Source organism: Panthera leo, chromosome E2, assembly GCF_018350215.1.
Source record: "Panthera leo isolate Ple1 chromosome E2, P.leo_Ple1_pat1.1, whole genome shotgun sequence".
NCBI lineage: Eukaryota > Metazoa > Chordata > Mammalia > Carnivora > Felidae > Panthera > Panthera leo.
This window is the reverse complement of record NC_056693.1, coordinates 6,034,795-6,178,973: the sequence shown is the minus strand read 5'-3', so window position 1 is coordinate 6,178,973 and position 144,179 is coordinate 6,034,795. Positions and strand designations below refer to the sequence as shown.

Genomic DNA, 144,179 nt, shown 5'->3' with positions numbered 1-144,179 from the left:
TCTGACACCGAAGAAAATTTAGATATGACATTGTGCCAACAGCTACAATATGCAGAAGATCAGCTTAAAAATGAATGGGCTGATTCCTGGGCAATGTGGCCTGATTTAAATCCTTTCTCACTTAAGGCTAGCACCCATCTCAAATTCTGGACAACTCCAGAAAGCGGACTGCTTTTACTATGCCTCTTTTTATGTCTTTGCAGAATCACTTTGCAGGCCATCCAAAAGCAAAAGAAGGACCAGGAGTTTGTCATGACGGTCCTCAAACACAAAACTAGAAGAACCAAGAAAAACAAAAAAGGGGAAGCTGTGGGGAATAAGCTTAGCACTTTCCTGGGCTTGTACCAAAGGGTTAACAAGGCAAAAAGAATTACAAAGCCATAGGATGTTCACACCCAAGTTTGGGTAAACAAGATTAGGCAAATAAGGAAAGACTGGGGGTGGAGGGGGCAAAGGCCCCCAATATAAAGGTATATGAGGTAAGCAAGATTAGGTATTCAGGGCAAAAGTGCCCTCCAATCTAGTACTATAGCAGAAAGCTGCTTTCACAGGAAGGAAGGACCAATTTAAGTAAACAGGTAAATAGGGCTGTAGACTAATTAGCAGGGGGTGAAGGTACCCAGAGCAGAGCTGATTAACAAAAGAAAAGGTGCTTTGTTAACCTTGAGGTTACTTGCTCTGTCTTATCCCTTAGGCTAGCTATGATAAACAGAGGTCCTGCCTCATGTTTGCTATAAACGCAACCAGGATTTTGTTTTGTATTAACCCAAACCCCTAGCCCCACATATCTTCAAGACCCCCTTTTCCTCAGGTCCATGAGTTAATGTTCATGTCTTTGCACACATCCATTACCATGTGTGTAAGCCTTTTGATCCTAATAAAAACGGAGCAAGGACCCTTATTCCGGGCTCTTGTCTGTTCCAAGACGTTAGCCACCTCTTGCTTTTAATCCTGCATCCGTTTTTTTAATTTTTTTTTTACATTTATTATTTTGAGAGAGACAGAACACTAGTCAGGGAGGGATAGAGAGAGAGGGAGACACAGAATTGGAAGCAGTCTCCAGGCTCTGAGCTGTCACCACAGCCCAGTGAGGGGATCGAACGCACAAACCGTGAGATCATGACCTGAGCCAAAGTCAGACGTTCAACTGAGCCACCCAGGCTCCCTTGCATCTGCTGTCTTGCTGGTCAAGAGAGAACTTTAGACTTAGAGTCTACAACACAATGTGACTGGCAATCTGACAAAATTTGTGTCATTCCCTTACAATATGTCTCTACACCCCTGGGATTTAGTTAAAAAAAAAAGAAAGAAAGAAAACAAAAACACCTACAAGGAGCTTTTTCCACCAATTTACAATCTGAGATTAATACTCTGTCTTCCCAGCTGCATCAACCACTGTTAGATATCCAAAAGGAAACAGAGATACAAGTTGAACACGAGTTACCTGACAATATGAAATGGTTGAATCCAACCAATTGGTTCCATGGCCTCAATTTACATATTTGGACTATTGGAGCTCTTTGCTGGTCAATCTTTTTTGCATTTCTTGTAGCCCTGTGCATGATCTGCACCAGAGTGGCCTCAAGACATCATGAACGACGACTGACTGCCCTCCTCAACTCCCACGAACAAAAAGATTCTTCACACAAAAGAGGGGATATGTGGGAAATCAAATAGCTATGTCCTGGGTTAGGAGATTACAGGGAATGCATTGCACAGGAGAACACTGCTTTCTGGCCTTGCTGATAACAGCTGGTCAATAGCTAGTTAATGCATATCTAGGGGTTGGGTCCTGCCTGTGCTTTTGAATTCCTTAGAGCATGTTAGCTATGGAATATCTTGTCTTGTTCTCCATCCTGCTTTCTGCATCTGCTCTTTTGTAGTTGTGGGAACACCTTGTTTTTCTGCATGCTTTATATATGTTCTTACAGCCTACCACCATACTGGGTGATGTTTCCCTATAATGTAAGAATATAATATATAATGCCTAATAAATACAGGAGCTTGAGAGTAGCTATGGGAGACTTCCCTTAGCCTCCCTCTACCCTGTTGACTTGCATGGAATCTTGAGTAACCCTTTCTGCCGCCCTTGGCTTTGTTGGACAAAGCCGAAAGCCAAACCTACAGCTCTGCTCTGCTCTTCTCTCTCTCTCTCTCTCTCTCTCTCTCTCTCCCTCTGCCTCAAAACAAATAAACTTTTTAAAAAGTGTTTCTTGATTTGTCTCTTTTTTTCCCCTTTGCTTGTTTGCTTTGTTTCTTAAATTCCACACAGGGTGAAATCATATGGTATTTGTCTTTCTCTGACAGACCTATTTCGCATAGCATTATACTCTCTAGCTCCATCCATGGGGTTGTAAATGGCAAGACTTTTTTTTATGGCTGAATAATATACCATTGTATGTGTGTGTATATATATATACACACATGTACACACACATACAGTATCTTCCTTATGCATTCATCTATCGATGGACACCTGGGCTGCTGCCATAATTTGGCTATTGTAAATAATGCTATCAACATAGGGGGGCATGTATGCTTTTGAATTAGTCTTTTTGTAATGTTTGGGTAAATACCGAGTAGTATGATTACAGGATTGTAGGGTAGCTCTATTTTTAACTTTCTGAGGAATCTTTATACTCTTTTCCACGGTGGCTGTACCAGTTTGCATTCCCACCAACAGTGCAAGAGGGTTCCTTTTTTTCTGCATCCTTGCCCACACTTGTTCTAAGATACAGTATTTTTCCATCATGACCCCAAAGCACATATCAGTTGGCAGTAAATACATGTCTCATAGCTGATGAGAAAAAAATATTATACCTAATTTTCTATGTACTTCTATATAAGTAAGTGCTGGAGGACAGACAGTATATTACAATGGTAAGTAATCCAAAACAAGCTTATCTGATGAATAATCTAAATAAATGAGAGTCCAGAATTGCAAAACAAATATAGCATTGAGAAAATGAAGAATTTAAGAAAACAATGTTTACCAAATGAAATTTTATAAATATCTGTTATAATCTATATCTATGAATTATAGGTATTTTACAATATTAACAAGTGGCACATGCCAGTTATATTGCATAAAACATGATGAAAGACCATCATCTGTAAATCATAATAAAGTATTCTAGGGGTACCTGGATGGCTCAGTCGGTTAAGCATCCAACTTCAGCTCAGGTCATGATTTCACGGTTTGTCAGTTTGAGCCCCAGATGAGGCTCTCTGCTGTCAGCACAGAGCCCACTTCAGATCTCTGTCCCCCTCTCTCTCTGCCCCCACCACCCAGCTCACACAGCACACTCTCTCTCCAAAATAAACATTTAAAAAAATATTCTAGTAACCCTTGATAAAATCAGTAGTAAATAATAAGTAGCCATATTCTACGAAATTACACTCTGTGGAGTTCTAAACATTCCCCCTTAAAAATGAAAGATCTCTATTTTACAAAGACCACCCAATATGAAAACTGGAAAATATGTTGAGGTCACGGACTTCTGAAATAACAGGTCAGGGAAATACATTATAAGGGAACTGGAGAAAGAAGTCCGAAGTCACAATTGTTATTTCATGCCTGCATTTATATAATAACTAATGGATAGAGCAATTCCCTATCTATGCAGTGCCCTTTAGTTTTCCAGTTCATTAGCCCCAAGTATATTTAATTCAGATTTATGCTCTGAAAAGTTATTAACTAAGGTCACAGACGAAAGGTTGAAAATGAATTGCAAAATGAAAATATACAGATATAATGCAAAAGGATATCTCAGGATAAACATGAAAGTTGAAATCTCTTATTAAACAAAAGTAATTTTCAGTCTACTATAGAACATACAAAATTCAGTGCATCAAACAGCACTAATTTGTTTTTAAAAACTTGAGCTAGATTAGCAGCATTTTTCAAATAATGGCAGTAACTCACAAGGTTGATATGTACAAAGATGCCTGCTCTGTCTCTATAAAACCTAGTACTAGAAGTCCTAGCCATAACACATACCACACACACACACCCAAAAAGAAGAGAGATGAAAGGTACTCAAATAGAAAAAGGAGAAGCATAATTATCTCTGTCCACAGCAAGCATGATCTTATATGTAGAAAATCCTGTAGATTACACACACACACAACACACACACCACAAAACTAAAACTTAAAATTGCCAAGAACTGATGAATGAATCCAGAAAAGTTGCGAGATATAAAACCAACATGCAAAAGTCAATTGTGTTGCTGTATGTTATCCATGAGCAATCCAAAAGTCCATTGAGAAAACAATTTCATTTACAATAGCACCAAAAAGGATAAAATAAGCTTAATTTTAGCCTAGGAAGGGTATATTTGTATACTCTTAACTAAAAACACTGCAGAAAAAGTGAGAGAAGACACAAATAAATGCAAAGATACTCCAAGTTCATGCATTGGAAGACTTAATATTGTCAAGATGTCAATACTATCCAAAGCAATCAACAGATTCAGTGCAATCCCTAGTAAAATCTTTTCATGAAATACATAATCCCACCCTAAGATTTGTAGGGCATCTCAGGGAACCCTGCATAGCAAAAACAAACTTAAAAAGAACCATGTTGAAGGTCTCACACTTCCTCATTTCAAAATTAATTAAACCTAATCAAAACAGTGTGGTACTGGCATAAAGACACAGAGACAAGTGAAATAGGATACAGACATCAGAAATACATTTTTGAGGGGCGCCTGGGTGGCTCAGTCGGTTAAGCGTCCGACTTCGGCTCAGGTCACGATCTCGCGGTCTGTCAGTTCGAGCCCCGCGTCGGGCTCTGTGCTGACAGCTCAGAGCCTGGAGCCTGTTTCAGATTCTGTGTCTCCCTCTCTCTCTGCCCCTCCCCCGTTCATGCTCTGTCTCTCTCTGTCCCAAAAATAAATAAACGTTAAAAAAAAATTAAAAAAAAAAAAGAAATACATTTTTCTGTATATAGTAAATGATGTTCCACAAGAGTATCAAGACCACTCAATGGAGGAAAGGCAGTCTGTTCAACAAAAGATGTTGAAGAAAACTGGATCTCCACGTGCAAAAGAAAAAAAAAATGTAGTTGGTCCATTATTTTATACCACATAGAAAAATTAGCTCAAAGTGGATCAGAGACCTAAACTATTCAGACATAAAACTAAAATTTCTGGAGGGACGGGTCTGGGATTTCCCTTGTCCCTCAAACACAGCTGTACTGAGGTCAGAACACTTAGCACACCCAGGAAATCAGTCTGCAGAGTAACAGAAAAATCTCCATAGGTGGGCAGAGACAGCTTGGCAGGGCAGAGGTGTGTGTTTTTGAATTGCGATAGATAAGTAGTGGACAGCATAGGCACAAGAGGGGAAAGGACTCCTTCTGTGGAAAGGCAAAAGGAAGAGAAAGAGATTCTGTGTAAGTGTGGCATTGTACTTGGACAAGAGAAAAACCTTTCCGGAACACAGACAGGAACAAAAAATACGGAGAGAGCCAGTTTCTACTTTGCAAACAGCCTTAGGAGCTAAAGATCGGAGTTTCAGGGGTGCACGACTTTCTCCAGACCAGAGCGGTTGCTGTGTGCATGGGCCTAGTGGGGAGGGGAGCCAGCCCCAGGGAAGGGGTAGTGATCTCAGGCGCGCACTGGGAGACAACAGTCCCTTCCCTCCAGTACTGTAGGAAGAGGATTTATTGTCCCCTTGAATATAATGCGAAATATTGTTCCTTTTCATATTACTGACAAAAGGAATAACAAACATCACAAAGAAAATACTTTGTGGATATCAGGATTACCGTTACACGGTATCTTGTGACAAAAATGCAAAGTCATTCTATGTGCCATTGCTATTATCCCATGATGGTTTCTGTTTGGGGCTCATGATCTGGGCCAGTGGCTCCATGGTTTTCATCCTGCACAGGCACAAGCAGCGGGTCCAATACATTCATAGGAACAATCTCTCCCCCAGGTCCTCCCCTGAGAGCAGAGCCACCCGAAGCATCCTTGTGCTGGCGTGCTTCTTCCTTTCTTTATGGATGCTGTCCTCTATCTTCCACATTTGTTTGTCAGTTTGTTTTTTTTGTGTGTCAGTTTTTAACAACCCCAGTCTGTGGCTGAGGAACACTTCTACACTACTCACTACGTGTTTTCCTACTCTCAGCCCCTACATTTTCATGAGCTATGACCCCAGAGTGTCCACCCTCTACTTTGCCTGGATAAGGAAACAAAACCCCCTAAACTTACCATAAATATGTAAGTTATATGCTTATTCACAGTGGTTATTTATTAACTCCTTTCAATGTACAAGCACATTTATGAAATATTCACATTACGAGAGAGGGGTAAACAAGACAAACTGAGCTTCTCCTAAATAAACAACATCCAGAGCAATTATAAATGAAATGTGGTATAGTTATCAACATACAGTAGCGCGTCCTTATCCAAAGTCTCACTCTGCAGTTTGAGTTCCATGTGGTCAACGGCAGCCCACGAGCAGTCAATCCTCCTTCTGATTTATGGTCAGAAGCCCCATAGCAGCCTAGCGCTAAATCACAAGCCTACCTCATTCCCCTCACTTCATCTCATCATGTAGACATTTTATTGTCTCACATCATCATAAGAAGTGTGAGGACAGCACAGTATTTTGAGAGAGGGGGAGAGAGAGGGAGAGACCATATTGACAGTATTATTACAGTATATTGTTATAATTTTTTATTACTTATTGTTGTTAATCTCTTATCATGCCTAACTCCTAAGTTAAACTATACCATAGATATGTGTAGAAAAAACATCATATGTATAGTTTCAAGCATCCACTGGGTCTGGAACATGTCCCGAGTGGATAAGGGAAGACTGTGATATATTTCTTTGTATATATTGCCAGATAACTATTTTTTCCATCAAATAATATTGGATAATTGCACATTCAGGAACACGGAAATAATTCTTACTCCAATAGCTGCAAACAGCTTTTTCTTTAAATTCTTAAAAAAAAATGTTTTTTTAAACATTTATTCATTTTGGAGAGTGAGAGAGACAGAGTGTGAGCAGGGGAGGGGCAGAGAGGGAGACACAGAATCCGAAGTAGGCTCCAGACTCCGAGCTGTCAGCACAGAGCCCGACACGGGGCTCGAACTCACGGACTGCGAGATCATGACCTGAGCTGAGCTGAAGTTGGATGCTCAACTAACTGAGCCACCCAGGCGCCCCTTTAAATTCTTTTTTATCTGATATTTATTTTACCACGCTGATTGATTAATTGGTTAAAGTTGTATGCAATGTATTTTTCTTTTTTCTGCTATAATCCTTATGTTTTAGTTCTATCTCTTAAAACATGTACAAATGTATATAGAACAACGTTTGATTTTTCCAAGAACAATTCACCTTTTTACATTTGATATAATGATGCATATTTTTAGGATTTGCCTTACATATATGTTGTGGGCTCCCAATGACATGTTTTACTTTCTTATTCTAGCTTCACTTTTCTTGTGTTTTTTTTAATATTTATGAGAGAGAGAGAGAGAGAGAGAGTTGGAGAGTGGCAGAGAGAGAGAGAGAGAGAGAGAGAGAGAGAGAGAGAATCCCAAGCAGGTTCACTGCTGTCAGCACAGAGCCCAATATAGGGCTCAATTTCATGAACCATGAGATCCTGACCCAAGCCAAAATCAAATGCCAGACATTAACTGACTGAGCCACCCAGACACCCCTCTTGTGTTAATTTTTAAGTTATTGTACAACTTACCTTTTTCTTCAGAGCTTATAATATTCCCTATCTCTTTGTCTTTAACCCAGACATTACAACAGACTTTTTGGTTTATTTATTTGAAGTTTATTTATTTATTTTGAGAGAGAGAGATGGGGGAGAGGCAGAAAGAGAGGGAAAAAGAGGGAATCCCAAGCAGGCTCTGCACTGTCAGCACAGAGCCCAACTTGGGGCTCAAACCCATGAACCGGAAGATCATGACCTGAGCCAAAACAAAGAGTCAGACATTTAACCGACTGAGCCACCCAGGCGCCCCCACAGCATTCTTTTAAAAACTAACCACAGTGTAAAGTTATTTAATATCCTTAAACTCTACCTGGAAAATACAAAGACATTTCAAAACTAACATATTTGCATCTTCCCAGCTTTTGAACATTTCTTTGCAATGATAAGCCTTGTATCTCCCACCCAGAGATTCATGCCTTCTGCCAGCATCCATGAAACTGACAGGTAACTTGTTGGTTTGCAAATAGTATAAAATGGAAAACTCTCCATGCTTCTTGACAGTTTTGGTAAGGGGAATGATAGAGGAGGGAGAGAGACTTCTGGAAGAGAAAATGACAAGGCCCTTCGTGGGGCTGGTTAGGGGATGGGAGAAAGTCTCCTGAAACAGGCAGCAAGTGCTCTTCATTGACGTGGGTAAAGTTGCAGAAGAGCCTCCACATCCTCTATGGTGAGGAGGCTGGCGGGTGAGCGGCAGGACTGAACCAAGCAGCCTGTAGGAGCTTTGTTTATTTACCACCTGGCAGGAGGGAAGGCAAAGCCCCCAAACTTGAGGTAAAACTTGGAGTGAATCAAAATACAGTAAAAACTTGGTTTGCGAGCATAATTCGTTCTGGAAACATGCTTATAATCCAAAGCACTCGGATATCAAAGTAAATTTCTCCATAAGAAACAATGGAAATATAGATGATTGGCTCCACAACCCCAAAATATTCATATAAAAATGAATACTGTCATAGAATACAAAATAATAAAGAAAATACAAAATATAAAGAAAAATAAACAAATTAACCTGCCCTTACCTTTGAAAACCTTTGTGACTGGTACAAAGGAGACAAGAAAGAGAAGGGTTACTGTGTAGGATGATTTTCACTATCACTAACGGGATCAATGCTATCTATTGACTCAATGGAATCTTTTTCTGCATGGGGGCCATTGTATACACTTGCACGGATGTTCACTAAGTACAGTATTAATAAACTCTTGTCATATGTGGGGAATACACTTAAGAATTCCCTGAGCTTGCACCAGTGGGTTAACAAGGCTTAGGGAAGAAAGCCGCATCCACAAGATCAAAGTGCCGAAGCACATGTAGAGGCGGAAAGCCACTGCAGCAGGATGAAAACACCCAGGAGTAATCATTAAGTAAAACAAAGCATACAGCAGAAAGCCGCTACAGGGCGAAAACACCCAGAGCTAATTAGCAAGAAAAAAATGCCTTGTTAACCCTGAGGTAGCATGCTCTATTTGTCTCAGCCCCTAAAAAAGTTAAGAGAAACAGACACAGTGCCTGGTGTCTGCAGTAAACGGCTGTCTGCTCAGCGCCGAGATTTTGATTTGTTTTGACCCTAACACCACATACCTTCAAAACCCCTTTTCTCTCACACACACAACTTAATGATCACTATTTTATTGTCTCTTTCTGCACGTCCATCATGTATGTAAACCTTCTGATCCTAATAAATATGGAGCAAAGACACTCAGGGATCCGGTCTCCTCCCAGACATTAGCCTCTCTCATATTCAATTCTGCACCTGCTTTCTGGCTGGACAAGAGGGGACTCCAGACTCAAAGCCTGCAACAGTCATCAGTCGATTGGACATTTGGGCTCTTTCCATAATTTGGCTATTATTGATAGAGCTGCTATAAACATTGGGTTGCACGTGCCCCTTAGAATCTGTAGTTTTAGATCTTTTGGATAAATACCTAGTAGTGCAATTTCTGGACTGATTTCTTTTATAACCCAGAGCCTCTGGCAAAAGGAGGGTTCCTCCACCTGAGGGCCCCCCTCGGGGCTTTGACTTTATGGGTTCCCTCTCAATACTACTAGCTACACTGCCTTCGGAAGTCAATTATTATCTTGCTACTTAGCTTTTACCAAAACTGATGCTGAACTAGAGAGGCTTTTTGTCTCCCCAACCTGAAATTCCCACTTTAAAGTAGGTCAACTTGAACTACATCACTAACAAGTTTGAAGGGTGCCCAAATCCTTGACAAATAGAAGTGTAATATTCAAGAACAAAACCAGACTCCCCCAGGAAGGTCTCAATAATATTGGCAACGACTGAGAGAGAGCTCTCTTTGGTGTAAATGATATGCCCCCTTCAGGCACAGGAAGGAGAGTCTTATGGAAACTTGCCATTACAACAACCTTCCCTCCTGAACACAGTGACTTGCATTTCAGGGGTGAGGGGATCCATTCGTCTTGTTGCTGTTCAAGACAAGTCTGGTATAAAAGCACGCTTTGCTTCTTAAAACTGCCACCTACCGCCCTGAGTGGTCTGCCCCTTTCTTCAACTCTCCCTGCCCTCTGTACAGGGGCTTGTTTCAGATTTCACCAGGGAAGATCCCGAGAAAGTTTCAAACTGAGAGCCATTTACATCCAACCATCATATCTCAAAACAGAAACTCATGGATGGTTCTCCATGAAGCCCACCTCGAAGTCACTTCCTCAAAAGAGCACTTTCTTGGCTGCCCTTTTGGAAGATGAGAAGTTAATGATGTGGGAAACAAAACTTTCCTTACAACTTACAACCTGTGAACAAGTCCTTGAGACAGTCAGAGTGACCTTCCGCTGGGAACTCAACTCCTCCATGAGGACACTTTGCTAAGGGCAAAGGCAATCTTAGCCTGGCCCCCCAGGATCCCAGAGGTCTCCTTTAACGTATCAAAATTCCTTTGGAAACTTCCCTTAGCTCTACCCCTGAAGATATAGGCTGGCAATCATACTCCAAGCTTCTGGCCCTGTGTTACACTTTTGAGGGGTCTCATGACTCAGGTTTTACTACACAGTAATAAATGACCTTTTCCTAACAGTAGCTAGCCCCTCAAGGTCCTGGAAACCTCGTTTCCAAAATTCCTTAGAGACTTACTCTATCCCTCACCCCCTCCCAACCCGAAGGCATATCGCCAGTCACTCTTCACAGCCCCAGTGCAGCAATTCCTGCTGCAGGTCCTGTCCCTGTGCTTTAATAAAACCACCTTTTTGTACCAAAGACGTCTCAAGAATTCTTTCTGGGCTGGTGGCTCCAAACCCCAACACTTCAAACCCCACCAGTGACTTGCAGGAAGCAGCACTCGGAGTCTCACTTTATTGGGGGAACAACATGCATTTATTCACCAGAGTGGTTCTTACTGAGCATCTCCTCTGGGCTCACACGTGTGTTAGTCAAGGGGCACTGTGAACAGGGCTCTGTGACTGGAATCCCACATGTGTGTACAAAACCCAGGACGCACTCACATAAATGATTGGATATTGGCGAATATAGATAAGGAGTCACCTTCCTGAGTGTGGACCATGGTGGGTAAACCTAATGGAAGAGAGGGGAGTAGGAAGGGGATGCAGACCAGTGGTTCTGAAGGATCTTTGATCATCTGTCCACTTGTGCTCCTGTAGTTGGGTGGTTTTTAGCTAATGAATGTGGAGCTCATAAAGGGCCTCCAGGAATGGACAACCAAATACTGAAAGGGATTCGCGTACCACAGATTCTATCCTGAAAGAGAATCCTTTCAGCAAATGTTAAGCCCTTTGCTTCACTTTTTCTGTGTCCAGGTATCAGGATCAGAGAATATTTTTGAAAACTCCCCCCACTCCCAGTTGTTAATTACTGAGAAACAATTACAAGTTTGTAGTTATTTCCAAAGACTGTTGCAGCGTTGAGGAAAAACTCGTCCTTTCTCCCTGGAGGCAGACAGGATGTCCCATGGAGGGAGCAGGAAATACCTGTGGGACTAGGAATGAAACTCTGCTATCTTATCCTATTTTCTGATCCCCAGAGAAATTTTTCTACCCCAAAAAGAAGGGTTCCCCATTTTCAGACACCTGGCCTGCAGCATCATTAAATTATGAGTAGACATATTTAGCCAAAGTTCCTGGGAAGGATTTTCAAAGAGATACAAGTAAAAGGAAGAACACCATGACAATAATTTGCATTAGAAACCACTGGACATTTTTGGTTTTTTTTGTTGTTGTTCACTATTAATTTGAAGTGTAGGGGAGTTGGAAATTCTTTAGCATAGTTTATAACATTGATCTCTCCCCCCAACCTCTAGTAGGGATACAAGGGCCGAACAATATCCATCAGAAAAATATAAAACGATCTCCTACAAATAAAAGCACACGGGTCAGATGAGTCAATGGGCAGATTCTAGAAGTCTGGGATAAGCCCGTGCTGCTTACTCATTTTAATGGCATTGGGTGGTTACATTTTTCTGCACCTATTTTTTGCTGAATGTGCAGTAGTTACCTGTGATCGCTTTTTTAAATTAAGAAACATAAAAGAAGCTCAAATTAATTCTTTGGGTTTTTTTTTCCTAAAAAATAAACATACAATTTGATGTCCACTATCTAGTACTCCCCATATGCAAGTCAGGGATTAGAGGCATAACTGTGGACTACCCTTACCGCACACACACGCCCGAATACAAACACATTTCTACATAAATGACAACACACGTATATACAAAAAACGTATTCGGATACAGGCATATACCCTCACATCTTCCTCTGTAACTCACGCGGACCATACTCACACGTTCCCATTCACATTAATAAAACCACATACATGCCATCAATTGTGTATCTTGATGATATGGTTCTATACGGGAAGGGGAGATATATTGTAAAGCATTGGCCCACGGGATTAATGGAGGCTGAGAAATCCCAAAACCTGGGGGCCTGGGTGGCTCAGTCGGTTGAGCGTCTGACTTCAGGTCAGGTTATAATCCCGCAGTTCGTGAGTTCGAGCCCCACATCTTTCTCGCTGCTGTCAGCACAGAGCTCGCTTCAGATCCTCTGTCCCTCTCTCTCTGCACCTCCCCCACTTGTGCAGTCTCTCAAAAATAAATGAAAACAGTTAAAAAAATTTTTAAAAATTTATTTTTGAGACAGAGAGAGACAAAGCATGAACGGGGGAAGGGCAGAGAGAGAGGGAGACACAGAATCTGAAACAGGCTCCAGGCTCTGAGCTGTCAGCACAGAGCCCGACACGGGGCTCAAACCCACGAACCGTGAGACCATGACCTGAGCTGAAGTCGGACGCTTAACCGACTGAGCCACCCAGGTGCCCCAACATTAAAAAATTTTTTAATAAAGATCCCCAAATTTGTCCTTGGTAATCTGGAGACGCTACCTCTCCAAGTCCAAATGCAAGAGAAAACCTGTGTCCTGGCTCAAAGGCACAGAGAACAGGTTTCCTTTACTCAATATACTTGTTCTGTTGAGGCCCTGGAGGAATTGGAGAGGGGAATCGGCTTTAATCCACGGATTCAAATGTCAATCTCCTCACACACCCTCACAGACACACAGAATGATGTTTAACTCAATATGGGGACACCCCATGGACCGGGCAGGCTGACACATAAAACTGCCCATCACAGCACTGAACGCCACAGCCGTCCTGCCGCTCAGAGAGCTGCGTGGTGATGGGGCAGAGTGTGCAGAGAGGAGGTGGCTGGGTCCCGGGCGACTTCCTAGAACACCTGTCACATCTGAACAGCAGCCCCTGGACATCCTATTACAGGAGATGGTAAACCTCCTACTGATCCGGTCACCATGGTCCAGCTGCTCCTTCCTCCATAATCCTAACTGCCTGTGCTTCTGACCAACGGGTCATGGATCCGAGGTTCCAAACGCCATCCCCCACCCCACCCCCACCCCCCCGCCGGGTTTGATGAACTTGCTAGAGCTGCTGACAGAGCTCAGGAAAATAGCTCACACGCTAGATTAGGTGTTCATTGTTAGAGCAGAGAACTCGGGAATAGTCAGACGGAAGAGATGCACAGGGCCAGGTGGGGGCACCGGGCCAGGCGGGGGCACCGGGCACGGCACTCCCACGCCCTCTCCAGCCGGGGAAGCTGCCCACGTCCCATCAGGATCCCTGTCAAACAAAGGCGAGCCCTTCCCCTGCCCCTTGAGGCACATGGGCCCAAAAGATCACGCACAGTTCCTCGAGAGGACGTTCTAATCACTCGTCCTGGCATCAGCAGTAGGAATAGGGGTGCGGGCTGGCAGCCCTGGGCCACGACGCGAGTGGGCTGTGGGGACAGCAGCAAGCAATTTCATGCCCCGCAGCACTCTCTCTCTCTCTCCATGTCAAAGCGGCGTCTTCTTCCTACAGGAAGTCTTCCCCCGGTTGTAATTTTTTATTTGAGGCAGATTCTGCAAAAGTTGCCTCTGACAATGCTTGCCGGCCCTTCAGCTGCCTTTGTGGACAGATGGGGCCTGGAGTTTCATTCAATCGCTCCACCATCTGTTTTTTGTTTGTGTTTGTTTGCCGCAAAAAGCCTTACTGTTTCCATCTGGTCCGCAGCTTGGGCGAGGGCTCCAGGGGGGTTAAAAAGCTGCCTCGTGGCTGCAGGCGCAGGCTCAGGCACGAGTCCTGGCACCTGGGGGATGCCAGAGGGGCCCCTAAAGGTCTGTGGGCTCCAAGTCGTGCCTGACCATGAGCCTTTCCAAGTGATTCTTGCGCAGCCCAGCCTGGGGGCCAGCGAGCCCACGGAGGTTAGTCAGGTGGTCAAACATCTTGAAGTTTCCCCTCCCGATCTAGGAAATGGATCCTCAGGACATCACAGAGATGGGGGGCCTGTGCGAGGACAACCCAGGTCACGCAGGTTCGAGAGGGCCTGGTTCCGGTTCTTGTCCAGGACCACAACGGCTGGTTTCATGGAAATCAGTGATGCCATTTGATTACACACAACTGATCCAACCGGGTCAGGATGGAGTGGTTGCACAGAGACGGCGCGGCTTACAAAGACTAAAACGGTTACTATCTGGCCATTTAAAGAAGAAAAGTAAACAGCCATTTCTGATGTGGATTCACATTTGTCATGTATGTATAAAACTACAAAACTTCAGAAATAAAAGGACACAGCAAAGTCCATTTTAGAGTCAAGCTTTAAGCAAGGGGGACACAAGATTGGGCTCAGCTGAAAGGAAACCAGCAATCATTCCCAGCCACCAGGTGTTGGATTGAAAACAGGGTGAATAGAGAGATGAGGGCTTGTATGGTAATGCGGTTGAGATTACAATCTCTCTTGTTAAAATATTTTCCTTGATGACTTTAACATTGAAGTTACAGGGTGGGGACACTGCAGGTTACAATTTTTTTTTTTTTTAAGAAACCCACTAATTTCACTTGCTGCGTGCTCATAAGTGAAGGGAGCACCACCCCCTGGGTGGCTGCCGTGTTAGGCTCCAGGAGAAGGCTGTGTCCTAAAAAGTACATGCAGTGCTACGATCACAGACCTCAGGCAGTTCTGGCAAGCGACGTCAACGGTCTTCCCATGACTTCATTATTTCACCCCACCCTAGGAATTACTGATGTTGTCCTAAAGGAAATGGCCCAGGAGTTCCCCAAAAAGGTCATCCAGATTATGGATCCGCTATTCATATATGAAGATCCCTAGGGAATTTTTTCTTTAGGTTGGTCCTAAAAAGAAGTATCAGTCATCAAAAGTATACAAAATAAGTTTACATAGGTCTGGACTTGAATGTTTATTTATTTTTAAGATGGAGGGAGGGAGAGAGAGAGAGCGAGCGATCACGAGCAAGCAGAGGAGAGGCAGAGAGAGAGGGAGACACAGAATCCTAAGCAGCTCCAGGCTCTGAGCTGTCAACACAGAGCCCGACTCGGGGCTCAAATTCACAAACCGGGAGGTCATAACCCGGGCAGAAGTCAGCTGCTTAACCAACTGAGCCATCCAGGCGCCTGCATAGGTCTGGAGTTTTAAGTCTTGGAGATTTGAAAAAACTCTGAAATCCCAAATTGTATATTATTTTTAATTTTTTTAATATTTATTTTTGAGGGAGAGAGACAGTGTGAGCAGGAGAGGGGCAGAGAGAGAAGGAGACAGAATACAGAACAGGCTCCAGGCTCTGAGCTGTCAGCACAGAGCCTAATGTGCAGCTTGAACTCACAAAGTGCGAGATCATGACCCGAGTCAAAGTCGGATACTTGACCTACCGAGCCACCCAGGTGCTCCTGAAATCCCAGATTTTAAATATGTGCAATAGAAACTTACACGCCTCATAAATATATCCTCAGCATTTTACACCATCATGGTAAATATATCCCCACCCCAGAAATTTTCTATTTTCTCTGCCTAAAAGCATTTTTGTCCTCATCTGCAGGAAGCACTACTTCATTCATTTCAGTAAGAATCAGAATACTGGCATCTTGATTGTCCCCAAATGCTAAAATCTAGATCACCAAAAAACAATAGCTTTACTGAGATATTTTCAAAAACCAAGAATTAATAACAGCTCTACAAGGAGTTTTAAAAATATTCAGAATTGGAAATATATATTGAACTTAGGAAATTGAACATTTCCTGTGATGAATGTTTTCCATTCTATCAATTTTTCAATAGTATATGGTTACCAAATTTATACCAAACACTTTAAAACTATTATCTGTTGCTACCTTATCTCATTTTTACTGTTTCTCTCAGTTGTTAAACCTCTCCCAGTAAATTCTAGGCTCAATAAACTAGGTTCAAACTCAGTCCCAAAAGTTCACTAGGTATTTTATACAATATTCTCATCAAATGGGAATTAAGGTGTCTCATGAATGTGTGGTTTTATACATTAGTGTAATGATAACATAATTTATAATATAAAAAATGTTCATAATATAAACAGTTAAATGACATCTAATGTGTAAGTGTTAAATTATTGAGACCTTTTTATTTGTGTATTGGTTTTTTTTGTAGCATGAAACCCAGGAACAAACCATCAATTTCTTGATGTTAAAAGTTATCCAAGGAATATTTTCTTAACATTCTAGCTCCTTGCCATTCAAGGGGTGATCCATACACCCCAAAATTTGACATCACTGGACCTTGTCACTTGTTAAAATGTGGAAATCTCAGGGCCCACCCCAGACTTCCTTGAACAGAGTCAGCATTGTAACAAGATCCCAATACAATCTTGTGAACATCAAAATTTGAAATGTACATTTTCCACTAACCCGACTTCTCCCATATGTGAAAAGTAGGGCATGTTGTCTGTATGATACCAAGAACACTCAGTACAGTAGGTACATATGTGTGTGTTGCCTCTTACACTGGCCACCTACCCATCTAGGGCGACCTGCCTCTTTCTTTGGTCCCTCCTGGCCCTCTGTGCAGGGGGCTGGTTTCAGATCTTAGCTGGGAAGCTCTCAAGTTGGCAAACCAACACTTGGTGTATCCTCTCTCTTTCCATTGGCACCTGTACGTCTACACTAGGAATCAGGGCTGTCAGGAAGACAGAATGACCTAAAGTGGTAAAAAACCACTTAGTTCGGCTCCCGACATGGACCAAATGCTAGCAGCAAGAAGGATGTTGTCATCATATTATAAATAGATTTGCTACTGTCCTTCATACAGTGTTTATGCATACTATGGAAAAGAAATCCAATATCAAATGTATATTTAAATTTTTATTATTTATTTACCTATTTATTTATATATAGAGAAAGAGCACATGTGTGCAAGCAGGGAAGGAACAGAAAGAGATGGAGATATAGAATCTGAAGCAAGATCTGGGTTCTGGGATGTCAACACAAAGCCTGACACGGGGCTTGAACCCACGAACTGCGAGATCATGACCTGAGCTGAGGTTGGACGCTCAACCTACTGAGCCACCCAGATGCCCCACAAATGTATATGTTTTAAATAGTTACATGTATGAAGAACTTACCAAAGTCAACACCCAAAAAACAAATGATCCAGTGAAGAAATGGGCAGAACACGTGAATAGACACTTTTCCAAAAAAGACATCCAGATGGCTAACAGACACATGAAAAGATGCTCACCATCATTATCAGGGAAATACAAATCAAAACCACAATGAAATACCACCTCATCCATGTCACAATGGCTAAAATTAACAACTCAGCAAACAACATGTTAGCAAGGATGTGACAAAAGGGGAACCCTTTGGTACTGTTGGTGGAAATGCAAACTGGTTCAGCCAGTCTGGAAAGCAGTATGGAAGTTCCTCAAAAAATTAAAAAGAGAACTACCCTACAACCCAGAAATTGCACCACAAGGAATTCACCCAAAGGGCTATAAAAATGCTGATTCAAAGGGGCACGTGTACTCCAATGTTTATAGCAGCACTATCAACATTAGCCAAAGTATGGAAAGAGCTCAAACGTCCATCAACTGATGAATGGATAAAGAAGATGTGGTATGTATGTATGTATGTATGTGTACACACACACACACACACTGGAATACTAATTGGTGATGAAAAAGAATGAAAACTTGCCATTTGCAACAACCTGGATGAACTAGAATATATTATGGTAAGCAAAAAAAGTCAGAGAAAGACAAGTATCATGTGATTTCATGCCCTATGTGGAAATTGAGAAACTCAACAGATGAACAAAGGGGACAGGAAGGAAAAATAAGACAAAAACAGAGAGGGAGACAAAACCACAAGAGACTCTTAAATACAGAGGACAAACTCAGGGTTGCTGGATGGGGGATGGGTGGAGGAATGGGTTAAATAGATAACAGGCAATAAGGAAGACACATTTCCTGTTGGTCCATGGGCGTCATATGTTAAAGGTGAATCACTGGGTTCTACTCCTGAAGTTAAGACTACGGTGTATGTTAACTGACTTGAATATAAATAAAGAAAATAAGGAAAATGAAACCACTTATTTTACTAATTTTTTTTTTAAGTTTAAGCATGTGTGGATCTAGGAAGATCCACAAGTTTTTGGCAGAAAAGATAAAGAATAAATTCATAAAACGGAAAAGATAGTTACATGTACAAATAAATTATTTTAAATAAAAAAATGGGGGACAAATATCTCCTTTCAAAGGTAATTCAGTCCCGGGTTGGTCCAATCGACCAGCTGGGTAATAGAGGGAAAGAGTATCTAATGCCGGAGATTACACCATGAACACCAAATGCAAAGCAGGTGAGTCTTTGAGTCGAGATTTCCCTGTGTTTGTTAGTACTTGTCTCTAGATCACCTGCCTCAAACACACCCAGGACACTAACACGAATCACAGGTTCCTGAATCAACATAGTGAGAATTTCTTTTGAGGATCCTGAATTTCCACTTATCAAAGCATCTGGTGATAGTAGGGCTCACGTTTCCAACTGCTCTTAGCTTTCTCCAACTTGCTGAGCAGGCGCGGGGACAAAGGAGCCTGGGGACTCACTGAGACTTGGAAGCTTATGTCTGTATCATGTTGTTATCCTGCAGTCCCTGATGGGAATCCTGGGAGTGTGGTTTCGGTTTCCAAGAAACCCCATTGCAGCAACCTGGGTAGCCCCAAGGTGAAGAACCGGTGCTGATGTTGAGTCTTTTGATCTCCCCCTGTCTTTTCACGGGTTTGGGGCCTTCGACCAGGGGGCTGCCTGGACAGTCCTATCACATTGCCTGTTAGGGACAGAGTCCTAGCAAGACAGAGAAGCTCTCCTGAGACACAATCTCACAGGGAAAAAGGGGACATCGGGTTTGCTCCCCTACTGAAATCCCACTCTGCTGAAAATGTGAAAGTTGAATGGACACGGTGCCCCTTATGTCCAGGGGTTTTCACGTGGAGCTGGGAGGCCATTCAGGAGGCAGGTCTTATGCCTGTCCTCACCAGGTGGAACCAGGAACTTTGAATGAGGCCAACCCGCAAATATCTCCAGGACTGTGGATGAACACGCCTTTGAGTTCCTACAGTAACTGACTTTGGCTCAGCGAGAGCTTTAGCAACCAGTCGTGTTCAACCAGGATTGCATTTTTGCCACCGATACCAATCAAAATTCTTTGTAAACAATGTATTCGTGCATCCCCTTTTGTCTTTAAAAGTCCCTGACTTCTCCCTTGTGAGACACTATGGGGGTTGCCACCCAAGTCTGTATCCCCTGCATTGCAATTCTTTGATCCTAGATTAACGCTTTTGCTTAATTATTGCCTCCTGGCAATTTTAGGTGATGAGAGCCATTTGCTGTTGTTGATTCAAGACAGAGCTTTCCCCAGAATTAAAAGAGAAGAGAGGTTAATGATGTGTTATCTTTGCCCCCTCCCTCCAGCTTCCTGGCCTTGGTTGCATGTTACAAATAACCACAGTGGGTTTAACACCCAAACACCCAACAACCACACAGGTAAGGAAACAGTTTCTATCTCCTCCATCTCCAATAAGGTCAAACAGAGTACTTCACTTGTGACATTTCTGGGCCCCACAGGTGGGCAGTTTTCCGAGACCAACAAGCAAGCCTCCGACACCAGCTGGGTGTCCAACAATTCAGCTCAATTCTGCCACCATCTACCCGAGACAGCAGCAGGTTCCAGGGTGAGGGCTCAGCCCCAAAGGCCACCCACACACACATACACACTTCAAATGCCTGTTATCACCCGGGGTTCAGAGCAATGGGCGACAGACCAGAGGTTCCAAAAACCCCTCCTTGAGTTTGATTAATTTGCTAGAGCAGCTCACAGAACTTAGGGAAACACTTACATTTATCACTCTATTAAAGAGCTGGGATGCGTCGCCCTCCCGGTATGGGTGTGTGTGCCAGCCTGGAAGCTCTCCAAATGCTCCACCTTGAGGATTTTATGGAGGCTTCCTCACGTGAGCAAAATGGATCATTAACTCCATTTCTAGCTCCGCCCTATGGGGAGAAGGGAGGTGGGGGTGGGGCTGAAGGAAGGTGGTGGCTTGCTCTTGCTGGAGACCAGCCCCATCCAGGAGCCCACCCAGGGTCACCTATTAGCGCCTATTAGTGATAATGGTCTTATCACTCACAAGGATATTACAGGGACTTTAGGAACCCTGTGTCAGGAACCTGGGGCAGGTTCCATATCCATATATATATATATATATATATATATATATATATATATATATATGTATGTGTATATAGTCTATATATATACACATATTTTTCAAGTTTATTAATTTACTTGAAAGATCATGCTCACACAAGTGGGGAAGGGGCAGAAAGAGAGAGAGAGAGAGAGAGAGAGAGAGAGAGAATCCCAAACAGGCTCTAGGCTCATTGCACAGGCCAATGCGGGGCTCGAACCCACAACCGTGGGATCATGACCTGAGCTGAAATCAAGAATCAGCCACTTAACCACTGAGCCATCTCTACATATTTTTCTATTATCTCATGCCACATTTCAAATCCAACCCAGCAAATGAATATCCCCAGGAGTGAACCACATTATGGTAGTTAAAACTTACCAGGTGATTCTGATGTGTCAATTAAGAACCATTCCATTTTCACTCTTCAACCTGCATTTGGAATGCCTGGGATTGTTACTGAGAAACCCCAGATCCTGGTTCAGTAGGACTAGCTTGTGCCTGAGAGTTTCTATTTCCTACAAGTTACAGGTCCTTGGATTAGACTGTGCATTCCCTTTTGTCTTTAAAAGTCCCTGACTTCTCTCTTGTGAGACACTATGGGGTTCACACCAAGGTCCTCATTACTCAGGTGAAATTGGATGAAGAAAAAGAAACTGACCTGAGGTGTAAGGAAAAATGACAAAAGTTGTAATACACGTTCCATTTCAGACAATTTTATTCATATTGAAAGAGTCAAAGATAACATTGCAACCATTTTTAATAACAAAATGTGCAAGGTTAAAAGAATATTCCCATTTCCCCAAGGCAAGGAGAATTTCCACTGAAATTCCTCCAAAGTCAAAATCTCGATAACCAGGAGAGGGCACTCTTCCGGAGGGTTCAGGCCTTCTCCACCATCACAGAGAGGCCTTTTCCCCAGTTACCCAAATACTAGTCATTTCTCCACCCACACAGATGAATTAATAGCTTTCCATTCATGTTAGGGTACAACATAGCTTCCCCTTGTTGACTTAGTTTCTTAAATAGCGTCTGATTTACAAAGGACTACCCGTGACAATTTCATACGCTCCATTCCCACCGTGACTTAAATGCACAAAATGTAACGGTGATGTCTGTCTGGTGACCACAGTGTCACCTGGAGCCCCAGCAGGTGCACAGGCACCACCGGCAGAAATGCCGACTCACGGGACACAGCTGTTCCTGCCTCTTTTCCCCCCTTTCAGCCACTTCCAGGGTGGGACATTGGCCACACTCAGTCATTCTCAGCAGGGGAAGAGACCAGGAGGTCCTCTCAGTGGAACACAGGGCACCTGTCTCTCCGAGGCCTCTGAGATGGGAGGGCTCTGACCAGCGGGTGGAGACTTCTCCAGAGGGAGACAGGAACAGTGGAAAACCTGGAGCCCTGCCACGCCCTGTCCCATCTCATGTCCCACCCTCGCCCCTGCTGGCCTGGAACATGCCTGGGTGGTCAGGGTTAGGGGACAGCACAGGTCTGAACGGGGCTCAGACCAGGTGAGTCAGGTGGAGCCTGGCGTTCAAGACTGGGCATTAGGACCGGTATCTTCCCGGTCACTTGAGGTATCTGTTTGGATACTGGGGGGTAGCTGAGACCGGGACAACCCCCAGACCAGGTCACTGAGACCCACCTGGGAGGGGGGTTAGAAGAAGTTGAATCTTGCTTTCTTTGGAGGGTTCTGGGAAGGCTGCATGGGGACCTGGGGAGACCTCTTCCCCTGTGCCTGGATGCTGACTTTGGAGCTCTGGCCCTGTGTTCCCGTGGCAGGCTGTGGGTGGGGCTTTGAGTCCACAGGAGGATGCTCGGCTTGTGCCTGCCGGTGACACACAGGACCCAGCGCCAGTGCCTTCCTGGCCGACGGGGGAACATCACGGGAGGAAACCTCAGGCCAGCCGGCTGTCGACTTGGAAATGACAGCCTGGTCCCAGAGGGAGCTCTTTGGATCTTCGCAGGGCAAGTCCGCCCCGCATCTTCGGGCTGGTTCACAAGCACGCACTTCAGGGGCCTTATAGAGGGGCCGTGTAGGGCAGGACGACCGCATGTCAGCTGTCCTAGCAGGTGGCTGACCCGTGGGGACAGGGCCCAGGACAGATGGCTTCGTATTGGTTTGGACGGGCAACGGCCTGGTGGGGCGCTGTGGGAGAAGGAACCTCATATTAGACACCTCAGGAGTCAGGACAAGTTGGGATTCTCTCTACGTCAGGGAGGAAAAAAGGAGCAACCCAATTTAAACAGACAACTCATGCAATACTAAGTGTCACCGAAAACGACGTGCTCGTAGTCACTGCACATTTGCAGAGATCCGCTCCTCAGAGGTGGTGGGGGGAAACAATTACAAGGCCCATCTGGTTTTTGCTGCTTCTCAGATATGACAATTGAACCTTCCCTTGTCTTTGTTGTTAAGATCCAGGGAACACACAATGTGCAGAGTATAAATGGCAACCATCCTTTTCAAGGGTGATTTGGGTATTTACAAAAGTTTAAAAGAAGCCTCATCTTGGGCGTCTGGGTGGCTCAGCCGGTCAAGCGTCCAACTTCAGCTCAGGTCACGATCTCCCGGTTCATGGGTTCAAGCCCCGCCTTCGGCTCTGCACTTGTGGTGCAGAACCTGCTTGGGATTCTCTGTCTCTCGCTCTCTCTCTCTTTGCCCCTTCCCACTCATGTTTGCTCTCTCTCTTTGCCTCAAAACAAATAAATAAGGAAACAAATAACTTTTTTAAAAGTCTGAATTATGAAAAAGATAAAAATAAATAAAAGAGGCCTCGTCTTGACATAGGATCACAGAAGGCATCCGACAGAACCCTTCACCTGTGCACAGAAATGCCCCCACCAGCGTCGGCTGGCTGACTTGCACAAAATCGGGAAAAAATACATTTTGAAAATAAAGAAGCTGGGATTTGAAAACTCCCAGGACGCCTGTGCGGCTCCTACAGTCCAGCCCGGAAGTGAACATGGCCCGGCAGTCCCCAGCAAGTCACAGATGGAGACGCAGAGCTTCCTAGAAGCAGGAGCGAGCAAGACTCACCCGCAGGTGGGCGCCCGAGTCCGCGGGTTCCCTGCAGGCGCTCTGCGGCTTCCGCTGGGGTCTCCCGGGTAATTTCCGGGGCAGCTCTTTCTCTTTCCGCTCTTCTTGCCTGCGGAACAAATCACGGGAACTGTCGGATGCCCCCGACCCCGGTCGCCACCACTGACTGGGAACCAAGAAGACCCCGGAGCCCAGTCGTCGGCCTGGTTTAGGGGCGACGGAGGCCCCGAAGCCCCTGTGGACTTTGCCAAGGCAGCTCCTTCCGGGACCTCAGCGCAGCCCCCGCTTCCAGGAAGCATCCCCTTCCCCGCCGTGGCTTCAGCATGAAATACTCTCACTTAGACTCCCTGCGCCTCTGCCGCGTGCAACACCCCAAGATAGACATTCCCGGCCCGACTGCTTGGAAATCCCGAGGACTCGAGGGAGCTCTGAGGTCAACCCCGGGCACGGCTTGCCTACTTCTCTCCGGTCCGTGCCTGACACAGCTGCACGGGGACAGCAGCTCCCCGTCCTCGGGGCTCCGTTGCCCCAATCATTCTGACCCTGCGAGTCCTCACCTCTGTCCTGGTTCCTTCCCGCTGCCAGTCGTGTGGAAGGACCCTGGGGTGTGGCAGTCCTGAGGCCTCCTGGGTTCCAGGTTTTCATTCTTCCTGGAGCCCAAGGGCTCGGGGGCAAGGGCCCCACCCCAGCGCTTCATGGGGCACCTTCTGCTGCTGGCCAGGTGCCCAAAGGCTCCGCAGTTCTCGCACTTCACCTGTGGATGGAGGGAGAGGGTCCTCCGTGAGCCCGCGGAAATCAGGGCAGAAATGAAAGGTTAACAAAAGGACAGGTATTTGGAGATCAGTCGAGTGGGGGGACGACATAGACCCAGGGCCCCTGGCCAGGAAATCCGAGAGGCTATGGTCCTGCCCAGGGCCCGTTTCACAGAAAGTGACCTGAGAGGAAGGAACTTCGTGGCTAAAGGTGATGACTATGAACTGGATTTGAGTGTGGCACCAAGCTGAACGTGCCGCTAAATACGGAGTCAGTTTGCTCCTCAGAGGATCCGAATGGGCCCGTCTGCCAGCTGAGGCCCTCACAAACCCGGCCAGCCTTGGATAAGCAAGACTCCCTGAGGACAGAGACACACAGGTTTCTGTTGAAACCCGCTCTTTGGGGTCCATGCCGATCCTCTGGTTCTTGAAACATCCACGCCTCCGCTTACCCTGGTATTCTCCTCTTCTGGTGGGGGATTCCTCTGCCCCACCGGTCCCTTCTGGAGCTTCTTCGGGTTCTGAGTCATGGGGAGTCTTATGGGCCGCTGGTGTATGTAATGACGTGCCATCTGCCCCATGTCCTTGGGCCTCCGGTCATTCTTCCTCAGGACCTGATTGTTGGATTTCCTATTCACAAGCAAAGGACAAAAAAAGAAAAGAAAAAGATGTAGACACGGAGACAGAAGTCCCTCATAGCCTTTTACCTCTCTGCATGGAATGGGTGGGGGACTCGCTGATCACTGAGTGACCCCCCAGTGATGGGGTCTTCTCATGAACTGAGGTCCCATTGTGTGCCATTTTGTGACCTGTTTTCCATCATTGCGTACTCCCAGAATAGGACACTGCCTGAGAAAAGGCCACTTGGAATAAACATGGTGAAATGAGATTGGCAGCCATGAATGTCTGTACAGGTCCTCCCCGAAAACCTCAGTGTCGCTCAGGCCTGTGTGCTGGGTTTTTGTCCAACTGCTTCCTCCAAGCTTAAAGCGTCTACCCATATTTATCAAAACCAATGAGCAGGCCAACACTATTGAGTTTTTCCCCCTACGCATTTCCAGAAAACTCGCAATTTTCATAGAATGTCTTCCTGAGAAAACCTGCCATTTCCTCTGACAAAGTTTTGCAGAGATTTGATGTGACGCTAATGAACACCTGTGAAATGTCATACGTGACCCCCGTAACCACATGCCAGTTCTCAACAGAGGCATGCACAAACTCACGCGGGGACACGCAACCTGTGGACGCCCGTGCCAGCTCACATCCACGTGCAAGCTCACAGAGAAAAGCCTGTGCGACGGTGAGGGACACACAAGTCAGAAGCCCCTTCCTCACCCCCCCTTGGTCTGAGCAGAAGTCTACAGCCCACACCTGCGCCCGGAGGGGATTTTTTTTCCCCCCAGGCTCTACCCACGTCACTCCTGACGTTTGCCCCACCTCTCCTCTTGGTCTTTGTGTCTTTGTGAAGCCATGAGCCGGTCCACTGAAGGCTGACATTTCTTATTGGAGACACAGCGGGCACCTGGATCCTCTCCCGGCATCAGTGGGAACCGTAGCAGAACCTCCACGGCGGCATCAACGACCCATTTCTCTGTCATCGAGTCAATCTGACAGAGAGTAAAGAGAACCAAGATACAATCAGAGTTCTGCACGGACGAGGAAGCCTTGAGATATGAGAAGATAATAAACCAGCTCCCAATTCTGTGAGTTCTTCCACTCAGTGTTAATCAGAGAGTAAAGGCTCTTTCCTCTGGTTCAACAGTGAGTTTGCCCACGACCTCCACGCGGGGGAGCCCTGTGCTCGGGGAATGCTGGCGGTCCCAGGAGGGAACTGAGATTCCTGTACCCTGCCCTCTGATCACTGCACATCCCTGTAATTGGCCAGCCGGCAAATATCCACATCGCTAATCACGGGCTTTCACCCATGGTCACCGTCATGGGAGGGGAAGCTGCCTCAGCACTAGACTGGGAGGCCACCTCCTTCCTCCACATGTCACCTGCCCAACCTCTCCCACACTTACATCTCTCTGCGGAATTCCAAGCTGCTTTAAGAACTCTTTCCCCTGTTCCATGGAAAGCCTGTTGGGGTCCATCGGGGTTGGTCAGTCCCAGGGACTCTGTTGCCCTGTGCGGGATAGAAAATGAAACCACTGAACGCTGCACACCCCTGGACCCCCCCCTGCTCCATGCTCAATGCAGCCAGCTCCTACCTCTCTGCCCACCATCTCCCCTTTCACCTTTTGTTCAAACTACATGTGCATATCCTTCTACTAGTAACATAGTACCAATGAATGAGAAATAAGACGATAGATTTTTTCTAAATTTCTCCACTAGACTTAACATGTTTTATATATACATGAGATGCAGATTCCATATTTAGAGACCTTATGTAATACACCATAAAACCCTTGGAAAAAAGTGATCACATAGTTGGTTTCAAAGAGAAAATTCAAAATGTAAGAAAAGTGGATATTTTACATTCTCTAGTTCCCCTCTGGCATAAATGAACAAAATTAAATATAACTACATTATTTAACTTCTTTATCAGATGAACTATTTTCAAACTATGCAATATATTTCCAGCAATTTCTGAAATCAGATTCCTTAAAATCAAAAATGAAATTCAAATGGAAATTATAAAAAAGAGAAAAAAGATAAAACAGTTTATGCCAAAATTTAGGAGCAGGGCAAAACGTGGTTTAGGGGTAAATTCCTTAGTCTAAACACGCATATTATCTACAAACATAAAATTTATAGGAAGTTTTCATCATAAGAAATTGGAGCAAGGAAAATAAAAGATTACAAAAGGAAGAAAGAAATGAAATTGATGAATCAAAAACTAAATAGGATTAGGAGTGCTTGGCTGGCTCAGATGGTGGAGCATGCAATTCTTGAAATCGAGGTGGTGAATTTAAGTCCCACATTGGGTATAGAGTTTCCCATAAACAAACAAACAAGTAAATAAAAGCTAATGGGAAAATGAAGCATAATAGGAAAATATATTGTATCTTCGAAAACAGCAATAGAATACCTTATCCGAGACTGTCATAATAAAAAGACAATAAAATTTATCGTAATAGATTATATTAGGAGGAAAAAAAAGACGAGGGGCATGTGGGTGGCTCAGTCGATTAAACTTCCGACTCTTGATTTTGACTAAGGTCATGATCTCACGGCTGATGAGTTTGAGCCCCGAAATGGGCTCTGCACTGAGACTGTGGAGCCTGTTGAGATTCTCTTTCTCTCTCTCTCTCAAAATAAATACATAAACTTAAAAAAAAAGACCATTTTCCCATAGAAACAGGAAGGAAAGGGGTCAGGGAATCTGTATCTAATCTCAGGGAAACATATTTGAAAACCTAGAATAAAGTATATGTTCCTTTTCAATTTTTATTTTATTTAAGTAAACTCTGTGTCCAACATGGGGCTGGAACACCTGACCCCCTTTTCACATTTTTAAAAAATGTTTATTTATTTTTGAGAGAAAGAGTACCAGCGAGGGAGGGGCAGAGAGAGGGGGACAGAGGATCTGAAGCAGACTCTGTGTTGACAGCAGCAACCCCGATGCGGGGCACAAACTCATGAACTCTGAGATCCCTGAGATCGTGACCTCAGCCAAAGTCAGACGCTCAGCCAACTGAGCCACCCAGCCACCCCTATCCTTTTCACATTTCAAATGGCCAAAACTGAGTAAGGAGGAAGCCTTTCCCAAGTACAAATGAAGGTAGAGTAATTCTTGCCTCTCCATTCGACTGGGAGCTTCATAGCTCAGGTACTGCTGTTTTATTTACAGGTTCAGGATCAGGGTTCCAAATTCCAACCAGCTTTCAAACAAGTTCTCATGAATACACTGGCATAAAAGATAAATTACTAAATCACCCACAGTTTTAAAAACCCTGGGTCTGGGTGATCATTCTCTGCAATGATCTAAAAGTTAACATTTGCTTGGGGCTCCTGGTTAAGGGTCTGACTCTAGACTTCTGCTCAAGTCACGATCTCACGATTCTTCAGATTAAGCCCCAAGTCAGGCTCCTCACTGGCAGCACGAATCCTGGGATGCTCTCTCTGACCCTCCCCTGCTCATGCTCTCTCTCCCTCTCGCTCCCTCTCTCTCTCTCTCTCTCAAAACTTTAAATAAACTTTAAAAATAAAAAAGGGCCATCTGGGAGGCTCAGTTAGTTGAACAACCAACTATGTTTGTGCTCAGGTCATGATCTCAGGGTTCTGGGATAAAGCCCCATGTCTGGCTCCTTGCTGAACATGAAACCTGCTTAAGATTCTCTCTCTCTCTCTCTCTCTCTCTGCCCCTCCCCCCATCACTCTCTCTCTTTCTCTCTCTCTTAAATAAAATAAAATAATAAAAGTTAACATTTGTCTAAAAATTAACATTTTTGAAATAGTTTTTTAATCAGGCTCTGTGCTAAAAATTCCATTAGTTAAGGGGCGCCTGGGTGGCTCAGTGGGTTGAGCGTCCGACTTCGGTTCAGGTCATGATCTCACAGCTTGTGAGTTCGAGCCCTGTGTCCAGCTCTGTGCTGACAGCTCAGAGCCTGGAGCCTGCTTCAGACTGTGTGTCTCCCTCTCTCTCTGCCCCTCCCCCACTCATGCTCTGTCTCTCTCTGTCTCAAAAATAAATAAACATTACAAAAAGTTTTTAAAAAATAAAAAAATTCAATTAGTTAAGGAATCCTTACTTCAACACGTAAAATGGCCCTCTCCCCTTATTTCCTCCTATTTCTGTGAGGGGTAAAGGGAGGCCCCAAATAGTCATGGAAACTAACCTGGATTTTGTGCCTGTCAGTGGCCACTCAGATAACGTAGACGTTGGTCCAATACTACTGGACCCAGAAGGGTTTCCGGGATGACTGAGAAGGTCAGGTCTTCTGCTGGGCTTTTATACAGCTCAGGAATCCCAGGAAATCCCCTTCCACCGATAATCAGCTTATCTTAATTGAGTGTGAGCTCATCTTTGTGTGTGAGCTGGTTTTAGCCGGCTCACCCAGGATGGGAAAGGACGTTTTATTGGAAGAAATGTTTATTGAGTTATTGAGTGTTTACACCCTCAGCACTTTCATTGTATCTCCTATGTCTGTGTCTGATACAATACACTATAATTTGGTCTTTGCCATTCCCAGGGATTTTTAAAAGATAAACCTATAACTAGGCAATTTTAACACTATACACAATGCTGAAAATGTTTACACACATGTTGCCAATGGGAGGGGTTGTGCCTGCATGGGGGCGGGGCTCTATTGGAGATCTCTGAACCTCTGCTCAGTATCGTTTGAGCCAAAGATTGCCCCAAAGAATAAAATCTCATTTTTAAAAAATAGTTACGCTTATGCCAACGCACTGGCTGATTCCTTCTGCATCTTGCTGCAGATGGGATAAGGTTAGTCTCCCCAAGGCAAGGAGCTCATTGGCATCCAGGGATTCAAAAACCAAGGGGGAAGAATGGCTTTCTTTATGCAGGGAATCAGAGCCCCGCTCAGATGCAGGGAATGCCAGCATTCCCGGACTCCACGGCCAGGGCCAGGTTCCAGGATAGCGCAGGCAGGATGCTGCTCTCCGGTCCCCAGGGGACCTGCAAACCAGCAGGTCTGGCTGAGCTGGGAGGGAGATGCTCTGCCATGGAAAGGGATCTCGGGAAGATTTGTTTATGAGGACAGAGGGGTGCAGAAGGAGATGGGCGGAGCTCAGCAGAATTCACAGGGAGGCATTTCGCTGGGTGGGGTCGGCATTCAGGTGGGTTTCTCCACCCACATGCTTCCTGACTCTCTCCTAGGACTGGGGAAAGGGAAGGCTCTTCTGCATTTCAGAGTCCTTCTGCCAGGGGATGCGGGGGCGATGTGGGGGTGGGTATATTGATGACCCATTTCTCAAAACGCAGGGGTGATGTCCAAGATAATCTCATCTGAAGGCGAAGCTCAGAGAATTAGGAGGAGAAAGAGAAGGGGGAGGAGGAAGGAATGACTGGTTTCAGGTAAATGTCCCATCCTAGATGGATTAATGTGTTCTCCCTGTCTCTACAAACACCATATTCTTAGACCTTGAAAACATTGATTTCTCTACCTCTGATGTTCCAGCCTAGTGAGTTTTTAAAACCACTTTGTTCCCTCGATTCTCATTCAAGTCAAGGTTGGCTCACTCGAAAAATAAAAACAGATTATTTTTGTGGTTTTATGTATTCTAATGTGAAAAGCATTTAGAACGGTTTCCAGTAAATGGAAAATGGTAAAATTCTTTGTTTTTGCTCTTCTCAAAACTACTTTTAACCCTGTTATTTCTCTAAAATTTCTTGATTACAAAGTGCTTCATTACACCTTTCCTCAGTATCTTAATTCCCTGTCACTCAGAGTGTGAACCACAGATTGGCAGTATTCGCATCAGAGATCTTCCACAAATGGGGAAGCTTTGGTCCCACCCAGCATTTTTCTATAAAGTTCTGCTATTTAACATGGTCTCCAGGTAATCATTGAGTACATGAAAATTTGAAAAGTGCATTACTTTTTTTTGTAAGAAATATACCAGTAAGTTTATTTCAAATTAAAAAAAAAATTTTTTTTAACGTTTATTTATTTTTGAGACAGAGAGAGACAGAGCATGAACGGGGGGAGGGTCAGAGAGAGAGGGAGACACAGAATCTGAAGCAGGCTCCAGGCTCTGAGCTGTCAGCACAGAGCCTGACACGGGGCTTGAACTCACGGACTGTGAGATCATGACCTGAGCTCAAGTCGGACGCCCAACCGACGGAGCCACCCAGGTGCCCCAGTAAGTTTATCTCAAAATCTATCTGCATACAAAAGTGTTTATGTTTATAAGGAGTAAAGTGCATTTCTAAGTCACCCTGCACCTCCTGAAAAATACACAACACTATGTATGATTTAAAAAAGAGCTCTTAGGGGCGCCTGGGTGGCTCAGTCAGTTGATTGTCTGACTTGGCTCGGGTCATGATCTCACAAACTGTGAGCCCCATGTCGGGCTCTGTGCTGACAGCTCAGAGCCTGGAGCCTGGTTCGGATTCTGTGTCCCCCTCTCTCTATCTGCCCCTCTCTCACTTGCTCTGTCTCTCCCTCAAAAATAAGTAAAAACATTAAAAAAATTTTTTTAAAGAGCTCTTAGATACGCATATAGGTGCGTATTAGATAGGTGGACAGGTGCTGGATAGACAGACAGACAATCTGTGTTGCTTCCATGCCTGTATGTTTTTTTGTTCCTCAAAAATATTGTACTGATGATAGTTTAACAACTCTCACGTTACCCTCTTTCTTTCCATCAGTATCTAAGACTAAATTAAAGAATATTATTCGCCCAGGGAGCGTGGGTGGCTCAGTCAGTTAAGCATCTGACTCTTGATTTCAGTTCAGATCATGATCTCATGGTTGGTGAGACTGAGCCCCATGATGGGCTCCATGGGATTCTCTCTCTCCTTCCCTCAGTGCCCCTCCCCCACTTCTGTGAGAGCACCGACGTTCTCTCTCTCTTTCTCAAAAAGAATTTAAAATTTTTTAATTAAAATAAGTATTATTTCCCCAAAAAGTTACTTATTGAATCCATCAGATCGCTCATATCAACTGAAACGGTTCTTGCAACCCTTTCCTTTTGTCTTGGGGTAAATTAAGAAGTCTTCTCGCGAGTCTTGCCAAATGTGTTTTCATTTCAGAAAATGTTTCCCTTCAGAATTTTATGTCCATGTAAAATTGACAGTGGGAATGCCTGGACGCTCTTTAACCTTGAACTGAAGTGGAAACACTGCTTGGATTTTGTCCTTGAGCGCTGGGCTATGCAGAGATAGATCGGGAGTTTGGGACAGAAGCCCTATGTATCCCCGTTCTCGTGGAAACTTCAGCCCCGCTCACACTGCTTCTTAGAAGGACGATGTTCTAATCTTTCCTGAGATTCCCTCTCTTCCATTGTCTCCTCACTGCAGTATAATTGATTCTAAGTGGGCAAAGGAAAATGCTGGCCGCTGAGAGGAGAACTGTCTTACTCGATTATTCTGTTTTACACAAATTCTGATTTTTTTTCAAAAAACAATTCTTCTGTAGGCAGCTGGGAAAAAGAAAGAGGCGCTGCACCCCACACGGGATCTGTGAGGCACCGAGCCCAGCTTCACATCACCACAGGCACAAGTGTCCTCAGATGACACTTAGCAGTCTTCTGTCATCAGAAGACATACCTTCAGGTGGACCTGTGGGTGGAGACAGAAGTCCCAGGTCTGCATCACAGAGGAATGGAGCAGTCATGAAGGAGACCCAAGTATGGAAGCTGGAGCCAAAAGAAGGAAGTGGACCCTCCCCTCGCCCACCCTTCTCCAGTCCTGCAGACCCTCCACCTCCCCTCTTGTCATATCGTGCATATATTTTTGTTGACTCTGTTTATTCCTCATGCAACCCCTACATCACAGGGGTCCACCTTCACTCTCTGGAAATCTTGGTTATGATACCATCCTTTCCACAAATTTGAAGGTGAGAAGCTTCCCCAAGAGTTGTTGCCAATTCTCAGGGATCAATACTCTCATGATTTTCTCTGTTCTCCCCTTAACCTTCCCCCATAAAACCCATCTTTGCCTCATATCCACACAGACCTAGAACTCAGCCCCCAACATCGCCAACCTGAAAGAATCCACGTGGAGACAAAATGGGTTAGTTCTCCATGTGGTCTTTATTAAAGACTCTGAAAGCGTGATGGTGGGCGAGGAGCCCTGGCACACCCAGCAGTGTAATGAGTGCAAATCTGCACAGCACATTTCCACTTGACCCAAGAAAATAATTCCACATATTGACATTTCCACTTGAACCAAGAAAATAATTCCACAGCATGGTATATTATTTACCGTATAGACTCTGCCTATGCCAGAAAGGAGGGCATCCAGGACATGTGCAATATCAGACCCCCAACACTCCAGCTTTTCCACTTTGTGCCTTAACCTAGAGTAGCAATACTCACATCATTTTTTATACATTGCACATCATGATATCCTTGTGGGTGGTTGCAAAGAGGGAAGTATGAAAGATGGATTCATAAAGGGGCATGTACTGCTCTCTTCTTGCATACATGGATATGATGGCTAGATACACATACATGCGTGTGAGTGTAATTTTTGAGATATGGTGGGACTGTGGGAGTCCATGTGAGTGTGAGTCGTAGTAGGCATGTATGATTTTGGCTGAGAGTTTGTACATAGGGATGGGCATGAGTTGGTGAGAGAATATATGTGTCTATAAGTATGTGAGTATATGTGACTGTGTATGTGATTTATATGGAGGTGTGTGCATGTGTTTGTATGTGTGTGCATGCGTGTGTGCTCACATGCATGTGCAGTAGAGGCTGCCCACTGTGTGGCTCTCATCCCAGGCTTGGAATTTGACAGGCATTGGATAGTGGGCCTGGATAAGATGTAGATTTGTTTGTAGGAGAAAACTAATGGGTAATCTGAACTCCTATTTTATATTTCTTCATGTGTTACAAAAGCAACAGTTCTCATTACTGAAAATACATCAAAAAACAAGTATGGAAAACTGTGGTAACCATCCAGTGCTCTTGAATTGCATATGTAGCATTTATTTCACAGAAAAGGAACCATCTGAGGCTTAATTTAGACTCCCAAAGTAATTGGCATTGAGTGCCTTTGAGTTTCAACTTTTGAAAACCCTCAGGTATTTTTTCTGGTACCAACTTTTTGCTTCTAATTTAATGGTAGTTCACCTCTGTGGTCTGAAGATTAGGAAGAAATCACTCTTGGGTGGAAGAACTTGTCAGCAAAGCAGATCCAGGGAGAGACACCTACTCGTTCCCAGTCCCTCACCTGTCAGACCTCTGCGTTTTGCTCCCCTCCACGTGAGACCTGTCTGCCTTCAGGAATGGAAAACAGCCTGTACCAGTCATTTCAATGGTCCCTTTGTAGTTATTAACTGGAAATTGGTAATTGGTTGCAGTAATTACCAACTTCAGAAAACAAGTTCTTTATAAATGTTCTCAGATCCCCAGCCGGCGCTGTCATGGCCACTAAAGGTGAAATGATAATTGCAATTCTGAAGGGAGGGGAGGTCACGATCACTGCCCCATAACACAGGGTCTCGTTTCTGCCTCCCTCCCACATGCATGAGCCCTCATGACCTTGCACTGAGTTCACCATCCACACAGAGGGATGTTTCTGGGAAAATATTTTCCATTTCAGTCTGAGAAGCAAGTCTATAATGTATAGACGTCTATGGGGAGTAAATGTGGGTAAGTGATTGTATATGAAACGGGGATTATTCTGGGTTTGAAACGGATCCAGTGTCATAGCCACAGAAACATGAGCTTAGTAAAGAGAGATGGGGTCCTAGACTTTACCCAATGCCTGCTGGCTCCTGGTGTGATTTATTGTAATCCACAATGACAATGATTGTGGGTATTTAGTCCAGTGAAAAGGAATCCTGATTTTTCAGGTAATTTGAGCCAGCGTTATTTTTTTTTAACGTTTATTTATTTTTGAGGGACAGAGAGAGACAGAGGGTGAGCACGGGAGGGGCAGAAACAGAATCGGAAACAGGCTCCAGACCCTGAGCTGTCAGCACAGAGCTCGACGTGGGGCTCGAACCCACAAACTGTGAGATCATGACCTGAGCAGAAGTTGGACGCTTAACCAACTGAGCCACCCAGGTGCCCCATTTTTTTCCCTGGCCTGTACATCTGAAAGCAATTGCTTTCAGCCTACCTTACAGGAATCAAAGACCAACTTGGTAGCATTACTAGAGGTGTGCCTGTAATCCCTACATGTTTATAATAAGGACTAGGATAAATAAATCTGTACGGGGGGCGCCTGGGTGGCTCAGTCGGTTAAGCAGCCGACTTCGGCTCAGGTCATGATCTCGCAGTCTGTGAGTTCAAGCCCCGCATCCGGCTCTGTGCTGACCGCTCAGAGCCTGGAGCCTGTTTCAGATTCTGTGTCTCCCTCTCTCTCTGACCCTCCCCCATTCATGCTCTGTCTCTCTCTGTCTCAAAAATAAATAAACGTTAAAAAATTTTTTTTAAAAAATAAATCTGTACGAATCATGCAATCTTGTGAACAAACAGGATATCCCAATGACAACTGCCAGAATAGAAATGTTTTCTCTAACTCTGAGTATGATGTGCTTAATGGAGACAGTAGTATCTCTGCTGAAAATATCATGGTCTGTGGATTACGGTGAGACTGTTTTCTTCTGGAAGCTATTGAAAATAGCATTTAAGGAAAAGACAGTTCTGTAATAATGTGTTTCAAAGAGTAGCTGTTAGGCTTACGTGTATCCTATGGTGTTTTCTCTGGTATCAGTTGTAAATTCTATAACATCAATTTGTGAAGCACACAACGGTCCTGTATTAGAGTTTACAATTTGCATATGTCATATTTTAATATATTTCAGAGAACTTACCACATGGTTAATAGTTCCTAACCTGGTATTAATAAATAAGCATATGATCTAAATTACTAATACTTCAGTTTTTACCTTACTCTATTTTATCCCATATTAGAATTCAACATCCCATACTTCAGGGCAAGACATGAGATTATGATAGGTTTCCTTATACTTTTGTTCTTGACATAAAGGCAAATGCCCCAAAGGTTTTTTTCTTTCTGTTTCCATCCTACTCTTGAGTCATTCTTGCTTGCATTCATTCAATTCAATTTGTCATGGGACAGATTCCTATAACATGAATCTGCAATCAGTGCATCTACATTTTATTAAATCTCTAAAGCTTTATTCATTTTGATATTGGTCTACAGAACAAATCTTTACACATCGTGAAAGTTATAACAAAAATTATAAAGTAACATACTATCAAGCTAAAATAAAAAGGCAAAGCTAAAACCAAAACTCTATATATAGATTTTTCAAAGAACAGAGCTGTCTAGCTTACTTAGCATAGTATAGCCATTAGATGCACTGTGTCTGCAAACAACTCAGCCAGATTCAAGTCCACACTTTGCCCCAAGTACGGTATGAATTTAGGCAAATCACCTATCCTGTCTGCATTCTCCTTGTCTTTAAAATGAAAGGGATAGTAGTGATGACTCAGAGTTTTGTTTAAAAAGTAAGTTACAACATGTATGAACCTCATAGCAATGGCTCGTACGTTGTTATTTGCTTTAAACGCTTGGGGCGCCTGGGTGCCTGAGTCAGTCGCACATCTGACTTCAGCTCAGGTTGCGATCTCCTGGTTCTTGAATGTAAGCCCTACATCGGGTTTGCTGCTGTCAGCACGGAGCCTGCTTTGGCTATCCCAATGCTCACTCTCTCTCAAAACTGAATAAACAATTTTTTAAAAAAGGTTATATACTCAACTCTTGAAAATCTCTTTAAAAATTAATATTTCTCTTGTTAACCTTTATTGATATACAATTGACGTGCCAAAAATCGCACATATTTAATGTATATATTTTGATGAGTTTGGAAATCTGCTTACCTATGTGATGCCATCACCACAATCAAGGTACTAAAATATCCAGCACTTCCAAAACATTCCTTGTGTTCCTGTGTGTGTGTGTATGTGTGTTTGGTCAGAGCACTTCACTTAAAGTATAGGCTCTTTTCATAATTGGAAGTGCACAATACTGTACTACTAACTATAGTCACCATATTGTACAACAGATCTCTACAACTCACTCATCTCATAAAACTGAAACTTTACACACATTGAACAATTCCCCATTCCCCCTCCCTCCAGCCCCTGGCAACCACTGTTCTATTCTCTGCTTCTATGGGTTTGACTATTTTAGATTCTGCATGTAAGTGAAACCATACCGTATTTTTCTTTCTGTGATTCGCTTATTTCACTTAGCATAACGTCTTTTATGTTCATCCAAGTAGGAGTTCCTTCTTTTTGAAGCTTAGATACTATCTCATTGTATGTATATACTCCACTTTCCTCATCCATTCATAGTCAATGGGCATTTCAATTGCTTCCATAACTTGGCTATTGTGAATGATGCTGTAATGAATGTGGGAATGCAGACACCTCTTTGAGACCTTGGTTTCAATTTTTTTGGATATATACCAAGAAGTGGGATTTCTGGACGATGAGATAGTTCTATCACATTTTTTTTTTTGAGGAACTTCTATACTTTTCCATGGTGGCTGCAATATTCTACATTTCTACCAGTAGTGTATAAGGACTCCAATTTTTCCACATCCTTACCAACATTTGTTATCTCTGGGGCTTGGAAGATACTAGTCATTCTAACAGATGTGAGATAACATCTCATTGTGGATTTGATCTGCATTTCCCTGATGATTAGTAGAGTCGAGCACCTTTTCATATCCTTGATCATTCATATGTTCTTTGGAGAAATGTCTATTCCTAAAGTTGCCCATTTCTTAATTGGGTTATTTGGTGGTTTCTTCTATTGAGTTGTTGGAGATTCTTATGTTTTGTATATTAAACCCTTGTCAGATGAATGCTTTGCAAGTATTTTGTCCCGTTCCATAGATTGCCTTTTCACTTTCGTGATTATTTCCTTTGCTCTGCAGAAGCTTTTTAGTTTTATATAATCCCACTTGTGTTTTTTTGGTTTTGCTGCCTCTGCTGTTGATATCAGATCCAGGAAATCATTGCCAAGACCAATGCCAAGAAGATTTTCCCCTATGTTTTCCTGAAGGGGTTTCCTTAAATCTTATGTTTAAGTCTTTCATCCATTTTGAGTTGATTTGTTGTGTATGGTCAAAGATAGGGGTCCAATTTCACCCTTTTACATATGGATATCTGGTTTTCTCAACACCATTTCGAAGGAGAAACTAATGATAAGTGGAGAATATTGGATTTTAGTTGACAAGACGCATGATGCCCACACCTCATATTCCCATGCAGGATCCTCTGGTTCTGAAGATAAATCTCAGTGACTGGAAACTGGCAGAATGGCCTCCAGGGATTTGGTCATAGGAGTGATCTTCTTAACCCAAACCGTGGTCGGAATCTTGGGGAATTTCTCTCTTCTTTACCATTATCTCTTCCTCTCCTTCACTGGGTGCAGGTTGAGGCCCACAGATTTGATTGTCAAACACCTGGTTGCAGCCAACTCCTTATCCCTCCTCTGTAAAGGAGTCCCCCAGATGATGGCAGCTTTCGGGTGGAACAATTTTCCAGGTGATTTTGGATGCAAACTTCTTTTCTATCTTCACAGAATAGGCAGGGGTGTGTCCATAGGCAGCACCTGCCTCTTGAGTGCCTTCCAGGCCATCACAATCAGCCCCCAGAATGCCAGGGGGACAAAACTTAAAAGGAAAGCTCTCAAGTACATTGACTTCTCTATATTCCTGTGCTGGACCGTCTACATGCTGGCAAATATCATTTGCCCTATCCATGTGACTGGCAAACGGAACAACGTGAGCATCTCAATGAGAAAGGATTTGCAATACTGTTCTGGGACAACTAATAACAAAATCACACAATTGCTACATGCAGCGTTGTTATCATTCCCTGATGTGTTATGTTTGGGGCTCATGGTCTGGGCCAGTGGCCACATGGTCTTCATCCTGCACAGGCACAGGCAGAGGGTCCAGCACATTCACAACACTAATGTCTCCCCCAGATCCTCTCCTGAGTCCAGAGCCACCCAGAGCATCCTCGTCCTGGTGAGCACCTTTGTGTGTTTCTACTCCCTCTCCTCCATCTGCCAAGTCTTTATTGCTGTTTTCGATAATCCCAGCTGGGTGCTGGTGAGCGTCTCCGCCTTCATCAGTGGATGTTTCCCAACTGCCTGCCCCTTTGTTCTCATGAACTGTAACTCCTGTGTGTCCAGGTTCTACCTTCCCTGGCTGAGGAACACAACATCCACGAAAGTGATAACAAACGCGTAAATTGTACGTTTTTGCACAGTGTACAGTTGTTACTTCATTCATTCCCCGAGCTGCCAGCATAATGACGCAACAATCACACCCCAGGAGAGTGGTCAGCAAGCCAGAATGAGCATCTGTCCCAATAAAAAACAATCAGTGGTAATAGTAAATGTGAATGAAATATTAATGCAATTATTATGAAAATACTTATGTAATTGAAATTTTGTTCACATTTCCAGTGAAATAGTTTGGAATCTGTGCAATTAAAACATGTTCCTGAAACAATCTAGAGATTGTGAGGGAGTATTTGAGTGTTGTAATTTTTAATTTGACATACTAAATATATCCAGAAATTAACTACGCTTGGAATTGTTGGAAAAGTTGCAAGAGAAGTTAACATGTGAGACGGCCATTCAAGAAAGTGAAGAAAAGAATGTTCTCAAGTAATAATGAAGTAGGATGGGGTGATGGTGGAGTGCAAATTCAGGTTCAGTTAGGAACATTTGGGACTAAGTTATAAAATTTGTAGTTTAAACCTTAGGGAGACAGTAATCTTTAAAATATGATGACATGGAGGGATATTAGCACATTTAAGGCATTTAACATAGAAATGGACAAAGGGACCTGGGTTGGGACAAAAGAGAGCACAAAAACCTGTTGTCACTGATGAAAAAAGTGAGTGGGTGGCAATTTTAAAAAACACATCAGGCAACCTACTGAATGGGAGAAGATATTTGCAAATGATATATCTAATAAGGGGTAAGGGGTTAATGTTCAAAATATATAAGGAGCTCACACAGCTCAACCAAAAAATAATAATAATCTGATTTTAAAATGAGCAGAGGAGTGCATCTGGGTGGCTCAGTTGGTTAAGTGTCTGACTTTAGCTCAGGTCTTGATCTCAGAGTGTGTGAACTCGAGCCCCACATCAGGCTCTGTGCTGACAGCTCAGAGCCTGGAGCCTACTTCAGATTCTGTGTCTCCCTCTCTCTCCCCCTCCCCTACTCTCACTCTGTCTCTCTCTCTCAAAAATAAATAAACATAAGAAAACTTTTTTAAAAAATGGACATGGGGGGCGCCTGGGTGGCTCAGTCGGTTGAGTGTCCAACTTCGGCTCTGGTCAACAAACTCACAGACTGTGAGTTCAAGCCCCGCGTCGGGCTCTGTGCTGACAGCTCAGAGCCTGGAGCCTGTTTCAGATTCTGTGTCTCCTTCCCCTGTTCATGCTCTGTCTCTCTCTGTCTCAAAAAAATAAAGGTTAAAAAAAAATGTACATAGGACCTGAATCGACATGTTTCCAAAAAAGACACTCACATGGCCAACAGACACATGAAAAGATGTTTCATATCACTAATTGTCAGGGAAATGCAAATCAAAACCACAATGAGATATCATCTCACACCAGTTAGAGTGGCTAGTATCAAAGATATAAGAAATAACAAGTGTTGGCAAGGATACAGAGAAAAGGGAGCCCTTGTGCATTATTGGTAGAAATGTCAGTTAGTGCAGCCACTTTAGTGGCCACTAGTAAACAGTATGGAGATTTCCACAAAGTATTAACATCAGAAATATAATACAACCCAGTAATTCTACTTTTGAGTATATGCCCGAGGAAAATTAAAACACTAATTTGAAAAGATACACACAATGCCGCTGTTTACAGCATTAGTTACAATAGCTAAGGTATGGAAGCATTCTTGGTGTCCATCAATAGATAAAAATGGGATATATATACATGATGGAATATTACTCAACCATAAACAAGAATGAAATCATGTCATTTGTGACAACATGAATAGACCTAGAGTTTATTATGTTCCATGAAATAAGTCAGAGAGAGAAGGACAAATACCATATGATTTCACTTATTTGTGGAATCTAAAAATCAAAAGAAATGAATGAATGAACAACAACAACAAAAGAGACACATACTCACAAACACAGAGAATGAACTGGTGGTTGCCAGTGGGGAGGGTGTAGAGGGATAGATGAAAGAAATGAAGGGGACTAAGAGGCACACACTTTCAGTGATAAAATAAATAATCCATGAGGATGAAGAGTTACAGCATAGGGAATATAGTCAATAATACAGTAACAACTGTGTGAGGCGACAGACGGTGACCATACTTATCATGGTGAGCATATCAGAATGTACATAGTTGTCAAATCACTACGTTGTACACCTGAAACTAATACGATATTATGTGTCAACTCTACTTCAATTAAAAATTTTAAAAAAGGAAAAAAACGCAAATACATGCCATCTGGGATAAACTGGCATGAATTTGTAGAAGGTAGGTTTTTCTTTAAAGTGTGAGGATGCCAGTTGGCCATGTTGGAATGAGGGAGATTTGGGAGGAGCACCCTCAAATATCTAAGGTGAGGAAATAAGGGGAGGCTTCCACTTTACTGAAATTCACTTCAATGGATAAAGAAAATGTGGTGTATCCATATACAATGGAACATTATCCAGCAACACAAAAGAAGGAAATCCTACCATTTGCAACAACACAGATGGCTCTCGAGGGCATTCTGCTAAGCAAGATAAGTCAGATAGACAAAGATGCATATATGACATATATGATATTGTTTGCATGTGGAATATAAATAAAACCAAACTCCTAGACAATAGAATGGTCATTGACAGGGATGGGTGCCAGGGGAGATGGGGAGACGGTAGTCAAAGGGTACAACCTTCCAGTTACAAGATGAATAAGTTTCTGGGGTTCTAATGTACAGCATGGTGACTACAGCTAACAATACTGTGTTATATACTTGGAAGTTGCTAAGAGAATAGATTTTAAACATTCCCAATATACCAAAAAAAGAATTACGTAATGAGATAAAGGTCTTAACTACCCCTGTTGTGGTATTCATTTTGCAATATATATGTGTATCAAATTGTCACGTTGTATATCTTAAACTTGCGCAATGTTACATGTCAATTGTATCTCAATAAAACTGGGAGGGAAAAATGCTCATTGTCTTCATGGTGGTTGCTTAAGATACTAGAATCCCTTCCATATTGTGGGAGGATGCCAATAGTTTTGCTTCTATTTTTCTTTTCTTTTTCGTTTGTTTGTTTGTTTGTTTGTTTGTTTTTTGAGAGAGAGAGAGCACATGCAAATGGGTAGGGGCAGAAGGAGAGATAGGGAGAAGAGGATCTTAAGCAGGCTCCATGCTCAGCATGGAGCTCAGTGTGGGGCTTGATCTCATCACCCCGGGATAATGACCTGAGCTGAAATCAAGAGTCCAAAGCTTACCTGATTGAGCCACCCAGGAGCCCCTCTATTCTTCTTACTTGGACCATTCCTGCTGGGCACTGCAAACCTTGTGCACACTGTGACTGCCAGCATGGCAGTGAAATTGGGGTCCTGGCCAAAGTGCTTGGGTGCAGCATGGGGTGCATCAATAAGTCCACCTCCCATCCTAAGGCTGGTTCATGAGCTAAGAGAGAATTCAGTTCAAGTCTTTTTTTATTTTTTTAAGTTTGAGAGAGACAGAGAGAACACAAGTGGGGGAGGGGTGAAAGAGAGGGAGAATCCCAAGCAGGCTCTGTACTGTCAGCACAGAGCCCAACATGGGGCTTCAACTCAAAAAACGACGAGATCATGACCTGAGCTGAAATCAAGAGTCAGATGCTCAGCCGACTGAGCCACCCAGGTGCCCCTTCAAATCAAGTCTTTAGATGGAAGGCTGGATGGATCCACATGGGCGGATGTCATCTCAGGTTTCCTGACAAGTCAGATCTATTCCTGGATATGTGGGTAGGCGTCAGCCTGGTAGGATGTTGTAGAAAAACACCAGTCAAATAAAATATGTTTTACCCTCAATGAAGAGTAAAAAGACATCTCAAAAAAGGAAAAAGAGACCTAGGACCTATGGAAACATTTCACAGTAAAAGAAATGCAAATGGTCATTTCACATATACAGAGGTATCCAACCTCAAGGGGCGCCTGGGTCGCTCACTTGGTTGAGCATCCGACTCATGATTTAGACTCAGGTCATGATCTCACAGTTGGTGAGTTCCAGCCCCAAATCAGGCTCTGCGCTGGCAGCACAGGTCCTGCTTGGGATTCTGTCTCCCTCTCTCTCTGCCCCTCCCCCACGTAGTCTCTATCTCTCTCTCAAAATAAATAAAAATAAACTACAAAACTAGAAATTTCAGCATACATATTCCTTAAATTTTATAATTTTATTTTTTGTTTTTATATATTTTATATACAATACAAAATTTAAAATATATGTAATATAATAATATATAGAAATTTAAACATTATATATTAAATATGTATCTGTTATATATAACATACAAGTTATATATATCATATATATTTACATATATTATACAATTTAAAATATGTGTGTTATAGGGGGACCTGGCTGCCTTAGTCAGTGGAGCATAAAACTCTTGATCTCAGGGTTATGAGTTTGAGCCCCACATTGGGTGCAGAGATTATGTGAAAGTAAAATCCTTAAAAATATGTTATATATACATATATTTCATATATTTATATAACATAAAATATATATTTATGTATACAATGGGTAAATTTTTATGTATTATTATATTCTATACATATATTATTATTATTTATCATTTTGCGTTCCTGAGTGAGGAACCCTGAAAACTATTGAGCTCTTTCTATATTTCTATTGAATCTCTGTCTGAGCTTGGAGATGGCTGTGCATGCAGAACAAAGAAAAAGACATCGGATTCCAGCATCCTTGGATTCCAGTTCTAAGAATGGCTTCAACCACCCAGATTCCTCACCTTTGCCTTTTTTGCTTCTGTCAGTCTTGCCAAGAGGCCCGGGGTCTGGAATTGCTGAGGCTTCCTTGGTTCCAGGTTCTTCTCCTCCCTGGAGGCCGAGGGCTGGGAGACAAGGGCCCCAGCCCAGCCCTTCAGGGGACATCTCCTGGTCCTCGCCATGTGTCCACAGGCCTGATAACAGGTCTTGCACATTATCTGTGGGTCGAAGAGGACAGTGGTCAGTGAGACAATCACAGGCAGTTTTCAAAGGTTACTATCAGGACAAGTGTTTTGCTTTGGGAATTGTTTTTTCTGGAGGGGACACAGACATGTAACCTGTTAAGTGTCTGGAACTTCATGATGCAATCAATAGTCATAACCGCAACTCATTTTATTTTATTTAAAAAAAATTTTATTTAAGTTTTTATTGAAATTCCAATTCACAACCTATTTTAAATCGGGAACCAAGGACAAAAGATCAAAAGATCTGTGGAGGATGATAATGCCTCAGCTGTCCTTGCAGTTCAAATTTTGGAGGCCGAGCAAACTCCATGGGACATATTGAATATGTCCAGGATAATTGAGAAAGGATGAGGCGGACCAGAAGCCTCCCCCTCCAGCTGGCTTTTTTACTGCCCGAGGAGGCCCCGCTCAAGCTTTGGAGCTCACCGCACCAGCTGGAGACAATCCACTTTGATTAATCACTCTGAAGATATAAAGGGATTATTTCCTGTTTATTTTCCTCTGCATTTTTATTTCATTCTTATTTGTTTTTTATTTTGCCACACATCTGATATCATCAACTATAATTTGATGAGTGTCATTTCCAAGCATTTAAGATATTTTAACATATATGTACCTATTTTTTAAATTATATATTGCTTTCTGCAAGTGCAAGATATGTATACACATCCAAATACTGTTCAATTCTGTATCATGACTTTTCTCTCAATTGTTTCTGAAGATTCTCCCTTTCACACATATACCTGTAGTTCATCCCGTTTCAGCACTGTTTGCCATTTACTTGGACTGGACCTTTGGTTTTAATCTCTGATCCTATTCAAGGGGATTTATGTTGTTCCTAATATTTTCCTTCCACTGGCAATGCTGCCACGAACATACTTGGACCATGTTCTTGTTTGCTATGAATTCCCTGTTGCTATAAACAGAAAGTGAGGAACCAAATTTCCGGATCATGGTTTTCAGGCATCTTTATATTTAGTGCCCATATTGTCCCCTGAAGGGGTTAAACCAATCACAACCCACACTAACCCTGGAGGAGAGTCTTCAATTCCCCACATCCTTGATACACAGGGTAATGTCTGAATTTTTACTAATTATATGCATGTGAATTGGTGATGTTGTTTATTTCCATTTGTTTTATTGTAAGCAATGCTGTACATAACACAACATCATATTCATCACAGTCTTACTAACATGTGAATTGTCCTTTTGAATTTCTTATTCAATTCACTGCGGATTGTTTTTCTTTCCTTTTAATGGGTAGACATTAATTTTTATATATTCTGGATATATTTCTCTCAAAGTGATGGGAATTGCAAGTATGCACTTCCATTTTGTACCTGGCCTTAAATTATATTTTCAGACAGAATGTACCAGATAGTAAGTATTAGTAATGTAGGAACTTTATTTAGATCCTTGTTCAAAACAAAGAAAAACAATTTAAAAATGTGTTTGAGTAATTTGGGAGAATGTGACTATGAACTGGGTATTAGATGATATTAAGAAACTAAACAATAGGGGTGCCTGGCTGGTTCAGTCAGTAAAGCATGTGACTTTTGTATTCAGAGTTGTGAATTTGAGTCCCAGGTTGGGTGTAGAGATTACTTAAAAATAAAATCTTCAAAAAAATAAAGTAAAAAGTAATTTGTGTTGTAATAGACTGGGAGTCTTTTTATTATCTTTTATATCCTTGAGTAGTTATTTATTAGAGATGAATTTTATGGCTCGCCACTGGTTGATTACAGAAATCCTGAATTCCACGATTTGCACTCAAGATTTCAGCCCCATTTCCCACCGAACCCCCATTCCAAAGGAGAAGTTTTCAGTGGATGATACAAGAATGGCAAAACACTAACACATTTTGAGGTGGCCTTAAAAAACAGATTCACTTTATTTTCTTTAATTGTGTGAATGCTTGAAATTTCCATATTAAAACCTTTAATGAGGGCGCTTGAGTGGCTCAGTCAGTGAAGCTCAGGTCTTGATCTCAGGGTTGGTGGGTCGAAGACCCACATGGTGCTGAGCACTGTGAGTGAGGAGCCTGCTTGGGATTCTCTCTGCCCCTCCCCCCACTTGCACGTGCATTCTCTCTCTCAAAATAAATAAACTATTAAAAAGGCTTAAAAACCTTTAATGAAAATCAATATTGGCGAACTATCTTCACCGTGAATTATTTTTAGTTCATTGCTGGTTTCACTTTTATATAAACATGTGGTATTTGTCAGATGTACTCATAGGTAAGATTGACTTGTTGATGTTCCTACAGTGACATCCAGTCGTTAAAGGTCCAGGCAGAGTTCCCGCTGTCTTTGGCCAAGAATGGAAACACAGGAGAGAAACACACCGTTTGCATCAGAAGGGTCTGGTGGACATTTTTATTAAGTCCGATTTTCCTGTGACTTACTCAGAACGAAATTATCAGTGAGAAGAATACTGACAATACATGTTTTCCAACGATATGGAAGAAATCTTTCTGATAAACCTACCTAATTCCTGTACTCTTGGGAAGAAGGAACACAAATCCAGTAAGGTCTTAACTAGTTGTGGGTGGGAGTTGGACCAGAAGTAAGACAGGGAGGGGTCCCCAGCCTTCCAGTCCCTCTGCCCCCTGGCTTTGTTGTCCCGCTTTTTGTCACCACGACAGGCCCCTGCAAAAGGCTCCCCTTGGCTGCGTGGGGCCCCCCACAGGAAGCACGAGCGGCCACGTTCCATCTCTCGCGAGAGCCCAGGTTCCCGAGCGGCAGGAAGGTGGAATTTTTCCAGCCAATAGGAGCGAGCCACGCCCTGCGAGGGCGCCTATAAAAGGCAGGTGCCAGGGGCGAGTCTGCACTTGGGAGACCTGGCGGTGCAGGGAGAAGGCCGTCCCCGGGGGCTTCCAGATGGACTCTGGAACTGAAGGCTCAGAGCCCCGCTGCTCATCCGTGCGACACCCCACTGACCGGCCGCCCTGCCACCAGAACTCGTTCACAGAAAGCGGCCCAGATGTGGAGGAGAAAGCACTGGAAGGGAAAGAGGAGACGTTACTGTCGCCGTTGAGAGAGAGCCGCACCCAAAGGCGAGGTAGGAGTCGGGTGGTTTGTGTGGGGGGGCTGGAAGGAGGGGTAGGGGTCAGGGTTGTATTCGGAAATCGGTGGCAGGGAGCATCACCCAGCTCCAGGGAGGCTTTGAGAAACGGGGCATTGACCCCCGGGCCCAACTTGCTCAGGTTCACCTCGGACCCTGGCTGAACAGGCTGTGTTGAGAGAACCGTCCACAAATCGGGGTCTGGGATGGACTAGAGGGTTCTGCGGGCCTCGAGAGAGGCCACTGGCGCAAACGGCCTCTTTTCCCCCAGGGCCAGAGCCCAAGACCGAGGAGGAGGATCCCAGGGAAAGTGAGCCCAAAAGGGACAGCTGCATTTCCGGATCAGGTGACAGCTGGTTTTGCTGGGGAGGGGGCACAGGACGTGGGGCGGCTCAGTCTCCCCGGTCAGGGAACTGGAGCTCGGTGGCACCCTCGCACATCCTGGGCTCTAGGAAGAGCTGGGAGCCTGGCCTTGGTCGCCAGCCCCGGTCCTCGCGTGTGCAGGACGGATTAGGGCCGCGAGGGGTCGGCCCGAGGCGGCCACAGAACCTCTGGCCTTGTCCGCAGAATCGGAAGGCTGCTCCAGCTGGGAGGGCTCCGGCAAGAGGAAAGTCACTTCCAGCGACAGCACCTGCCCCCCGGCAGCAGGTAGGATCTTGCTTTGGGGCGGAGGTGCGCGGAGAGGAAGGCAGGTCAAGCACGCGGGGCGTGGGCACAGAGGGTTGTTGAGGGGCTGCATCGGGTGAGGAGGCCCTGGAATCCAGGGAGCTCTGGGGGACCCGTGCCGGGCCTGGCCTCGCCTCGTCCCGGAGCCGGGGCAGGAAGGCTTGGGAGACCGGCGGGGTTCACCCGAGGGGGTGGGGTCCCCGGGACTCCAGCTGGCGGGGCGCTCGGCCACGTGCTGCCTCCGCAGGGGCCTCTCCAGCAGGTGAGCGCAGTGTGACTCCGGGAAAGAGGAAACGGACGACGCCGGACTCGGGCCAGGGCAGCGAGAGCGAGGAGACCGCGGGTGCCCGGCGCAGGAGGCGCGGGGCGCGGGGCGCCGGGCGCGGCCGGCGGAGCAGGCGCGGGTCCCCGGGAGACCGGCCGCCCCCACTTCGGAAGAGGCTGGTGACCGCCGTGCGCGCCCTGTCTGAGGCGGTCCGTCAGGACGTGGCCGGGGCGTGGGAGCAGCGGGAGCGTTCCCCGCTGACCTGGGAGCAGCGCTCGGGGCTCGGGCGGCTCTGGGCGCCTCTGGGCGCGGCCTTGCAGACCGTCTACACCATGGCCAACCAGGCGGCCTACGTCTTCCCTGCAGTGAGCTGGCTCGTCCCAGCCCCGCCGCCGGGCCCCCGGGCTCCAGCTGGGGATACAGGAGAAGCCCGGGGCTCCCCCCGCGAGGGACACGGGGCCTCCCCTCCCCGGGTCGGGAGCGAGGCCGCCAGCGCTCCGTCAGGCACCCGCGCTGCCGCAGAGCTGCGCGCGCAGCCCCCGGGGCGAGACCAAGGCCCCGCTACCGCCCACACTGCGGGTACCGCGCGTGTCAGACTTGCGGCGCTCCGAGCAAAGGCACTGCCAAGACCGAGTGCGGAGCTGACGAGCTCGCGTCCGATTTCGTGTTAGGCACTGTGGTGTGTTTTGAGGGTCTTAGGACGGCCGAGCATTATTTCATGATGAGAACAGGTATCGGGGTGTAATTCCTATGTTGTTGCCCACGTCTGGCCAAGTAAACATACTTCTCTCCTCCCCTTTGATCCGAAAAGGCGCTAAGTCTTGGGTCCCCTGCCTCCAGTCTTGGAGGACTGAAGCCGCAGGCCTGGGGGAGCATCTATGTGGCGGGATGGTTGTACTGTTCGGTTTGGTGAAGTCACCATGTCGGTTTGCCCTTCGCTTTTCAGTTACTCTATATGAAACCTGGTTCAAGATACATTAGTGTTATTGACCGTATGTGCTTATTCTCACAGCTGGCTCATATGCCAAATTTTAAATTTTCTTCTATTTTGCAGATTTCAAGTTATCCTATTTATGAGAGGATATTAAATCCAAGATAGATGCTGTCATTTTGTATATATTTTATGTACTTTCCAATTTGTATTTTACACTGGGGTCATGTAGTCTTTCATCTATAAATGTGCAGAATTTTATGTAAGCAAAATAAACCTTTTTCCGTATTGTCTTGTCCTTTGGTTCCTAATTTCTACATAACAGCGATAAAATAAAAATGCTGCTCATGGATTGTAGGTGTTAGATAATTTCATATTTATCTAGATGGAGTTTGTTTTATGGCAAGTGAGGGTTAGGAAGGAGGCTGTTTTCTTTTCACCTCTACTGCATTTCCACCTTGACTTTCCTACACCTAGCAGCTCTTATTGTAGGACAGGGATAGCAGTTAATTATCCCACTGAATGGGGCAATTCAATTATAACATATTATAAATATGTTTGAACCCATGCCCTGACTTCAAATTATACAAAACAAGTGCCTGCATGTGTACAAAAAATTACAATTGGCAAGTTACATTTGGGGATTGGAGGTGCTATTACCAAAGGATGAAAAATAAAATTTTAAAATAATAAAATAATACAACAAAATAAAATAAAAAACAGAACACCTGGGAATAAATCCAATAAAAATGTATCAAGTGTATATGAGAAACTATATAAGATTTCAGAAATATATGAAAGTAGACATAAACAAATATAAAATCACATCATTGTTCTTAGGTAGAAAAACTCCATATTATCAAACATCAATTGTCCCTAAGCTAATTTATAAATTTAATTTGTTTCTGAAACAGATACCACCAGTTCCTTATTGAATCCAAACATGCTATTACAAAAAAAAAAAAAATCCCTACAGCTGAAAATACAAATAAAAATATGCAAGAAAACTCTGAAAAAGAAAAAAAGATGAGGGTAAACTTTTAGTTAAGCAAGAGCTCCAGAGATCTCCTGTACAACATTGCACATATAGTCATCAATGTATTTGTACACTTAAAAATCCATTAAGAGTGGGGCAAGTGGACATGCACCCCAATGTTTAGAGCAGCGCTATGGACAATAGCCAAATTATGGAAAGAGCCCAAATGTCCATTGACTGATGAAGGATAAAGAAGTGGTATATATATATGCAATGGAGTACTACTCAGCAATCAAGAAGAATGAAATCTTGCCGTTTGAAACAATTTGGATGGAACTAGAGTGTATTATGCCAAGCAACATAAATGAGAGAAAAACAAACATGATTTCACTCATGTGGAATTTGAGAAACTCAACAGATGAACATAGGGGAAAGGAAGGGAAATTAAGATAAAAACCAAGAGGGAGGCAAACCATAAGGGACTCTTAAGTACAGAGAACAAACTGAGGGTTGCTGGAGAAGGGGTGTGTGGGGGGAATAGGTTTTGGGTGATGGGCATGAAGGAGGGCACTTTTTGGGATGAGCACTGGGTGCTATGTATAAGAGATGAGTCACTGGGTTCTACTCTTGAAGCCAAGACTACACTTATGTTAACTAAAATTTAAAAAATAAAGAGGGGTGCGTCTGGTGACTTAGTTAAGCGTCTGACTTTGGCTCAGGTCATGATCTCATAGTTCATGAATTTGAGTCTGCATTGGGCTCTTTGTTGTCAGCAAGGAGCCCACTTCAGATCTTCTGTCCCCCTCTCTCTCTGCCCCTCCGCAGCTCATGCTCTGTCCCTCTCTCTCAAAAACAAACATTTTTAAAAATCCATTATAGGGTAGATCTCATTTTTAAGTATTCTGAAAAACAAAGAAAAAAGAAAAAATGGATAGGCAGCTCTATGAAACATGTTTCTTAAATAAGACTGATAGATGAGTAGAGATAAGAATTGAAAAATAGACCAAAGTATATGAGGTTAATAAGCAATGAGAAATTGGGGATGACATCATTAATACTTGGGGTTTGGTAGTTGATATTACTTGATATTACTATCACAAAGGTAAGGAATTGATTTACTCTTCACATCCTATAATAAGGTAAAGGTCCAATGAAAAGTACAACTGCATGTTAAAAAACAAAAAGCTTATTTTCATTGCAGACTCTGCCTATTAAATGGAAATCAAAAATACACTCACTCCTTCCTGTTAGAACAGTTGGCTCAGTGTGAAGGTCATGGCAGTCAGTACATGCAGGAGGGAGGCAGCCAGATCTTAAGGTCTGGGTTTATGATTCCACAACCTCCCCTTCCTGAAGAAATAATCATTTCATCCAGAACTCCAGAGAGAGCACAGGTTTGGGGAACTGAGAATATTGAAAAGCTTTTCTTCCTCCCAGTTGCTACTTGCCAAAAACCAATTATAAGTTCCAAATTAGCATCTCTCAGGTGTTTGGGAGAAGCTCTCTCTTTTCCACAAGCCCTGGAGGTAGACAAGTGTTCAAGAGGAGGGCAGGAAATGCTGAGGTCTGATAGATGAGGGACTGTTGAGGAAACACTTGAATTTCAATGGATTCTCTGCTCTCTTGAGAAATTCTACCCCAAATAGAGTTGTTTCTAATATTCAGACCACTCAGGTGACCTATCATATAAGTTATAAGCATAGAAATGAAATCAAAGTATATGCAAAGGATTTTCAGAGTTACAATCAAAGAACATGCCAACAATGATTTACATCAGGGATCACTGGATTATTTGCACAACTCAGTGCCAATATATTTGGAAGTGTACATGACGTGGAAATTTGTTAGGAAGATATGCTTTACCAATATTGATCTCCCTAATGTTAACAGGAAGTCTAAACAGAACAATATCTACAAAAAGGGAGAAGTTTCTGAGACCCTCACAAATAAAAGCACCAAGATCAGATGATGAAATGGGCAGATTCAATAATTCCTTTAATGCTCAGATAATACTCATTTAAATTAACTTTTAAGATGTTTAAATTTATTTTGAGAGAAAAAGAGAGAGCGATAGAGTATAAGCATGCAAGTGGGGGAGGGGGGCAGAGAGAGAGGGAGAGAGAGAATCCCAAGCAGGTCCGGACTGTCAGTGCAGAGCCTGACACAGTGCTGAGTATCACCAAATGTGAGATCAGGTCCTGAGCCAAAATCCAGAGTCGGAGGTGTAACCAACTGAGCCACCCAGGGGCCCCAATACTCATTTAAATAGCATTTGATGGTTATATCTTTCCACGCCTGTATTTTTGCTGAGTTTTCAGTCATCAGCTCTAATTGCCTTTATTATTAAAAAAAAATTTTTTTTTACATTTATTTATTTTTGAGAGACAGAGCACAAGTTGGGGGAGGTGCAGAGAGAGAAGGAGACACAGAATCCCAAGCAGGCTCCAGGCTCTGAATCGTCAGCACAGAGCCCGATGCGGGGCTTGAACTCACAAACCGTGAGATCAGGACCTGAGCCGAAGTCAGATGCTTAACCGACTGAACCACCCAGGCGCCCCTAATTGACTTTATTATTAAGAAACATGAGTTCAAACTAATCCTTTGTTTTCCCTACCATAAATACACAAATACTCCCCATGTCTAAGTCAGACATTAGAACCATAATGTTGGACAATCCTTAGTTCACAAATACAAATACATACACATTACACATAGATGCAAACACATGTGCATATGCACAACATAATACTCAAATGCACAGCCATATACCCTCACACAATCACACCCTCATACACTCCATAGCAAACTCACACTCATGCACATGCTCATCAAACACAAGCACACACATTTACACACTCGCCTGTACTCCCACATTCCCAGTCCCGTGTGATTATATTCAAAGGGTCTGCATGCACATGTGTATCTCGACAATGTGCTCATATGTTGGAAGAATACAGGCATCTCCTGACCTTGGATGCCAGACAATAGAGGCACTTTCCACCTCTTTTACTTCTTCCATCCCTACAACAACCCCAAAGATGATTATTTACCACGTGAAATGTCTTAAACTGCTGTGAGCATTGCCACTGCAGGTCCAGGAGAACGGGGCCGAGTTGGAAGGTTGCAGGTGTGTTAGAGCAGGGTCCAAATGAGGCCAGAGGGAGGGGGTTATAGGCAGTGTGCAGAGAGCATGGGAGCGCGGAGGGATAGATGGAAAACTCTTCAAAGGCATATGATGCCATAGTACTTGGTAAATACAGATAGGGACAGAAAAGCAAGGGGGAAAGGCTAAAATGCACCCTGAAGTATGGGGTCAAAGTCAGGGACATCAGTATGAGCACAGAGTTGGCTGTAGATACGCAAGTAAAATCACTATGAAAAATAATTCAGTAAGCTAATAGGATATAATATTGATATACAAAAAAAAAAAAAAAAAAAAAAAAGAAAAGAAAAGAAAAAGGGCTCATGAAATAAATAGCTTTAAAAAAATAAAATGAAATAAACTGACCAGGAATGAACCTAACAACAATGTGTAAAGCCAATATGTAGGAAAAAAATAAAACATTCCTGAAATATATGAAAGTAGAAGTAAATGAATGTAAATTTATATAATGTTCTTGGGTAGAAAAACTCATTATAAAAAGGTCAATTCTCCTTAAGCCAATTTATAAATTTAATTGGATCCTGATATAGATACCATCAGTTAGTTTTTCAAACTAGCAGTGTTATTGCAAAAACCTTACAGAATAATGAATAAGAATAGCCACAAAAACTCTAAACAAAACAAGACAAAACAAAAAAAAAAAAAACCAAAATGAGTATGGTTATCCTCCTGAGATGTTTATTTATGAACAGGGTATTGTATCAATGAAGTTAAAAATTCAGAAGTATGTCAAAGTGCACAAGAAAAGTTAATAACCAGTAAAAACTAAAGTGGGGATGACATCATTAATGCTTGGTATTTGGGAAATGGGAATTCCTATCAAAATGTCCATAAATGGTCTTTTCTCTACATCCTACAGAAAAATAAAGGTCAAACAAAGGAGAAGTCTATAGGGTAAAAAATAATTAAAACATTGTTAAATTCCTCATAAGACTTGCTTCTCTCTCTCTCTCAATAAACTGTTTTTAAAAATCTAATTTTCAAGTATAAAGTAGTCTTCCAAAATAACTAAGAACAAAGATTTTTAAAAATTGAAATTGCAATGATATTTGGCAATTAAGGACTTAAGCAAAATGCAGGTACCATCTGGTAGGTCTCAAAGGCGTTTAGATTTATAGTTCATCTCGAGAGGTGTGGATTCGAATATCAAATTTAAAGAGAGAAAAATGGATGAACACTCATAGAGGCAGAAATGTTTGTTCCTTTAAAGCAACGTGCCAGCCCTCCGCCCCCACAGCCCAGGGCCTGGAGAGGAACGCCAGGGAACGCAGTCCAGCAAATGGGGAGCAGAAGTGACAATTCAGTGAATAGCTCTGATGGGGGGTTAGTACCAAATTGCACATTCGCCACAGAAGAGTTTTGCATTTCGCATTCTAGCGTCCATCACCGACACTGACCACCCCGGCTTTTTGCCTCATTAAACAAGGAGCTGTCATGTCCAGGTCTCAGTGGACCCACGAGGACCTCCGGCCCCAGGTCCCCGTGCTGCTACGCCTCCCTCGCTGGCCGCACGTCTCCACCTGTCGCTACAAATGTTTCCCTGGGCACCGTGCTCAACCTGTCAAATACCACTGCTCCCAACAGAAGCGGCCCACCCTTCCCTAACGTTGTACCCAGCCTGGCTCCAAACGACACCAGCGGGATTGGAAGGAATCCAAAAGCAGAGCTCGAAACCGCCGGGGAGAAAGGACAAACAGACTGGCAGACGCAGGGAAAGGGACGGTGCGCAGGCCGGGATCCAGTAACTCAAGCCCCGGCTCCCAACCTTCGCGTCCGCGACCCGCCTCCGCCCCGCCCCACGACACACGCGCACGCGCGCTTTTCTAGAGACCCGGAAGCGGATCGCGCGGAGCAACGGGCACGCTCGGGTGAGTGAGTCTCCGTTTTTCTGGTTCTTACCAGCGGTCGCGCTCATCAAACCCCTCCTCCACACCCAGGTTTCGGGGTCACCTGGTAAGGTAAAATCCTGGAACCCACTCGTCCCTCTCGCCGGAAGTTCGTCCCTTTTGCTTCTCGCGTTGTGTCCATAAGACTTTCCGAGCCCTGTCGCTTGGTTCGGGTACCGAGTGTCTGCGTTCCTTTCCGGTTAAAATCGCTCAGAGGCAAGTACGGGCCCCAGGCCCACTGCCTTTGGCCGTCTATCGTATGTTGGAACTATTCTTTGATGTCTGGTAAATAACTTTATAGTATTTCATTACACAGGCGTTAAGCATGTTGATGATCTTTTAACATTCAAAATCTAGTTTAGTCAGTTAATTTAATACTCAACAGTTCTCTTCTTAAGTTATCTTTTACATTACCGAGTTCTGAGCTGAAGTCTCCAACTAAGTAGATGTTCTCCTCAAGTCCCCTTTGTCTTTTCAGTACAGATGTTGATGGATGGGCTGGATTGATGTGGAACTTTGTTCCAGCAGAGCCCATCCGTTCATGATGCAGAGACTGCTCAGACCTCATCTCCACAGGTGACCCTTTTTCATGTTTTCCAGGACTAGTTACTATTTGTAATTTAATATAGTTGTTCTGAAAAAAGGAATTAAATGCTTGGGTTTGATTACACCCATGAAAGAGAAGCTTCTCTTGTTTCAGGAATATGAAAGGTTATGATCTGGAATTAGGACAAGCCCTTTCCACTTAAACATGTCAAGGCCACCATTTCAGAATTTACTTATACCCAGTTCTGCTCACTCCACTCAGACTTAAGGGTAACTTGGTAAAGTAACTCTTCCTGTGATCCCCAGGGCACCCACCTTTAACATGAGTCGATAGACCAAGAATTCTGAACATGAGCTAATAAGATCCCTGAAATGATCCCTGAAATGATTGGGTGTGTGTTTGTCTTTGGCAGTTTTCTGGGAGAGGGTGTGCAGTTATCATTAGACTTTACAATGTGACCCAGTTCCAAAAATAATGAAAACCACTAGGAAAGAGGCAGGAGCATAGTCTTAGAGACAGAGGCACGCCTCTGTCAGCTTCACCCTCTTTCTGTGTATCCTAGCTAAATCTTAAAAATTTGATCATCTCGTCTTTTGACATTAAACCTTCTTACAGCTTGCCATCACCAGCAGGACAAAGATCTAAACTCTCCGTATGGCTACCAGGGAGCTCTGGACCTGGGGTGGCCTTTAAGAATTGTTCTAAATTGATGGAATGGACAGGATTCTGTGTCCTGCATCAACCATTCATTGCATGTTGGTTGCCTAAGGAGGAGCCAAGAACTTGAATGAGGCACCTCCCTTTGGCTCAGTGTCAGGTAGACAGAGGACAATTCAGTTGCAGTAGAGTATGTAGGTTTCAGCAGGAGGGGAGGGCTTTCTGAAGAAATGGATGAAAATGCACTTGGAGAACTCCATATAGGAGTTTATTATCCCTGTATCCCTCCTGTTGCAGTTGGCAGCAAAGGACGATCTTTCTCCCATAGTGAGGTTCTCCCTATATGTATATTATGGCAGAAGAAGGGGTTATGATGATTCTAAACATTAAGCAACATAACTTTTTGTCATGCAGTATAACCTTACCTGAGAAAGAAGACCAGAAGAGGGAAAAAAGGAGGAATGGCTCTTTTCCAGGTAAAAGTCATATTTTTCATTGATTGTTCTTCCTAAAATGTCACATTTTGGACTTGTTAATCTTCGTCTCCAAGGTATCCTGCCTACAATGTTTACTCCCACCCAGGGCCTTCTCCCACTCTCCTGTCATCTCCATGCAGATTCCATCTCACTGTGACCCAGTGACATAGAACTTAATGAAAAGGCTCATTTTAGGTGGTAATCCTGTGAAAGATTTTCTACATAGGCAAGGACTGGAAAATGGGAGTAGGCTTTGTGGTGTCCTTGGAGTTGGGCAGTAAGGATTCTTCAGAGACCCCTTCTGGATCGTTTTCAGCTCATATAAACCAGGATTAAAGAGATTACATATGTTAGTAATGTATTAATGTGCACAAGTACCTGAGAAACCCTGGAAAGTAAGACTGACAGGGTAGATTTGCTTTGTCTTATTTTACAAATACCTTTTGACGTTAAAGAAGGGAGTCCTTGTGCTTCTGACTCCAAAGTATTAATTCTTTAGAATAGAGTGGGAAGTTCAATGTAGGAATAAGGAATACAGAGAGTGTTTTATTTTATTAACATAATTGATTTTAAAGTGTAGAATCAACCTACTTGTGTAACAGTAAGTGTTCTTTAAATTAGTATTTTTTTATTTTTTATTTTTCTAATGTTTATTTTTGAGGGCGAGAGAGCAGGGGTGAGCAGAGAGAGAGGAGGAGGACGGGGGATCTGAAGTGGGCTCTGTGCTGACAGCAGCAACCCTGATGTTGGGCTTGAACTCATGAACTGTGAGATCATGACCTGAGCCCAAGTCAGCTGCTCAACCAACTGAGCCACCCAAGCGCCACATATTATTTATAGCACATCCATCTCATACAGACCATGGTGTTCATTTAGGAAATGTTACACTGCACATTTTTTAGATAGAAATGTTTAATTTAGCCAGACGTAGCTGCAGAACCTTCTGTCATCAGGGAGGCTGGTGCTAAATTTTCATTTTACTAATTGTTAAATATTATTTTTATTTTTTATTTTTTTGTATTAAATCCTTCTAGTATGTATTTTTGTGGTTCAGTTCCACAGAGTGATGCAGTTTAGAAACTAAGAAGTAAATATACCCTTGCCTGTCATATCTTCCATCATCACTGATTGTCTTCATTGGGAACTGATGTTCTCTTTAGTGCAAATCTTCTAAAAATGCATTTATATGTTGTAATGAGATTTTAGAATATATTCTCCAGCAAATGTTTAATCATCATATTTTATTCTACAAATTGAAATATTTACATACCATATGTCTTGAAGTTGTTTTCATGTTAGGAAACATAGAGATAACTGCTTTTTTTGGATCCTCATTGGAACATTCTCTAAATGAAGATACATGAGTCCTTTACAATTTCTTACTGTTTCAAAGAATGCCATGGTGGCTGCTTCTACCAGGCTAACGTCACTACAGATATCTAAGGATATCTTAAGATTGTACTTCTTCACTGTGATTAACCAGATTAATGATGGTCTTTCTGAGGAAGCACAGACATTCCACTTAGTAAATAAAGATTTTAAACCAACTGTCTTGAACATCCTCAGGTAAAGGAAAACATGGAAGAAGTAGAACAGTGTTTCAACAAATAGAAAATGTCAATAAAGAGATAGAAATTATAGTAAAGGGATGGAATAGAAATTCTGGAGTTAAAAAAGTATAAACACCAAAATTGAGAATCCACTAGAGAGTTCATCAACAGATAGACAATAAGAATAAAGAATCCGTGAACCTAAACATAAGTTAACTGAAATTATCAAGTGTGAACAGAAGAAAGGGGACAAAAACAGAATAAAAGGGAAAAAAAAAAGAAGAAAAATGAACAGAGACTAAAAAACCACTATCAAGAATACTGATATACATGTAATAGGAATCCCAGAAGGAAAGGATAAAGAAGAAAGGACAGAAAGAATATTTGAAGAAATAAGAGCTGAAAACTTGCCAAATTTATCAAAAACAACCTACACATCCAAAAACTCAATGAACTTCAGCTATGACAGATGCATGGAGATCCCTGGCAAGCACATAATCAGTCAACTTTTATAAGACAAAGGAGTGAATGCTGAACGTAGCAAGACAGAAACAACTTCTCATGTACTGGGCTTCTCAAGAAGTTTAACAGCCTATTTCTCTTCAGAAACTGTGGAGGCCAGGAAGCAGTCTCCTGTGGTATTAAAAGTTTGAAAGATTAAAAAAAAAACCTGTCATGAATTCCTTACGAGGCTAACTATACTTCAAAATTGATAGTGATATTAAGAGACTCCTAGAGGAACAAAAGCTGAGGGAGTTCACACTTACAGACTTAGCCTACATGAAATACCAAATGGAGTTCCTCAGGCTGAAATGGATGAAACCTAGTAAAGGTAGCTACATAAGTAAATATAAAAGCCAGTATTATTATATTTTTGTTTTCTAACTCAGTTTTTCCTATGTGTCTTAAAAGACAAATGTGTAAAACAATAATAAAAATCTGTTCTTGAGTGTATAAAACATCTGTTCACATCTCTTACAAATAATTTTTGACAGTAAGAACATGAAGGGTGACTGTATAACAACAGTTGTTTGTATGCTATTAAAGCTAAATTAGTATCAACTGAAATTCAAATATTTTTGGTTTAACATGTAAACTGTAATCCCCAGGATAACCACGCCGAAAATAACTTGAAAATAGAAAAATGAACATAAAGGCAATCAAAATAGTATGCACCTACATAGACACCTACAAGAGGAGGAATTATGAAAGAAAATATTAGATATACAAACAACAGATGTTAGAAGTAATTCTTATCAGTAGTAACTTGAAATGTATACAGATTAAACTCTTCAATAAAAGATAAAGGAATTATTTTTTTTAATGTTTTAAAATGTTTGTTTATTTTTGAGAGACAGACATAGCATGAGTGGGGGAGGGGCAGAGAGAGAGGGAGACACAAAATCCGAAGCACGCTCCAGGTTCTGAGCTGTCAGCACAGAACCTGATGCAGGGCTCAAACTCACAAACTGAGATCATGATCTGAACCGAAGTTAGATGTTTAACCAACTGAGTTACCCAGGCGCCCCAAGGAATTAGTTTTTAAAAATGATTCCACTCTATGTCTATAAAAGGCTCACTCTGTTTTTTAAAACTCTTTATTTAGAGAGCTTGAGTGGGGGAGAGGGAGGGAGACAGAATCTCAAGCAGGCTTCCCACTGTCAGCCAGAGTCTAATGCGGGGCTTGAACTCATGAACTGTGAGATCATGACCTGACCAAAATCCAGATCATGTGTTTAACTGACTGAGCAACCCAGGTGCCCCAAGCCTCAATTGAGATACACAAATAGGTTCAAAGTGAAGGTGGAAAAAGATTTTCCATGCAGATAGTAATGAAACTTAGTTGGGTACCTACACAAATATCAGACGAAATAGCTTTTAAGTTGTAAAACTGTTACCAAAGATATTGAAGAACATTATGTATTGAAAAAAGAGCCAATCCATCAAGAAGATAAAACAACTATAAACAATATGTACATAACAACAAAGCCCCCAGTTTTTTGAAGCAAAATGGAGGAGATAGTTCTAGTATACTAGCTGGAGACCTCAGTGCTCCCTGTTAATAATGGATAGAACAACCAGACATCAATGATAGAGGACTGTGTGTAAACCAGCTAGATTCAGCGGACATATACAGAATACTGCATCCAACAAAAACTCAAAAATTAGAAGTAGAAGGGAACTTCCTCAATCTAAAAAAGGGTATTATTAAAATTCCATAGTTAACATCATACTGGTGAACAACTGAAAACTTCCCCCTAATACCAAGAACAAAACAAGTGTGCCCATTTTGCCACCGCATATCAACACTGTACTGGAACTTCTAATCAGAGAAAATACAGAGGAAAAATAAATCAAATGTGTCAAAATTGGAAAAGAAATCACACTATATTTGTAGAAGACATGATTTCATATTTAGAAATAAAGAAGCCTCAAACTACCGGTGATAATAAATTCATTGAAATACAGAATACAATATCAACACTCAAAATTCAGTTGCATTTCTGTACAGTAGCCATCAACAACTGGAAATTAAGTAAACAATTCCATTTACATGAGCAAGGAAACAAATGGGAATAAATTTAAGAAAGTAAATGGAAGATTTATACACACTGAAAACTACAAAGTTGCTGGGGAATATTAAAGAAAACCTAAATAAATGTCAAGATATCCTGTGTTTGTGGATTGGAAGACTGTAAAATGAGAGTCCTCTCCAGAGTGATACAAAGAGTAATGCAGTCCTCAGCAAAATCCCAACAGCCTTTTTGGCCTAAATGGGATTCCTGATTCTAAAACTAATACTGAATTGGTAAGGATGCCAAATAACCAAAATAAATGTGAGAAAGAAAATATTGGAGGACCTAGAATTCTTGACATTAAACCTTAACTACAAACGTTGAGTAATCAAAAGTGTAATTCCAGCAGAGGCTAGAAATACAGATCACAGTGATAGAACTGAACTTCCACAAAATAAACCCATACATCTGTAACCCATTCCTTTTTTACAGTAGTGCCAAAAACAGTGGACAAGGACAGTCTCTTAAATGGTGCTGGCACAACTAGATATCCGTGTGAGAATGAAATTGAAACTGCCTTATATAAAGAAATCAATTCAGAATTAATCAAAAGACTGTGTGTAAGAGCTACAAGTATAAAAGTCTTAGGTGAAAACATAGGGGTAAATTTTCATGACCTGAGGGTTGGCAGTGGATTTTTATACATGATCCCACATCAAAAGAGAAAAAGACAAAGTAGATAAATTGGTCATCATCAGAATTAATCATGTCTGTGCACTGAAGGACATGATCACATAGGTGAGGAAATGGGAGGAAATAATTTGCTAATCACATATCTACTAAGGGTCTAGAACTTAGAATGTATGAAGAACTTATACAAATCAACAACCAAAACACAAAAACCCAACTTATAAGTGGTCGAAGCATTTTAATAGACATTTCTCCATACAAGATACACAAATGAAACAAGCACATGAAGAGATGTTTGATGAAAGTAGTCATTAATAAAATGCAAAATCAAAACCACAATGAGATACCATTTCACACCCAATAGGATGACTATTGTAAAAGAACAACAACAACAACAAAGTGTTGGTAAAGATGTGGAGAATGTAGACTCATGACACATTACTGTGAAAGGGTGTATGTGTTGTGGAAAAGACTGTGGCAGATTCTTAAAAAATTAACCATGTGACCCAGTAATTCCACTCCTAGGAAATAACCAAAAGAATTGAAAACAGGTATGCAAACACTTACTTGTACTACAAAGTTCATGGCAAGTTACTAATATTAGCCAAAGGTGATAACAACCAAATGCCCATCAGTAGTTGAGTGAATATGGTCTAGTCCTGCAGTGGAATACTCTGTATCCAGAAGAAAGGAAATGTACCGCTGATACACACTATATCATGGATGAACCTCAAACATTATTCTAAGTGAAAGAAGGCAGATGCAAAAGGTCACATTTTTGACGCCATTCCATTTACATGAAAAGATCCAAAATTGGTAAATCCATAGAGACAAACCCATTCATTAGTGGTTGCCATGGACTGGGGAATAGGAAGCACCTGCTTAATGGGTAAAGGATTTCGGGCTGATAAAAATGTTTTGGATCTAGACAGAGGTGATGTTTGTGAGTGCACTAAATGCCCCCGAATGGTACTCTTAAAAATGCTAATTTTATGTTAAGTGAAACTTGCTCAAAATTATATTGCATGGATCAAAGAGCACTCACTCCAGCCAAGTCAGTCTTTACACATCTGTGCTTCTCTTGTTTTGTGTCAAATAAGAACACTTTCCCTGTCCACTTGGTGAAATGTGTTTTCCTTTCAGGGGCGGTTGACATTCAGGGATGTGGCCATAGATTTCTCTCAGGAGGAGTGGGAGTGCCTGGACCCTGCTCAGAGGGCCTTGTACAGGGACGTGATGCTGGAGAACTACAGGAACCTGGTCTCCCTGGGTGAGGATAACTTCTCTCCAGAAGTTGGTAATTAACTTTTTATGTCTTTGCATTTTCTATTGAGAGCCCCTGATGTGATCATAAGAGTTTCAAATCCCTATTCTTAAGAGAATGATTGCAGCTGTTTTGATTGAGAATGGAAAGGCATCATAATGTGGCAAATGGACTCTAACTTCCCTTTTCTTCAGAAATTCTGCATTCCTGCTTGTTTAGGTATTTGCAGAACATTAGTAGTCAGAAAAGCTTAAGGTAGGGAACTGGTGATGAAGAGCACTGGGTGTTATATGTAAGTGACGAATCACTAAATTCTGCTCCTGAAACCAATATTACACTATATATTAACTAAGTAGAATTTAAATAAAAAAATCTGGGAGTTGGGAGAATAGGATTTAAAACCCTTAAATTCTTAGCAAAGTCAAATTTCACTGACATCTTTAAAGATAAGGCTCAGAGACAATAAGGTTATTGAAAGTTGGGGAAAAGAAGGAAACCTTATGGTGAATTTTCATAAATAACTGATTCTGTGCTTTTGCACTTGTGCTTTTGGTTCAGTAGTTCTTGGAAGAGAACCAGTCTTCTGCATACCTAAAATAATCCTTAAGCATTCAGGCAGTCAGTTAACTTGTTTTGACCTTTTCCAAGGTCAGGCATTTAACTTACAGCACAATCATATTCCCTTAGATGTGCAAGCACAAGCAGCATTCCCACATTGCCCGTTACTCCTTGTGTTTCACTCTTGCTTTTCTGAATCCAGGTCCTGGCCTTTCCTCAGATTTTTCATTGAGCTAAACAAACTATACTGGTATCTCCTGGTATATTAATTTTGAGCACCAAAGCACCTCAGTGTCCACATGTCCTGCCCCTCCCCACACTGTAGAAAGACCCCTATTCATACACAGTACAGATTGCTCAGGAGAGCAGCTTGATTTGGTGTTTAATAATAATGTGTGTTTAATAATGTATGAGGATATGATGAAGGAAACAAGGTCTTTTAACAAATCCGTATATTACAATCTAAAAATTGATCTAGCAGGTTAAGTTAATAAGTAACCACATTTACAGAAAATAATATTCTCTGGAATTCTAAACAATTCTTCCTTGAGAACTAAAGACAGAATTTACATTCCATAAGGAACACACAGTAGGAAAAATGAAAGATATGTTGAGAATCACTGAATTATGAAATACCGTGTTCAGGTAAACACATTTTTATAAAGATTAAGAATTAAGGAAGATAGACATCTGTATGATTTCATGCACAGTTATATAATAGCCAGTGTATGGATGAGCTAATTATGAAGTTTCATTTCATATCCAGTTACATGGGCAAAAAATATGTATAGTGTATAATGTGTGTTTGGAAAAATTACCTTAAAATTAGAGAAATTATTGATATGGAAACATTTATAAAAAGAAAACTTACAAACATTGTATATTACAATATTGTTTGGATACCATACTTGAGAAACTTCCTGTGTTCAGTATAAAGTATTATTTTGGTGTGTAATTATGTAATTTAGTATAAAAGATTTATCTTCCATCTCTATTTGATAGGAATCCCTTCTGATGGATTTGCAATCAAGGAATTATCACCAACAGAGGACATTAATAAAGGCAAATTTTACCACTTAGTGATATTGGAGAGAAATGAAAGTTATGGAATCAAGGATTTTGATCTCCAGGAATCCTGCGAAAATATGCATGAGTTTGAGAGTCAGTGGGGATATGATGCAAGAAATTACAAAGAAGTGCCTTTGACCCATAACAAAAATCTCACTTGTAGAAAAGACCAGCAAGTTAATCAGACCTCAGTTACTCTTCCTGAAAAGCAGAGTGTTTCTGTAAGAAATAATGTGTACCAGTATTTCATGGATGATGAGCCATTTACGAGGAATTTGCTAAAAATGGACAATAACAGAAGTGGTGCTGGAAACCAGTACATAAACTGCATGGAAAATAGAATTGGATTAAGTCTGCAGGCACATCTGGCTGAACTGCAGAGATTTCACAATGAGGAGAAAATGTGTGACTGTAATCCGACTGAGAAGTCTGTCAACAGTGGTTCCTCAGTCTCACCACTTCAAAGAATTCCTCCCAGTACCAAAAACATTTGGAACAAATACAGGAAGGTTTTTAAGTATCCTTTGTTACCTGCACAATACAGGAGAGCATACACTAGAGGAATTTCTTACAAATGTAATGACTGTGGGAAGGCTTTTAGCAAAAGTGCCAACCTCATGAGTCATGAGAGAATTCATTCTGGACAGAGACCTTACAAATGTAATGACTGTGGCAAAGCTTTTACGGACCGTTCAAATCTTATTCATCATAGAAAAATCCATACTGGAGAGAAACCTCACAAATGTAACGAGTGTGGCAAAGCATTTACCCAATTTGGAAACCTTGCTAGGCATCAGAAAACACACACTGGAGAGAAACCACACAAATGTAATGTGTGTGACAAAGCTTTTACTCGAAGTTCAAGCCTTATGGCACATCAGAGAATTCATACAGGAGAAAAGCCTTATAAATGTAATAAATGTGATAAGGCTTTTATCAAACATTCACACCTTTGGGGTCATGAGAGAACTCATACTGGGGAGAAACCTTACAAATGTAGTGAGTGTGGCAAAGCCTTTGCTGAGCGTTCACATCTTACTCAACATAGAAAAATCCATACTGGAGAGAAACCTTACAAATGTAAGGAGTGTGGCAAAGCATTTACCCAATTTGCAAATCTTACTAGGCATCAGAAAACACACACTGGGGAGAAACCATACAAATGTAATGTGTGTGACAAGGCTTTTACCGAAAGTACAAGCCTCATGAGACATCAGAGAATTCATACAGGAGAAAAACCTTATAAATGTAATAAATGTGATAAGACTTTTAGTAAACGTTCAGACCTTTGGGGTCATGAGAGGACTCATAATGGAGAGAAACAAATGTAACGAGTGTGGCAAAGCCTGTACGAGCATCTTGCTCAGCATAAGAAAATCCATACTGGAGAGAAACCTTATGAATGTAATGAGTGTGGCAAAGCTTTTACGAGGCATCAGAAAATACATGTGAAAAGAAAGAGTATAAACTATATCATGTGTGGTGGTGCTTTTATTCAAAGTTTAAGCTTTGGGTGTCATGGAAGAACTCAAAGTGGAAGGAAACCTTACAGATAAAATAAGCAAGTGATCAAGCCTTACTCAACATCAGAGGTTCCATCCTGGAGAGGAACCATGTGAAACTAATGTATGTGGCAATGCTTGTAACCAGGGCTCACATCTCACCTGATATCAGAATATAAATCTCTGAAAGCACACAAATGGAATGTATGGCAAGGCTTATCCAAAGCTTATACCTTGTGGAACATAATTCTTTCTGGAGAGAAATCTTACAAATGTAATGAGTGTGATCAGACTTTTAAAAATGTACAACTTTGGGGAGGGGATTAAAATAGGCAAATGGGATTAAGAGGTACAGACTTCCAGTAATTAAAAAAATGTGTGGTCTTGAAAGAATTCACATGAAAATCATACAAATGTGTCAAGATATTTACCTCAGGAAACACAGAATTTATACTGGACAGAAACATTACATGTGTAATGAAGGTGATAATTGTTTAGCCAATTCTCAGTGGACTACAATACGAAAATTCACACTAGGGGAAACTAGGTCTATTTGGAGGATTAGCCAATCTTAGGTGTTAAATTCCACAGAAAATTAAAATTATTTAATGTGTTTCAATGGAATAAGTATATCTATAGAAAGACCTAATCATCTTCTGTTTAAATTTTTTTAAGATTTTATTTTCCTGTCTACACCCAATGTGGAGCTCAAACTCACAACCCCAAGATGAAGTCCCATGTTGTTCTGACTGAGCCAGAAAGACACCCCTATAGCTGTTTTTTACTCAATTATTTGAGGTTTCTTGAGGCTACGTTATTATTGATGACTCATAACCTCAAGTTTGGAATCCACTGATGTTATACTCTTACTAAATACATTTCACTTGTCAATCATGGTGGTCTCAGAGAAAGCATCGGTAAGGTTAAAGGAACCTATTTCATTAGGTGGGGCTTAGTCATAGCTATATACCCTGGAAAAATAGGATGCTAATTTTAAGATACATTATAGTATAAATCTGAGACAATGGGAAGTGTTAGGGAATAGATCTAAAACTATTATCTAATTTTCCATGTTTTCTATGGTCATGAGTATTTCTCTAGATTTGTTGATATGATTGAGAGCCTTTGTTGATTATTATAGGAAAGGATTACTCTGTCAGATCATCATGAAACGGTAGGTTGGGAAATTGAAAGAATTAAAGTTTCATGTGGCAATGATAGGTTACTAGGGATGGCATTTGGATAGAGAAAATGGAGGGGGAATGATGGTCTCTCCCTCTTTTGAAAGGTAATAGTTGTATTTCATGGATGAATAAAAATTACTCTTATTTTTGGAAACTGAAGAGAAAGTTGTAGAGAACATTTTAATCAAAAGAACCAAAGTAGGCGTGCATAGGTGGCTCAGTAGGTTGTGTCTGACTCAATTTCAGCTCAAGGTTTTGGGATCAACCTCTACATTGGGCTCTCTGCTGAATGTAGATCCTGCTTAAGATTCTCTCTCTCAGCCCCTCTTGCCTACTCATGCTCTCTCTAAAAAATAAAAAAAGAAAAACGCAAAAGTAGTATGCTTGTGAAGGTCTCAAATTTGGCCACTGAAATTGCATTTGATACCATTTGATTTAGGATATCCTATTTCTCATATCTAAGTAACTAAAATGTGAGTATGAGCTTTTGTGTAACCCTAAGTAAATCATGTGCCTTTTATTAGCCCAGGTGCATCACACTTCACTGGGGCATTTCATAATGAACACTAATAATACATCCTTGTGCTCTCTAGGTTGAATGTCATCCACAACATTTTTTTTTTTTTCATGTTAGATTCAAACCTACAGTTTTGGAAATACATATTCATAAGTTGAATTTGAGTTACATACTCCATAGTATATCTCATATTATTTTTGTGGCTGTAGTGAAAATACCATAGCAATGCAATCTCAAACTCTCACCCTCTAAAGTCTGCCTCCTATTCATGAATATACTCCATATGATTATATTTCTGCACGCTTTTGTGCTGAAATGAGGCCCATGTGTTGTACTATTAACATTAAATGAAAGTAGAAAAGTAGCAGGCATATGAAAAGTATTGGGAAATAGAAAAATTAAGAAGTAAGGGTAAAGATACTGTAAGAAGTCAGAAGAAGTAAGAAGATACTGTAAGAAGTAAGGATAAAGGCACAATCTATATTTTGTGCTGGAGTACTCAGGGACATAATTTGAAAAGATAAATCTTCATGAGTTTACTCTCAAGAATGAGCAACACAATGGGAATCTTGTTTGATAACTAGAAATCTCACATATTTACCCTCTAAAACATTTTTTTGCTTTTGTTTGCATTTGTGCTTACTCCACTGGGACAGGATGTTCGGATGTCAAGAATGATGACTCCGTTCACTCAAGTGTTCGGAGAATGTTGGTTATATAATGACGCTTTCTCGGGAGAGCAGGGCAGACTTCTCAAGTTCTGAAAATGGCTAGAGAAAGCAGGCAATGGTGACTACTTTGTTACCATGCATCCTGTGTGGGGCCAGGGTGATGGTACTCATTGACACTGTGAACTTAGAACTGCTGCCAAGGGAAGGGCCTCTCGGGCTTTATTATTAGCTTGCCCTGCCCAGATGAGCGGAATTAGTAAGAGGTAATGACGCTTCACCGGTACCATTAGTCGGGCATCAAGAGTAGAGTCAGACTCTTCAGTATAAAACTGAATGTTTACTTCTGACTGTCTTGGTTGGGAAAGACCACAATCTTCCTCATGCTAACTACCAACTTCTTTTTCCTGATGCACACATACTGTCCACTGCACAATATGATTGTGGAAAATGGTTGTGAAATACTGTTTAGACCAATTACCAAAGATATTTTTAGACTTGTGATGTCATGATTTTCTATTAAGTTACAGTCTAATATTAATACAGACTCAGAAGTGAGAGAATATTTCCCAACTACAAGCCTTTTATAGATCTCTCACTTTAAGGGAGAATGGAATGAATGGAATCTCAAAATCAGTCCTTCCATTTTTCTACCGAGATACTAGACAGGGAGTGTCTGGGTGGCTCAGTTGGCTAAGCATCCAACTCTTGATTTTTGTCTCAGGACATGATCTCATGGTTCGTGGGATGGAGTCCCAGGTCTTACTCCACACTGAGCATGGAAAAATGAACAAACTTTAAACAACTTTTTAAAAAGGTACTAGAATCAGAATATCTGTGATGAAACTTGGCAAATTAGTTTTACATTCAGGTAAATAAAATCAACTTAAATTCAAAGGAAATCTATAAGAAAACACTGAGGACTAATAACTTTTGACTTATTTGGAACACATATCATACTGGTCATGGGTTGCATGCAATATTATACTCTCCGGATAAAGAACAAAGTCTGCTGATAAAATCTCTCTCATCCCACAGTTATCCTTGACTACCTTGTCATTTAATATTAATAACAGGTATATTTAAATTTGGTCTGCGAAATGTTTACCATCTTTTTCTTTTACCTTCTGTTATTTAGGTGTGACTATGTAGTTTGAAAAGTCCCCAGTATCTTTAATTAATTAGTTAATTTATTTGAGAGAGAGTGCATGCAAGTGGGGGGCTGGGGCAGAGGGATCTTAAGCAGGCTCCATGCTCACTGCAGAGCTGACACAGGTCTCAATCCCACAACCCTGGGATGTTGCCCTGAACCAAAATCAAGAGTCTGACGCTTGACTGAGCCACCTCACTGCCCCTCTAATATCCTTATCAAAATTACATTATTAAAATGTGTAGCTAATTGGGAAAAACCTCCCGGGATTATTTCCATGTAAATGAGACAAAACCTAATAAAAAAAAGGCCTTTGCCCCTCACCATTCATCCTTCTTGGTCCTACAGCGGCCATCCTGCTGTAAGGAGAGAGAGTGCTGAGTGCTAAGGGAGGTGGAACAGGCAGAGAACTGCCCAGGAGACCTGTCCCATCCCAACCTGCATCTCTGGGCTTCCTGTTATGTGAGAATGATAAACCACCTAGTTGTTTCAGCCACTGATTTCCAGGAGGACTGTCACAAATAAGAACTGTCCTACCTGACCAATGAGATTAATATTTGTATTGAGAGTAGAATGGAGCATTTGAGAGGGAATCTTGAATTTAACATTTTGTAGCTGCTACCAAAAGACTGAGGGGGAGGAGCCAAGATGGCAGAACAGCATGGAAGTTTTTTGTGTGTCTCACTTCCGTGAAATACAGCCAGACCAACACTAAACCATCCTGCACACCTAGAAAACTGATCTGAGGATTAACACAACAATGTACAACCTGAACCTCAGAATTCAGCAGGTACGCAGTGTGGAGAGGTGAACTTGGGGAGAGAGAAGCTGCGGAGGGCAGGGAGCCGCTTTTGCGTGTGGAGAGGATGGAGACAGGAGGGGAGAACACTGGAAAAGCACCACTCCCCAAAAGCAGAGGGAGAGAAAGTGGACAATTGGAAACAGCCACAGGAACTGAAGTAAAAAGGGAGAAAGGAGAAGGGAGAGGGTTTAAATTCCATTAAGACTGTAAACAGGCAGAGCGCAGAGTCTGCAACTCTGCAGCATGATACCTAGTGGTGCCCTGGTGGGAAGGGTGAATCTCCAGGAGCAGAGTGGGGTCTGGGAGGAGTTTGGGCCACATGAAGAGAAGTGGTTCCACTGACGGGAGGACATTTGGTAGAGGCTGTGAGGCCACCTGGGCCCACCAGACCCCAGACAATGGCCGCATTCACTGATGCTGGACAAGGTCATTAAGGGTGAAGCCTGGTGCCAGATGTGTGCTGTGATTTTCCATTATCCCTGAAATGCTGCTGCTACACTGTCTCCTGAGCTTTTTCTGGGGCAGGCTGGCACCTGGCTGCAGTCTCTTGGCATGGGCAGCAGCATGGTCCTGTGAATGTTTCTGGGTGTGGCCAGCACCTGGCCATTGCTCGGTGAGACCCTCCACAAAGGGGCGGAACAGGTCAAAGCCACAGTCCCTCAGAAGTGGGAGGCTGGGGAAGGCAGCCACATCTGAGACAAAACTCAGGAGGGAGGTGCTGCCTGGGGCTTGGTCATGGACAGTGCGGAAGCAGGCAGTGGACAGAAGCCAAAGACAAAGGACAGGTGGGTGATTGCTGACTGGGGAGAACAGAGTTCGATACTAGAGACTGGATAGCTGTGTGATGCCATTTTCACCGCTCCTGTGCATGCGCATATGCACCTACAAGCACCACAACCATCCACCCCAGTAGGCTAGCAGCGCCATCTAGAGGAGAAGGTAGCTGTTACTCTAAGCCCCGCCAAACTGGGCCAACCTCACTCTTCAAGAACATAAGTCTCACCACCTGTTTAGTTTATGGACTATAAAGTGCTTCATAGTTTGACTTCTAGGGGAAAACAAAGTAATTTCAGTCATATTCCAGTCTGTTAGCTGGTCCAACTATTTAATTTTCTTTCTTTTTTCTCTTTTTCGTTTCTTTTCTTTTTCTTGAATACAGAAAGAGAAAAAATTCATTTTTATTTTGTATTTTTATTAAAAATATTTTTCCTTAATTTTTTCTATGTTTTTTACTTTTCTGTAAATTTTTAAAAGTTCTATTTTACTTCCATCATTTCATTTAGTCTACTTCAGTGTATTCATTTTTTTCAAATTTTCAAACGATTTCTTTCTTTTTTTTTTTCTTTCTATTTTTCCCCTTTTTACTCTAATCTATCAAGCCACTTTCAACACCCAGACCAAAACACAGCTAGGATCTGGCATCATTTATTTGATTTTTTTTCTGTGTGTTTGTTTTTAATTTTTAAATTTTAATATTTTAAAATTTTATTTTTTTAATTTTAATTTTTTCTACCTCATTAATTCCTTTTCTCCCTTCAAAATGTGGAAATGAAGGAATTCACCCCAAAAGAAAGAGCAGGAAGAAACGCCAGCCAGGGACTTAACCAACACAGACGCAATAAAGATGTCTGAACCAGAATTTAGAATCAAGATAATAAGAATACTAGTTGGAGTCAAAAATAGACTAGAATCCCTTTCAGTGGAGATAAAAGAAGTAAAAGCTAGTCAGGATGAAATAATAAATGCTATAACCAAGCTGCAATCTCGAATGGATGCCGTGGCAGCAAGGATGGATGAGGCAGAACAGAGAATCAATGATATAGAGGACAAAGTGATGGAGAATAATGAAGCAGAAAAAAAAGAGATTAAGGCAAAAGAGCAGGATTTAAGAATTAGAGAAATCAGTGACTCATTAAAAAGGAACAACATCAGAATCATAGGGGTCCCAGAAGGGGAAGAGAGAGAAATAGGGGTAGAAGAGTTATGTGAGCAAATCATAGTGGAAAACTTTCCTAACCCGAGGAAAGACACAGACATCAAAATCCAGGAAGCACAGAAGACTCCCATTAGATTGAACAACAACCAACCATCAACAAGGCATATCATAGTCAAATTCAAAAGATACTCAGGCAAGGAGAGAATCATGAAAACAGCAAGGGAAAAAAGTCCTTAACCTACAAGGGAAGACAGATCAAGTTTGCAGAAGACCTATCCACAGAAACGTGGCAGGCCAGAAAGGAGTGGCAGAATATATACAATGTGCTGATTCAGAAAAATATGCAGCCAAGAACTCTCTACCCAGCAAGGCTGTCATTCAAAATGACAGGAGAGATAAGTTTCCCAGACAAACAAAAATGAAAGGAGTTAGTGACCACTAAACCAGCCCTGCAAGAAATTTTAAGGGGGACTCTCTGAGGGGAGAAAAGATGAATACATACATACATACATACATACATACATACATACATACATACCAAAAGCAACAAAGACTAGAAAGGACCAGAGAACACCACCAGAAACTCCAACTCTACAAGCAACATAGTGGCAATAAATTCATATCTTTCAGTACTCACTCTAAATGTCAATGGACTCAATGCTCCAATCAAAAGACAGAGGGTAACAGAATGGATAAGAAAACAAGATCCATCTATATGCTGTTTACAAGAGACCCACTTTACATCTAAATACACCTTCAGATTGAAAGTAAGGGGATGGAGAACCATCTTTCATGCTAATAGTCAACAAAAGAAAGCCGGAGTAGCCATTCTTATATCAGACAATCTAGACTTTAAAATAGAGACTGTATCAAGAGATGAAGAAGGGCATTATATCATAATTAAGGGGTCTATCCACCAAGAAGACCTAACAATTGTAAACATTTATGTACCAAATGTGAGTGCACCCAAATATATAAATCAATTAATCACAGACATAAACATAACATACATAAAGAACATAACACAATGTTAACACAAACATAAAGAAACTCATTGACAGTAATACCATAATAGTAGGAGACTTCAACACCCCACTCACAGCAATGGACAGATGATCTAATTGCAAAATCAACAAGGAAACAATGGCTATGAATGACACACTGGACCAGATGGACTTAATATTTATATTCAGAACATTTCATCCTAAAGCAGCAGAACATACATTCTTCTCCAGTGCACATGGAACGTTCTCCAGAATAGACCACATAATGGGACACAAATCAGCCTTCAGCAAGTACAAAAAGATTGAGATCATACTGTGCATATTTTCAGACCACAACATGATGAAACTCGAAATCAAGCACAAGAAAAAATTTGGAAAGGTAACAAATACTTGGAGACAAAAGAACATCCTACTAAAGAATGAATGGGCCAACCAAGAAGCTAAGGAGGAAATTAAAAAGTATATGGAAGCCAATGAAAATGATAACACCACAACCCCAAACCTCTGGGACACAGCAAAGGCAGTCATAAGAGGAAAATATATAGCAATCCAGGCCCTCCTAAAGAAGGAAGAAAGATCTCAAATACACAACCTAGCCTTATGCCTTAAAGAGCTGGAAAAAGAACAGCAAATAAAACCCAAAACCAGCAGACGACAGGAAATAATAAAGATCAGAGCAGAAATTAATGCTATCGAAAAAACAACAACAAAAAAACAGTAGAACAGATCAATGAAACCAGGAGCTGGTTCTTTGAAAGAACTAACAAAATTGATAAACCCTAAGCCAGTTTGATCAAAAAGAAAAAGGAAAAGGACCCAAATAAATAAAATCCAGAATGAAAGAGAAGAGATCACAACCAACACAGCAGAAATAAAAACAATAATAAGAGAATATTATGAGCAATTATATGCCAATAAAATAGACAATCTGAAAGAAATGGACAAATTGCTAGAAACATATACCAAACTGAAACAGGAAGAAATAGGAAATTTGAACAGACCCATAATCAGTAAAGAAATCGATTTAGTAATGGAAAATCTCCTAAAAAACAAGGGTCCAGGGCCAGATGGCTTTCCAGGGGAATTCTACCAAACATTTAAGGTAGAGTTAACACCTATTCTCTTGAAGCTGTTCCAAAAATAGAAATGGAAGGAAAACTTCCAAACTCTTTCTATGAGGCCAGTATTACCTTGATTCCAAAACCAGACAGAGACCCCACTAAAAAGGAGAACTACAGACCAATTTCCCTGATGAACATGGATACAAAAATCCTCAACAAGATATTACCCAACCAGCTCCAACAATACATTAAAAAAAGTATTCACCACGACCAAGTGGGATTTATACCTGAGAGGGAGGGCTGGTTCAATATCTGCAAAACAATTAACGTGATTCATCACATCAATAAAAGAAAGGACAAGAACCATATGATTCTCCCAATAGATGCAGAGAAACCATTCGACAAAATACAGCATCCTTTATTGATAAAAACTCTCAAGAAAGTAGGGATAGAAGGATCATACCTCGAGATCATAAAAGCCATATATGAATGACCCAATGCTAATATCAATGGGGAAAAACTGAAAGCTTTCCCCCTAAGGTCAGGAATAAGACAGGGATGTCCACTCTTGGCACTCTTATTCAACATAGTATTGGAAGCCTTAGCCTCTGCAATCAGACAACACAAAGAAATAAAAGGCATCCAAATCAGCCAGGAGGAGGCCAAACTTTCACTCTTCATGGATGACATGCTACTCTATATGGAAAACCCAAAAGATTCCACCAAAAAACTGCTAGAACTGATTCATGAATTCAGGAAAGTTGCAGGATAAAAAACCAATGCACAGAAATCGGTTGCATTCCTATTCACCAACAATGAAGCAAGAGAAAGAGAAACCAATGATTGATCCCCTTTACAAATGCACCAAAAAACATAAAATACCTAGGAATACAGGTAACCAAAGAGGTGAAAACTCTATACTCTGAAAGCTATAGAAAGCTTATGAAGGAAATTGAAGAAGACACAAAAAAAAAAAAATGGAAAAAGATTCCATGCTCCTGGATAGGAAGAACAAATATTGTTAAAATGTTGATACTACCCAAAGCAATCTACATATTCAATGCAATCTGTATCAAAATAACACCAGTATTCTTCACAGAGCTAGAACAAATAACCCTAAAATTTGTATGGAACCAGAAAAGACCCCAAATAGCCAAAGCAATCTTGAAAAAGAAAACCAAAGAAGGAGGCATCACAATCCTGGACTTCAAGCTATACTACAAAGCTGTAATCATCAAGACAGTATGGTACTGGCACAAGAACAGACACTCAGATCAATGGAACAGAATAGAGAACACAGAAATGGACCCACAAACGTATGGCCAACTAAATTTTGACAAAGCAGGAAAGAATATCCAATGGAATAAAGACAGTCTCTTCAGCAAATGGTGCTGGGAAAACTGGACAGCAACATGCAGAAGAATTAACCTGGACCACTTTCCTATACTGTACACAAAAATAAACTCAAAATGGATGAAATACCTCAATGTAAGACAGGAAGCCATCAAAATCCTCGAGGAGAAAGCAGGCAAAAACCACTCTGATCTTGGCCACAGCAACTTCTTACTCAACACGTCTTCAGAGGCAAGGGAAACAAAAGCAAAAATGAACTACTGGGACCTCATCAAAATAAAAACCTTCTGCACAAAGAAGGTAACAATCAGCAAAACTAAAAGGCAACTGATGGAATGGGAGATGATATTTGCAAATGACATATCAGATAAAGGGTTAGTATCCAAAATCTAAAAAGAACTTCTCAAACTCCACACCCAAAAAACAAATAATCCAGTGAATAAATGGGCAAAAGACATGAATAGACACTTCTCCAAGGAAGACATCCAGATGGCCAACTGACACATGAAAAAATGCTCAACATAACTCATCATCAGGGAAATACAAAATCAAAACCATCATGAGATACCACCTTACACCTGTCAGAATGGCTAACATGAACAACTCAGGCAACAACAGATGTTGGCGAGGATGCAGAGAAAGAGGATCTCTTTTGCATTGTTGGTGGGAATGCAAGCTGGTGCAGCCATTCTGGAAAACAGTATGGAGGTTCCTCAAAAAACTAAAAATAGAACTACCCTATGACCCAGCAATTGCACAACGAGGCATTTATGCACGGGATAGAGGTGTGCTGTTTCGAAGGGACACATGCACCCCCATGTTTATAGCAGCACTATCAACAATAGTCAAAGTATGGAAAGAGCCCAAATGTCCATCGATGGATGAATGGATAAAGAAGATGTGGTGTACGTATGTATGTACACACACACACACACACACACACACACACACACACACACAATGAAGTATTACTCGGCAATCAAAAAGAATGAAATCTTGCCATTTGCAACTACGTGGATGGAACTGGAGGGTATTATGCTAAGTGAAATTAGTCAGTCAGAGAAAGACAAAAATCATATGACTTCACTCATGTGAGGACATTAAGAGACAAAATGGATGAACATAGGGAAGGGAGACAGGAATAATATAAAAACAGAGAGTGGGACAAAAGAGAAGAGACTCATATGTGGAGATCAAACTGAGGGTTGCTGGAGGGGTTGTGGGAGGGGGGATGGGCTAAATGGGTAAGGGGCATTAAGGAATCTATTCCTGAATTCATTGTTGCACTATATGCTAACAATTTGGATGTAAATTTTAAAAAATTAAAACTAAAATTAAAACAAAACAAATTTAATAACAAAATTCCCCAAAGGGCTTAAGATTGTATGTGATAGATCCAAAACCATGACCTGTTTGGAGAATGCACAGACCTATTTCTTTATGGCAGCCTTACCACTAATGAGAGAATACAGCAGTGGGGTGGGGTAATGAATTAATGGAAAGATAGTAAATTCCATTTGTCAAAACTGTCTGAGGGATTTGATCCCAGTACTTATTAAGATATATACTTTTCCTGTTGTCTATCCCTGAAGCCAGCCAGGGGTTTATTGCTACTTCACTTAAGAACGTGTATCAAGTAATATTTGGTGGGTATTTTACGCCTTAGTTGTTTCTTCAATGCCAATATCATCAAATTTTTTTTCAACGTTTTTTTTTTTATTTTATTTATTTTTTTTAATTTATTTTTGGGACAGAGAGAGACAGAGCATGAACGGGGGAGGGGCAGAGAGAGAGGGAGACACAGAATCGGAAACAGGCTCCAGACTCCGAGCCATCAGCCCAGAGCCTGACGCGGGGCTCGAACTCACGGACCGCGAGATCGTGACCTGGCTGAAGTCGGACGCTTAACCGACTGCGCCACCCAGGCGCCCCTCAAACAAATTTTTAACATCAAATGAGATACTGTACTTGCAAATTGAATACTAACAAAATCGCATATTTCATGTTTTCCTCATGAGTACAAGACCTACTAACTCCAATTTATTCCTAGTCTTACTCCTCCAGTCGAGACCAATATTGTGTCACCATTGCCAAATATTTGACTACAAAATTGACTTTTCAGTATGTTTCATATCCCAATTTTATACTAACTTAGATGTCAAGATAATGTGACTATGTGTGAGGTTGGCAAACTTTTATGTAAGGAACATATAGTAAATATTTTATTCTTTGTAGGCCATACTGTTTCTGTTACTACTCTTCCAGTATGCCCTTATTGGGTCAAAAGTTCCTAAATATGAGTATGGCTGCATTCCAGTTACACTTCACGTAAAAAACAGACGTTAGGCTGTTTTTGGCTCATGTTCTGTAGGTGGCAGACTCCTGATCTACACAAAGGAATTAAGAGCACTAGAATTAGTAACTCATGGACTGTTTAAGAAACTAACGGTCTAGCATATATGTTTATAGTATATGTAAAAGAAACCTATACTAATGGTAGCACAGGGCAGGAGTGGAGAACTGGAAGTCCATGTGGAAAGGAAGGGTCAGATGCTCTATATGAAGAAATATAAACTCACGTGAAGGTATACTGTGGTCAGCTGTACTGAATAACCCCTAAAGCAAACACACAAAAAAATAATTACAGGCAACACCATTGAACCAAAGAAAAGGATTTAAAACAAAATCATCTGTAAAAATTGACTTATTTCAAAGAAAACAGAAAGAGAGGGAATAGAGCAAAGGAGACATCATGAAAGCAATAGCAAGATAATGTAAATCTATATAACAATATCTGTAAAAGGACATAGTCTAAAGGCCCCATTGAAAAGCAAACATTGTCACTGGTTGTTTTTTTGGTTTTTTTTTTTTGTTTGTTTTTTTTGTTTTAGTTTTATTTATTTGAGAGAGAGAGGTTGAAAGAGAATCTCAAGTAGGCTCTGTGCTGTCAGTTTAGACCCCAACATTGGGCTCAATTTCAGGAGCCACGAGATCATGATCTGAGCTGAAATCAAGAGTCTTAAACCTATAACCATGTGAGCCAACCAGGCGCCCCTGACAATTGGATTTTTTAAAGACAGACAAAAATATATTTCCTAGGGGAAATTCCCTTCAAAAATTAAGGACACAAAGTAAAATCCTGGACAAAAGATAAACATAAATGCTATTAAAAATAGAGTAGCTATATTAAGATCAAAGTTAATTAAAGACCAAATAACATGACCAGGGAGAATGAAATCTCTTTCATAATCACAAAGCGGTACATTTACCAGAATGATATCAGAATCCTAATTAATCCCTTGTTTTCACTACACAGAAATACACAAATACTCCCCATATTCATGTCAGACACTAGAATCATGATGGACATTTACCAGAATGATATCAGAATCCTAATTAATCCCTTGTTTTCACTACACAGAAATACACAAATACTCCCCATATTCATGTCAGACACTAGAATCATGATGGACATCCCGTAGTTCACGAACACACACACACACACAGAAACATTACACACAGATCCAAACACTTGCCTATGCGCTACATTCAAATCCACAGCCATTTACGTTTACACACTCACACTCATAGACTCCGTAGCAAACTCACATTTGTGCGTGCACTCATCAAATACAAGCACACACTCACATTTACACACATTCGCCTGTACTCCCGCATTGCCAGTTCTGTGTATGGAATTACATTCAAAGAGTCTGCATGCACATGTGTGTCTCGACAATGTCCTCACATGTTGGAAGAATACAGGCATCTCCTGACCTTGGATGCCTGAAAATGGGGGGCACTTTCCACCTTTTTTTACTTCTTCCATCCCTGCAACAACCCTGAAAGATGACATTTACCACATGCAGTATCTTAAACTGCTGTGAGCACTGCGGGGCGCCTGGGTGGCTCAGTCGGTTGAGCGTCCGACTTCAGCTCAGGTCACGATCTCGCGGTCCGCGAGTTCCAGCCCCGCGTCGGGCTCTGGGCTGATGGCTCAGAGCCTGGAGCTTGCTTCCGATTCTGTGTCTCCCTCTCTCTCTGCCCCTCCCCCGTTCATGCTGTGTCTCTCTCTGTCTCAAAAATAAATAAACGTTAAAAAAAAATTAAAAAACAATAATAAACTGCTGTGAGCACTGCAGGGGCAGGTGAATAGGGCATATTTGGAAGGTTACAGGCGTGTGATAGAGTAGGGTCCAAATGAGGCCAGAGGGAGGAGGTTATAGGTAGTGTGCAGAGAGCATGGGAACATGGAGAAACAGATGCAAAACTCTTCAAAGGCATAAGATGCCATAGTACTTGGTAAATATAGACAGATACAGAAAAGCAAGGGGGAAAGGCTAAAATGAACCCTGAAGTATGGGAACAGAGTCAGGGACATCAGTATGAGAGCAGTTAGCTGTAGGTAAGTAAATACAATGGGAAAGAGAAAACTAGATCTGTGTGAGGACAGGTAATTCCCAGGTCGTTCTACTCAGAGAGTCTAAGAGCAATGACATTCCAGTAGCAAGGAGAACACTCAGCACCCACATCTTGGTTTCTAACACTATTCTCTAAAAAAAAAAAAAAAAAAAAGAAAGACGCCTTGGAGTTATGGCTGATTCTGTGGCAGGAGCAGGGAAAATACAAGATGAGCCTGGGGGATCTTGTAATGGCAGAATGTTAAGAGTAAGGAAGTAATAAAAAAAAAAATGGGGACATATCAAAGGGATGTAATAGCCAAACCTGAAAGAGCTCCTGCCTCCTGTTACCAAATCTCTGATACCAACTGGGTGTCCTTCAATTCAATATAATTCTGAATTTATCTGGTGTTAGTAGAGACCCCACAAGTTAAGGACAAAGTCCTGCCTGGGACTCCCCCCACTTCAGACACCAGTCACAAGTCAGGCATTCCCAAACCTCCCATGCATCTCCAGCCAACTACAAATTTAAGGCTTCCTCTGATCCCCTCTTGTTCAATATTTGCAGGGAAGACTCACAGAACTCAGAAAGTGCTATATGTGTGATAATCCTTGATAAAGTTATTTCGTATATTGGGACACAAAAAATGGAGGCCACCCCAGGTTCCCGACCCACATCACAAATCTAAACCAGCCTGCTCTTATGTGAAACATCAGCAAAGAAACCTAATATATACCAATCACAGACCTCTAACTCAGTTTCAGCTGGCCGACCTTATACTGGAAAATAGCAGTTCTGTTCTTCTAAGGAAATCCCTGACCTCCTAGCCAAACATACTCTGTTTCTGCACTGCCTCTTCTAAAAGTCAATCTTGCCCCAAATCCATCAGAAAGAGCACACCATTCCCTGCATGGGAGGCTCTGTCCTCCCCAAATCAAGGGTTGTCTTCCCTGGAATAAAAGACAGCAAACTCGTTACTAAGTTGTTTTAGTTTTGTCATTTCACATGTTATTGTAAAGGATAGCAGTAAAGAGCCACATGAAGGCATCCACAGGGCAAAGTTTGGGAGGACTGCCCATACAGTAGCTTTTGTCCCCCACAAAGAAGCTCCCAGGAGCAACTCCAGGTGTTTAATCAGGGCTTCACTACCCAGACTTGGTTGATTAAATCATTGGCCACATGACTGAACTCAATCCCCAGTCAGCCTCCTTCCTCTCCCTAGGGGTTGGGCTGCTGAGCATTTCCATCCAATCACATAGTTGGTCTTTCAGAGGTGTCCAGTCCCCCATTTTGAAGTTCTGTGGGGAACCCTTGCCCAGAGTTGCCTCCTTAGTGTAATAAGGACACGCCTACCACTTAGGAATTCTTAAAGGTTTCTGAAGCTCTGAGCCAGGAACCTGAGACAAAGACCAGGTGAGTGTGTGTGTGTGTTCATGTTTATTTTTGGGAGAAAGAGTGCATGCACGCACACAAGAGTGGGAGGGGCAGAGAGAGAGGGAGACACAGAATCCGAAGGAGTCTCCAGGCTCTGATCTATCAAAACAGAGCCCAGTGGGGGGCTTGGACCCACAAGCTGTGAGACCATGACCTGAGCTGAAATTGAATGCTTCACTGATGGAGACACCCAGGCGCCCCCTGAGTGTACTTTATACCACAGCTTCCAATGACCAAAGCTTGAACAATCTAAGCAACTAAATAATTTGCAGAGCATTGAATTATAACACAAGGTATAAAATAAGTATAAATGAGTTCATGCTGATATGAGTAACCAATTGAATAAACACATAAATGAAGGAGAAGTGACACAGCTTCCACACAGAAGAATGGCAGATAATAAATGGGGCTACTTAGCCCTCCAGGATGTGGAGCTTAGTTCAACAGCACACCCCTACCCTCAAGTACCATCGTCCCCCACCGCCCCCTCACTTGACTGTGGGCTGTGTTTAGAGTTTCCCAAAGAATAGAGTATGGAAAGGCATGCATGGTAATTTTACAGTGGAGGAGTCTGGTGAACATGACCTTAACTAACTGATCATGATTAACATCATCCAAGGTAACTCGTGTTAATTGCATGAAACCTCTCAGACTGTATGCCGTGATGAGATGTGATATTCTTCTCAAGAATCCATAAACCCAGTCTATCCAGGAGAACAACTTCAGGGGCGCTTGGGTGGCTCAGCGACTGACTCTTGATTTCAGCTCAGGTCATGATCTCACAGTTAGTGGGATCAAGCCCCAGGTCAGGCCCTGCGCTGACCGCATGGAGCCTGCTTGGGATTCTTTCTTTCCCTCTTTCTGCCCCCCTGTCCTCCCTATCAAATAAATAAACTTAAGGAAAAGAAAAAGAAAACTTCCGAGAAATTCAACTTTAGAGGCATTCTAAAATGTGAGGGACCAGTACACCTCAAACGTGTGATGAAAAACAAGGAAAGTGTGAGAACATGTCACTGAGCAGAGGAGACTGGGGGAGACAGGACAATTCCATGTATGTGATATCCTGGGTTGGATGTTGATAGGGAAAAACGAACGTGTTAAAACAGTTGAAATGTAAATAAAGTCTGACTGTGACATGCCGATGTTGGTTCCTTAGTTTTGACAAATGAACAATGATAAAGTTAAGATGGTAGCATTTAGGGTACTGGGTGAGCGACATTTTGGAACTCTCAATGTTATCTTTACAAATTTTCTGAAAATCTCAAGTTATTCCAAACTAAAATATTTATCTAAAAAAACCTTGCAAGTGCTTATGATTTATTAACAATTAGATTAAAATATTTCTTTAAAAACATTTTTTAGAGTTTCGTTAGTTTAGAGAGAGTGAGAGAGAGAGAGAGAGAGAGAGAGAGCAGGGGTGGAACAGAGACAGAGCTGTCAGCACAGAGCCAGATGCGGGGCTCAAACTCACAAACTGCGAGGTCGTGACCTGAGCCAAAGTCAGATGCCCAACTGACTGAGCCACCCAGGCGCCCCTGAAATCTTTATTCTTTAAATTTTTTATTTTTAATTAACCTCTACACCCAATAACGGGCTCAAAGTCACCATCTGGAGATTAAAAGACGCATACTCTACTGGCTGAGCCAGCCAGGCCCCCCTAAAATAGGTCTATGTTTTAGTTAATATCTTTTTTTCCTTTCAGTGCTGTCTATATTGCCCTGGTGGTGATTTCAAAAGTGATACTATCCCTTGTTAAACAAAATATGTTCATATACTCCACCTTCAAATTGCTACTCGTCTCCTGCACCAAGCCACCAAGCTTGATGAAATGGTCCTCCATAACCTCAAGCTGGAAAAGCAGAAGTCCATCTTGAAATCTCTTTCTCACCAACACAGCCAACTGCCATCAAGATTTAACACAGAACAGTCTACCTTGTAAACATCTCAAAAGTCATTCAGTCTTTTCCCACATACGCAATCTGTTTACTGGCTGCACCTGCACCCTTTCTAAAATTCAGCTGACACCTCTTCCTATGTTCCTCTTTGTGTCCCGCAGTTTACTCTTCAAACGTTGACCAGAAAATATTTTAATTAAAGCACTCATCTTGCTCCATAAATGTTATCATATTTCAAACATTCCCAATATCTCTTAGATATGAGGCATAATATTCACAACATAGCCTCCAAAGCCAATAATAAGTAAAACCTAGTTTTCCCTCCACCTTCACCCCAGGCCATTTGCATCAGAAATCAGGATTTACAATTCCACTCTCAGGTACATCTTGGGAAAATTTAATATCTCAATATGAAAGTTACACATCCAAAGATATTTCCAGTATGTTCACATTATTTCAGGACTGTTTTATGGAATCTTAATTTCACTGTTACCATTAATAAAAATACAACTATATAGGCACACACATATTAATTATAGAGGATTTCTTGTACCATGATCTTTATTATTTCATATCAGGCTGGTGTCAGTGGGTCTCATTCACCTCTCTCTCTGCATGGAAACTGGAACATATTTGTTCTTAACATTATTTGAGGTCTCAGGGCATCCATGGCTGAACTGGTGGAAGACTATTATATTTCCATGATGAGATGAGGGAATTATGTATTTCTTCCACAGCAGACACAGTACACACAGCCTGAATATGCTGGGGTCATGGTTCATCAGAACAAAAGGACTAATAGTTGAAAAACATGCAGTGATTAGTACAGTGATATTTACCAGCCACCAACTAGAATTATTCAAGAGAGCCAAGTAAACACAAATGATGGACAAAATGGCATAAAATGATACAAAGGTGGACACCAAAACAAGGATGCTTTGGGTGGCTCTGGTCTCACGGTCTCACTGGAGGGCTTGGTGGGGGACAGATTGCTCTTATGGATGCATTGGACCCTCTGTGCCAGTGAATAAGAAAAACCAAGGAGTTGCTGGGCAGGGTCATGTGTCCCAAAAACAAAATGTATGGAAAATATCATTGCTGCATCTAATGAGCCTGTGATCTTGTCTCTACACTGTGAAGCACAACAATATCCCAAATCACTTTTTTTGGATAATAGTTTTGTTGTTCCATTTACCAGCCATATAAATAGGAAAAAACATGTTTACCAACATGCAGAACACCCCCGCATAGGATACTGCAGGGGCCAATGTACTTTGGAGCTTTCACTTTAAGCTCTGCCCACCTGGAGTTCCCAGAGCTGATCGTCATGGCCTGGAAGACACTCAAGGGGCAGGTGGAACAAAGGGACATACCTCTGGCCACTCCGTGAACATATAAAAGAACATAGCATCCATAACAAATGGTGAAATGTTTCAGCCCTAGAGCTGCCATGGTCTCTGGGATTCCTCTAGAGAGAATGGGCAAGGAGTTGGCTACACTCAGGTGCCTGAGAACCAACTTTGTGGATCTCTGCTCGCATCCTCTGCAGCAAAGGGACATCTAATGATAGAAGAGTGAGAAATTGATCAGGATTCCAATGACTATCTGGGATAGGAAGATCACTGCTATATTCAAATGCACTGAAACCATTCTGTCATTGTCCAGAACTCAATATTCAAATTCACAGGCAGAGAGTTCTGCATTAAAGTATGAATTTCAGGCTACACTTTCATGGAAAATAAAATCTCACCTTATCTCTCCTGTTCCCTGAGAATGAACATCTAAACTATATTGTCTTTCGTTAAGAGATTTCTCAAGTTACATGTGTGTCTTTTAATAGCACTTACAATGTGTGGGTCACTGTTATTACTGCTTTCCCTATTGTAACTTATATAATATTCACAACCCTATGAGTTAGGAACTAACATTACTCTCATTCTGTGGATGAGGAGAATTTAGCCACGGGAAGTTAAATGACTCATCTAAATAGAAGTAGAATCAGGATTTGAACCTGGGTAGCCTAGTTTCAATGACATGAATGTTTCCTACTGTACTATACTATGCCAGGAAACTCGTCATGGGTATATACATACACACAGACACCTTCTCATATTTTAAATTTATTTTCCTTAATAAACCTGGTTTGATCATTTCCCACTTTTTTAAAGTGTTCTTTTTGACCAATATAACTAAGGAGCAAAGTTTCAAAGGCTTTAATAAATTATAGATGCACTGAACAATTTTATATGAGCCAATCTGATTTATGTAATGTAGACAAATGTCAGGATGGCAGCAGAAAACTCATTTCATTTTTTGCCTGGACCAAAGGTACAATGATATCCGTAAGAGAAATTATTGTGCAGAACTGCACTGTGTGCTAATATATGGGACATAAAACTCACATAGCGATAAAGCGTATTAGGGCAGAAAATATTAATCCTATTTAAATACATATTAATCAGTGTATGTTTGTTATTTTAGAATAAACAAACTGAAACTTGAACTAATATTTGATTTGAAAATGCAATTAAAGTATAATACAAACATGCAAAATGGAATTTGAAGACTTGGAATCTTGGGCATTTAATAAATTGAAAATCAAGAGAAGTGAGTAGTGAGTTGGGAATAGTATTGAAACGATTTTAAACCAGAAGAAATATAGCTTAATATTGCTTTTTTCCTTGATGAGATTATATTTTTAAATTAATCCATCATATTAAAATTAAATTAATATATAAAAATAAAGTCCTTAATCTTTTGCTCTTTAAAACCCTCTATAGTGACGTTAGCTTTTTCTTAAAGGACCTTTCCTTATTTTAGGAAAGAAGATTGTCTCACTGATCAAGAGACCACAGAGATTTTCAGTAGAGACATATTTACTCTCTCTATTTAGCGCATCATACTCAAGTTACAGAAGAATAAATTTCAGCAATTCCCATTCAGACAACTGTTTCTACTGTTTCTGCTGTATTTCAATTAGTTCCATCATACTCATTATCACACACACATGCCTTTAGAGAAATCACATTATTGGTCCTGAAAATGTCTCTGTGACCCTTGCACACTGTATGGCAGATCAATTCTGAAAGTATAATCTTTTTTTTTTTTTTTTTAAAGTAGGCTGTCAATTCCCAGCACTGGCTTGAACTTATGACCCCAAGATCAAGACCTGAGCTGAGATCAACAGTTGGATGCTTCAATGACTGAGCCACCCAGGTGCCCCCTGAAATTATAATCTTGAAGTATCTTAAAATTCAGACTCTGAGCGCACTTGGATCAAACATGAAGAACCCCGTCAATGAGGATTTTGTTAAATTACGTTAGCAGCAGTCATGCACTAATTGAGCAGTCTCTCTCACAAGCTCAGCCTGTGCCGGAAGATTCTTTTCCCAGACATGCTCACCTACCCAGATTCCTACTGCATCTCCTAACCTTAGAGACTAAACTAGAAGATACTCATAGACTCCTTCCTGCCACAAGAACTGGGAACTGGGTGTAAAGTAGCAGGCAAAGCATGTGTGGGAGGGAGGAAGCCAAACCCTGAGATAGAGGTTAGTGATTCTGTGACCTCACCTCCCCAAAGAATTGCCATCAACATGTCAGCTGTAGTGACAATGTTGGTTCAACACTTGGGGAGCTGAGAATGGTTCTGAAAAATTCTTTAATTACCAGGATCTATTAGAAGTTTCTAGTGAGCGTATCCAAAGAAACAGTTGGAGTGTTTGAGAGCAACTCTTCCTTTTCCATTATTCTTGGAAGCAGACAGGGTGTTCCATGGAAGGAGGAAATGCTGAGGTCTGAGCCATGAAAGACCAGTGGAGAAGCATATGTGCCTCACTGGATTCTGTGCTTCCCTGAGAATTTCTCTTACCCCAGTCTAATTTTTTGTTAATCCTCAGACCCAACTACCACCACCATTTAACTTATGGGCAGAAAGAAAGAATTCTCCAAATGACCCAAGAAGGATTTTCTATTTTTAAAATTTTCAATAAGTGCAATACATTCAAAATTTTCAATAAATGCAAATAAAGAACATGATGCCAAGAAATGAAATTAAATATTTGTCCTGCTTCCCCAACTCAAAACAAATTAACTAGAAAGCCTATATAAAATGAACATTTTCTAAGAAAATACATTTTATCAAAATTGACTTCAGTAAGATAAGGAGTCCAAACACACCAATACCCATAGAGAAGAGGAAGACATTTATCAGAGTCCCTCATAAATTAAAGCACCCGGATCACATTAGCAGCCAGATTCTTCCACTCTTTTATATAGCAGATAAGCTAATGCTACTTACTCAAGAGCATCAGAGAGGAAGTAAAATTTCCAAATTATCTTTATACGTCACATAAAATTCTGATACTGAAACATCCTAGTTTGTACCAAAAAGAATACCACAGAAAGATGTTACCTCTTCTGACAGATGGTACCATGTAAAATAAATATAGCCAAAACCCCTGAAAAATCATATAAAAATATGATAGCAAAGAACTTGTGCCTAAAATTCAAGGATGATTCACTATTAGGAAACTCATTAATATACTGTATCACATTTATGAAGAGAAATCAAGAAATCTTACTCATAGTTACAAAAACATTATTTGGAGGAATTCATCATGTAAGGATGTTACATCAAAACACGTGAAATTAGGAAATTCTTTAGGATCTTTCCCAACTTGACAAAACAAAGTCTTTGTCTTGCTCATAGGGAAGTGCTAGATATATCCACTAAGGCCAGAAAACCACACTAAAAAAGTACATGGTCACCGGTTGTATACATTTGTCATTTTGTTGGAGGTTTAGCCAGGGCAACTTAAAATGGCATAGGAATGAGAAAGAAGGATGTAGAACTATGTTTGCAAATGATACAAGTATGCCTCTGGAAACACAAAGGAACTCCTAGAAAAATCCACTTTGAAAAATAATTCAGTAAGCTAATAGGCTATAGTACTGATACAGAAAAACAATAGCCTTTTTGCACATAGACTATTTGTTTTAAAGATTTTGTTTTTAAGTAATCTCTACACCCAACATGGGGCTCAAACTCATGATCCCAAGTTGAAGAGTTGCACATTCCACCAACTGAGCCCCACAGGCAACCCTATACATAGAATAGAATATTTTTGTACAATAGCTGATATACAACAAACGATCATTTACAAGTTATAGTAGCAGGGCCAGCAATTACAAGGGTATAACATAAAATAGGGGTGCCTGGGTAGCTCAGTGAGTTCAGTGTCTGACTTGGGCTCAGGCCACGATCTCTTGGTTCCTTGGTTTGAGCCATGAGTCGGGCTCTGTGCTGACAGCTCAGAACCTGGAGCCTGCTTCAGATTCTGTGTCTCCCTCTCTCCATCTGCCCCTCTCGGACTTGTGCTCTCTCAAAAATAATAAACATTTTTTAAAAAATAGTGTAACCTACAGACTTCAAGCTGTATTACAAAGCTGTAATCATCAAGACAGTACGTTACTGGCATAAAAACAGACACTCAGATCAATGGAACAGAATAGAAAACACAGAAATGGACCCACAAACATATGGCCAACTAATCTTTGACAAAACAGGAAAGAATATCCAACGGAATAAAGACAGTCTCTTCAGCAAGTGGTGCTGGGAAAACTGGATAGCAACATGCAGAAGAATTAACCTGGACCACTTTCCTATACCATACACAAAAATAAACTCAAAATGGATGAAAGACCTCAATGTAAGACAGGAAGCCATCAAAATCCTCGATGAGAGACCAAGCAAAAACCTCTTTGATCTTGGCCGCAGCAACTTCTTACTCAACATGTCTCTGGAGGCAAGGGAAACAAAAGCAAAAATGAACTACTGAGACCTCACCAAAATAACAACCTTCTGCACAGAGAAGGAAACAATCAGCAAAACTAAAAGGCAACTGATGGAATGGGAGAAGATATTTGCAAATGACATATCAGAGGGTTAATATCCAAAATTTATAAAGAACTTATCAAATTCAACACCCAAAAAACAAATAATCCAGTGAAGAAATAAAGACATGAATAGACACTTTTCCAAAGAAGACATCCAGATGGCCAACTGATACATGAAAAAATGCTCAACATCACTCACCATCAGGGAACTATAAATCAAAACCACAATGAGATACCACCTCACACCTGTCAGAATGGCTAACATTAACAACTCAGGCAACAATGGATGCTGGTGAGGATGTGGAGAAAGAGGATCTCTTGTGCACTGCTGGTGGGAATGCAAGCTGGTGCAGCCACTCTGGAAAATAGTATGGAGGCTCCTCAAAAAACTAAAAATAGAACTACCCTACGACCAGGCAATTGCACTACTAGGTATTTATCCAAGGGATACAGGTATGCTGTTTCGAAGGGGCACATGCACCCCAATGTTTATAGCAGCACTATCAACAATAGTCAAAGTATGGAAAGAGCCCAAATGTCCATCGATAGATGAATGGATAAAGATGTGCCATACACACACACACACACACACACACACACACGATGGAATATTACTGGCAATCAAAAAGAATGAAATCTTGCCATTTGCAACTTCGTGGATGGAACTAGATGGTATTATGCTAAGTGAAATTAGTCAGAAAGACAAATATCATGACTTCACTCATATGAGGACTTTAGGACACAGAACAGATGAACACAGGGAAGGGAAGCAAAAATAATATAAAACAGGGGGACAAAACATAAGAGACTCTTAAATATGGAGAAGAAACAGAGGGTTACAGGAGGGGTTGTGGGAGGGGGGATGGGCTAAATGGGTAAGGGGCATAAAGGAATCTATTCCTGAAATCACTGTTGCACTATATGCTAACTAACTTAGATGTAAATGAAAAAAATAAAAATAAACAAATAAATAACAAAAGAAAACAAAAAATAGTGTATCCTAAAATGAAATACGAGCACGTGGGTGTGTGTCTCAGTCAGTTGAGTGGCCAACTCCTGGTTTCAGCCCAGGGAGTGATACATCCACCTCCATGCTGAGCATGGAGACTGATTGGAATTCCACCCCCCTTCCCTCTTCCTACCCTCTCTCTTTCTCTTGCACTCTAAATAAAAAAACAAGTAACTTTAAAAAATGAAATATACTAACTAGGAATGAATCTAACAAAATATGTAAAGCCTATATGGTGAAAAAATAAAACATTCCTGAAATACATGAAAGTAGAAATAAATGAAAGTAAATTTACATCATGTTCCTGGGTAGAAAAACTCAATATTATAAAAAGGTCAATTCTTCTTAAAGTAACTTATAAATTTAATTGGATCCTGACATACATACCATCAGCCAGTTTTTTGAACTAACAATGTTACTGCAAAAATCTTATAGAATATTGAACAAAAAACAATACACACAAAAACTCTTTTAAAAACCCAAAATGAGTATGGTTATCCTTATCAGATGTTTATTTACGAACTATTAGATCAGTGAAGTTAAAAATTCAGAAGTATGCCAAAGTGCATAAGAAAAGTTAATACCCAGCAAAAACTACAGTAGGTATAACATTATTAATGCTTGGCATTTGGCAAATGGGGATTCCTACCAAAATGACAATAAGTGTTCTTATTCTTCACATCCTACAGCGGGATAAAGGTCAAACAAAAGAGAAGTCTATACAGTAAAAAATAATTAAAAATGATTAAATACCTTCCTAAGACCTGCTTCTCAAGCACCTGACTGTAGCCAACCTCTGGCTCATCATCATTAAAGACGTTGCTCAGCAACACTTTTGGCTTGAAAAATATCTTCGTTGAGTTTTGATGCAACTTGTTTTGTATGTTCAGAGTGGCCACTGGTGTATCCATTGGCACCACCTGCTTCTTGAGTGTCTTCCAGGACATCACGATGGCCCCAGGAACTCCAAGATGATAGAACTTAAAATAAAAGCTCTGTGTGCCTAACAATCAGCGGCTGGATCCTAACTGTGCTGGCAAATACCACTTTCTTCTTGTGACTGACAATGAACAGTGGAAACATTATATAGAAATATGACTGGGGGTGCTGAATAAGAAGATCACACAATCAGCACATGTCCTACTTTTAACGTTCTCTACTGTCAGACATTTGGGATTCACGATCTGGGCCAGCAACTCCATAGTTTTCAAGCTCTTAAGATACAAGCAGTGGGTCCAGCACATTCACAGGACAACATCTCCAGAATTTCCCCAGAAGTGAGGGCTACCCAAGGCATCCTTGTCTTGATAAGCACCTTTGTATCGTTTTATGCTCTCTCTTCAACCTTTTTATTTGGCTCTCTCTGAAAACCCCAGTTGGTGGGTCATGAACCCCTCTGATCTAATCACTCCATGTTTGTTTTTTGTTTTGTTTTGTTTTAACAATCAGCCCTTTTGTTCTCTGGAGTCCTGACCTCATTGTGTCCCAGGTCATCTCTGCATGCTGCAGAAAGAATATACAGCCCTCTAAAATGACAAGATACCTATAAATTATTGTAAACTGTTAAACAATGTGTAGTCATTTGTTCATTCACTCCTTGCAGAGATTTAAGCACTGGAGGGGGCAGTCACATAACAGAGAGGGTGTGAAAAGCAAATGCAGCCAGCACCACCTTCAGAATTTCCACAGGAAACAGAAGAGGAGCTATTAACTTGCATATTTCGTATTAAAAATTATTAAGAGTGTATATGATGCTACTGAAGATGTGAAAAACTAGTTTTACTATTTGCTTGTATTATTCACGTAAAGAACAGACATCCTTACCACATGTCTCTGGAAATATCTCAAAACCAGTATTTCATCAGTACTAGGAAAAGTTAAGTATCTCTGAAAGAGTACACATTTTAGAAGCTACGTTAACTGCACTTCGCACGAAGCATTCAGAAACAGAAAACGAAGCGATCAGTTAAAATAATCTAATTTTCTAGGCACCTGGCTGGCTCAGTCGGTTAATTAAGCCTCAGACTCTTGGTTTTGGTTCAGGTCATGATCTCAGGATTTGTGAGATCCAGCCCAGAATGGGGGTTGGGGGGGGTGGGGTGGGCAGAGGGCTCTGCTCAGAGCCTGCTTGGGTTTCTAGATCTAGCTCTCTGCCCCTCCCTTGCTTGCACTTGCCCCTGTACTCTCCCACAAAATAAATACATATTTAAAAATCTAATTTTCAAGTAAAAACTAGTCTTCCAAAAGAAGTGAAAAAAATTTTAAACTAAAATTGCAATGATATTTAGTAATTAAAGGTTAAGCAAAATACAGGTGCCATCTGGTAGGTCTCAAAGGCGTTTGGATTTATAATTCACCTCGAAGGTGTGGATTCCAATATCAAATAAAGAGAGAAAAATTGATAACCCATAGAGGCAGAAATGTTTGCTTCTTTAAAGCAATGTGCCAACCCTCACCCCCCCACAGCCCAGAGCCTGGCCTGGAACCCCCAGGAGAGCAGAAGGGCCAATGGGGAGAAGAAGTGACAGTTCAGTGAAAATTACAACTAGTACCAAACTGCACATTCCCCACAGAAGAGTTTTGCATGTCGCATTCTAGCGTCCATCACCGATACTGACCACCCGGCTTTAACTTCATTAAACAAGGAGCTGTCACTGTCAGGGTCTCAGTCGCCCCACGAGGACGCCCCGGCCCCAGGTAGCATCGCTGCTCCGCCTCTCCCGCTGGAGGCCAATCTGCACCGCTCGCTAAAAATGTTCCCATGGGCACCGTGATCAACTTGTCAAATACCACCACTCCCAACAGAAGCGGCCCACCCTTCCCTAACCTTGTGCCCAGCCTGGCTCCAAACGACACCAGCGGGACTGGAAGGAATCCAAAAGCAGAACCCGAAACCGCAGGGCAGGAAGGACAAACAGAAGACCAAACGGCAGGCCCCCGTGTGGTGCAAGGCAGGCAACCCAGCGCGCCGGGGTCCCGCCCGGCAGGCAACCCAGCGCGCCGGGGTCCCGCCCACACCCGCCGCTTCCGCAACCGCCCCGGCTCCGCCCTGAGAGCGCCCCGGCTGACCGACGAGACCCATGCGCATGCGCGCTTTCCTGCAGACCCGGAAGCCGAGTTCCCGGAGCAACGGTTGCGCTCGGATGAGTGAGTCTCCATTTTTCTGGTTCCTGCCCTGGAGCGGCTCCTCGGGCCCCGCCTCCCCACCCAGGTTTCGGGGGCGCCTGGTAAGGTAAAATCTTTGAAACCACTCATCCCTCTCGCTGGGAGTTCGTCCCTGTCGCCTCTCGCGGCGTGGCCATAAGACGTTCGGAGCCCAGTCGGTGCGGGTCACGGGCGTCAGCGTTCGTTTCCGGTTAAAATCTCTGTGAGGCAGGTTCGGGCCCAGCCTTTCTGCTTTGGCCCTTACAGACCCCAGTCGCCTTGCCGGTCGTTTTCCTGCTCAGAACCTTTCTCTGACTCCCGAGTCTCCCCCCGGTCGCCACCCCCCAACCCCCAACCGCGTCGAGCACAGTCGTCACTAGGGAGGTGGATGCAGGCCCTTCGCGCCGCCGCAGGGAGGGCAGAGTGGGGGCAGAGATGGCGGGGAAAGACGCAGAAATCTGCGGAGTCGGAAAGTGTGGGAGGAACGGCGGGGATTGAAACAGACTGCAGCAGAGTGGGGTCACACGGTTGAAGGAGGAATAGCGAGGGAGGGAAACGGAAATGGACAAAAAGACTGAGGAGAAACAAGGACACAGAGAGACTTATACAGAGAACAAAACACGTAGTGAGTGGTCTGGGACAAAGCACAGGACCCAAACCCAGGTGAGTACTGAATTGATTGGGTATGGGATATTAAGTTGTGAAGTGCTGATTTGTGGCCCTGTGACCTCGTTAATTAAAATTTGGGAATTGTTTCAGTTATGCAGAAGAGAATGAGAGGTGTGAAACCAGGTGTTGGAGGCATCTGTACTTTCTAAGTATTGCATCAGAAGATCATTCCATTTGCAACCCCTACTCATCTAGAGGGCAGAGGACTAGCTCAGTCACTTAATGGGCACCACATGGTGCTTTTTACAATGGCCATTATTAACAGTACTATTTCTCTCTCCTTTTTTGATGGCTCGTCGCATTCTTTTCTAAATTTGATGTATCCTCTTTATCTTTAATATCATAATCCATTGGATATCTTTTTAATTTCCAAGTTATTTTCCCTCTTAATTTTTATTGTTCAGATTATGAGTTTTACATGCTGTCTACTCTTTCACAAGTTGGAATTGTTCTTTAATGTCTGGTAAATAACTTCATGGTATTTCGTTACATATCCATAAAGGATGTCGGTAATCTTTTAACACTCAAAACCTAGTTTAGGCAGTTAATTTAATATTCAACAGTTCTCTTCTTCCCTTAAGTGATCTTTTACATTACTGAGTTCTGAGCTGAAGTCTGCAACTAAGTAGATGTTCCCCTCAAGTTCCCTTTGTCTTTTCTGTACAGATGTTGAAGAACGGTCTGGATTGATGTGGAACTTTGTTCCAGCAGAGCCCATCCGTTTATGGTGCAGAGATTGCCCAGAGCTCCTCTCCCCAGGTGACCCTTGTTTGTGTTTTCCACTATCTGTAACTATTTGTAATTTCGTATAGTTTTTCTGGAAAAGAGGAATTAAATGGGTTTGATTAAACCCATGAAAGGGAAGCTTCTCTTGTTCAGGAATATGAAAGGTAATCCGGAAAACCCTTTCTCATTAAACCTGTCCAGGCCACCATTTCAGAATTTACTTCCACCCAGTTCTGTTCATGCTACTCAGACTTCTTCAGGGTAACTTGGTAAAGTAACTCCCCCTCTGAGCCCCAGTGCACTCACCTGTAACATGCGTCGATAGACCAAGAATTCTGAACCTGAGGTAATAAGATCCCTGAAAGGATTTTCAAAGTTGGGTGTGTGTGTGTCTTTGGCAGTTTTCTGGGAGAGGGTGTGCGGTTGGAGTTTAAAATGTGACCCAGTTCCAAAAATAATGAAAACCAGTAAGAAAGAGGCAGCTGTATAGTCTTAGAGACAGGGATATGCCTCTGTCAGCTCCACCATCTCTCTGTATCATAACTAAATGTTCAAAACTTGATTGTGTCATCTTTTGACATTAAACCCACTTACGGCTTCCCATCACCATCAGGACAAAGATGTGAACTCTCAGTATAGTTACCAGGGAGTTCTGGAGCTCGGGTGCCCCTTAAGAGTTGTTCCAAATTGATGGCATGGACGGGCTTCTGGGGCCTGCATCAACCATTCATTGCACGCTGGCTGCCTAGGGAGGAGCCAAGGACTTGAAAGAGCCAGTTCCCTTTTGCCGCGTGCAAGGAGACAGCGGACGATGCAGTTGCATAGAGTGTGTATGTTTCAGCAGGAGTGGAGGGCTTTCTGGAAAAGTGGGTGAAAAAATGCACTTGTTGGCTCCCTTTTAGATTTTATTGTCCCTGCATCCCTCCTGTTGCAGTGGGCAGCAAAGGACTTTTTCCCATAGTAAGTTTCTCCCCGTATGTATATTGTGGCAGAGGAAGGGGTTATGTTGATTCTAAACATTAAACAACATTCCTTTTGTCACACAGTATAACCTTACCTAAGAAAGAAGGCTAGAAGAAGAGAGAGAAAAGGGAGGAATGGCTCTTCTCCAGGTAAAAGTCATATTTTTCATTAATTGTTCTTCTTCTTAAAATGTCATATTTTGGACTTGTTAATCTTCTCTGTCTCCGAGATGTCCTGCCTAAATTGTTTACTCACACCCAGGGCCTTCTCCCGGTCTCCTCTCATCTCCATACAGAGTCCAACTCAGTCTGACCCAGTGACATGGAACTTGGGAAGAGGCTCCTTTTCGATAGTCATCCTGTGAAGGATTTTCTATGTAGGCAAGGACTGGAGATGGGGAGTGGGCATTGTGGTGTCCCTGAGGTTAGGCAGTAAGGATTCTTCAGAGACCCCTTCTGGATGCCCTTTCGGCTCATATAAATAAATGAGTATTAAAGAGATTACATATGTAAGTAACGTATTAATGTGCACAAGTACCTGAGGAACCCTGGAAAATAAGACTGATGGGGGAAATTTGCTTTGTCTGATTTTACAAACGCCTTTTGATGTTAAATGAGGGAGTCCTTGTGCTTCTGACTCCACAATATTAATACTTTGGAATAGAATGGGAAGTTCAAAGTAGGAATAAAGAATAGAGTGAGTATTTTGTTTTATTAACATTGGTTTTAAAGTATAGAATCAACCTACTTCTCTAACACTACATGTTCTTGAATTATTTACAGTGCATTCATCTCAAAAAGACCATGGTGTTCTTTTAGGAACTCTTACACTGTGCATCTTTTAGATAAAAATGTTTCTAGTTTAACCAGACATAGGAGCAGAACTTTCTGTCATCAGAAAGGCTGGTGCTCAATTTTCATTTTACGAATTATTCTTAAATGTTACTATTTTTCTTTTGTATTAAACCCCCCTAGTGTATATTTTTGTGGTTCAGATTCACACAGGGATGCATTTTAGAAACTAAGAAGTAAAATATCCCCTTCCCTGTCACATCTCCTACCATCACAGATTGTCTTCACCCAGAAGCTATGTTCTCTTTAGCGCAAATCTTCTAAAAATGCATTTACATATTGTAATGTGATTTTAGAATATATTCTTCAGTAAATGTTTTCTCATCATATTTTACTCTGCAGATTGAAATATTTACATACCATATGTCTTGAAGTTGTTCTCATGTTAGTAAACGTAGAGATAACTGCTTTTTTAGATCCTCATTGGAACATTCTCTAAATGAAGAAACATGGGTCTTTTACAATTTCTTACTGTTACAAAGAATGTCATCGTGGCTGCTTCTGAGAAGACTGACTTCACTACAGATATCTAAGGATATCTTATGATTGTACATCTTAAGCACGTTAATGATGGTCTTTCTGAGGAGGCAGAGACATTCCACTTAATAAAGATTTAAATTTTTTTTTTTTTTTTAATATTTATTTCTGAGAGAGGGACAGAGCATGAGAGGGGAGGGGCAGAGCGAGAAAGGGACACAGAATCCGAAGCAGGCTCCAGGCGCTGAGCCATCAGCACAGAGCTCGACCTGGGCTCAAACCCACGAACTGCAAGATCATGACCCATCCCGAAGTCGGACGCTTAACCGACCGAGCCACCCAGGCACTCACTAAATAAAGATTTTTAAATCAACTGTCTTGAAAATATTCAGCTAAAGGAAAACATGGAAGAGAACTAAGAAGTAGAACAGTGTTTCAACACATAAAAAATGTCAGTCACTAAGGAGATAGAAATTATAGTAAAGTGATGGAATAGAAATTCTGGAGTTAGGCAAGTATAGACACCAAAACTCAAAATTCACTAGAGAGTTCATCAGCAGGTGGGCAATAAGAAAGAATCAGTGAACCTAAACATCGGTTAACTGAAATTATCAAGTGTGAGCAGAAGAAAGGGGACAAAAGCAGAAAAGGGAAAAAAGGAAAAATGAACAGAGACAAAGAAACCTCTGGGACACTATGAAGAATACTGATAGGCACATAATAGGAGTCCCAGAAGGAAAGGATAAAGAAGAAAGGGGAGAAAGAATATTTGAAGAAATAAGAGCTAAAAACTTGTCAAATTTATCAAAAACAACCTACACATCCAAAAACTCAATGAACTTCAGCTATGACAGATGCATGGAGATCCCTGGCAAGCACATAATCAGTCAACTTTTATAAGACAAAGGAGTGAATGCGGAACGTAGCAAGACAGAAACAACTTCTCATGTACAGGGCTTCTCAATAAGTTTAACAGCCTATTTCTCCTCAGAAACTGTGGAGGCCAGGAAGCAGTCTCCTGTGGTATTAAAAGCTTGAAATATTAAAAAACAAAAATAAAAACCTGTCAGGAATTCCTTATGAGGCAACTATACTTCAAAATTGATAGTAAAATTAAGAGACTCCTAGATGAACAAAAGCTGAGGGAGTTCACACTTACAGACTTAGCTTATATGAAATACCAAATGGAGTTCTTCAGGCTGAAAAGGATGGAAACTAGTGGTACATCAAAGCCATAGAAACAAATAAAGAACACTAGTAAAACTACATAAGTGAATATAAAAGCCAGTATTATTATATTTTTGTTTTCTAACTCAGTTTTTCCTATGTGTCTTAAAAGACAGATGTGTAAAACAATAATAAAAATCTGTTCTTGAGTGTATAAAACATCTGTTCATGTCTTTTACAAAGGAATAACTTTTGACAATAAGAACATAAAGGGTGACTGTATAACAACAGTTGTTTGTATGCTATTAAAGCTAAGTTAGTATCAACTGAAATTCAAATATTATTAATGTGTAAACTGCAATCCCCAGGATAACCACTCAGAAAATAACTTGAAAATGGAAAAATAAATACAGAGGCAATCAAAATGGCATGTACGCAGAGGCACAGACACCCAAAGAAGGGAGGAATTATGAAACAAAATATCAGACATACAGCAGATGTCAAAAGTAATTCTTACCAGTAGTAACTTGAAATGTACATAAATTAAACTCTCTAATAAAAGACAAAGGAGTTAATGTTTAAAAATGATTCCACTCTCTGTCTACAAAAGGCTCACTTTATTTTTTTAAGTTTTTATTTATTTATTTTGAGAGAGTGTGCATGGGGGAGGGGCAGAAAGAGAGAGGGAGAGGGAGAGAGTCTCAAGCAGGCTTCACACTGATAGTACGGAGCCCGTGCGGGGCTTGAACATACGAAATGTGAAATCATGACTTGAGCTGAAATCCAGTCAGGCGCTTAACTGACTGACCTACCCAGGTGCCCCAAGGCTCACTTTAGATACACAAATATGTTGAAAGTGGAAGGATGGAAAAAGATATTCCACGCAGATAATAATGAAACTTATCTGGATAGGTATACAAATATCAGACAAAATAGACTTTAAGTAAAATTATTATCAAAGATGTTGAATGACATTATATATTGAAAAAAGGGCCAATTCATCAGGAAGATAAACCGAGTATAAATAATAAATACATAACAACAAAGCCCCCAATTTTTTGAAGCAAAAATTGAGGAGACAGTTCTCTACTAGTTGGAGACCTCATACTCCCTTTTTAATAATGGGTAGAACAACCAGATATCAATAATAAAGGAGTGAGCAACACTGTAAACCAGCTAGATTCAGCAGACATGTACAGGACACTTTATCCAACAAACACTCAAAAATTAGGAGTAGACTTGCTGTTTGAAAAAGGGTATTATTAAAATTCCATGGCTAACATCAATGGTAAACAACTGAAAACGTCCTCCTAATACCAAGAACAAAACAAGTGTGGCCCATTTTGACACCACATATCAACACTGTACTGGAAGTTCTAGACAGAGAAAACACAGAGGAAAAATAAATAAAATGTGTCAAAATGGGAAAAGAAATCAAACTATCTCTCTATTCATAGTATACATGATCTCCTATTTAGAAATAAAGAAAGCTCAGACTTAGAATGAATTCATTGAAGTTACAGCATACAATATTAACACTCAAAATTCAGGTTACATTTCTGTACAGTAGCAGTCAACAAATGGAAAGTAAGTAAACAATTTATAAGAGCAAGAAAACAAATGGGAATAAATTTAACGAAGGAAATGGAAGATTTATACACAGTGAAAACCAGAAAGCTGCTGAGGAAAATTAAAGAAAACCTAAATAAATGTGAAAATGTCCTGTGTTTGTGGATTGCAAGACTGTAAAATGGGAATCCTTTCCAGAGCAATATAAAGAGTAATGCAGTCCTCAGCAAAATCCCAATATCTTTGCCCAAATGGGAATCCTGATTCTAAAACTCCTATTGAATTGGTAAGGATGCCAGATAACCAAAATAAATGTGAGAAAGAACAAAATTGGAGGACCTAGAATTCCTGGCATAAAACCTTACTACAAATTTTGAGTAATCAAAACTACAATTCCAGCAGAGACTAGATATATAGAACAAAGTAATAGAACTGAGCCTCCACATATAAAACCATGCATGTATAATCCATTCCTTTTTTACAAGTGTGCCAAAAACAGCGGAAAAACAATACTCTCTTAAATGGTACTGGCAAAACTAGAGTCTATGGGAGAATGAAATTGAAACTACCTTGTACCATATAAGGTAATCAGTTCAGAATTAATCAAAGACTGAATGTTAGAGCTAAAACTATAAAACTCTTAGGTGAAAACATAGGGGTAAATCTTCATGACCTGAGGGTTGGCAGTGGATTTTTATACATGATCCCAAATCGAAAGAGAAAAAGACAAAGTAGATAAATTGGTCATCATCAGAATTAATCATGTCTGTGCAATGAAGGACATTCTCACACAAGTGAAACAATCTAATAAATGGGAGGAAATAATTTGCCAGTCCATATCTACAAAGGGTCTAGAACCTGGAATATATGAAGAACTTCTACAACTCAACAACCAAAATACACAGAACCCAACTTAAAAAATGGTCAAAGGATCTTAATAGACATTTCTCCATAGAAGATACACAAATGAAACAAGCACATGAAGAGATATTCAGTGACAGTAGTCATTAGTAAATTGCAAACTCAAAACCACAAGTGATCATTTCACACCCACTAGGATGACTACTGTAAAAGAACAACAGCAAAAAAAGTGTTGGTAAAGAGGTGAAGAAATTAGAATCATGACACATTGCTGTTAAAGTGTAGCTGCTGTGCAAAAGCACATGGCAGATTCTTAAAAAAATTAAACCATGTGCCCCAGTAATTCCACTCCTAGGTATATAACAAAAGAATTGAAAACAGATATCCAAACACTTGTACTTGAAAGTTCGTAGCAAATTACTAATATTAACCAAAGTTGATAACAACCAAATGCCCATCAGTAGTTGAATGAATATAGTCTAGTCCTGCAATGTCTAGTCCTATAGTCTGCAATAGACTAATCCTGCAATGACTAGTCTATAGTCTAGTCCTTTCCAGAAGAAAGGAAATGTACCACTGATATATACTGTATCATGGATGAACCCCAAACATTATTCTACATGAAAGAAGGCAGATGCAAAAGGTCACATTTTTGATCCCTTCTTACATGAAAAGATCCAAAATTGGTAAATCCATAGAGACAAAGCATTAGTGGTTGCCAGGGACTGGGGAATAGGAAGCACCTGCTTTAATAGTATTTAATAAGTATTTTCTCTGGGGATGATAAAAATGTTTTGGATCTAGACAGAGGTGATGTTTGTGCAATATTGTGAGTGCACTAAATGCCCCCAAACGGTACTTTAAAATGGCTTGTTTTTATGTTAAGTGTAAGTTGCTCAAAATTATATTGCATGGATCAAATAGCACTCACTCCAGCCAAGTCAGTCTTTACACATCTGTGCTTCTCTTGTTTTGTGTCAAATAAGAACACTTTCCCTGTCCACTTGGTGAAATGTGTTTTCCTTTCAGGGGCGGTTGACATTCAGGGATGTGGCCATAGAATTCTCTAAGGAGGAGTGGGAGTGCCTGGACCCTGCTCAGAGGGCCTTGTACAGGGACGTGATGTTGGAGAACTACAGGAACCTGGTCTCCCTGGGTGAGGATAACTTCCCTCCCGAAGTCGGTAATTACTTTTTATGTCTGCATTTTCTTTTGACTTGATCATAGGAGTTTCAAATCCCTGTTTGTAAGGGAATGATTGCAGCTGTTTTAATTGAGAATGGAAAGGCATCATAATGTGGCAAATGGACTCTAACTTCCCTTTCCTTCAGAAGTTCTGCATTCCTGCTTGTTTAGGTGCTTGCAGAACATTAGTAGTCAGAAAAGCTTAAGGGAGGGGACTGGTGAGGATGAGCACTGGGTGTTATTTGTAAGTGATGAATCCCTAAATTCTACTGAAACCCATACTACACTGTATGTTAACTAACTAGAATTTAAATAACAATCTGGGAGTCTGGGGAATAGGATATAAAAATCCTTAAAGTCTTAGTAAAGTCCAGTTTCACTGACATCATTAAAGATAAGGCTCAGAGACAATAAAGTTACTTAAAGTTGGGGGGGAAAAAGGAAACCTTATGAATTTTTTAAAATATCTGATTCTGTGGTCTTACCCTTGTGCTTTTGGTTCAGTATTTCTTGGAAAGAACCAGATCTCTGCATACCTAAAATAATCCTTAAGCATTCAGGCACTCAGTTGACTAATTTTTGAAGTATGTTTCTACACCCACATATACTGAATGTCCTTTCTTCTTTGCTGAAAAATGAGCTGGGAATGTGTTCTGGAAGAGAAGCAGAACATGTTTTGTTTTTCTTCATAAATAGAAATCTTTTCTTGAACTGAATATCATCTCTATCATCTCTTTCCAGGGGAAAGATCCCTGGACTGTGGAAAGTGAAGTGAATATAGGAGAACATCCAGACAGGTGGGAATGTGTTGGGATGTGAGCATAAGTCAAAACTGAAATGGGCACAGAGTAAGCAGGTCCATTAAGTATTGTTTGGGAAGGATCTGTGGGAAAATAAAAGTTTATTTCTTAGGAGCTTGTTTTTTTTTTTTTTTTTTTTAATTTTTTTTTTTAACGTTTATTTATTTTTTTGAGACAGAGAGAGACAGAGCATGAACAGGGGAGGGTCAGAGAGAGGGAGACACAGAATTTGAAACAGGCTCCAGGCTCTGAGCTGTCAGCACAGAGCCTGACACGGGGCTCGAACTCACAGACCGCGAGATCATGACCTGAGCCGAAGTCGGACGCTTAACCGACTGAGCCACCCAGGTGTCCCCCTTAGGAGCTTTCAAAGGAAATCTTCCCCCATCCCACACACACTTCTCATTCTGTTATTCATATGAGTAAATCAAATTACGTACAAGTTTAAACTCCCACTGTTAGGACCTACAACACTGTTATTTGGGCCCTCTGACCATACTGGTGCTGTGATTTGAGAGGGACTGAGATGGCTGTCTCTAAGAGAGTCTTTCCCTCCATCTCTCATGGTTCTCATAACATACAGGTCAGAGCTGAGGTCTCTGTAGTACAAACCCCCGGAACTATTCACTTTCCATTTCCATTTTGTATCCTTGACAGAACTTTTCAGGAGACAAACAAAAGGTAATAACTGTCTATTAGAGTAGAGCTAAGGCCTCTTTCTTTCCTGGGCTATCCTGGCTTCTTGAGGTTGGGCGCTTGTGCAGTAATTAGGGGGAAGGCATGATGTAGATAATTCTAAAAAGTGAAAATCAAAACTAGATGTAGGTTAAATAGAGCACAACTTACTGATATCTCTAGTTAGCTTTTCTGTAGGAAAAACGTATCATTCCACAGATGTTTGTTGTATTCTTGGTATATGGAAAGCACTATATTGATATTTTTTTGGTTGTTTTGTTTTTATTTTTTGGTTTTAAGAACTCAAGAGGTGGCAGCAATTTTTGTTTTGTTTTTAAGTAATCTCTACACCCAACATGGGGCTTGAACTCAGAACCCCAAGGTCGAGGGTTGCATGCTCTGTGGACTGAGCCAGGCAGGCATCTTTTTTGTTTTGTTTTGTTTTGTTTAATATTTTGATTACCTTCACCCATTTCTGCCACCGTCCCCTCAACTACCTGCCTCTAGCAACCACACACATATTCTCTGTATCTAAGAGGGGTTATTTTGTTTTTTTAAGATTCCACATATAAGAGAAATCATACTTTGATAACTGCCATTCTAATAGGTGTGAAGTGATATCTCATGGTGATTTTGATTTGCATTTCCCTGATGATGAATGATGTTGGCCATCTTTTCATGGTCCTTTTGCCATCTCTAGATCTTTGGAAAATGTCTATTCATATCTTCTGCCTATTTCTTAAATTGGATTATTTGAGCTTCTTTTTGCCATGTTTTGGATTATTAGCCCCTTATCAGATACATATTTTGCTAATACTTTCTCCTGTCCAGTAGGATGCCTTTTCATGTTGTTAAAAAAGTGTTTCCTTTGCCATGCAGATACTTTTTAGTTTGATGTAGTCCCACTTACCTTTGCTTTCGTTGATTTTTCTTTTGGTGTCAAAGTAAAAAAAAAAAAAAAAAAAAAAAATCATTGCCCAGACCTGAATCAAGGAGCTCATTACCCCGTATCTTATAGGAATGTTATGGTTTCACGTCTTAGGTTTAAGTCTGTAATCCATTCTGTGCTAATTTTTGTGTATGGTTTCAGACAGTGGTCCAGTTTCATTCTTTGACCTGTTGGGAGTCCAGTTTTCCCAAACCATCTATTAAAGACATTGTGCTTTCCCCATTGTATAGTTATGCCTCCTTTGTTGTAAATTAATTGACCATGTGTGTGGGTTTATTTCTGGGCTCTATTCTGTTCTGTTGATCTGTGTGTCTATTAGATTTATGCTAATACCATACTGTTTTAATTACCACAGATTTGTAGTCAGGGAGTTTGAAATCAGGAAGTGTGATGCCTCCATCTTTGTTCATCTTTCTCAAGATGCTTTGGGCATTTAGGGTCATTTGTGGTTCCATACAAATTTTAGGATTTCTCTATTTCATGTGTAGGTTTTTGTATAGATATAAATTTTCAACTTATTTGTGTAAATACCAATGAATGAGACTGCTAAATCATATTTAAGAGTATGTTTAGTTTTGTAAGAAAGTGCAACTTGTTTTCCAAAGTGGTGTACAACATTCCCACCAGTAATGAATGAGAGTTCTTATTGGTCCACATTCTCACTAGTATTTGGTATTAGTGTTCTAAATTTTGGCCATTTTCATAAATGTGTAGGGATATTTTATTGTAACATATATTTTCCTCAATTAAATTTAGGTCTTTTTTTAAAAGTTTATTTTTGAGAGAGAGGGAGAAACATAGAGCACATGAGTTGGGGAGGGAGGGAGGGAGGGAGAGAGAGAGAGAGGGAGGGAGGGAGAGAGAGAATCAGAATCTGAAGCAGATTCCAGGCTCCAAGGTGTCAGCATAAAACCCGAAGTGGGGTTTGAACTTCTAAATCATGCGGTCATGACCTGAGTCAAAGTCGGACACTCAACCAACTGAGCCACCCAGGTGCCCCATGGCAGTCTTTAAATGGAGTATTTGTGATATCTTTAGAACGTACTTTTTTTTTTTAAGTTACTGCTTTAGTCACAAATGTCATTAATGTGATTTGCCATAGCTTTTTAGATAATGATACCTTATTTTGGGGTGCTTGGGTAGCTCAGTCAGTTAAGTGTCTGACTCTGGATTTTCGCTGAAGTCATGATCCCACAGTTTGTGAGTTCAAGTCAAGCATTGTGCAGTGCGCTTACAGTGTGAAGACTGCCTGGGATTCTCTCTTTCTCCCTTCCCCTCCCCCATTTGCAAGCTCCCTCTCACTCTCTTAAGTAAATAAAAAAACATTCTCGTACATGTCTCATGGAACATGTATATATTACATAATTCTTTTGAGTATATACCTAGAAATGGAATTCGTGGGATATTTAGTTTGATAATTTTTAGAGGAAATACTGTCCTATAACACCATACTGTCTCCCTGTTGAATGTTTTCCATTGTTACTTCATACCATAGTGTAAATTCTTACAGAATGAGTCAATATTATGCCTGTTGCTATATCAGTTCCTTTCTCTAGGGTCAGACTTTTAACTTACAACACAATCATATTCCCATAGATGTGCAAATACAAGCATTATCCCCACATTTATAAAAACAAAATTTAAAAACATTGTATATAACAATAGTGTTTGAAGACCATGGTTGAAAAGCTTCCTTTGTTCATTATAAAGTATTATTTGGGTGTGTAATTATGCAATTTAGTATAAAATATTTATCTTCCAACTCTATTTGATAGGAAGCCCTTCAGCTGGATTTGTAATCAAGGAATTATCACCAATAGAGGACATTAATAAAGGAGAATTGTGCCACCTGGTAATACTGGAGAGAAATGAAAGTCATGGCATCCAGGATTTTGATCTCAAGGAAGTCTGGGAAAATATGCATGAGTTAGAGACTCAGTGGGAGTATGATGCAAGAAATGACAAAGAAGTGCCTTTGACCCATGACAAAAATCTCACTTGTGGAAAAGATCGGCAACTGAATCAGTCCTCAGTTACTTTTCCTGAAAAGCAGAGTGTTTCTGTAAGAAATAATACATACCAGTATTTCATGCATGAGGAGCCATTTATGAGGAATTCGTTAAAACTGGGAGGTAACAGAAGTGGTTCTGGAAACCAGTACATAAACTGCGTGGAAAATAGAACTGGATTAAGTTTGCAGGCACATCTGGCTGAACTCCAGAGATTTCACAGTGAGGAGAAAATGTATGAATGTAGTAATCCAATTGAGAAGTCTGTCAGCAATGGTTCCTCAGTCTCACCACTTCAAGGAATTCCTCCCAGTACCAAAAACATTTGGAATAAATCTAGGAAGATTTTTAAATATCCTTTGTTACCTGCACAAGACAGAAGAGCATACACTAGAGGAAAATCTTACAAATGCAATGACTGTGGGAAGGCTTTTAGCAAAAGCTCAAATCTCATGAGTCATGAGAGAATTCATTCTGGACAGAGACCTTACAAATGTAATGACTGTGGCAAAGCCTTTATGGAGCGCTCACATCTTACTCGACATAAGAAAATCCATACTGGAGAGAAACCTTACAAATGTAATGAATGTAGCAAAGCCTTTGCTGAGCGTTCAGGCCTTACTCAACATGAGAAAATCCATACTGGAGAGAAACCTTACAAATGTAATGAGTGTGGCAAAACTTTTAAGCAGTGCTCCCACCTCATTAGACATCAGGATACACATCCTGGAGAGAAACCATACAAATGTGATGTATGTGGCAAGGCTTTTATCCAAAGCTATAACCTTATAGAACATCAGAGGATCCATACAGGAGAAAAACCATATAAATGTAGAAAATGTCATAAGGCTTTTAGCAGACGTTCAAACCTCTGGGGTCATGAAAGAACTCATACTGGAGAGAAACCTTACAAATGTAATGAATGTGGCAAAGCTTTTACCAAATTTTCAAATCTTACTACACATCAGAAAATACACACTGGAGAGAAACCATACAAATGTAATGTGTGTGACAAGGCTTTTATCCAAAGTTCAAACCTTACTGACCATCAGAGAATTCATACAGGTGAAAAACCTTATAAATGTAATAAATGTGATAAGTCTTTTATCAAACGTTCACATCTTTCAGGTCACGAGAGAACTCATACTGGAGAGAAACCATTCAAATGTACTGAGTGTGGAAAAGCCTTTACGGAACGTTCACATCTTACTCAGCATAAGAAAATCCATACTGGAGAGAAACCTTATAGATGTAATGAGTGTGGCAAAGCTTTTACCCAATTTGCAAACCTTACTAGGCATCAGAAAATACATAGTGAAAAGAAACCGCATAAACCTAATATGTGTGGCAGTGCTTTTATTCAAAGCTCAAGCTTTGGGGATCATCAAAGAACTCATAGGAGAAAGAAACCTTGCAAATAAAATGAGCAAGGCTTACTCAACGCCAGAGATTCCATCATGGAGAGGAATCATATGAAACTAACGTGGCAAAGCTTGTAACCATGGCTCACACCTCCCCTGATAAAAGAATATAAATCTCTAAAAGAAAGCACACAAATGGAATGTATGGCAAGGCTTATCCAAAGCTTATTATATCTTGTGAATGTAATTTTTACTAGAGGGAAACCTTACAAATGTAATGAGTATGATCAGGTTTATAAAAAATGTACAGATTGGGAAGGGGAGTAAAATAGGTGGATGGGATTAAGAGGTACAGACTTCCAGTGATTAAAAAAAAAAACCAAAATGTACAACTTTGTGGTTTGTGGTCTTGAAAGAATTCACATAACATGGAAACCATACAAATATGTCAAAGTCTTTACCTTAGGAAACACCAAAGAATTCATACTGGACAGAAACATTACATGTGTAATGAAGGTGATTGTTTAGCCAGTGGACTACAATAAGAAAATTCACACTAGGGGGAAGTAGGTCTATTTGGAGGATTAACCAATCTTAGGTGTTAAATTCCATAGAAATTTAAACTCAGGAGATGATGTGAGTCAATGGAACAAGTGTATCTGTGGAAAGACCTAAACATCTTCTGTTTAAATCTTTTTTAAAGATTTTATTTTCCTCTCTACACTCATCATGGGGCTCAAACTCAAAACCCTAAGATCAAGAGTCACATGCTCTTCCAGCTGAGCCAGCAACGCACCCCTATAGCTTTTTTTTTTTTTTTAATTATTTGAGGTTTCTTGAGGGTTCATTATTATTGATGACTTTATAACCTCAAGTTTGGAACCCAATGATGTTATACTTTCATTACGTGCGTTTCATTTGTCAACCATGGTGGTTTCAGAGAAAGCATCAGTAAGGTTAAAGGAACTTATTTCATTAGGTGGGGCTTAGTCATATGTGTATACCCTGGAAAAACTAGGATGCTAATTTTAAGATACAGTATAGTATAAATCTGAGAGCATGGGGAGTGGTAGGGAATAGATCTAAAACTATTACCCTAATTGTCATGTTTTCTGTGGTCATAGGCACTTCTCTGGATTTGGTGGTATCATTGAGAGCCTTTGTTGGTTAATACAGGAAACAAATACTCTATGAGAAAGATGATCATGAAACAGAGTAGGTCGTTACATTGAGAGAATGAGATTTTTATGTGAGAATGATGGGTTACTGGGGATGATATACGTGGTAGAGAAAATGGAGGGTAATGATGGTCTCTCCCTCTTTGAAAGGTAATAGTTATATATCATGGATGAATAAAAATTACTCTTATTTTTGGAAACTGAAAGGTTACAGAGGACATTTTAATCAGAAGAACCAAGGTATGGGTGACTGGGTGGCTCAGTGTGTTGAGTGTCTGGCTTGATTTTGGCTCAGGGTCATGTGATCAACCTCTCTGTTGGGCTCTCTGCTGAGCGTGGAGCCTTAGGATTCTCTCTCTTTGCCTCTCTTGCCTACTTGTGCTCTCTAAAAACAAAACAAAACAAATCAAAAACAAACCCAAAAGTAGTATGCTTGTGAAGGATTCAAATTTGACCACTGAAATTGCATTTTGATACTATTTGATTTAGGATACCCTATTTCTCATATCTAAGTAACTAAAACGTAAGCTTTTGTGTAACCCTAAATGAATCATGTGACTGTTATTAGCCCACGTGCATCCCACCTCCTTGGGGCATTTCATAATGAACACTAATAATACATCCTTTGGCTCTGTAGGTTGAATATCATAATTTTTTTCCATGTTAGATTCAGATATGCAGTTCAGGAAATATATATGCATAGGTTGAATTTGAGAGTTCAAATTCATAGTATATCTCAGTATATCTCAAAGTTCATAGTATATGTCAGATTATTTTTGTCGCTGTAATGAAAATAACCATGGTGCAATTTCAAACTCTCACCCTCTAAAACCTGCCTCCCCATTCATGAATATACTCCATATGATGATATTTATACATACCTTTTATGCTAAAATGAGACTAGTGTGTTGCACCGTTACATTAAATGAAAACAAAAAGTAGGCATATGAAAAGTATTGGGAAGTAAAAGAAAATTTCAGAAGTAAGGATAAAGACACTATAAGAAGACAGAAGAAGTTAAGAAGATACTGTAAGAAGTAAGGATAAAGGTAACACAATCTATATTTTGTGCTGGTGTGCTCAGGGAAATAATTTGAAAAGGTAAACGTTCATGAATTTACTCAAGAATGAACACACAATGGGAATCTTTTTTGATAATGAGAAGTCTCACATATTTACCCTCAAACATTTTTTGCTCATTTGCACTTGTGCTTACTCCACTGGAACAGGATGTTTGGATGTCAAGAATGATGACTCTATTCACTCAAGTGTTCGGAGAGTATTTATTACATAAAGATGCTTTCTCGGGAGAGCACGGTAGACTTCTCAAGTTCTGAAAATGGCTAGAGAAAGCAGGGAATGGTGGCTACTTTGTTATGATGCATGCTGTGCGGGGCCGGGGTGATGGTACTCATTTACACTGTGAATTTATAACTACGGCCAAGGGAAGGGCCTCTCAGGAGTCATTATTAGCTTTTCCTGTCCAGATGGGCAGAATAGTTAAGAGGTTGTAATGACGCTTCACAGGTATCATTAGTTGGGCATCAAAAGTAGAGTCAGACTCTAGTATAAAACTGAATGTTTCTCCTAACTGACTTCGTTGGGAAAGATCACAATCTTCCTCATGCTAACTACTGCCTTCTCTTTCCTGATGCACACATAGACCCCACCACACAATATGATTATGGAAACTGGTTGTGAACTACAGTTGAGCTAAACTACCAAAGACATTTTTAGACCATGTCATGATTCTTTTTCTAGTGAGTTATAGTCTAATATTAATATACATTCAGAAGTGATAGAACATTTTCCCACTATAAGCCTTTTGTAGATCTCTCGCTTTAAAGGAGAATGGAATGAATGGAATCTCAAAATCAGTCCTTCCAGTTTTCTACCAAGATACTAGAATCAGGGAATGCCTGGGTGGCTCAGGCAATTATGCATCCAACTCTTGATTTTGTCTCAGGTCATGATCTTATGGTTCGTGGGATTGAGCCTCAGGTTGGGCTCCACACTGAGCATGGAAAAATAAACAAACTTTAAAAAACTTTTCAAAAAGGTACTAGAATTAGAATATCTGTATTGAAACTTGGCAAATTAGTTTTAAATTCATGTAAATAAAATTAATAAATTTCAAAGGAATTCTGTAAGTTAGAAGACACTAAGGATTAGTAATTTTTGACACATTTTTAACACCTCTCAGACTGCTGGTGGGTTGCACGCAACATTATACTCTCTGGATAAAGAACAAAGTCCACTGACAAAATGTTTCATTCTACAGTTATCCTTGACTACCTTGTCATTTAATATTAATAAGGGGTATATTTAAACCTGGTCTGCAAAATGTTTTCTTTACCATCTTTTTATCTTCTGTTGTTGAGGCATGAATATGACATTTGAAAATTCCCCAGTATCCTTATTGTATTTAATTAAGTAATTTATTTTTGACAGAGTGCACACAAGTAGGGAACAGTGGGAGAGGGAGAGGGAGAGAATCAGGCTCCATGCTCGGTGCAGAGCTGACACGGGGTTCGATCCCACTACCCTGGGATCATGGCCTGGGCCCAAATCAAGAGTCTTGACACTCAACTAACTGACTGAGCCACCCAACCCCCCACCCATATCTTTATCAAAATTGCATTATTAAAGCATTTTCTTAATGTTTATTTTTGAGAGAGTGAGGGAGTGGGTGAGGGGCAGAGAGAAACGGAGACACAGACTCCAAAGCAGGCTCCCGGCTCTGAGCTGTCACACAGAGCCCACTGCGGGGCTTGAACCCATGAACCATGAGATCATGACCAGGCCAAAGTCAGCTGCTTAGCCAACTGAACCACCCAGGCGCCCCAAAAATTGCATTATTAAAATATGTAGCTGATTAGGAAAAACCTCCTGGGATTATTTCTGTGTAAATTAGACAAAACCTAATAAAGAAAAGGCCTTTGCCCCTCCCCATTCATCCTTCTTGGTCTTACAGTGGCCATCCTGCTGTAAGGAGAAAGAGTGCTGAGTGCTAAGGGAGGTGGAGCAGGCAGAGGACTGCCCAGGGGACCCGTCCCATCCCAACCTGCATCTCTGGGCCTCCTGTTATGTGAGAATGATAAACCACCTAGTTGTTTCAGCCACTGATTTCCAGGAGGACTGTCACTCACAAATAAAACTGTCCTACCTAACCAATAAGATTAATATTTGTATTGAGAGTAGAGTGGAACATTTGAGAGGGAATCCTGAATTTAACATTTTGTAGCTTAGAAAAGCTTTACTAAAACATTCCTTCACTGATGAGATAGAGCTGTTTCGCACATACCTACAACTCAAAATATGAACAAAATACAGCTTGAGAGTTTATGGCAGATGTTCAGAATGTTAGGATAGAAAGTTACAGGAGTAAGGAATTTGGTGTCACAAACAGAATTACATGTTTCCTTGACCATTTGAACTATTAGTCTCTGAGCTTATACCCCGCAGTAACTTTCTACCTTGCACAGAAAAAATGCATTCACTCATTCTATCAGTCAGCAACTATTCTAATCACGGATATTAGCAGGAAACAAAATTCCTGGCCTTCAAGTATATATCTATAAGGTAAGTCTATGAGGATAAAAAATGATAGTGGTAAAAGTACCATACATATGTTCATGTACAATGATACACCACAGGGTTTCCTAATTTAAACAATGTTTTCAGGCAATGCCCACATGATGAGGCAATATTTGAGTAGAAACCACTGAAAATGTATCATGCAAATACAAATGCGGACGGACAAGGAGGTGGAGGAAACAAGCAGAAAATTACCCGAATGGGAACATTTTACAGTGGATCCAGAATATCCACAATTGGTGTGTGGCTTGGTGAAATGTGATTATTAAGATTCTACCGGAGACGTTTAAACTTGGGGACTTCTGTTCAAAATCCTCTCATGGCTTCTCATTTCCAAAAGGAAAATCAAAGTCACTTCATGGACCAACAGGCCCTGTAAAGTTTGCTGGCCCCAACCCTCCTTGCATCTCTGATTTCATCTACTCCTGCTCTCTCCCTCTTCCCTGTTTTATGTCTCCCTTTAGTCTTACGCCTATTTAACATAACAAATGCCTTATTTAGTTAAACATTTTAACTAAATAAAATTTGGGACTCCTTGTAGTGAACATTTTTCAAATTTTAATAATAGCTAAAATTATATGGAATAGACCCAAAACCATGACCTATTTGGAGAAGGCACAGACCTATTTCTTTATGGCAGATTTACCACTACCAAGAGAACACAGCAATGGGATGTGCTAATGAATTCATGGAAAGATAGTAAATATCATTTGTTAAAACTATCTAGGGAGCTGATCCCAGGACTTATTAAGATACATACTTTTCCTGTTGTCTACCCCTGTAGCCAGTCAGGAGTGTATTGCTTCTTCCATTTACGAATCTGTATCAAGTAATATTTGGTGGGTCTTTTATACCTCAGTTATGTCTTCAATGTCAGTATCATCACATTTTTAACATAAGATACTTGAAAATTGAATTGTAACAAAATCACACATTTCATGTTTTCCTCATTAGTACAAGACCTAGTAGTTCCCAATTATTCCTAGTCTTCCAGTTGAGACCAATATTGTCACCATTGCCTAATATTTAATTACAATATTGACTTTTCAGTATGTTTCATATACCAATTTTATACTAACTCTGGTGTGATGATAATGTGACTCTGCGAGGTCGGCAAACTTTTATGTAAGGAAAATATATAAATATTTTATTCTTTGTAGGCCATACTGTTTCTGTTACCGCTCTTCCAGTATGTCCTTATTGGGTCAAAAGTACCTAAATATGAGTGTGGCTGCATTCCAGTTACACTTCACGTAAAAACAGACGGTAGGCTGTACTTGGCTCATGTTCTGTAGGTGGCAGACTCCTGATGTACACAAAGGAATTAAGAGCACTAGAAGTAGTAACTATATGAGTAAATAAAAACTGTCTTTCCTATTTTTAAACCCCTTTAAAATACAGTGGACTGTTTAAGAAACTAATAGTGTAGTATATATGTGTATGGTATGTGTAAAAGAAACCTATACTAATGGTAGCACAGGGCAGGAGTGGAGAAATGGAAGTCCATGTGGAAAGGAAAGGTCGGATGCTCTGTATGAAGAAGTATAGACGCATGTGAAGGTATACTGTGGTCATCTGTGTAGGATAACCCCTAAAGCAAATACACAAAAAATAATTACAGGTAACACCACTGAACCAAAGAAAAGGATTTAAAACAAAATCATCTGTAAAATTTGAGTTACATCAAAGAAGACAGAAAGAGAGGGAATAGGGCAAAGGAGACATTATAAAAGCAACAGCAAGATAATGTAAATCTATATAATAATACCTGTAAAAGGAAATAGTCTAAAGGCTCCATTGAAAAGCAAAAATTGTCACTAATTTTTTTTTAGTTTTATTTATTTTGAGAGAGAGAGAAGGAGAGAAACTCAAGCAGACTCTGTGCTGTCAGTGTAGGCCCAACATGGGGCTCCATTTCAAGAGCCATGAGGTCATGACCTGAGCTGAAACCAAGAGTCTTAGAACCTATAAACAGATGAGCCAACCAGGCGCCCCTGACAATTAAAGTTTTTAAAAACAGACAATATATTTCCTGCGGGAAATTCACTTCACAAATTAAGGACACAAAGTAAAATCTTGGACAAAAGATAACATAAACGTTACTAAAAATAAAGTAGCTATATTAACTATATTTAAAGAGCAAACAACATGACCGGGAATAATGAAATCTATTTCATAATCATAAAGGGGTACATGTACCAGAATGACACGAGAATCCTAATTAATCCTTTATTTTCACTACACACAAATACACAAATACTCCCCATATCCAAGTCAGACACTAGAATCATGATGGTGGACAACCTTAGTTCACAACACAGACAAATACAGAAACATTACACACAGATGCAAACGTGTGCATATGCGTAACATATACTCAAACGCACAGTCATAACCTCACAAACATGCACTCCATAGAAAACTCACTCATGCACACACATCAAATACAGGCACACACTCACATTTACACACACTCGCCTGTATTCCCACATTCCCAGTCCCATGTATGTAATTACATTCAGAGTCTGCATGCACATGTGTGTCTCCACAATGTGCTCACATGTTGGAAGAATACAGGAATCTCCTGATCTTGGATGCCTGATAATGGGGGGCACTTCCCACCTTTCTTACTTCTTCCATCCCCGCAACAACCCCCACATATGATATATACCACGTGCAGTATCTTAAACTGCTGTGAGCATTGCCATTGCAGGGGCAGGCGAATGGAGCAGAGTTGGAAGGTTGTAGGCATGTGCAGTGCATAGGCGTAGGCATAGGGAGTGTGCAGAGAGCATGGGACCATAGTGGAACAGATGCAAAACTCTTCAAAGGCATGTGATGCCACACTACTTGGTAAATACAGATATGTACACAAAAGCAAGGGGGGAAAGGCTAAAATGAACCCTGAAGTATGGGATCAAAGTCAGGGACATCGGTATGCACACGGAGGTAGCTGTAGATAAATAAATAAAACAGCAAAGAGAAAACTATAGATCTGTGTGAGGACAGGTAATTCCAGGTCGGTCTACTCAGACTAAGAGCAAAGACATCCCAGTATCAAGGAGAACATTCAGCACCCACATCTTGGTTTCTAACACTATTCTCTAATAAAAGGCTCCTTGGAGTTGTGGCTGATTCTATGGCAGGAGCAGGGAAAATACAAGATGTGCCTGGGGGATCTTGTAGTGGCAGAATGTTAAGAGTAAGGAAGTAATAAATAAAAAAAAAAAATGGGAACATATCAAAGGGCCATAATAGCCAAACCTGAAAGAAATCCTGCCACCTGTCGCCAAATCTCTGATACCAACTGGGTATCCTTCAATTCAATATAATTCTGACTTTATTTGGTCTTAGTACAGACCCCACAAGTTAAGGGCAAAGTTGTTCCCGGGACTGCCTCCACTTCAGACACCAGTCATGAGTCAGGCATTCCCAAACCTCCCACGCATCTCCAGCCAACTACAAATTTAAGGTTTCCTCTGATCCCCTCTTGTTCAATATTTGCAGGGAAGACTCACAGAACTCGCAAAGTGCTATATGTGTGATAATCCTTGATAAAGTTATTTGGTATATTGGGACACAAAAAATGGAGGCCACCCCAGGTGCCTGACCCATATCACAAATCTAAACCAGCCTGCTCTTATGTGAAACATCAGCAAAGAAACCTAATATATACCAATCACAGACCTCTAACTCAGTTTCAGCTGGCCGACCTTATACTGGAAAATAGCAGTTCTGTTCTTCTAAGGAAATCCCCGACCTCCTAGCCAAACATACTCTGTTTCTGCACTGCCTCTTCTAAAAGTCAATCTTGCCCCAAATCCATCAGAAAGAGCACTCCATTCCCTGCATGGGAGGCTCTGTCCTCCCCAAATCAAGGGTTGTCTTCCCTGGAATAAAAGACAGCAAACTCGTTACTAAATTGTTTTAGTTTTCTCATTTCATATGTTATTGTAAAGGATAGCAATAAAGAGCCACATTAAGGCATCCATAGGGCAGGGTTTGGGAGGACTGCCCATACAATAGCTTTTGTCCCCCACCACAAAGCTCCCAGGAGCTCCTCCAGGTGTTTAATCAGGGCTTCACTACCTAGACTTGGTTGATTAAATCTTTGGCCACATGACTGAACTCAATCCCCAGTCAGCCTCAATCCTCTCCCTAGGGGTTGGGCTGCTGAGCATTTCCATTCAATCACACAGTTGGTCTTTCAGAGGTGTCCAGTCCCCCATTTTGAAGTTCTGTGGGGAACCCTTGCCCAGAGTTGCCTCCTTAGTGTAATAAGGACACGCCTACCACTTAGGAATTCTTAAAGGTTTCTGAAGCTCTGAGCCAGGAACCTGAGACAAAGACCAGGTGAGTGTGTGTGTGTGTTCATGTTTATTTTTGGGAGAAAGAGTGCATGCACACACACAAGAGTGGGAGGGGCAGAGAGAGAGAGAGACACAGAATCCGAAGGAGTCTCCAGGCTCTGATCTATCAAAACAGAGCCCAATGGGGGGCTTGGACCCACAAGCTGTGAGACCATGACCTGAGCTGAAATTGAATGCTTCACTGATGGAGACACCCAGGCGCCCCCTGAGTGTACTTTATACCACAGCTTCCAATGACCAAAGCTTGAACAATCTAAGCAACTAAATAATTTGCAGAGCATTGAAGTATAACACAAGGTATAAAATAAGTATAAATGAGTTCATGCTGATATGAGTAACCAATTGAATAAACACATAAATGAAGGAGAAGTGACACAGCTTCCACACAGAAGAATGGCAGATAATAAATGGGGCTACTTAGCCCTCCAGGATGTGGAGCTTAGTTCAACAGCACACCCCTACCCTCAAGTACCATCGTCCCCCACCGCCCCCTCACTTGACTGTGGGCTGTGTTTAGAGTTTCCCAAAGAATAGAGTATGGAAAGGCATGCATGGTAATTTTACAGTGGAGGAGTCTGGTGAACATGACCTTAACTAACTGATCATGATTAACATCATCCAAGGTAACTCGTGTTAATTGCATGAAACCTCTCAGACTGTATGCCGTGATGAGATGTGATATTCTTCTCAAGAATCCATAAACCCAGTCTATCCAGGAGAACAACTTCAGGGGCGCTTGGGTGGCTCAGCTGGTCGAGCGACTGACTCTTGATTTCAGCTCAGGTCATGATCTCACAGTTAGTGGGATCAAGCCCCAGGTCAGGCCCTGCGCTGACCGCATGGAGCCTGCTTGGGATTCTTTCTTTCCCTCTTTCTGCCCCGCTGTCCTCCCTATCAAATAAATAAACTTAAGGAAAAGAAAAAGAAAACTTCCGAGAAATTCAACTTTAGAGGCATTCTAAAATGTGAGGAACCCGTACACCTCAAACGTGTGATGAAAAACAAGGAAAGTGTGAGAACGTGCTCCACTAAGCAGAGGAGACCGGGGAGACAGGACAGCTACATATAATGTAAAATCTTGGATGGATCCTGATCAGAAAAATGACTGTGTTAAAACCATTGAAATGTAAATAAAGTCTGGAGTTATTTAACTATGACATAGCGATGTAGGTTCCCTAGTTGTGAAAATGAACTATGGTAAGGTTAAGGTGGTAGCATTGGGGGTTCTGGGTGAGAGATATTTTGGAACTCACAGTGTTATATTTACAAATTTTCTGCAAATCTAAGTTATTCCAAACTAAAATGTTTACTTTGAAAAACTTGCAAATGTTTATGATTTAATAACAGTGAATTATGTTAACCTCTTCTTTTTAAGTGTTTTAAATCTTTATTTTTGAGAGTGAGAGAGACATAGTGTGAGCAGGGGAGGAACACAGTGAGGGTGGACACAGAATCTGAAGCAGTCTCCAGGCTGTAAGCTGTCAGCACAGAGCCTGACACGGGGCTCGAACTCATGAACTGCGAGTTCATACCCTGAGCCAAAGATGGACACCCAACTGCGTGAGCCACCTAGGCGCCCATAAAATCTTTGGTTTTTTTTAAATTTTCTATTTTTAAGTAATCTCTACACCCAATAACGGGCTCAAAGTCACCATCCGTAGATTAAGAGATGCATACTCTACTGACTGAGCCAGCCAGGTGCCCATAAAATAGTTCTATGTTTCAGTTAATATCTTTTTTTTTCCTTTCAATGGTGTCTATTGCCTTGGTAGTGATTTCAAAAGCGATACTATCCCTTTTTAAACAAAATATGTTCATATACTCCACCTTCAAACTGCTACTCGTCTCCTGCACCAAGCCACCAAGCTTGATGAAATGGTCCTCCATAACCTCAAGTTGGAAAAGCAGAAGTCCATCTTGAAATCTCTTTCTCACCAACACAGCCAACTGCCATCAAGATTTAACACAGAACAGTCTACCTTGTAAACATCTCAAAAGTCATTCAGTCTTTTCCCACATACGCAATCTGTTTACTGGTTGCACCTGCACCCTTTCTAAAATTCAGCTGACACCTCTTCCTATGTTCCTCTTTGTCCCCCACAGTTTACTCTTCAAATATTGACCAGAAAATATTTGCATGCACTCATCTTGCCCCATAAGCATTATATTTCAAACGTCCACAATTTCTCTTAGATATGAGGCATAACATTCATAGCATAGCCTCCAAAGCCAGCAGTAAGTAAACCTAGTTTTCCCTCCACCCTCACCCCAGGCCATGTGCATCATAATCAGGATTCACAATTGCAATCTCAGGTATATCTTGGGAAAATTTAATATCTCAATTTGAAAATTACACATTCAGTGGTATTGCCAGTATGTTCACATTATTTCAGGACTGTTTTCTGGAATCTTAACTTCTCCACTGTTACCATTAAAAAAAATACAACTATTGGGGCGCCTGGGTGGCTCAGTCAGTTGAGCATCCAATTTCAGCTCAGGTCATGATCTCACAGCTTGTGAGTTCGAGCCCCGTATCAGGCTCTGTGCTGACAGCTTGGAGCCTGCAGCCTGCTTCAGATTCTGTGCCTCCCTCTCTCTCTGCCCCAACCCACTCACATTCTGTCTCTCTCTCAAAAATAAACATTAAAAAATTTTTAAATAAAAAAACAACTATATAAATATACACATATTAATTACAGATGATTTCATGTACCATGCTCTTTAGTATTTCATATTAAGCTGATGTCAGTGTCTCACTCACCCCTCTCTGCAATGAAACTGGCTCATTATGGTTCTTAACATTCCTTGAGGTCTCACTGCATCAGTGACTGAACAGGTGGAAGACGATTCATATATCCCTGATGAGATGAGGTAATTATGTATTTCTTCCACAGCAGACACAGTACAGTCTGAATATGCTGGGGTCATGATTCATGAGAACAAAAGGACTAATACTTGGGAAACATGCAATGATTAGTAAAGTGACATTCACCAGCCACCAACTAGAATTATCAAAGGGAGCCACGTAAACATAAATAATGGACACAACGGCATTAAATGATACAAAGGTAGTCACCAAAACAAGGATGCTTTGGGTGGCTCTGGTCTCAGGGGAGGTGTGGGGGAGAGATTGTTCCTATGGATGCTTTGGACCCTCTGCGTGTGACTGTGAAGGAGAAAAACCATGGAGCTGCTGGCCAACGTCATGTGTCCCAAACACAAAATGTCAAGGAAAGATGTCATTGCTGCCTATAATGAGCCTGTGATCTTGTCTCTACACTGTGAAGCACAACAATATCCCAAACGCTTTTTTTGGTAATAGTTTTGTTGTTTCATTTACAGTCATATAAATGGGAAAAAACTTATTTGCTAGCATGTGGAACACCCTGAACAGGATACTTGAGGGGCCAATGTACTTTGGAGCTTTCACTTTAAGCTCTGCCCACCTGGAGTTCCCAGGGCTGATCGTGATGGCCTGGAAGACACTCAAGGGCAGGTGGAACAAAGGGCCACTCCGTGAACATATAAAAGAACGTAGCATCCATAATAAATGGTGAAATGTTTCAGCCCTAGCGCTGCCATCGTCTCTGGGATTCCTCTAGAGAGAATGGGCAAGGAGTTGGCTACACTCAGGTGCCTGAGAACCAACTTTGTGGATCTCGGCTTGCATCCCCTGAAGCAAAGGGACATCTAATGATAGAAGAGTGAGAAACTGCCCAGGATTCCAATGACTATGTGGAATAGGAAGATCACTACTGTATTCAAATCCACCGAGGCCATTCTGTCATTGTCCAGAACTCACACGTAGAGGATTCTGCATGAAAATAATGAGTTTTGGGCTACACTTTCATGGAAAATAAAATCTTCACTTACCTCTCCCTTTCCCTGAGAGTGAACATCTAAACTCTATTGTCTTTTGTTAAGAGATGTCCAAAGTTACATGTGTGTCTTTTTATAGCACTTACAATGTGTGGGTCACTGTTATTACTGCTTTCCCTATTGCAACTTATATAATATTCACAACCCTATGAGTTAGGAACTAACATTACTCTCACTCTATAGACGAGGAGAATTTAACCATGGGAAGTTAAGTGACTCATGTAAATAGCAGAGGAATCACGATTTGAACCTTGGTTGCCTAGTGGCAGTGACATGAATGTTTGCTACGGTACTATACTATGCCAGGAACCTCATTATGGATACACGCACACACATACACACACACACACACACACACACACACACACCTTCTCATATTTTAAATTTATTTTACTTACTAAACCTGGTTTGATCATTTTCCACTTTCGTTTAAGTATTCTTTATAACCAATATAACTATGGAGTGAAGATTCAAAGGTCTTAATAAATTATACATGCACTGAGTAATTTTATTGAGCCAGTCTGATTTATTTAATGCAGACAACTGTTAGGATGGCAGCTGAACTCATTTCATTTTTTGCCTGGACCAAAAGGACAATGGCATCCGTAACAGAAATTATTGGGCAGAACTGCACTGTGTGCTAACATATGGGACATGAAACATCACATAGTGATAAAGCATATTAGGGCAGAAACTATTAATCCTCTTTAAAGATCACATCACTGTATGTTATTTTATAAAAAAAAAAAAAACCTGAAACTTGAATTGATATTTGATTTCAAAAAGCTATTTAAATACAGCACAAACCTGCCAAATGGAATTTGAGGGCTTGGAATCTTGGGCATTTAATAAATTGAAAAGCAAGAAAGGTGAATCATGAGCTGGGAATACTACTGAAATGATTTTAAACCAGAGGAAATATAACTTAAAAATTTTTTCCTGATGAGATTTTATTTTTAAACTAATTTATTAATTTAAATTAAAATACAAAAATAAATTCCTTAATTTTTTGCTCTTTGAAACCATCGGTTACAATGTTAACTTTTTCATAAAGGACCTTTCCTAATTTCATGAAGATTATCTCACAGATCAAGAGACTACAGAGATTTGCAGTAGAGACACATTTACTGTTTCCATTAAGCACATCACACTCAAGTTACAGAAGAACACATTTCAGCAATTCCCATTCAGTCATGCTATTCATGCTGTGAACCAGGTATTTTAATTAGTTCCATCACACTCATTATCACACACACATGCCTTTAGAGAAATCACATTATTGCTCCCGAAAATGTCTCTGTGACTCTTGCTCACGTTATTGAATGGCAGATTAATTTTGAAATTATAATCTTTTTAAAATTTTTTTTAATGTTTATTTATTTTAGAGACAGATAGAACACAGCTGGACCTTTCCCAACTAGACAAACTCTTTGTCTTGCTCATAGACGAACACTAGAGATATTCCACTAAGGCCAGAAAACCACACTAAAAAACGTACATGGTCACCTGTTCTATTAATTTGTCATTGTATTGGGGGGTTAGCCAGGGCCATTTAAAATGCCCTAAGAATTAGAAACAAAGATGCAGAACTATGTTTGTATATGATTCAAGTATACATCCCAAAACACAAAGGAACTGATAGAAAATCCAGTATTAAAAATAATTCAGTAAGCTAATAGGACATAATACTGACATACAAAAACAATAGCCTTTTTGTACATAGGCTAGTATTTTTTATTTTTTTATTAAAAACATTTTTTTAATGTTTATTTATTTTTGAGAGAGAGAGAGAGAGAGAGAGAGAGAGAGAGAGGCAGATTGAGAGGGAGACACAGAATCCGAAGCAGGCTCCAGGCTCCAAGTTTTCAACACAGAGCCCAATGCGGGGCTTGAACCTACACACTGTGAGATCATGACCTGAGCCCAAGATGGACGCTTAACCGACTGAGCCAACCAGGCCCCCATGTACACAGGATATGTTTATACAATAGCCTAGGTGCAATAAAGACACATTTATGAGTTATTAAGAAGGTTATTAAGAAAGTGTAACATAAGATGAAATAGGGGCACATGCGTGGCTCAATTGGTTAAGCATCTGACTCTTGATTTCATCTCAGGTTGTAATCCCAGGGTCATGGGATCAAGCCTCCTGTCTGGTGCTGCACTGAGTGTGGAGCTCGCTTGGGATTCTCTCTCTCTCTCTCTCTCTCTCTCTCTCTCTCTCTCTCTCCCCCTCTTTCTCTCTCTCCACCTGCCTCTATCCCCCACTCTCTCTCTAAAATAAACAAATAAATAAATAGCTTTAAAAAATAAATGAAATAAACTAGCCAGTAATGAAACTAACAAAAATGTGTAAAGCCTATATGGGGGAAAAAATTAAACATTCCTGAAATATATGAAAATAGAAATAAATGAATATAAATTCATGTCATGTTCTTGGGTAGAAAAAGTCAATGTTATAAAAAGGTCAATTCTCCTTAACCTAATTTATGAATTTAATTTGATCCTGATATAGTTTTTTAAATATATTGACATAGGTTTTCGAACTAGCAATGTTACTGCAAAAATCTTACAGAATAATGAATAAAAATATTCACAAAAACTTAAAAAAATCAATATGGATATCCTTATGAGATGTTTATTTATAAACAGATTATGAGATCAGTGAAGCTAAAAATTCAGAAGTATGCCAAAGTGCATAAGAAAAGTTAATAACCAGCATAAACTAAAGTGGGGATAACATCATTAATGCTTGGTATTTGGGAAATGGGAATTCCTATCAAAATGACAATAAATGTTCTTTTTTGTTTTTTAAAATTTTTTCTTAAGTTCATTTATTTTTGAGGGAGAGGCAGAGGCAGTGTGTGAGCAGGGGAGGGTCAGAGAGAGAGGGAGACACAGAATCCAAAGCAGGATCCAGGCTCCGAGCTGTCAGCACAGATCCCAACGCAGGGCTCAAACCCAGAAACCATGAGATCATGACCTAAGCCAATGTTGGACGCTTAACCAACTGAGCCACCCAGGTGCCCCGAAAATAAATGTTTTTATTCTTCACATCCTACAGCGGGATAAAGGTCAAACAAAAGAGAAGTCTATATGGTAAAAAATAATTAAAAATGATTAAATACCTTCCTAAGACCTGCTTCTCAAGCACCTGACTGTAGCCAACCTCTAGCTCATCATCATTAAAGACGTTGCTCAGCAACACTTCTGGCTTGAAAAATATCTTCGTTGAGTTTTGATGCATATTTGTTTTGTATGTTCTGAGTGGCCACTGGTGTATCCATTGGCATCACCTGCTTCTTGAGTGTCTTCCGGGACACCACGATTGGCCCCAGGAACTCCAAGATGATAGAACTTAAAATAAAAGCTCTGTGCACCTCTCTAACAATCAGCTGCTGGATCCTCACTGTGGGGGTAAATACCACTTTCTCTCTTCTTGTGACTGACAATGAACAGTGGAAACATCACAAAGAAATTTGACCAGGGGGTGCTGAATAACAAGATCACACAATCACCTACTTTTAACCTTCCTTTGCCCTACTTTTAACCTTCCTTCCTGTGGGCCATTTGGGATTCATGACCTGGACCAGCATCTCCATAGTTTTCCACGTCTTAAGATACAAGCAGTGGGTCCAGCACATTCACAGGACAACATCTCCAGAATTTCCCCAGAGGTGAGGGCTACCCAAGGCATCCTTGTCTTGATAAGCACCTTTGTATCGTTTTAAGCTCTCTCTTCCACCTTTTCATTTCATTTGGCTCTTTCTGAAAATCCCAGTTGGTGGGTGCAGAACCCCTCTACCCTAATCACTCCATGGTTTTTTTTAACAATCAGCCCTTCTGTTCTCTGGAGCCCTGACCTTATTGTGTCCAGGGTCGTTTCTGCATGCTACAGAAGGCATACACAACTCTCTAAAATGACAAGATACCTATAAACTATTGTAAACTGTTAAGGAATGTGTAGTCATGTGTTCATTCACTCCTTGCAGAGATTTAAGTACTGGAGGGGGCAGTCACTTAATAGGGTGTGAAAAACAAATCCAGCCAGCACCACCTTCAGGATTTCCACAGGAAAACAGAAGAGGAGCTATTAACTTGCATATTTCCTATTGAAGATTATTAACAGTATATATGATGCTGCTGAAAATGTGAAAACCTAGTTTTACAATTTGCTTGTATTATTCACATAAAGAACAGACATGTCTCTGGAAATATTTCAAAACCACCATTTCATCAGTACTAGGAAAAGTTAAGTATCTCTGAAAGAGTACACCTTTTACAAGCCTCCTCATCTGCACTTGTTACCAAGCATTCAGAAACAGAAAACAAAAAGATCTAATTTTCCGGGTACCTGGATGACTCAGTGGCTGACCCTCAGACTCTTGCTTTTGGCTGAGGTCAGGATCTCAGGGTTTGTGAGATCCAGCCGAGTTGGGGGGGCGGGGGAGGGGACAGAGGGCTCTGCTCAGAGCCGGCTTGGGATTGTAGATCTAGCTCACTGCCCCTCCCCGCTTGCTCTCCCTCCCGTGCTCTCTCTCAAAATAAATACATTTTTAAAAATCTAATTTTCAAGGAAAAAAAAATCCTTCCAAAATAACCGAGAACAAAGATTTAAAAAAATTAAAATTGCAATGAAATTTGGCAATTAAGGGCTTAAGCAAATACAGGTGCCATGTGGTAGGTTTCAAAGACGTTTGGATTTGTAATTCATCTCGAGAGGTGTGGATTCGAATATCAAATCTAAAGAAAAAGACATTAATGAACACTTATAGAGGCAAAAATGTTCCTTTAAAGCAACTTGCCAGCTTTTCGCTCCCACAGCCCAGGGCGGAAAGCAGTCCAGCAAGTAGAGAGAAGTGACAATTCAGTGAAAAGCTCTGATGGGGAGTTAATACCAAACTGCACATTCTCCACAAAACGGTTTTGCATTTCGCAATGTAGCGTCCATCACCGACACTGACCACCCCGGCTTTTGCTGCATTAAACAAAGAGCTGTAACTGTCCGCATCTCAGTCGACCCACTAGGACCCCCAGCCCCAGGTCCCCGCGCTGCTCCGCCTCCCCAGCTGGAGGCGCGTCTACACTGCTTGCTACAAATGTTTCCCCCGGCATCGTGTTGAATTTGTCAAATACCGCCGCTCCCAACAGAAGCGGCCCACCCTTCCCTAACCTTGTGCCCAGCCTGGCTCCAAACGACACCAGCGGGATTGGGAGGAATCCAAAAGCAGAACCTGAAACCGCGGGGCAGGAAAGACAAACAGGACTGACAGACACCAGGAAGCAGACACTGCGCAGGGGAGGACACTGTACGCCCAGGCCCCGCCTAAACCCGCCGCGTCATAGACGCGCCTCGGCCCCGCCCAGCGGCTCGCGCTTGCGCACTTTCCTGCAGACCCGGAACTGGATCGCCCGGAGCAACCAGCGCGCTCGGGTGAGTGAGTCTCCATTTTCCAGGTTTACACCAGGGGCCGTGCTCCTAAAGCCCCGCCTCCACATCCAGGTTTCGGGGTCTCCTGGAAGGTAAAATCCTTGCACTTACTCGTCCCGTTCACCTCTCGCGGCGTGGCTATAAGACGTTCAGATCCCAGTCGCTCGGGGCGGGTCCCAGGCGTCTGCATCGTTTCCGTTTAAAATCGCTCTGAGGCAGGTACGGGCCCAGCCTTTCTGTCTCTGGCCCTTGCAGACCCCGATCGCCCTGACAGTCGCTTTCCTGCTCAGAACCTTTCTCTGACTCCCGAGTCTCCCCCCTGCCGTCCACCCCCAGCCGCGTCGGGCACAGTCGTCACTAGGGAGGTGGATGCAGGCCCTTCGCCCCGCCGCAGGGAGGGCAGAGTGGGGACAGAGATGGCAGGGAAAGACGCAGAAATCTGCGGAGTTAGAAGGCCATCATAAAGTGTGGGGAGAAAGAACGGCGGGGATTGAAACAGAGGCCGTAATAGAGTGGGGTCAGACTGTTGGAGGAGGAATAGTGAGGCAGGGACCCAGAAATGGACAAAAGGACAGAAGAGAAACAAGGACACAGAGACGTATACAGAGAAGAAAACACGTAGTGGTCTCAGACAAAGCACAGGACCCAAACCCAGGTGAGTACTGCATTGATTGGATATGGGGATATTAAGTTGTGAAGTACTGATTTGTGGCTTTATGACCTCATTAATCTAAAATTTGGTGAATTGTTCCAGTTATACAGAAGAGATTGAGAGTTGTGAACCCTGATGTTTGAGGCATCTGCTCTTTCTAAGCATTGCATCAGAAGATCAATTCCATTTGCAACCCCTACTCATCTAGAGGGCAGAGGACTAGCTCAGTGAGTTAACCAGGGAAGACTTTCTATAACCACATGGTGCTTTTTACAATGGCCATCATTAACAGTACTGTTTGTCTCTCTCCCTTTTTTCTGTGGCTCATGGTATTCTTTGGTGTATCCTCACACTTGTTTTGGCTTTAATCTCAGAATCCATTGGATATCTTTTTAATTTCCAAATTATTTTCCCTCTGAATTTTATTGTTCAGATTATGAATTTTATATACTTTGTACTCTATCATATGTTGGAACCATTCTTTGATTTCTTTATAATATTTCCTTACACATCTGTTAAGGATGTGGATAATCTTTAACACTCAAAACGTGTTCAGGCAGTTAATTTAATATTCAACAGTTCTCTTTTTCCCTTAAGTGATCTTTTACATTACTGAGTTCCAAGCTGAAGTCTCCAACTAATTACACGATCCCCTCAAGTCCCCTTTGTGTTTTCTGTACACATGTTGAAAGGTGGTCTGGATTGATGTGGAACTTTGTTCCAGCAGAGCCCATCTGTTCATAATACAGATTGCTCAGAGCTCATACCCACAGATGACCCTTTTTCATGTTTTCCAGGACTTGTAACTATTTGTAATTTCATACAGCTTTTCTGGAAAAGAGGAATTAAATGTTTGGGTTTGATCAAACCCATGAAAGAGAAGCCTCTCTTGTTCGGGAATATGAAAGGTAATCTGGAATTAGGACCAACACTTTTTTTTTTTTTTTTTTTTAATTTACATCCCAGTTAGCATGTAGTGCAATAATGATTTCAGGAGCAAAATCCAGTGACTCATCCCCTACATATAAAACCCAGTGAACATACCAAGAAGTGTCCTTAACGCCCCTTATCCATTTAGCTCATCCTCCCACCCAGCACCCTTCCAGCAACCCTCAGTTTGTTCTCTGTATTTAAGAGTCTTTATGTTTTGTCTCCCTCCCTGTTTGTACATTATTTTTGCTTCCCTTCCCTTATGTTCATCTGTTTTGTGTCATAAATTCCACATATGAGTGAAGTCGTATGTTGTATGTGTTACTCTCACTGCTAATTTCACTTAGCATGATACACTCTAGTCCATCCATATTGTTGCAAATGGCAGGATTGCATTCTTTTCGATTGCCAAGTTAATACTCCACTTATATATATACATATAATACTTGTATATACATATATATATACATATATACTTGTGTGTGTGTGTGTATATATATATGTATGTATGTATGTATGTATGTATGTATGTATATATACACATATATATGTATATACCACATCTTCTTTATCCATTATTCAGTCGATGGACATTTGGGCTGTTTTCATTCTTTGGCTATTGTCAATAGTGCTGCTTTAAACATTGGGGTGCATGTCCCCCTTCGAAGCCACACATCTGTATCCCTTGGATAAATACGTAGTACTGCAAGTGCTGGGTCATTGGGTAGTTCTATTTTTAATTTTTTAAGGAACCTCCATACTTTTTCCAGAGTGGCTGCACCCATTTGCATTCCCACCAGCAGTGCAAAAGAGATCCTCTTTCTCCGCGTCCTCGCCAACATCTGTCGTTGCCTGAGTTGTTACTGTTAGCCATTCTGATAGGTGTGAGGTGGTATCTCATTGTGGTTTTGATTTGTATCTCCCTGATGGTGAGTGAAGTTGAGCATTTTTTCATGTGTCGGTTGGCCATCTGGATGTCTTCTTTGGAAAAGTGTCTATTCATGTCTTCATTTCTTCACTGGATTGTTTTTTGGGTGCTGAGTTTGAGAAGTTCCCTATAGATTTTGGATACTAATCCTTTATCTGATATGCCATTTGCAAATATCTTCCCTCATTCCGCTGTTTGCCTTTTAGTTTTGCTGATTGTTTCCTTCGCTGTGCAGAAGCTTTTTATTTTGATGAGGTCCCAATAGTTCATTTTTGTTTTTGTTTTTCTTGCCTCTGGAGACATGTTGAGTAAGAAGTTGCTGCGGCCAGGTCAAAGAGGTTTTGGCCTGCTTTCTCCTCGAGGATGTTGATGGCTTCCTGTCTTACATTTAGGTCTTTCATCCATTTTGAATTTATTTTTGTGTATGGTGTAAGAAAGTGGTCCAGATTTCTTCTGCATGTCACTGTCCAGTTTTCCCAGCTCCACTTGCTGAAGAGACTGTCTTTATTCCATTGGATATTCTTTCCTGCTTTGTCACAAAGATTAGTTGGCCATATGTTTGTGGGTCCATTTCTGGGTTCTCTATTCTGTTCCATTGATATGTGGGTCTGTTTTTGTGCTAGTTCCATACTGTCTTGCTGATTACAGCTTTGTAACACAGCTTACAGTGTTACAGCTTACAGTCCGGAAATGTGATATTTGCAGCTTTGGTTTTCTTTTTCAGGATTGCTTTGGTTATTTGGGGTCTTTTGTGGTTTCATACAAATTGTAGGATTGTTTTTTCTAGCTCTGTGAAGAATGCTGGTATTATTTTGATAGGGATTGCATTGAATATGTAGATTGCCTTGGGTAGTATTTACATTTTAACAATATTTGTTCTTCCAATCCATGAGTGTGGAATATTTTTCCTTTTTTTTTTTTTTTGGTGTCTTCAGTTTCTTTCGTAAGCTTTCTATAGTTTTCAGGGTATTGATTTTTCACCTCTTGGGTTAGGTTTATTCCTAGGTATTTTATGGGTTTTGGGGCAGTTGTAAATGGGATCGATTCCTTGATTTCTCTTTCTGCTGCTTCATGATTGGTGTATAGAAATGCAATTAGGGGCACCTGGGTGGCTCAGTCCGTTAAGTGTCTGACTTCAGTTCAGGTCATGATCTCACTGTTTTTGAGTTTGAGCCCTGCGTCGGGCTCTGTGCTGACAGCTCAGAGCTTGGAGCCTACTTCGGATTCTATGTCTCCCTCTCTCTCTGTCCCTCCCTTCCTCATGCTCTGCCTCTCTCTCTGTCTCTAAAATAAACATTAAAAAAAAAAGAAATGCAATTGATTTCTGTGCATTAATTTTATATCCTGAGACTTTGCTGAATTCATGGATCAGTTCTAGCAGTTTTTTGGTGGAATCTTTGGGATTTCCATATAAAGTACAAGCCATCTGCAAAGAGTGAAAGTTTGACTTCCTCCTTGCTGATTAGGATGCCAGGACAAGCCCTTTCTGCTTAAAGCTATCCAGGCCATCATTTCAGAATTTACTTACACCCAGTTCTGCTCACTCAACTCAAACTTCTTAAGGGTAACTTGGTAAAATTACTCCCCTTCTGAGCCCCAGTGTACCTACCTGTAACATGGAGACGACAGACCAAAAATTCTGAACCTGAGCTAATAAGATCCCTGAAATGATTTTCAAAGTTGGGTGTGTTTTTGTGTTGGCAGTTTTCTGGATGAGGGTATGCAGTTATCATTAGAGTTTACAATGTGACCCATTTCCAAAAATAATAAAAACCACTTAGAAAGAGGCAGAATAGTCTTAGAGAGAGAGACATGCCTCTGTCAGCTCCACCCTCTCTGTGTGTCTTAGCTATATCTTAAAAATTTGTGTCATCTTTTGACATTAAACCTTCTCATGGCTTCCCATCACCATGAGGACAAAGATCTAAACTCAGAGTGTAGTAACCAGGGAGCTTTGGAGCTCAGGTGGCTCTTAAGACTTGTTCCAAATTGATGGCATGGACAAGCTTCTGTGTCCTCCATCAACCATTCATTGGATGCTGGCTTCCTAGGGAGGAGCCAAGAACTTGAATGAGGGAGTTCCCTTAGGCTGAGTGCCAGGTAGACAAGACAATGCAGTTTCAGTGGAGTGTGTACGTTTCAGCAGGAGGGGAGGGCTTTCTGAAGAAATGCTTGACAAATGCACTTGTTGGACTCCATATAGGAGTTTATTCTCCCTGAATCCCTTCTGTTGCGGTGGGCAGCAAAGGTCTGTCTTTCTCCCATAGTAAGGTGCTCTCTGTATGCATACTCTATATGCATACTATGGCAGAGGAAGAGGATATCTTGATTCTAAACATTAAACAACATACTTTTTGTCACACAGTATAACCTTACCTGAGAAGGAAGACCAGAAGAAGAGGGGGGAAAAAAAGGAGGAATGGCTCTTTTCCAGGTAAAAGTCATATTTTTTGATGATTGTTCTTCCTAAAATGTCACATTTTGAACTCATTAATCTTCTCCGTCTCAGAGTTGTCCTGCCTACGGTGTTTACTCACACCCAGGGCCTTCTCCCAGTCTCCTCTCATCTCCATGCAGATTCCATCTCACTGTGACCCAGTGACATGGAACTTGGGAAGAGGCTCCTTTTAGGTGGTTATCCTGTGAAGGAGTTTCTTCGCAGGCAAGAACTAGAGATGGGGGAAGTGGGCTGTCGTGTCCTTGAGGTTGGGCAGTTGGATTCTTCAGAGACTCCTTCTAGATGCCCATTCAGCTCATATAAATAAACCAGGATTAAAGAGATTACATACTAAGTAATATATTAATGCTCACAAGTACTTGAGAAACCCTGGAAAATAAGACTGACGGGGAAATTTGCTTTGATTTTACAAATGCCTTTTGACGTTAAACGAGGGAATCAGTGTGCTTCTGACTCCCAAATATTAATACTTTGGAATAGAATGGGAAGTTCAAAGTATGGATAAGGAATAGAGAGTTTTGTTTTGTTAACACAATTAGTTTTAAAATGTAGAATCAACCTACTTTTCTAACAGTAAGTGTTTTTTTATTTATAGCACATCCATCTCATAAAGACCATGTGTGGTGTTCTTTCAGGAACTCTTATGCCGTAGATCTTTTAAATAAAAATGTTTATAACTTAGCCTGACATAGGACCAGAACTTTCTGTCATCAGAGAGGCTGGCGCTCAATTTTCATTTTACTAATAATTGTTAAATTTTTTTTTGTATTAAACCCCTCTAGTATATATTTTTGTGGTTCAGTTCCATACAGTGGTACATCTTAGAAACTAATAAGTAAAATAACCATTCCCTCTCACATCTTTCACCATCACGGATTGTCTTCATCAGGAACTGATGTTCTCTTTAGTGCAAATCTTCTAAAAATGTATTTACATATTGTAATGTGATTTTAGAAAATATTCTTCACTAAATGTTTTATCATCATATTTTACTCTGCAAATTGAAATATTTACATACCATATGTCTTGAAGTTGTTCTCATGTTAGTAAACGTAGAGATAACTGCTTTTTTAGATCCTCATTGGAGCATTCACTAAATGAAGAAACATGGGTCCTTTACAATTTCTTACTGTTTCAAAGAATGCCAGGTGGTGGCTTCTCAGCAGGCTGACTTCACTACAGACATCTAAGTGTATCTTAAAATTGTTATGGGGTGCCTGGTTGGCTAGGTCGATAAGGTGTCCGACTTGGGCTCAGGTCATGACCTCATGGTTAATGAATAAGAGGTCCACGTGGGGCTCTGTGCTGACAGGTCAGAGCCTAGAGCCTACTTCGGATTCTGTGTCTCCCTCTCTCTGCCCCTCCCCTGCTCACATTCTTTCTCTCAAAAACCAATAAACATTTAAAAAAAAAAGAAAAAAGAAAAGATTGTACAGCTTAAGCAGGATTACCAGGTTAATGATAGTCTTTCTGAGGAGGCACAGACGTTCCACTTACTAAATAAAGATTTTAAATCAACTGTCTTGAACATCCTCAGCTAAAGGAAAACATGGAAAACATCTAAGAAGTAGGAGAATAATGTTTCAACAAATAGAAAATATCAGTAAACAGACAGATGAAATAGAAAGGGATGGGATAGTTATTCTGGAGTTAAAGTATAATAGCCAAAATTCAAAATTCACTAGAGGGTGAATGGACAATAGACGGACAATAAGAATAAAGAATCAGTGAACCTAAACATAAGTTAACTGAAATTATCAGGTGTAAGCAGAAGAAAGGGAGAAAAAGAATAAAAGGGAAAAAAAGAAGAAAAATGACTGGAGACTAAGAAATCTTCAAACACTATCAAGAATACTGATATACATGTAATAGGAGTCCTAGAAGGATAAGACAAAGAAAGGGCAGAAAGAATATTTGAAGAAATAAGAGTTGAAAACCTCCCCAATATGTCAAAACAACCTACACATCCAAAAAACTCAATTAACTTCAAGTATGACAAATGCATGGAGATCCCTGGCAAGCACATAATCAGTCAGCTTTTTATTTTTTTACTAAAAAAAAATTTTTTTAACGTTTATTTATTTTTGAGACAGAGAGAGACAAAGCATGAACAGGGGAGGGTCAGAGAGAGAGGGAGACACAGAATCTGAAACAGGCTCCAGGCTCTGAGCTGTCAGCACAGAGCCCGACGCGGGGCTCGAACTCACGGACCGCGAGATCATGACCTGAGCCGAAGTCGGCTGCTTAACTGACTGAGCCACCCAGGCGCCTCAATCAGTCAGCTTTTTAAAAAAAATTTTTAATGTTTATTTTATTTTTGGGAGAGAGAGAGAGAGAGAGAGAGACAGAGCACGAGTGGGGGAGGGGCAGAGAGAGAGGAAGACACAGAATCGAAAGTAGACTCCAGGTTCTGAGCTGTCAGCACAGAGCCCGATGTGGGGCTCGAACCCACAAACCATGAGATCATGACCTGAGTCAAAGTTGGAAGCTTAACCAACTGAGCCACCCAGGCGCCCCAATGCTCGCTTTAAATACACAAATAGGTTGCAAGTGGAAGGATGGAAAAAGACATTCCTTGCAGATAATCATGAAACCTACCTGAGTAGCTATACACATATCAGACCAAACAGACTTTAAGTTGCAAAATTGCTACTAAAGATGTTGAAGGACATTCTATATTGAAAAAAGAGTCAGTCCATCACGAAGATAAAACAACTATAAATGATATGTATATAACAGCAAAGCCCCCAATTTTTTGAAGCAAAAGAAGAGTTCTATAACAGAGGGAGACCTCAGTGTTCCCTTTTTAATAATGGACAGAACCGCCAGACATCAGTAATAGAGGACTGTGCAACACTAAACCAGCTAAACTCAGCAGACATATATAGAACACTCCACCCACCAAAAACATTGCACTCAAAATTAGGAATAGAAGGGAACCTGATCAGTCCGAAAAAGGATATTATAAGAATTCCATAGCTAACATCATACTCATTGGTGAACAACTGAAAACTTCCCCCTAATATCAAGAACAAAACAAGTATGCCCCATTGTGCCACCACATATCAACACTGTATGGGAAACTTTAATTAGAGAAAATACAGAGGATAAATAAAATGTGTCAGAATTGGAAAAGAAATCAAATGATCTCCATTCATAGTGTACATGATCTTATATTTAGAAATAAGAATCCTCAGAAAGACAGTTACCATATGTTTTCACTCATATGTGGATCCTGAGAAACTTAACAGAGAACCATGGGGGGGGGGGGGTTGTTAGAGAGAGGGAGGCAAACCATGAGACTTAAATACTGAGAACAAATTGAGGGTTGGTGGGGGGTGGGGGAGAGGGGAAAGTGGGTGATGGGCATTGAGGAGGGCACCTTTTGGGATGAGCACTGGGTGTTGTATGGAAACCAAACTGACAATAAATTATATTTTATATAAAAAAAAAAGAAATAAGAATCCTCAAACTATTAGAATGAATTCACTGAAGTTACAGAATACAATATCAACACTGAAAATTCAGGTTGTGTTTCTGTACGGGAGCAATCAACAAATGGACAGTAAGTAAACAGTTCCATTTAGAAGAGCAAGAAAACAAATGGGAATAAATTTAACCAAGGAAATGGAAGATTTACACACTGAAATTTCATACAAAGTCGTTGAGGAAAATTAAAGAAAACCTAAACAAATGTCAAGATATCTTGTGCTTGTGGCTTAGAAGACCTTAAAATGGCAGTACTCCCCAGAGCAATATAAAGGGTAATGCAGTCCTTAGAACACCCCAACAGCATGTTTTGCCCAAATGGGAAACCTGGTTCTAAAACTCACATAGAATTGGTAAGGACACCAAATAACGAAAATAAATATGAGAAAGAACAATATTGGAAGACTTAGAATTCTTGACATCAAACCTGACTACAATAACTTTGAGTAATCAAAACTATAATTCTAGCAGAGGCTAGAAATACAGATCAAAATGATAGAATTGAGCATCCACAAGTAAACCCATATGTCTGCAATCCATTCCCTTTTACAAGTCTGCCAAAAACAGTGGAAAAAAGAATAGTCTCTTTAATGGTACTGGAACAACTGGATATCCTTGTGTCAATGAAACTGAAACTACCTCCTACCATATAAGTAAATAAATTCAGAATTAATCAAAAGACTACAGGTAAGAGCTAAAACTATAAAAGTCTTAGATGAAAACATAGAGGTAACTCTTCATGACCTTAGTGTTGGCAGTGGATTTTTATATATGATACCAATAGCAAAAGAGAAAATGACTAAGTAGATAAATTGGTATTCGTCACAGTCATGTCTGTGCACTGAGACATTATCACGTGAGTGAAACAGTCTACCAAATGGGAGGAAATAATTTGCAAATCACAAATCTACTAAGGGTGCAGAACCTAGAAATATATGAAGAACTTCTCTACAACTCAACAACCAAAATACAAAGAGCCCAATTTGCAAAATAGTCAAAGTATTTTAATAGACATTTCTCCATAGAAGATATACAAATGAAACAAGCACAAGAAGAGGTGTTCAATGAAAGTAGTCATTAGTAAGATGCAAAGTCAAAACCAAATGAGTTATCATTTCATACCCACTAGGATGACTATTGTAAAACAACAACAACAACAAAAAATAAGTGTTGGTAAAGATGTAAAGATTCTAATTAGAATCATGACACACTGCTGTTAAGCTATTGTAGCTGCTGCAGAAAACAGTGTGGCCAATTCTCAAAATATTAAACCATGTGACCCAGTAATTCCACTCCTAGGTACATAACCAAAAGAACTGAAAACAAATATTCAAACTTACTTGTACTTGAAAGTTCATAGCAACTTATTAACATCAGGCAAAGGTGGTAACAAGCAAATGCCCATCAGCAGTTGAGTGAATATGGTCTAGTCCTGCTATGGAATACTCTGCAGGCAGAAGAAAGGAAATGTACCACTGATACATACTATATTCATACCATGATACATCATGGATGAACCCCAAACATTATTCTAAGTGAAAGAAGGCAGATGCAAACGGTCACATTTTTGATGCCATTCCATTCACATAAAAAGATCCAAAATCAGTAAATCCAGAGACAAAGCATTAGTGGTTGTCAGGGACTGGGCAATAGGAAGCACCTGCTTAATGGGTAAAGGATTTCCTTTGGGGCTGATAAAAATGTTTTCTATCTAGACAGAGGTGAGGTTTATGCAACATTGTGAATGCACTGTCACTGAATGGTACTTTATTTTTTTATTTAAAAAAAAAATTTTTTTTTAACATTTATTTATTTTTGAGACAGAGAGAGACAGAGCATGAACGGGGGAGGGTCAGAGAGAGGGAGACACAGAATCTGAAACAGGCTCCAGGCTCTGAGTTGTCAGCACAGAGCCCGACGCGGGGCTCGAACCCATGGACCGTGAGATCATGACCTGAGCCGAAGTCGGCCGCTTAACCAACTGAGCCACCCAGGCGCCCCTGAATGGTACTTTAAAATGGCTAATTTTATGTTAACTGTATCTCTTCAAAATTATCTTACACAAATCAAAGAATACTCACTCTAGCCAAGTCCATCTTTACACATCCCTAATTTTGTGTCAAATAAGAACACTTTCCCTGTCCACTTGGTGAAATGTGTTTTCCTTTCAGGGGCGGTTGACATTCAGGGACATAGCCATAGAGTTCTCTCAGGAGGAGTGGGAGTGCCTGGACCCCGCTCAGAGGGCCTTGTACAGGGACGTGATGTTGGAGAACTACAGGAACCTGGTCTCCCTGGGTGAGGATAACTTCTCTCCAGAAGTTGGTAATTAACTTTTTATGTCTTTGCATTTTCTATTGAGAGCCCCTGACGTGATCATAAGAGTTTCAAATTCCTATTCTTAAGAGAATGATTGCAGCTGTTTTGATTGAGAATGGAAAGGCATCATAATGTGGCAAATGGACTCTTAACTTCCCTTTCCTTCAGAAGTTCTGCACTCCTGCTTGTTTAGGTGGTTGCAGAACATTAGTCAGAAAACCTTGTGGGAGGGAAATGGTGATGACGAGCACTGGGTATTATATGTTACATGAATCACTAAATTCTACTGAAACCCATACTATACTGTTTATTAACTAACTAGAATTTAAATAACCATCTAGAAGTCTGGGGAATAGGATGTAAAAACCCTTAAAGTCTTAGTAAGTCCAATTTCACTGACATCATTAAAGATAAGGCTCAGAGACAATAAAGTTACTTAAAGTTGGGGAAAGAAAAGGAAACCTTATGGTGAATTTTTTAAAATATCTGATTCTGTGGTCTTACCCTTGTGCTTTTGGTTCAGTACTTCTTGGAAAGAACCAGATCTCTGCATACCTAAAATAATCCTTAAGCATTCAGGCACTCAGTTGACTACTTTTTGAAATATGTTTCTACACCCACATATACTGAATGTCCTTTCTTTGTTGAACAACAAGCTGGGAATGTATTCTGGAAGAGCAAAGCAGATCTGTTTTTCTTTATAAATGGAAATCTCTTCTTGAGCTGAATATCATCTCCATTTTCGAAGCAGGGAAAGAGCCCTGGACTGTGGAATGTGACCTGAATATTTGGGGAAATCCAGACAGGTGGGAATGTATTGGAGATGTGAGCACAAGTCAGAGCTTAGAGGGGCACAGAGTAAATGGCTCCAGTAAATACTGTTTGGGAAGGGTCTGTGGGAAAATACAAGTTCATTCCTTATGAGCTTTCAAAGAAAAGCCTCCCTCACCCCCCACCCCCACACTTCTCATTCTGTTATTCAGATGTGTAAATCAAATGTGTACACATCTAAACTCCCACTGTTAGGACCTACAACGCTGTTACCTGGCCCCTCTGACCATACTGGTGCCATGGTTTGAGAGGGACTGGGATGGCTGTCCCTAAGGAATCTTTTCCCTGATCTCTCTTGGTTCTCATTCCATACAGGTCAGAGCTGAGGCCTCTATAGTGCAGACCCCAGGACCTGTTCATTTTCCATTTCTATTTTGTGTCCTAGAGAGAACTTCTCAGGAGACAAACAAAATGTAGTATCTGTCTAATAAAAGTAGAGCTAAAGTTTATCTCTTTCTTTCCTGGGCCATCCTGGCTTCTTAGGGTCGGGCCATTGTGCATTAATTAGGAAGAAGTCATGATGTAGATAATTCCAAAAAGTGAAAATCCAAAATTAGATGTAGTTAAAATACAGCACAGTTTACTGACATCTCTAGTTAGCTTTTCTGTCGGAAAAACATGTATCATTCCACAGATGTTTATTGCATTCCTGATATACGGAAAGCACCATATTAATAAATTTGGGTGGTGTTTTGTTTAGGTTGTTTTAAGAACTAAAGAGGCAGCAGCAAGTTTTGATGTTAAGTAATCTCTGCACCCATTTTGGGGTTTGAACTCACCACCACAAGGTCAAGGGTTGCATGCTCTACCAAATGAGCCAGCTAGGCATCCCTCTTTTTTTTTTCTTAACCTTTTGATCCCTTCACCCATTTCTGCCACTGTCCCCTCAACTTCCTGCCTGTAGTAACCACCAATCTGTTCTCTGTATCTACTAAGAGAGGTGGTTTTGTTAAGATTCCACATATAAGAGAAATCATACTGTATTGGTCTTTGACTCATTCCTCTTAGCATAATGTCCTCAAGGTCCATCCATGTTGTCACAAATGGCAAGATTCTTTCTTTTTTATGGCTGGATAATATTGTGTTATATATACACAACTTTATCCATTCACCCATCAATGGACACTTAGATTGTATCTGTATCTCAACTACTATAAATAGTGCTGCAGTGAACATCAGAACGCTTCTTTTTGAGTTAGTATTTTTGTTTTCTTCAGATAAATACTCAGAAGTAGAATTGGTGGATCACACAGTTCTCTTGGCTATACCATTTCATCTCCCACCAACACTGCACAAATTCCCCACCCTGTCACCAATGCTTGTTATTCTTGTCTTTTTAATAACTGCCATTCTAATAGGTGTGAAATGATACCTCATTGTAGTTTTGATTTGCATTTCCCTGGTGATGAATGACGTTGAACATCTTTTCATGGTCCTGTTGGCCACCTCTAGGTCTTTGTAAAATGTCTATTCAGCTCTTCTGCCCATTTCTTAAATTGGATCATTTGAGCATTTTTGGGCTGTGTTGGATTATTAGTCCCTTATCAGATACATCATTTGCTAATTTTACATTTTGTTGAAAAAGTGTTTCCTTTGCTGTGCAGACACTTTTTAGTTTGATGTAGTCCCACTTATTTTTGCTCTTGTTTTTTCTTTTGGCGTCAAGAGTCAAAAAAACAAAAAAATTGCCCAGACCTGTGTCAAGGAGCTTCTTACCCTCTATTTTTTCTTCTAGGAGTTTTATGGTTTCAGGTCTTAGATTTAGTCTTTAATCCATTCTGAGTTAATTTTTGTGTATGGTGTCAGTCAGTGGTCCAGTTTCACGCTTTTGCCTCTGGCTGTCCCGTTTTCCCAAACCATCAATTGAAGAGATTGTACTTTCCCCCATTGTACAGTCATGTCTTCTTTGTTGTAAATTAATTGACCATGTGTGTGAGTTTATTTCTAGGCTCCTGTTCTGTTGATCTGTGTATCTATTTTTATGCTAATACCATACTGTTTTAATTACCACAGCTTTGTAATCAGGGAGTTTGAAATTGGGAATGTGATTCCTGTAGCTTCGTTCTTCTCTCTCAAGATGATTTAGCATTTGGGTTCTTTTGTGGTTCCATACAAATACAGGATTTTTCTATTTTGTGTGTAGGTTTTTAAGTGGATGTAAATTTTCAACTTATTTTTGTAAATACCAAAGAGTATGACTGCTAGACAACATTTAGTAGTATGTTTAATTCTGTAAGAAACTTGCAGTCTTCCAAAGTGGCATACCATTTTGCATTCCCACCAGCAGTGAATGAGAGTTCTTACTGCTATATATCCCCACTAGTATTCAGTGTTAGTGTTCTGGATTTTGGCCATTCCCATACATGTGGAGTGACAGATCATTGTTATAACACACATTGTCTTCAACTAAATCTATGGCATTCTTTAAGCCGAGATTTTATGATATCTTGAGAACATACTTTTTTTGTGGTTTTTTAAAGTTACTGCCTTTGTCACAGAAATAACATGAAATTGATTTGCCATAGCTTTTTACATAATAATACATTATTTTGGGGCACCTGGATGGATCAGTCAGTTTAGCATCTGACTCTGGATTTGGGCTCAGGTCATGATCTCACAGTTCAAGAGTTTGAGCTCTGCACTGGGCTCTGTGCTGACAGTGTGGAGCCTGTTTGGGATTCTCTCTCTCTGCCCCTCCCCCACTCTCCCTCTTACTCTAAGTAAATAAACTTTAAAAAATAATTCTTGTATGTGTCTCCTGGAACATGTATATATTAAATAGTTCTGTTGAGTACCTAGAAATGGAATTCATGGGCTATTCAGTTTGATACTTTTCAGAACAAATGCTGAAACAGATGTCAGTCTACACTCTTCCTGTAACACCATACTGTCTCCTTTTTGATCTTTTCCACTTTCACCTCATACCAATACTATACATTCTTACAGGATGAGTCCGTATTATGCCTGTTGCTAAATCAGTTCCTTTCACCAAGGTCAGGCGTTTAACTTACAACACAACCATGTTCCCATAAATGTGCAAGCACAAGCACGGTCGCCACATGGCCTGAAACTCCTTGGGCTTCACTCTTGCTTTTCTGAATCCAAGTCCTGGCCTTTCCTCAGATTTTTGATTGAGCTAAGAAACTATACTGGTATCTCCAGGTATATTAATTTTGAGCACCAAAGCACCTAAGTTTCCACATGTCCTGCCCCTCCCCACACTGTAGAAAAACCCCTATTCATACAGAGTACAAATTGCTGATGACTGCAACTTGATCTGGTGTTTAATAATGATGTGTGTTTAATAATGTATGAGGATATGATGAAAAGAACACGACACTATTATAAGAAACCTGTGTATTACAATCTAAAAATCGATAGATCTAGCAGGTTAAGTTAGTAATCACAGTTACACAAAATAACAGTCTCTGGAGTTCTAAAGAATTCTTCCTTGAAAACTAAAGACAGAATTTACATTCCATAAGGAACACACAGTAGGAGAAATCAAAGATATGTTGAGAATCACTGAATTATGAAATAACAGCTTGAGATAAATACATTTTTATAAAGATTAGGAATTAAGGAAGATAAACATCTCTATGATTTCATGCACAGTTATATAATAGCCAGTGTATAGATGAGCTCTGTAATCATGAAGTATCATTTCATTATCCAGTTATATGGCCAAAAAATATGGATAGTGTATAATGTGTGTTTGGAAAAATTACCTTAAAATCAGAGAAATTATTAATATGGAAAAATTTATAAAAAGCAAACTTAAAAACATTGATTATTACAATAGTGTTTGAAGACCATCCTTGAAAAACTTACTGTGTTCAGTATAAAGTATTTGGTTGTGTAATTATGTAATTCAGTATAAAATATTTACCTTACAACTCTCTTTAATAGGAATCCCTTCCGATGGATTTGCAATCAAGGAATTATCACCAACAGAGGATATTAATAAAGGAGAATTTTACCACTTAGTGATATTGGAGAGAAATGGAAATCATGGAATCAAGGATTTTGATCTCCAGGAAGTCTGGGAAGATATGCATGAGTTTGAAAGTCAGTGGGGATATGATACAAGAAATTATAAAGTGCCTTTGACCCATAACAAAACTCTCATTTGTAGAAAAGACCAGCAACTTAATCAGTCCTCAGTTACTCTTCCTGAAAAGCAGAGTGTTTCTGTAAGAAATAATACATACCAGTATCTCATGGGTGGTGAGCCATTTATAAGGACTTTGTTAAAACTAGACAATAACAGAATTGGTGCTGGAAACCAGTACGTAAACTGCTTGGAAAATAGAATTGGATTAAGTTTGCAGGCACATCGGGCTGAACTGCAGAGATTTCACAGTGAGGAGAAAATGTATGAATGTAATCCAACTGAGAAGTCTGTCAGCAATGGTTCCTCAGTCTCACCACTTCAAGGAATTCCTCCCAGTACCAAAAACTTTTGGAATAAATCTAGGAAGATTTCAAAATACCCTTTATTACCTGCACAATACAGGAGAGGTTATGCTAGAGGAAAATCTTATAAATGTAATGACTGTGGGAAGGCTTTTAGCAAAAGCTCAAATCTCATGAGTCATGAGAGAATTCATTGTGGACAGAGACCTTACAAATGTAATGACTGTGGCAAAGCCTTTACAGACCGTTCAAATCTTACTCGACATAAGAAAATCCACACTGGAGAGAAACCTTACAAATGTAACGAGTGTGGCAAAGCGTTTACCCAATGTGCAAACCTTACTAGGCATCAGAAAATACACACTGGAGAGAAACCACACAAATGTAACGTGTGTGACAAGGCTTTTAACCAAAGTTCAAGCCTTATGGCACATCGGAGAATTCATACGGGAGAAAAACCTTATAAATGTAGTAAGTGTGATAAGGCTTTTATCAAACGTTCAGACCTTTGGGGTCATGAGAGAACTCATACTGGAGAGAAACCTTACAAATGTAACGAGTGTGGCAAAGCCTTTGCTGAGCGTTCAAATCTTACTCAACATAGAAAAATCCATACTGGAGAGAAACCTTACACATGTAATGAGTGTGGCAAAGCATTTACCCAATTTGCATCCATTACTAGGCATCAGAAAATACACACTGGAGAGAAACCACACAAATGTAATGTGTGTGACAAGGATTTTATCCAAAGTTCAAACCTTATGGCACATCAGAGAATTCATACAGGAGAGAAACCTTATAAATGTAGTAAGTGTGATAAGGCTTTTATCAAACGTTCAGACCTTTGGGGTCATGAGAGAACTCATACTGGAGAGAAACCTTACAAATGTAATGAGTGTGGCAAAGCATTTACCCATTTTGCAACCCTTAATACACACCGGAAAATACACACTGGAGAGAAACCACACAAATGTAATGTGTGTGACAAGGATTTCATCCGAAGTTCAAGCCTTACGAGACATCGAAGAATTCATACGAGAGAAAAACCTTATAAATGTAATAAATGTGATAAGGCTTATATCAAACATTCAGACCTTTGGTGTCATGAGAGAATGCATATTGGAGAGAAACCAATGTCATGAGTGTAGCAAAGCCTCTAGTGGAATGATCACATCTTACTCAGCATAAGAAAATCCATACTGGAGAGAAACCTTATAAATGTAATGAGTGTGGCAAAGCTTTTGCCCAATTGCAAAACTTATGAGGCATCAGAAAACACATCATGAAAAGAAACACAGTAAACCTAATATGTGTGGTGGTGCATTTATTCAAAGCTTCAGCTTTGGGGTCATCAAAGAACTCCCGGTAGAAAGAAAACTTGCAAATAAAGTGAGCAAGTGTTCAAGCTGTACTCAGCATCACAGATTCCATCAAGGAGAGTTAACATATGAAACTAATGTACGTGGCAAAACTTGTAACCATGGCTCACACCTCACCTGGTATCAGAATGTAAATCTCCGAACCATACAAATGGAATGTATGGCAAGGCTTATACAAGGTTATACCTTGGGGAACATAATTTTTTCTAGAGAGAAACCTTACAAATGTAATGAGTGTGATCAGCTTTATAAAAGTGTACAACTTTGGGATGGAGGGTAAAAATAAGTGAATGGGATTAAGAGGTACAGACTTCCAAGAATAATAATAAAAAAAAATGTACAACTTTTGGTCCTGAAAGAATTTACAACAGGGGCGCCTGGGTGGCGCAGTCGGTTAAGCGTCCGACTTCAGCCAGGTCGCAATCTCGCGGTCCGTGAGATCGAGCCCCGCGTCGGGCTCTGGGCT

General features: G+C 40.9%; 4 protein-coding genes and 1 pseudogene across 4 annotated transcripts; 4 read left to right on the top strand and 1 right to left on the bottom strand.

Moving 5' to 3' along the window:
* The first annotated feature begins 38,343 nt into the window (after positions 1 to 38,343).
* LOC122209081 (vomeronasal type-1 receptor 4-like) lies at positions 38,344 to 39,434 on the top strand. Its single transcript, XM_042920705.1, has one exon. It carries the CDS (start codon positions 38,444 to 38,446, stop codon positions 39,383 to 39,385), a length of 942 nt encoding a protein of 313 aa, XP_042776639.1. The 5' UTR covers positions 38,344 to 38,443; the 3' UTR covers positions 39,386 to 39,434.
* Positions 39,435 to 41,683: 2,249 nt separating this feature from the next.
* LOC122208857 (protein FRG2-like-1) lies at positions 41,684 to 49,573 on the top strand. Its single transcript, XM_042920313.1, has 6 exons — positions 41,684 to 41,743; positions 44,163 to 44,359; positions 47,005 to 47,420; positions 47,695 to 47,769; positions 47,991 to 48,071; positions 48,337 to 49,573. The coding sequence occupies exons 1-6, from the start codon at positions 41,684 to 41,686 to the stop codon at positions 49,023 to 49,025; spliced, it is 1,518 nt and encodes a 505-aa protein (XP_042776247.1). The 3' UTR covers positions 49,026 to 49,573.
* Positions 49,574 to 55,009: 5,436 nt separating this feature from the next.
* LOC122208856 (zinc finger protein 28-like) lies at positions 55,010 to 108,582 on the top strand. The gene is given in 11 exon segments (XM_042920312.1): positions 55,010 to 55,292; positions 55,789 to 55,886; positions 56,929 to 56,990; positions 62,890 to 63,043; positions 64,571 to 65,957; positions 65,959 to 65,981; positions 65,984 to 66,190; positions 93,180 to 93,597; positions 96,059 to 96,101; positions 101,907 to 102,060; positions 106,262 to 108,582. Coding segments are annotated over 9 exon segments (4,056 nt in total). The 5' UTR covers positions 55,010 to 55,292; positions 55,789 to 55,886; positions 56,929 to 56,975; the 3' UTR covers positions 107,917 to 108,582.
* Positions 108,583 to 119,721: 11,139 nt separating this feature from the next.
* LOC122209084 lies at positions 119,722 to 121,230 on the bottom strand (annotated as a pseudogene).
* Positions 121,231 to 126,320: 5,090 nt separating this feature from the next.
* LOC122209062 (zinc finger protein 677-like) lies at positions 126,321 to 143,698 on the top strand. The gene is given in 8 exon segments (XM_042920674.1): positions 126,321 to 126,966; positions 127,066 to 127,190; positions 127,761 to 127,871; positions 131,187 to 131,255; positions 136,940 to 137,093; positions 141,828 to 143,466; positions 143,468 to 143,501; positions 143,503 to 143,698. Coding segments are annotated over 5 exon segments (1,938 nt in total). The 5' UTR covers positions 126,321 to 126,966; positions 127,066 to 127,190; positions 127,761 to 127,871; positions 131,187 to 131,240; the 3' UTR covers positions 143,599 to 143,698.
* Positions 143,699 to 144,179: the final 481 nt, after the last annotated feature.

Coding starts and splice junctions, on each gene's coding strand:
- LOC122209081 (XM_042920705.1), top strand. CDS start 38,444: ATGGCCTCCAGGGATTTGGTCATAGGAGTGATCTTCTTAACCCAAACC.
- LOC122208857 (XM_042920313.1), top strand. CDS start 41,684: ATGCCAGTTGGCCATGTTGGAATGAGGGAGATTTGGGAGGAGCACCCT. Junction 47,770..47,990: donor CAGCTGCATTTCCGGATCAG/GTGACAGCTGGT, acceptor CCTTGTCCGCAG/AATCGGAAGGCTGCTCCAGC. Junction 48,072..48,336: donor CACCTGCCCCCCGGCAGCAG/GTAGGATCTTGC, acceptor CTGCCTCCGCAG/GGGCCTCTCCAGCAGGTGAG.